The sequence below is a fragment of the Passer domesticus genome, chromosome 5 (genome assembly GCF_036417665.1).
Source record: "Passer domesticus isolate bPasDom1 chromosome 5, bPasDom1.hap1, whole genome shotgun sequence".
NCBI classification, from domain to species: domain Eukaryota; kingdom Metazoa; phylum Chordata; class Aves; order Passeriformes; family Passeridae; genus Passer; species Passer domesticus.
Window position 1 is genome coordinate 26,488,633 of NC_087478.1, and position 144,179 is coordinate 26,632,811.

At 38.0% G+C, this 144,179-nt stretch overlaps 3 protein-coding genes and 2 long non-coding RNA genes across 11 annotated transcripts; 2 read left to right on the forward strand and 3 right to left on the reverse strand.

Annotated features, from left to right (window-relative positions):
- Positions 1-63,672: 63,672 nt before the first annotated feature.
- On the reverse strand, positions 63,673-69,504 carry LOC135301391 (uncharacterized). Its single transcript, XR_010363155.1, has 4 exons — positions 69,308-69,504; positions 64,918-65,024; positions 64,263-64,342; positions 63,673-63,709 (listed from the first exon to the last, which is right to left on the reverse strand). It is a non-coding gene; the product is annotated as an uncharacterized LOC135301391 (long non-coding RNA).
- Positions 67,639-69,122, forward strand: LOC135301297 (uncharacterized). Its single transcript, XR_010363038.1, has 3 exons — positions 67,639-67,767; positions 68,524-68,568; positions 68,844-69,122. It is a non-coding gene; the product is annotated as an uncharacterized LOC135301297 (long non-coding RNA).
- A 4,104-nt stretch (positions 69,505-73,608) lies between the features above and the next one.
- DNAJB9 (DnaJ heat shock protein family (Hsp40) member B9) lies at positions 73,609-83,772 on the reverse strand. 5 transcript variants are annotated; one of them, XM_064422403.1, is made up of 3 exons: positions 83,634-83,772; positions 78,836-79,063; positions 73,609-77,094 (listed from the first exon to the last, which is right to left on the reverse strand). In XM_064422403.1, the coding sequence occupies exons 2-3, from the start codon at positions 79,050-79,052 to the stop codon at positions 76,664-76,666; spliced, it is 648 nt and encodes a 215-aa protein (XP_064278473.1). In that variant the 5' UTR covers positions 79,053-79,063; positions 83,634-83,772; the 3' UTR covers positions 73,609-76,663. The 5 variants fall into 5 exon arrangements, with proteins under 5 accessions (XP_064278473.1, XP_064278470.1, XP_064278472.1 ...); XM_064422400.1 differs by lacking the exon at positions 83,634-83,772 and adding an exon at positions 82,711-82,785; XM_064422402.1 differs by lacking the exon at positions 83,634-83,772 and adding an exon at positions 82,678-82,751.
- Positions 82,982-99,733, forward strand: THAP5 (THAP domain containing 5). Of its 3 annotated transcripts, XR_010363634.1 has the most exons (4): positions 82,982-83,136; positions 86,436-86,625; positions 87,266-89,902; positions 98,872-99,733. XR_010363634.1 is itself a non-coding variant. In XM_064422398.1 (3 exons), exons 1-3 carry the CDS (start codon positions 83,054-83,056, stop codon positions 88,199-88,201), a joined length of 1,209 nt encoding a protein of 402 aa, XP_064278468.1. In that variant the 5' UTR covers positions 82,982-83,053; the 3' UTR covers positions 88,202-90,222. The 3 variants fall into 3 exon arrangements, 2 of the variants coding, with proteins under 2 accessions (XP_064278468.1, XP_064278469.1); XM_064422398.1 differs by lacking the exon at positions 98,872-99,733 and having other exon boundaries at positions 87,266-90,222; XM_064422399.1 differs by lacking the exon at positions 98,872-99,733 and having other exon boundaries at positions 83,056-83,167; positions 87,266-90,222.
- A 33,554-nt stretch (positions 99,734-133,287) lies between these two features.
- On the reverse strand, positions 133,288-140,163 carry LOC135301895 (arg8-vasotocin receptor-like). Its single transcript, XM_064422405.1, has 2 exons — positions 138,866-140,163; positions 133,288-137,834 (listed from the first exon to the last, which is right to left on the reverse strand). The coding sequence occupies exons 1-2, from the start codon at positions 139,779-139,781 to the stop codon at positions 137,635-137,637; spliced, it is 1,116 nt and encodes a 371-aa protein (XP_064278475.1). The 5' UTR covers positions 139,782-140,163; the 3' UTR covers positions 133,288-137,634.
- Positions 140,164-144,179: the final 4,016 nt, after the last annotated feature.

A 144,179-nucleotide genomic window follows, 5' to 3' on the forward strand; every position in this document is an offset into this window, starting at 1 on the left:
TAGAACTCATGAATATGTTTATGACATTCAAAAATTTACTAGCTGACATTTATTCCTTGTGTGAAATTTGTATTTGATTATGAAAATGTAAGAGAAACTACAGGCATTAGTTGATTTGTGCAATGGAATTGCTTGGGCAGATTTCTTATGTGTCACCATAACATTTAAGGTATAATAAAAATTGCAGTTACTTCGTTACAAATTATTCAATTTAATCTTCTGAAGAGAATTTTATTGGCAATGTTTAGAAGCTGACCTTTACCTTCATGACACTTTCAACAGGAAATGTCAAGAAAGATTACAAATTACTTTTACAGCACATTAATAGTTTATAAAATTTATTTTGGATCATTTAAGAAACCCATATACTACATAAACATCCTGCTATAACAGAGGCGTTTGACACTTCGGAGCACCATGAAAAGGAATTTGATTTCTTACAGATCATAAAGGAATGGAAGTAGTAGGGGGCCAAACTGTGACACTTCACTAACTTTAACTTGATCTTAATTTTATGAATGTATGCACTTACTATAATGGAACAACAGAGGAGTAAGGTGATGTTAGAGACATCAGGAGGTACCTCTAGGTTCTGCATCCTCTCAAGGAGTGAACTGACTGCATCAAGTATCTTCCGAACTGTGCTCATGAAAATACTTCTATATATGAATTTGAAAAAAACTTATCTAAAAGGGACCCAAAGCAAGGCAGTAAAGAAAAGGATCTAACTATATTTCTCCCTGCACTTATATCCAAGTTTGACAGCTTTTCTACAGAAATTTTGCCAGAGATGGAAGTAAAGCATCTAATTCTGGGCTAGAAAAGAATATTTGTCTGAGATTTTTTTTTCTTGCTGTGGATACTCTAGATCTCTTCATCTGAGTGATTCATCCTGTTCTCGATTCATAACTGGTAGAAAAAATAAGCACTATTAGGGCACAATTTACCTAGTTTTGAAATAGGTAGCTTAAATAATTTGACCCTCTCCGTCTGAAAACACGTAGGCATCTACTGGATACAAAAGAGACCTAAGCTCAGATGTAGATGTTTTTATTTGGGTTATCTAAATATCACTTCTCTTGCATGTTTGAACTGTTTGTTCAATGGGAGAAAGATTAAGGAACATTCAGTAAAAAAATCCTCATTAGACACAGTATTTTTTTCACAAAACAGTGGAATTATCTAGTGCAAAAATAGGCTTTTTAGAGTATATTAATAGTGAGAGAAGGTCTCAGGAAAATATTAGTCTCATACTTGTTGAAGATGGCCACCTGGCCAATAGGAACTAAGAAAATGCAGAAGGATTCAATGTTTTTTTCCCAGTTTTTTAAGTTACAATTTTTCCCCCCCAGTTTTTTAAGTTAATGGTAGACCTTGGTCTGCTCAGTCACCTGAGGTGGATCACCACAACTGTGGGAACTTCTGACTGGCTTTGAATCCTGAAATTGTTGTACAGCTGAATGTTCTTAAGTCCATAGAACCTGATGAATTTCATCCTAGAGTACTGAAGGGGATCATGGACCTTACTGCACAACCCCTTTCCATCATCCATCAGCCAAGGTCTTGGGAGTCTGGGAAGGTTCCTGCTGAGTGGAAGCCAGCCAATATTATCTCAGTTTACAAGGATGGCATAAGGGACTCAGAAAATTACAGGCCTATTACTCTAACCTTACTTTCTAAAAAAATTATGGAGAAGATTATACTGGTCCTATTGAAATGCATTTAAAGGACAATACAATGATCAAACTCAGTCAACATGGGCTCACAAAGGGAAAGGGCTGCTTGCCTTGCAGAGAGATCTAGATAGATTGGACCATTAGAGTATGATTAATGGGATAAAATTCAATATTGAATGACAGATTCTGTAAGTAGGATGAAATAACACCAGGCATAAAAATGAATTGGGAGAGGAGCAGCTAGGAAGACGTCCTGCAGAAAGGGCCCTGCAGGTGCTCTCTGACAGCAGACTCAATGTGAATCAGCAGCGTCTCCTGGCAGCCAAGAGGACAAACTCCATCCTGGGGTGCACCAAGCACATCATCACCACCTTGTCAAAAGCATTGATTATCCTGCTGTATTCAGCATTGAGTGCTGTGCACAGTTCTGGGCCCCACTAATTAAGAAAGATGTTAAGTCCCTTAAATATGTCCAGAGGAAGGAAGGAAAGCTGGTAAAACTGGTGGAAGGAATATCCTATGAGCAGCAGTTGAAGACTTGGGGTTTCTCTAGCACAGAGGAAAAGAGGCTGAGGAGTGATCTCATTGCTTTCTATGCCTTGCTGAGGAGGGAGGATGGGGAAAGGGAGATGCTGAACTCTGCTCCCTGGGATTCAGTGATAAGATTTATGGGAATGGTTCAAAGCTGTGTCAGGAGAGGATCAGACTAGATTAGACAAAATTTCTTTACCAAGATGGTGGTCAAACACTGGAACAGGCTTCCTAAAGAGGTGGTCGATGCTCTGAGTCTGTCAGTGTTTAGGAGACAATTGGAAAAAGCCCTTAGCAACACAATTAACTTCTGTATAGCCCCAGATTTGTCAGATGTAGTAGATGGTACTTCCCTTCTAACTGAAATAGACTGTTCTCTTCTGTTCTATAAAATGTTCCACAGTGCTCCTTTGCAATTCTTCTGGTTTGGGTGTCCTTTCTCATTCTTTTGAAATGTTCAGTTGCTGTATTGATTTAACTATTAGGTCAACATGATTAGATAGTATGTATTTTTGGGAAATAGTGCGCCTTCTTCTTTCTTTCAGTTACTTCAGGGCACAGGTGTTTTACTACATTTAAATAATCCTTCACACACCTATGTTTTTTCCTCTCAAGTATTGATATGGCTCTTTGATAGTAAAAAATATGATGCTGAAAGAGAAAATGGCAATTATTTGGCTTAAAAACAGCAGTCAGAAAGTTCATGTGAAGAAAGCATTTTTTTTCATTTATAAATAGTAGAATTGTAACTTCTTTTTTTTTATCAATCTTTTGAAGATACTGCTGTTTGTTGCACTACCAATGAAGAAAAACCTCATGCTATAAGCCTAACATCAGTGATCATAAACCAGTCTGCCTTTGGTTTAACTGCTTAGTAAATACCAAGAATATTCCTTAAATTCAATGTTATGAACAAACTAATGGTGAAAATAGTCAAGACAATTTCAGGTTGGATATGCAACACTGCACCACTACCAAAATACCACATAACTCAAATGAAAAGAGGTGTGCAGAACCTGACACCTTGTTTAGGAAATATATAATGAGTAGAGTACTTCTGCTTAATGGAAAGAGTTGAAGATTCTGAAAGTAATTTAATTTATGAATGTTGTTTTCATTTTCATACTAGTCAGCTAGAAAACAGAAGGAAAGTTAACTTCATTGTCTTGGTTTTGTTCAGCCCATATCCAATGCCCCTGGAGTGTCCACTCCAAACCTAAAAGAGCTAGGGGTGTTCATACTTCAGAAATGCTTTATCTGATGCATCAAAATGTCTCTTGTGAATGAAGCCAAACTCCTGCAGAGCAGAATAACCTCACAGACAGACACACATAAGGCTGATACAGCTGGTTAGCAACAGGGGGAAGGGACACTTTTCACTAATGATCCACACCATCTCTCACCCCTCAAGCTTAAGGAACAGCCATAAACTCAAAACAATTTCAGCCTCAAAAGAGGTTCTGACCTATAATTTTTTATTTCATTGGACACCAAAAACATTTGACTTAGTGGAAACACTAGTTTCATGACACATTTATGATTTGTGATACTTTCAGTTGCAGAAAACAATGCTGTGTCTCTTGTTAACAGCAAACTGTTTCTTCCCCTTGCCCCTATGTCTCATGGATACCAGACACCTACTTACCTTCTTGGGTTTTCTTATTAATGTAACTAAGTTAAACTGAGAGCAATTATGCCCAGCCTTTACTTAGGTTGAGCTATGTTACTTCTACACCTGAATGGCATCTGGAAAGCTTATATGTCTGACAAATTCTGCTTTTTCTTCCAGATGCAGCCATGTGTCTAGTAGAAAACAATGCCACTTTATACAACTTGTCCTTTTTCTATACCTAGAGAATTATCATTGCTACAAAACTACTGCAAAATGCTGTTATTCCACAGTTTTAAAGGGGAAATAAAATATACAAAAATCAGAGTGATTCTTATCGTGGATTTTGTGGTAAAGTGGGTTTCTGTTGAGATATTGTGTTTGATGTTGATATGTATGACATTTCATTTATTGAATACTGCAAACAGAGGCCAAAGGTTGCTAAAAACAACTTTCAGTGTTCTCTGCTCCTAGAAACCCACTCCAGGATTATAATCAAGCATTTATTTATAAACCACTAGGCTTACAGTAGAATGATTTGGCATTTATAAGCAAGTCTCTTGTTTGCTATATTTTATGTGTATATGTGAACACCCACAGAGTTTACATGTAGGATATAATTTCCAGAGGTGATTTTTGCCCTGTGTAGTATGGGAATTAATTTTGCATGGTAGCTGCCTTTTCCCAGCAGCCAGCCTTTCCACAGCTGGTTGCTGTTTCACTCACCCATACTTTTCTATCACATACTATTTTTTCAGCAGCCCTCTTGCATGCCCAAAGAAAGAAAACATTTATCCACAACAAATAAAAAGCTGTCAAAAAAGTGCTACTGAAAGTATGCTTTTTCTTTTGTTATTACAGAAAGCCCACACCTTATGTCTTCAGACCTAACTGTTGCAAAGGTATGGGTGTAAGACTTTAAGACACAAGAATTGGAATTATGTTCATTTTGACAAATAATATAAAAATTTAAAATTTATATACATTAAATAACATAGATGTCTGATTAAGAAATGTTTTAAAATAAACGTGTAGATGAAGTATTGTTATGCTTTTGGTTCCTTGTTTATCAGAATAACTTTTTTAGCCATATCTGTAGCTGAAGTAGCAGAGCACAGCCTCTCCAAGACAAAGATTTCAACACAGAAAGCAAGATTAGAAGGATCTTGTGAAAGTTTATTTAGATAAATCTCAAATATCAATGCACAGAAAGGACTCATTACCTTCTGCAGTTGAACCTATGGAAAAAAATACTTGTAATAGTTTTTATACATATTTTTGAAGGACTGAAGTGATTGGCAGTTGCTGTAATGCTTGAAGAAGTTCTGAATTGTAAGTGGAGGTGAGGATATTTAAAGCTTTTCTTCATTTTAATTAACTGATGGTAATGATAGATGTAAGCTCAAGGCAATGACATTATCCCTTCAGGCAAGGACAAAAGTAGTCCTGTTTGTTCCAGTATAGAGAGAGATTTAATTTGCTTGTTTACCATAGGAGAATTGACATGAACTTTAACCATTCAATTGATGAATTAAGAGATGCAAAGCTGTAAGAACTGAATAACTTATTCTACAAATTAATAGATGCTATAAGCATTGAAAATCACACTGTATTAAACAGCCCATAATGCTTTCCAAACCATTTTGATCACCAAGAAAGGGAGGATAACTTAATGATTAATGTATTATAGAGGGTCACAGAAACACTTGTGAAACCTTGTCAGTCCAAGGAGGCTCTGGCTTAGAAATTACTACTGCTGCAATAGAGTCAGCTGGAAGGATTTTGTGCTTCAGGTGTGTCTGCACAGCATCCTGCAGCTTAACTGAAGTGGCATGGAGAGATACGGCATGGCTTTAAGATAGATGACAGACTATGCACCCTACAGCTAAGGCATGGGCAGGCACTTCGTTCTGTCTCCCCTACCTGTGAAGGAACTGCAGCAGGAGGGAGGAGCAGGCAATCAAAGAGGTATTTCTGGAAGACTGGTTAGATCTCCCACATTAATCCCTTACCCTCCTGCATGTGGCACATAAGACTTCTTATACCATCAAGATACATCTTCCGAAAAAGAAAGGAAAGGAAAATTGAGCAGAATATTAAAAACCCTCCAAGGGCTGTGTTTATAGCTCTTTTGTTATTCAGTTCTCCTAAGAGCTGCCATTTAGCATTAACTATTTTGAGAATCCCTTTAGTACAGTAATGACTGTCATCAGTAATAATTTTCATTGGTGTCCATGCTTTTTATGTCTTAGACGAACACCTCTGCCATTATACAGTTATGACTTCTGCAATGAGAGTGTGTAGGGGGGTCTGGCTGGGATGGGGTCAGCTTTGTTCATAGCAGCCAGTGTGATGCTGTTTTGAATCCGTGACTAAGCAGTGTTGAAACACACCAACACCTTAGGTACTGCTGAGCAGCTGCAATAAGATTTTCTCGCTCTGCCCCACTACCAGCAAGAAGGCTGGAAGTGAGCAGGAGGATGGGAGGGGACACCATCAGGACAGCTGGCCCAAAATTACCAAAAGCAAATTCCAAGCCTTATAACATCATGTTCATCAACAAAGAAATTGGGGTTTGGTTTTTCCAAACACACTACTGCTTGGAGTCAGACTGGACACTGGACTGCCTGTGGGAGGTTGGAAGTGATGCAAAGGTCTTCACACCACTATTTATTTGATCTCATATCTTGGCAGAGTATGCAGTACATCTTTTAGATCTACCCTGAGATTAGCAATAATTTCCAGCCTCATAAAAATAATATAAAAAGCAATATGCAACTGACTCTAAAGATTTCAACAAGAATTTTATGGAAAACTTTCATTTTTAACTAGATTATTAATTTATTTCTAGAATATTGTTAAAGTACAGAATGTAGGAGTCAATTATCCTAAATTATTCCTTTTAAAAAAATTTAACGTTTTTACACTTACACTAGCAGTGACTTTGATTATCCAAGTAAGTTGCTATTAATAAAAGTGGATTAAAACTGGCAATAGTGTTAGGATGCAGTGTTTGATTGTAACATTTCTAGTAGAAGTGGGATTATTTCAGATTTTCATTGTGGTTATTTACAAGACGCTTTAGACTATTGATTTTTTTCCATGTCTCAAATTTTCTGACGTCAATTCTTTGTCGACCTTTACTTTTAGATTCAGGACAACCTTATTGTCACTTAGTAGGTGATTCCTCATAACACTGGAGTTTATTTATTTGACACAAGTGGAGATAAATAAGTGTATGTTTTAATTTACAAAGCCTGTATAAATTGTATAATATTTTGTTCTGGTTCCATTTCAGTGTATGTAATCCTAGCACATCGTTTTCAGGATTAAGTGCCTGCTCTACATCCATCTTCATTGTACAGAATAAAATGTGTTAAAATGGGGCAGCAGCTCTCTCACCACAGAGAGCAGCAGGCACAGGCTTTCCCAGGATTTTCCTGGGGAAGTCTGTAAGAAAGCTCAGAGAAAAGAATGAGAAACAATTCTTATCTTCACTTGCTGCACCTGTTGTTGTGCACATGTGGAATGTGATATGCAGATTTGTTTACCAAAGGGTGGTTTCTTAATTGGACACTGGATGGCTTGGATTCGTTGACCAATTAGGTCAAAGCTGTATCACTCTGTCTGTAAGGGTTACAAGTTTCTTAGTAAGTGTAGTATAGTATAGTATGATATAGCATAATAAAGTATTGATCAGCCTTCTGCAATCATGGAGTCAATGCTAATTATTACCCGGCTGGGGGTCTGCAGCAACACTAAAGGGCTTTGTAATCACAGCAAGTAAGTATAAGATCACAGACTAAATTTTAGCTGTCCCAGTAATATGAACGTTATTTCACACAGTGTTCTATCCCCTGTCATGGGAAATGAAACCTCTCTTAGCCTCATAATGCTTCTCTTGATGAGGCAACTCCACCACATTTCTCCATCTTATCTATGTTATTTCCTTAATGTGTATTTCTCAGACAAGAAAGAATGTACTTCCAGTATTATGTTCTCATAATGTTGCATCCTGAGGTTTTCTCCAATCACAAAATTACAAGCCATTTCTCTATAAGAGTTGTTTAGTGCTGTCTTTCACAGCTCAGTTCTCAAATCCCCTTATATGTTTCATATTTAATTCCAGTAGTATCACTGGCAAGAATCATGCATTTAACATTTCTGCCATATTGAGTACCTTTTTTCTTTCAGATTTCATGATTCTAAACTTAAATTTCCTACATTAAAATTCTCCTCTATTCTCTGCTACTCCAAAGATTTGGTAACTATGCCATCCCTTTTCTTGCCTGCCAAAATGTAACAAATGTAAAAATCAAGGAAATGAAAAAGAGAGATAAGAAAAAGCATCACACATACTATTAAGGATATATCCATATTGTACTAACAACCTACTATTATTCCTTTACATCAAAGAAAAAAAACTAACCCAAAACATGAATGTGACCTGAGAAGCTGCAAAAGCGAATTTGAAAATTGCACAAATACTCCTTGACAGAAGAGAGTTCAAGGAATTCCATCGAAAGGCAAAAAACCCCAAACAACCATCACCACCACCATCCATGATGGTAAGAGAAGAGGGATTTACCCATAAGCGGGTAGCACATGTATTATTCCTTAACTGGTAGGTGTGCAAGGCTGCTTAGCCTTTAAGTAGCCACTATAATACCATGTAGAATTCCATATTTTCATCTACCCTTAAAAATGAGGGAGGGAAAAAGGGATAATGACGAATTTAGAGCAATGCAACAGAAAGTACACCATCTTTCACAGAGATAATCAAAAATCCAAATACCAGCATCTCATATAGGCTAAGCTATTCTACACTTCAGCTACGAAACACTAGGGCTGGTTATTCCACAAGAAATTCCAGTGGATAAAGAGCATTTTTAAAAAGAGAAATGTGCTCCCAGTGTGGGTGAGAGTATTGCAGTCTGGTCCTTGGTGTGTTAGAATATATTGAGCAGATTGAGAACACCACCTGTTCATAATATGTGGAAACTTGACTAATGATTATAGTCTACTTTATCAGGGTAAATTTTAATGGAAAATGCTTGGAATCAAATTCATTTTTGCTTGCAGGCATCTTGTAGGGTCAGTAGGGTGATGAAGTGATACTGGTTAGAAATTCTAAATCAGTGCAATCTTTAATAATTCTGTATCATAGTGTGTGCTTGCATCTATACTATTTTAATAACAATGGAATTCAAAAAATCATTACACAGAAGAATGAAACAGAGAGATACTATATGACTATGTAATATTAAATAAGGAGACCCACAGCTATTTTTAAACTCAGAAAAACTGTTCCCTTTTTAATAGAGAAGTACAGAACATTCCCCACTGACTCCATTGAAAGTAAGTCCCCTAAGGCACTGCAAAACTAAATATTTTTGTACAACACTTCATAGTCAGAGCTATACAGTATGTGAAAATAGGCCTTGGGGCAGTAACACATATCACCAAACGCACCTCTGTGAAAACAGGTTGGAATTGTACTTTTGGGCATACACATAAAACAGAATGATCACTATTCTATTCAGAATTGAAGCTGTGTTTTGTTTTCATTTTTTAAAGTTGCTTTCAAGATGTTGATGTTGGTTTTATAAGTGATTGGCTAATGTCAGCATCAGTAATCTCATATCAAAAGGGCTCTGTGTAGATCTGACAGAGGAAAGAGAAAACTAGATGGATGTAGTGTTTGTGGAGTGGTGTGTGAAGAAATGCAGATCTTTGTTGCTCTGTTCCTACAGTCAGCTATAAAAACAAGTCTGAAGAAGCTTTTTAACTGCAGAAGCATCATACATATTAATCAGACTGAATCAATAACCTAATCCTGCTTTCCTTTAAGAAATGGTAAAGATCCCATAGATTTCAGTCACAGCTCAGTGTAGGTTCTGTAAATATATAGAGTGAAAGCACTTTGAAAGTGAAGGAGAGGTTTACTGTATGTCTTCTTACACAAGTGTACTGTATTTCATATAGAAATGTCAACAAGACAGAAAATGAATTTTATATTTGTTGTAAAATATGTGAACCAATCACATCCCTGAAAAAAAAGAGAGGTTGTGGGTGGGACAGATTTCTGGTTTCTTTACCAAAGGATTGTCTCCTGTTCCATGAAGTTCTTGCTCTTTAATGTTTTGTGTCAAATCACTTTGAGGTCCATAAGCCATTCTTTGCCTACTTTCAGTAAAATAACCTCAGAAATTAAGTAAGATGATCCTGCATAAAGTGTGAATGTAATCTGGTTTACTGAGATCTATTTAGAGAAGCACTTTGGAGGAAAATAGCCTGTAAGTAAGGACTTATTCTGACCCATCTTCCTTTTCTTCAAGCTGTCAGCATGGAAAACAGAGTAGTCCTGAAAAGAAGCAATTATTTTGGGGCCTGCTGTCCTTTTTTTCCCTGTCCATGTCTTTTTTTTTTCCTTTCGCTTTTAGTCTTTGTATCAGACTCTAATATTGTATCTATTTGGACAACAAACATAGCTGATTGAACTAGAATATTAGAATAAGGCCACTTAATATGGCCTACCCCCCAAAGATTTAGTTTCCTGGAGTTGTCACATATATCAGGCTGCATACATACACTTACAGAGCACAGGAAGGCCTTAGGAGTCCTGTTTAAATTTATGCTTTAGCTGTTAATTTTTGGATTGAAAAAGCTGTCTCTAGCAATGTCAACAAACCAAAAAGGGCTAAGCTTATGGACTGTTAGAGCAGATAATTTTAAGCAGATGAAAGAAGTTAAGATAAAAATGCTCGAGCTGGATCAGGATAAATGTTAGTGTATCCATAGACTCTGTATATCAGATATCAGAGAACATGACAAGATATATAAGAACATGACAAGCAGTGATACTTTGCTAGCATAGCCTCTAGCTAAGTTCAGGAATCCCAGGCTAGAGAGGCAGTTGTTACCTCATTAGCTGGTGAAGAATTTTTCTTCTATTAGTTATTCAATTAATTTCAAAATCTACATCAAAATTTTAGCATCCACAATGCATCATGTCAAAGAATCTTATACAAACTTCTTTTGGAACAGCCTAATTTCACACAAGTCCTTTCTGGTTTATGAACAGGAATTTTAAAAATCTCTGAGCAGCTTTTTCATGTCCCTTAGGATTCTACAGACTTTGCTCATATTCTTTTTGTAACCATTTTTTCCGGGGTAAATCATGTCATCCCTTTAGCAACTCCTCACCCTGAAGCCACTCAGTCTGTTTAGCTCCCCTTGCCATCCTTGTCTGAGGAAGCAGTAATACAAAGAGTCCCAAGATGTAGACATTGTTTTTCTAGAGTGGTAGAATGCCATTTTCTTTTTTATTGCCTGTTCACTTTTTGTAATTCAGTTTACTTTGTTGATCCCTGCTCAGCACTGTATGTTTCCATTGAAATACTCTAATTCTAATTATTTTTCCTAAATGGAAATGTTTATTTAATATATATTTAGTCCAGTATTCTATCTAGATTTTTAAGAAATTTTTCACGTTTTTTATATAAATTGGCACAGAATTTTACATACTATTTTCATTCTCTAGCTATTATTCATTATCATGGGATCCTTTTAAAACTCTCAAAAATTGGACTTTCTAATAACTTAGCAGCACCACCAAATTGTTAACTGACATTTCATTTCCTTTTCAAGGATATTTGTAATTTCATTCTTTTGTTCTTTTAGCTTGGATATATAATGAAATTGTAAATCAAGCATTAAATTTTATAATAAGCCAATGCAGGGTTTCATATTAACAATGTATTTGAAAATCTTTCATCACCCCGTGTTTAAGGAATGAAGGCTTCTTCAGTTGCCTTATTTGGCAGGTCTGCCATATCAACTTCTTAATAAATTATTAGCACATTTAAATTCATTAGCTGATTTTGTCCCAATTTAACACAAATTAAAGTCTTCAAACTGAGCTTTTTATGGTTGTCAGAAAATGGCTATCAGAATTTCATGTTCTTAAATGTCAGGTAGAAATAATTCAGTAAAATCTGAAGTGAGATTGTAATTTTGTAGAATAAAAAGGTAAAATAATACCTCAGTTCTAATCCTATGAATAGAGCTCCAAAATCTACTTGAGCTGGAAGGAAAAGAGGCGTGGAAGAAATGTGATTATTTTCAATGGCGTGGACCTCATCAGGCATATTGGTCCTACTCTAAGTCCATGCACAGACAAAGCAGGAGAAGAGAAATATCTAAATCTTAATGTCTGTGGTGCTGTGTCTTCAGAGCACATAAGTGATGGGGATTAATGTGTGCACTGAATGCAGTCCAAACTCCTCAGCAGTGAGTAATTAGTACTAAACTCTACTGCATTAAGGACCATTAGGGGTAATACTCCTCTTTAGCCCAGTTTTACTGGGTAATTTCTTTCAGATTACTTCATTCTGTTCAGAGAGATAAAACAAACTAGCGAAAAAACCCAATAAATCTGATGGAATAAATTTTAAAAAATTAGGAGAATTTCTTTATATTTCTGTGCTACTTGCCTTAAAGTAAGTGGAAAGCTTTTGAAGATGGAAGGGTCAGTGGAAGGGAGAACAAAGTGGGTGAAGGACTGGTTGTCTTGTTCACACATTGTTAACACAACTGTGCCAACAGACGGTAAAAGATACCCTAAACTGGCTAGATATCTCTCTTCACAGAAGAAGTCAGAAAAAGGCTGTGATGTCCTGATTCACCATTTGTTCTTATCACAGAAAAGTTACTAGCCCTTTCTTTGGCACTTTGGAAAAAGCCACAATACAGTGAGACAGCTTACTATTTTAAAATTAGCTACATGATTGTATTGTGGAGATACATTTTATATTCATGTCTCAAATGTGATGCAAATCAAATTTGTTAGAAGTTTGTTGGGGTTCCTTTTCTGAGTTTTCCATGCCTGAAGCTTCCCAGCTCCTAAAATAGCAATAAACTCTCCTAGGTTTTTGTAATTGTGACAGACTGTAAATTCCATAGTGCCTTTCAGTAGAACATCAAAGCATGAACATAAAGTATGCATTTGTGACTATTGCTTTCTAGTGATGGTGGCATTTTAAAAAGTCTTTGGTGGTTATCAGGGGATAAACTGATGTACACTGTCAAAGTAGTTCACAAGTTGACAAGCACTATCCCTTTTTAACCTTACCACCCTCCAACAGATGGAGAATTCCTAAGAGGTTCTTTAAGACCAGAAAAATCTGGCATAACATGCTATGGAACCTGCCTATCAAACAAGGGAGGTCTTTGTGCCAGTGCCAATACTCCATGTCAGCTAGCCAATATCTGCTAATAATGTCTCTTTTTGGAAGGAGAAACTCTCCATCCTAAACCCAGTAAGACCTTTATTTTGGGTAAATACAAAGTATTTAAAAATCTTAATAGGTTACTCTAAGTTTATCAGTTGTACACATAGATGCTCTCCACTGAGCTATGAATTCAGATTTTACTTTCTCTCCCATTAGACATGTACTGTTTTGATTTCTACTGCAACTTTGTTGAATACTCTTCTTCCATGAACTATATTACAGAGAATATGTGAATCCACAGATAGATAGATCCATGCACTGTATTTATTCATATATGTATCCCAGTTTGCCAACTGGGAAATACAGACAAGAAAGTAAAATAATTGTATATGCTATACTGTGAATGTGCTATTTTTCCTGAAGATTAGAGGATCCTGAGTAACAAAAGGAGGATAAAATAGCAGGAAAAGGAGAAGGATCATTGATATTTTTAAATATGCCTGAGCAATTCAAAAGCCTGGGATTTATTTTCATGAGTGGATAAATGGGATTTTGAAACTTTCTAGATTATTTTCACTATCATTGCTGGAGTGCAGGAAAAGTAGAAATTGCTAGTCACAATGTCTAACATTCACAAAACCTGGTGTGAAACTTGGTTTAAAAAGCCAAAACGGGTACTTCTTGTGCTACTTTGCAAAGTCATCTTTCTATTCACTCAAGCCTCAAAAACAGAAAATTGACTTTGGTTACATGCCTTACCTATGTCCAATAAAAAGTACAACCTTGAGTTAAATTTCTCTTAATGTAGATTTTATACCTCGTACTTTCTCTTAATGTAGGTTTTCACTTGTCCTAGTGTGGACTTACTAGATGACTTCACAACTAGCTCCCTGTATTTCAGTCTTAACTGAGTTAGGTTTTTCCCTAGAGAAGACAAAGAGGATATACTGTAAGTTCAATAAAATCTCCTTTTATTTTCCAGAACTTGAAGAGAGCCCTTTTCATCAGCTGTCCTAAAAATTGGGCCATTCTCCCTATTGAAAAGTGTTTGGAGAAAATAGGTAGCACACCCTTCTTGTGTGACAGCCAGCTCCATAGTTCAGAAGGAAGAAATCATGAATACCAACACTGAAGCACATATCTAAGCATCAAGAACTGTCCTCCTGAAGGACCAGCCTCTCTTCTCAGAATTTAGAGGAAGTTAGGAAAAGTGCTGTATATCTGACATTCACATGGATCATGTTAGGTAAGATCAATAATTCCTGTCAGTTTGTGGCCAGTGGATCACTGTAGAGAAAACATATCTCTGACAGACTTCATTCCATGGATTCTTTCATAGTTTTAGATTAGAATCAGATTAGCAGCTGCTTTTCAGCTTGTAATATTTGTTCAGGCAGGATTTTCATAACGGAAAGTATTTCCCATTCTGCTCTCATACTCAGATGAAGATGTTGTCCTGATTTTCTGAAATTGAAAATTAAGGTTAAGCATCAACTTGGATTACCCTAAGTGACACAGGCAATTGAGAAAATAGTAGGCAATTTGGTGATATCCTTCTCTCTGTGGTATCTGAAAGAACCACATTTTGATGTGCAATTCTCAATTAATTCAGAAATGTGTATTCTTCTGGAACTCTTCTGACATATTTCATGTTCTCCTGTCACCTGAGAATGTAGAAAATTTACACTATAAACTAAAATATGATTTCCCAGTGTTTTTCCACATTTCTTTAAGTCAGTGGGAGCATATGCCAAATGTTCCTCTTGGCTAAATAGAAGCCTTCATTGAAGTGAAAGATTAATGGTTTTGTATCTGTTAACTTTTCTCTTATACCTATTTTTTTAAACAAGATGATCTGCAAATATTGACAGGAATTCCTCAGGAAATGAATATTCATTCTTTGTTCCTATTCTTTTTAACTATGCCTGTTTTCCTTTTTACTGTGGCAGCACGCTAATAAAAAGAAGGCTATCAATGGCACAAGTCTGTGTTCCATGGAACAAAGAAACAGCATCTAATCCATTTTATTTCTGCTGGATTCCAGTGACTTACTTTGCAGACTTATAGTAAACCACTGAAAAAGTTACACAGCATATTGTGCATTGCTAGGACCTAAGTTAACTCAACACTTTCAAACAAGCAATATTATTTATTGGATCTTTTGGCATTTATATTACTACTGCAGAATGACTGATCTCTGAGGGAATGCGGGTCCTCCACAGACTTAAATTTTCATACCTTTTGTTATTTTCCCTATATTTTAGAGTTACATACCCTGTAAAGAAAGGGTGGAATAATAGTATGAATGGCACAATTATGGAGTAACATGTGCTTTGCAATACATATTATGATGTGTTATGACATACTTATTGATAGCTACAGACAGGAGGAAAATAAATTGATATGCTATCTGATATTTTCATGGTTAAAGCTTCTCTCAGCAATACTTAGGAAATATCTGTTAGTTTGTTATATCTGACATTTTAGGGGAATGTACCCTAATTCTTCATCTAACATTTTTTCCAGTCTAGAATTATAATGTACCATATACTTTAGCTGTCATATAGAAAGAGATTTAGATCTTATATTTTATTCCTTTGCAAGCTGAAAGGGTAGGATTAAGTTATGACGATGATTAAAAATGCTATGGAGGACTATTATACTAAGGTAGAAATATTGCATGCTAGCTTCATTCAGAATAAAGAAAAGTTAAGATATTAAGAATTTAATTTAGTGAACATTTTCTTTATTTTGTACACTAAATTCACTTTTCCTAAAGAGACAGCCTACATATGGTTACTGTGTAGTAAATGTCCACATAGAGAAGTATAACTTTCATTCTTAACTATGTACAAAAAATAATTATATTATCTCATTAAAAATTATATACTTAAACACAAAGATATCAAAGACTTATTTTAAACAGACTTGAAAGAAAAAACCTCAAGAAGCAAATTTCTTTGATTTCCTTCCAGGCTCAGTTCTGCACTGCCTTACATGCCTTTAATCTGCAATAGTTTTACTACAGATTTCTGCAGCAGCAAGGTAGCCCCTAAAAACTTCTGTCAGTTATGAAAGCATAAGACTGAGCTTGAAACCATCAGGAAAAAAAAAAGTGAAGCGGCAGAGTGAAAAACAGCCATTGCATTTGCACTATGCTGCTTACTGACTGAGGTTCCAAGGCTGCATCTGAGAAGTGGAAAGCACAAGGAAGTTTATGATGAGTTTCCTTCCTTTCCCCTTTTTGTTTTCCAGCTTTTTAGTCTATAAAAAATGCAAAGAAAGCACCTGTGTTTTTCCAAGGCACAAGATATGTATTTGTGGACTGAGCTCTGTTCTAACTAACACTGAAAAATAAAATATTTCCTAAAAGGCATGTTCCAACATGAAGAGGAATTCAGTCAGAGGAACACAAAGACCTCATTACATGAGACTGACTGATGGAAGCAGCGCCCCTAACATCCCACACATTTTACATGTGTGAAACTGAGGCAGATTCACAAAGGACCATTTCTGCCACATGATGGTGCAAAGGCATATAGAAAGTTTTCACAACTGTCTACGAGAGATCTTTTCAAATTTATAAATGTCAGTGCCAGAAAGACCCTTTACAGACACCTAAGTCAACGTCAAAAAAAAATACAGATTTTCTCACAGAAATTTATGGGGAACTTGTGGGTGATGATGCACGTCATGTATTCCTGTATAGGAATAGCATATAGGAGCTAGCATATAGGAACCTATATACGCTTAAGCAGTTTTTCTTTTCAGCACTATGGAAAGAATTTCATATTTGACAACCTAATGCAAAGCCTGCTGGAGCCACAGAAAGGAAATGCACATGTCTACATCAGAGATAGCGATTTTGCTCTCTTCTCAGAAGTTAATGAACATAAATAGACACTCTGATGGCAGCTGATCTCATGCCAAAATAAATATCTAAAAACAGTTATATGAATCACGCTTGGAAGTGCCTTTCTTTTCATCAGCTGTAAGAGAGGCTTGGGATGAGTAGTTCAGATATATACCTCTACATTCTACACATCAAAAGTCAGATGAAATAAAATCCTCCCAGGGAATTTTTTTGCAGACTGTAAAGGAATTTCATTCAAACCTATCCTTACATGGTTACTGTATAAGATTTGACTTAACAACACAACAAATGTAATAATTCTGTATATGTGGAAAAATATAAAAGGTCACCTATAACTTTGGAAGTTGATGGTTTCTACTACAGAAAATTTCTGAAACAAAAAACAATCACATAATACTATCATAACAGTGAAAATACTGTCTAAAATAATCCTGCAAATCTGTTTTAGTGAAGAACAGATAACAAATGTATAGTTGCAATATGCATTAAACCTGCTGATTTGTAGCTGGTTGCAAGACATAACTGATTTTTTACAGACTACAAAATATTTGTGCTTATAATAGTATATTTTGAAACAATGTTTAGTATCTTGCAAGAAATAGAAATGAAACTATTCAGGTAATCTATACATGTTTCTTGTCTAAACTGGAATGTTTTTACTTTCTTTCACATATTGTCTATAAATATTATGTGAGATTGATGATTTTACAGTCAATGCCCTATACCAAAGACAAAAAGTATGCTGATATGGCGTTCTGCTCAAGAAATATCCATTTTCATGTCCCTAATGTTGTCAAAAACTTGACTTGCTTTAAAAGCTGTTAAAATTAACTACAGTACTTCCTTTGTGTACTCACATCTTCATCATTCACAGTCTACCTGATAAACTGAGAAAATCATTTCACATCAGGTTAAGCTTGTTTAAACAATTTCATTCTGGTTTATTAAATAAAATAAGCTTGTGCAAGATCTCCAGTTAAAATGAAGAAAACACTCTGCAGTTTCAGAGCAATGATAGTAATGTCTGTTGTTTTTATGTATTGATTGGAGGAAAAATCAGTGTTCTATTTTAGAATTGCAGAGGAATGAATTTTCTTGAAACTCAGAGCTATATTTTTCATGAGTAATGTATGTTGCTAAAGCCAATACTGTCTGATTTATTAGCAATGTGATGCTCAAAATTTAAATCAATGATATTAATCCAGGAATGTTAATTACAGAGCTATTTTGCAAACTACCACGATTATTCAGCATCAAGAGTTAGTGATGCCACAGGAAGTAATTCAATTCTTCTTCCCTTTTTAAAAAAGTAATTTTGAAAAGATCACCATAACACAATATGGCATCATAACTGTTAACCATGTATGCTGGTCCACTGTAAAAGCCCTATATTAAAGCATTAATTAGGGACTTAGGCTCTTTGAGGGGGCAGGTTTTTTGTTGTTGTTTCTTTTAGGGGGAGGGGGGGTGATGGGTTTTTTTATTTTTTATTTTTGTCTTTATTTTGAGTTAAGATAAACTCGTAAGAAGCCTAAAATCCTATGAAAACTGGAGAAAAATCAGTAGGAGCAGTTAACAATAACTATACCATATTTCCGATAAAAAATGAGAAACCACTGGTAAAGAAAAAATACTTAGGAACTGAATGTCATTGTAGTTTACCTGAATAAGTCTTTATGTCCACAGGAACCAAAAATGTTTCTACAGTGACACAATGAAAGCTACCTTTTATATATTGAAGCCTTGAAGGCTTTGAAATCTTATCATTTCAACATGAGATTAATTAATTATGAGAGAGAAAGGTGAGTTTGCCTCAGCTGAGGAACTGGATTAGTATTTTAGAGAATTAGCCATCTCCATCTTTTGATTAAGCTGTGCTGGGAAATATCTCTTCTGTACTATAAATCAGTAGAAGACATTTTGTTTAAACTGCAGGCATAAAATATGAAATATTTTAGGCCAGTTTCTACTACCCCAAATGATAATAGAAAATTTCCTGAAACATTCAGGACTAGTACTGTGACTTATTAGATGCCTCTCTGTCATGCATATTAATTGAGAAAACATTAACTACTAAACAGAAAGCTAATTCATGGTCACAGAGCAGGCATTTGAAAGCTAATACTGAGGGAGTATGGAGAGAATTTCTTTAGACAGTAAGGTACATAAGAGCTATTTTAAACACCACTAGCCTGATCTTAGGAAATAAGATGACATCTGGCATATGCTGGAAGTGTTAGTGTTTAAGAGGAGAGAACAGTAATACTGGCACCCTTGGAATCTGAAAGGAATTTTATGACCAGAGTCTTTAAAGCTGTGCTGCAATGCTGCTGGAGGGAATGAAACAAGCAAAAATGTCTGGTACCTGCCATCAGAGGACTGACTCCTTTCTCTGGGTAATTGACAGCTCCAGCCAAGGGGTTTCAACATTTACAACCTGTTCATCTACTGGCACTGTACAAGCTGTGGTTTAAGTAAAAGTCTGTACTCAAATCAAAATAGAGTACAGGTGTGTGACTCATAAAGCATCTCTAAGCTGTAGCATAGAGAAAAAGGAAATTGTATTGAAATGGAATGATCCAATGAAGAGGCCATTGCTCGTGCCAAAACTTCTTCTACATTAGCATTATCTATCTGGCATTTCTAAAGATTTTTGACTAGTTCCTACTGCTGCAGTGAAATAATTCAATTGGAGAGTTCATTCTGGTAGGGAGAGAGGAGCCAAACCACAGCCAGTGACCCAGACCTCCTTGTACCAGATCTGTGCCAACAGAACCTATTTCTAATGGAAACACAGGAACGCTGACCTACGAGAGTCATTTTGGAAGGAATAACACTGAAAACAAGACGTCAAGGGATGAGGGAGGGAATCCATGGTAGAACCAGATTCTTCCAAACTCTCAAATCTGAGAAGGATTGAATCTTTTTTGTCTCAAGAAAATTCAATTTCTGTGTTGCTTACAGATATTTCCCAACAATGAAACAGCAAGTCTTCCATAATAAGGGGAAAAATGAAGGAGCAATTATATTTCGTGATACAGAAAGGAGAAATTTTCTGTAAGGTTTCTGCACTATTTTAATATTTCTATTTTGTGAGATTATCTTCCTGGTATTGTATCTAAATTTGATACATTTTCAATCTTTAAAGAATAAAAAGGCATTAAAGGTATCTCTAATAATATAATGTACAGGTAAGCCAGAGATTTACACTTTTCAAATAAACAGTCTGCAGCCTGATAAAGAATATGGACATGAAGGTGGATTTTAAAGGAAACATCAATATTTGATACCAAGCAGTACTGTTAGGAAATACAGCATCTTAATATTTTAGTAGAATATTATTAGCAGTAAATTTTCTGTCATCTAAAAGGTTATTACAGTTTAAAATGTGTTAGCACTTATTAAAACAATGGCTATATTACTCATTTCAAATACATCATGCCTTCACAAAGCACCAGAAGGTCACCATCCCTGCTGTGATCATAGATTACCAAAAATAGAGTATGTTGATTTTCATGCTTCACTGAACACATTTTTATTACATTTAATGTTATTTAAATTATTGCAGAGCATATTTGAAAAATTGGTGCTGCATGCTTGCCCAGAACCCTTGATGAAAGACTGTGAAATATGTGCTAAAGGCCATTCAATTATTGGCATAAAGATTGTGAAACTTTTGTCTATTATTCTTATACTGTATATTCAACTTAATGTTTGAGCACAGCTACAAAAAAAAATCAATAGAATTTATGTTGAATAAATATTTTCTTACCCAAAAATCAAAAAGCCCCACATATTTTAAAAAGTGAATCTATGAGTATTGAAGATAAAATGCTACAGAGTCTTTTCTATAGACTTCTTAGATTTATCAGATATCTTAATCTCAAAACATGGAAAGGAACAGCTACATTTTTTTAATCAGTACAGATAATTAAAACAATAAGGGTCTTTACAGGTATCTGTCACTATCCAGAATGAAACCTCCTGCAAGGCACAAAAAGGATAAGGAATTGCATTTGCAAATCTGCTTTGCAAATTTTCAGTAGCCATGAAAGAAAACCTTAAAAGATCAGAGAAGGTGTGAGAAAAGACAACAAGGAAACCTGTTCTGAGTGAAGAGGTGACACACACTAAGTGAAAGCAGTTCTGTTTAAAAGAACAGGATTTGGAGCTGAACAAACATAAAAATATATTTTAAACAAAAATATAAAAAATATATGTCTTCAATTTGAAATTCACCCAATGGAATCAATCTCTTCTACTGTGAATTGCTTAATTATCCAAAGAGATCACCAACAGGCCGTTTGAGCATATGCAATCTTTTCACCTCTACCTTTATGAAGAGATGGATCTGCTGAAAATCCACAGTAGGTTCGCAGCATCCTATTAGTATGTAAAAACAATAAAAAAAAATAATTTTGGTATGACTACAGCAAATTTTTTTTTTGATGTTAATACGTATGTTTTTAACTGAAATTTTAAATTAGAAATTCTCATTGTTCAAATTTGCATGAAAAAGGAATGACATCTAGTGGCAGATTAAATTAGTTACTCCTCTGCCACGGTAGTAAAGGACACTGTAAGGAAATCCATCATCTGGTTGCAGTAGCATGGAGTTAAATGGAATATAAATAGTAATATAAATATTAATCTTTGTCCGTGTGTTTCACTATGCATCTATTAATTCAATCACTGAGCAAACCTCTTTCTTGACAAAAGCTAAGGGTATAAATGTAAGACTCAGCCTGAGAGAAAATAAACTACAAAAGGGGCACATGGTTGAAATAAAATATTTCAAGAATACTTCTAAATATGACTGAATGCAAAAAAAGCAGCATGAAATGTGTGTTTTTGGATCTTAAAAAAAAAAAAGAACCTTTAAACAGTCCAAAATTCCTGGCTTTGCAAATTTTGTTTATTTGTGTCAATGTTAGGTCAGCCCCAGTATCCTTTCTAAAGATAGGGTAGTTAGGAATGCTTTCTGATTCATCTACTTTTTCCAAAAATAAGGTAATTCTTTCCTGGTACCATTGTACAGTCTAAATAGATCGCTGGAGGAAATTACTACACTTGTACTATCCCTTAGTACTTTTTAAAATTTATTCTTTAAATTATGCAATAAGAATAAACAAGACAAAAAATAGCAGCATCCAAAGATAATGACCACATCAACAATTTAGAGCAGAATATTGAAAAGATCTGTTTCTCTTCAAAATTGATGTTTTGGGAGGATATGAATTATTCTAATGAAACTGTATTTGTGGTTTGTTCTCAAATATGCAGTGATTCACTGGGGCAGAATATGTGTTATGACAGGGAGACAGGGAATACAGACGATTGTGTTATGGCCATTTCAGATAGGGGAAGTAAAGGCAAAAGGAAATTTGATGTAGTGCCAAAGCACAGCTGAATTTATCAGTTTATATTCTGCTGATTTCTCCCTTGCCTTTCAAAAGCTGTAGTACTAACAGGAAAAAGTCACAGTATTTTGTTGATACTGAATGAAACACGCTGTGAATAGAGATCAGATCCTCTCAAACCTCATTTATTGCCAAAACTTGACTTGTATTGCAGTTTTGATAAATTACAGCAATTTCCAAATGCATGATAGTGGTTCAGGGAGATATGGTATTTGCTATCATGACTGATATGCAGCTGAAGACTGTTTAAAGATTTAAATTCATAAGTGCATTACTTTTTGTTGTTTTATATGTAGAATATTGGCAGGTATATTTTGCTTATGTTTTAATCTGTACTTTTAGAAATATGAAGTTTTATGAGTGGTTCTTCTGTACTTGGGGAAAAAAAAAACTAAACAAGGCATGATCACAAGCATTCCAATAAGACTAGCAGACAAACATTCCGTTTGCATTTCATTTTATCTAAACATTATTAAATATTCTTAAAGTTTTACCTTGTTTAAAGGTAAAAGTTATTAAACATTTACTTTGAAATTACATCTGTGTAATTTCATGTGTAGCAGTCCAACTTCATACAACAGATTGAATGAAAACTAAGCATTCATTAGCCTAAAACTGCTCCAGTCCTAATTAATGGGTAACCTGTAGACTAAGACAACAGATTCTCTGCATCCCACATACAAGTATCCTACTCAATTAGTACATCTCTTCAAGATTTCCAGGTCATAGGCCCACAGAAGTTCAGGATTTTTTGGTAAAGTCTTGATAACTCACTTTAAATCTGGCTGCTGGCTAAACAGGCAAGTCCCTGTTTTTTGCAGGTAACCACAGTATGAACACTGAAATGGGGAGAATTGTTAATACTTAGTGAACATAAATAATTTATGCATAGTAATATTCATCTAACAGAAACCTTCAATAGCAAGTTTGAAATTATTTTATTATTTCACAAATAATTGGAAAAATTGTGTTTAAAATTAATCCATGATCTTTCCTCACGAGCAAGCATTTGCATTTGACAAAAAAGACTCCATGATCCCCCTGTAGAAGCAGCTGAAACTTCAGCTACTGCCTTAATTGCTGTTTAAGATCCTAAATATAAGTTTTCTAAACACAAGAACCAGAAAACAGAATTAAAATTCTGAAGGTCCTTATATCCTGATAAACTATTTTCATCCTCTTTTCTGTCAAGCTTCATTAACTCTTTCATGTCCTTATTTATCTACTTCTGTCTCCTTATCACCTTTCTCCTATCCTTCTTTCCTTCCTTCTTCCATGCTGATACAGTTCCACTCTCTTGCCTGCCCTCCATCTTTTCTCTCATCATGTCAGCTTGAATCTAAAATTTTTTCTCAGATAATGCATCACATTTCTAGGTGGTTGTGCAGTCACTTTGTCATAGATGTATTAACCTGGAATGATGAGGGCGCAACACTTGTTTAGGTCAGTCATTACCAAGCTTCCATTTGTTCCATTATGGATCTGATGAGTCTCACAGAGCAAAACTGCCTAAATCTCAGCTGAAATGAGAAAAAGAAGTGCAGATTTGAAGAGGTGAAATCTATTGTATTAACAAAATAATACTTTGCCAGCCTCAGATCAGAAACACTACCTGTGGGTTTCATCCTTTCTGGCTGAATTTAACGTCAAGTCTTCTGCAAAATGTAATGAGACAAGAATACATTTCAGATTTCAATAGTTGAAAAGCATACATGTCAGAATTAATCAGTATCTCTCTAAATGTATTGCATCAATCAACTCTTTTGCCAGAGCAGATAAATCCAAGTGACATTTTTGGCTGTGAACCTTTGGTTTGTACTGCTTTTGTACTGGTTTGGTTTAGTACTGATAAAGCTTTCTTCACACAACAGTGCTAGACTACCATTTAGTACATTGGCACATGTGTATTGGTGAAAATTAACCCTGCGCATTTATTTCACCAAGAATTTTTCACAATAGAAGTAGACCTTATATAAACTGCATCAAAAATGTGTAAGAGAGCCACACTTTGTAAAAGTAACTGCCTCCATTTATTCTCTGGATTTACTAATACCTTTACAGAAACACTTAGGTTCAACCAGCTAACAGAAACAAACTGGCAGCTAGATATAATTGATAAAAAATTATTTAAATAGTGAACAGTATGGGCTTTCAGATGCTGGAAAGACTGTGCCCCCATAGCAGCCACTAGTATATATTTTTCAACTGGTCTTAAAAATATATTTCCATCAGGGAGCTATTATACAGGTCCTTTCCTTCCCATAGATATAGAGAATACACAGAAAAGAGCTCCTTCATTATTCTCATCCATTGTGCCAGCTGCTGAGAAACAAGCTATTTCCACATCACATATCACATTTTTTTTCATGTTGCAAAGACATTTGTTTTTGAACTTCTAACGAGATACTTACCCCTTCCCTCAGAGATAAAATTTGTCCCAGATACAATTATGCTGAATCTCAATGATGTATCTAAAAGAAGATGTAAGCATCATTCCTGTTTGCAGTAGTTAGCATATTAAAAAAGCAGAGATAAGGTTCTTTCCCATCATGTTTCTGGAGTTACTGCACTATTTCACACACAGAATAAATAAGGCACAGTAAAGAAAAGAATAGTCTTCATTTGGAGATAATGTGAACTAGGAACAATCTTCAGGAACTATTTTTAGTTCAATGGAATCTATAGATTGAAACAACAAACCATGTGGAAAGACATGTATTTTATTCTGCTGCTCTTGACTCAGCTGCATAACTTCAGCCAAGTTACTTAACAACTTGTGATGTCCCATTTGTCTTGGTTGTTTTACAGGTGTTCTAAAGGGCTGAGATCCTAAAGGTTGTTAGAAAGGAAAAAATCTTTTACATACATATGCAGCTAGAAGAGTGTTCCAACTCTTGGACAAAGGATTCCTAATCACATTTCAAGGCCTCTTATTTCCTTTTTCCTGGCTATGCAGCAGCTCATGACCCCAAACAAAATGTTGACCCTCTTTTCAAAATTGTCTTCCTGAATGTGAGTTTTTGTGGCAGACCACTTATTGGGTCTGTCAATAAGAAGTTTCTTCTGGGTCAAAAGAACCTAGAAGTTGTTGCAAGGCTCCTGTCACCTGCTCATTTGCAGGTTGCTACAAGCACACTCCAATGCATAGGCCTGTTGTGCAGCTATCAGCACTGTGGCATAACACGTTCATCCTTCTGAAAACATCATCTAGATATTCAGCTGAAGATCACCATCTTGAAGCACAGTAATTCAACAATAGTACTAGGGCTCCATCTGAGCTTTATAGTTTATTAGCCACATGCATATTCTATGTAGAGACTTTTAAAAAACACAATTTTTACCTAATAGGCTATAATGACTCCTTCAGTGCCTTTATAGTAGACTACATAATTTCTTCTGACTTCATGGATCATTGACATGATAGATAAATTCTTCTTTCATTCTCCTGCAGGCACATAACTTCCATTATCATTACTGAAACTTACAAACACATACTGAGAAGAGAACATAACCCTTATTGGTATTTTTTACACAAAGCAGCCCATTTGAATTAACCTCTGTACTAAAAAGCAGCCAAAGACAGATACTAACAATCAGAATGTTCCATGGTATCTGCTATCTGTTGTGTACTTAGTTTGTTATTTATTAGCACCATTACACTTGAAGAAATGAATAATGAAAGAATCATTAGAACACAGGACAATTAATTTCTAGTCTGGAACTAAATTGCTGTGTGATTTTCAACAAGCAGAAACCTCTTTAATATTTGTATAATAAGGATAGAGCTTCTTACCAGGTCTCCTTTAAAGGGGCCTTGTGATGTTTAATTGATACATGTTTGCAAACAGCTATTAGATTGTTAAATGAAATACAGTGGTTATGTGATAAAATAGCTCAGACTACCCCCATAGATATTTTCACAATACAAATTCAAAAAATGATGACTAAATAAAGCATTATTACTTATATTGTTAACACTCTTAATAACAAAAACAGATTTTGAAAAGGCTTGCCATTTTTACAACAGAAATAAAGGTAGGGTAACGTGTAGTGCTTGGTCTTTGAGATAGAAGAGACAAATGGTTTTGTTAACAGAGTAATAAAATTTTGAATGCACTAAATAATTTTGTTTAAATGAAGAACAGAAAACAGAGCTCTCTAAGCACTTAAAGTCCTCAAAAATGCATTTGAAGTTTAGTTTCAATAACAAAAAAAACCAAACAAAACAACAAAGTCACTATTTGGGACACTAAATAGCTTATGAGGCACACAGCTGCACTTAGCTCAGAGCCAAACATGAGTTTGTACTGGAAGAACTTAGATAAACTAGGAAGGTAAGTGGGCTTTTCTCTTGGGACTGTTTCCTCAAATTCATATTTATTAGTACTTATTTTGTTTCTATAGGACTGAAGGGTCTGTTATCACCATAAGAAAATCACCATAAGAAATGTTTTACTAGAATGATGACTCGATTCTGTCAATAATGTTGTGTTGGGATAGTTTACTGCACTCTCATATAAGGTGAACATAAATCATATAGATTCTATCTTCTTGTTGCATATACAAAGTAGAAAGTTATTTAATTTTTTTTCAGAAAGTAAAATGGAACAAATCCTTTAATGAGTCAAAAATTAAATATAATTTTTCCAATGTTGCCTTATTCCTCTTTGGCATATGTTAAACCTGAAATACAGTAACTCATCACTGTTTCATAAACAATGTACATCTTGAATTGGACTTATAATACTGCAATAGTCAGCTGTTGCATTAAACAGATTGTCAGAGTACAGTAAGGTTTTAGCTATGTTTCAGGATTCCCCTAGACACCTATGGTAAGAAAAGTCAATGTCAGCTGGTTTTTCTAATTGTAATTTCCTAACAAGGAAAGGTATGCAATTAGAAAGAACTTACTGCACAAGAAAGATCAGTCCAGGTTTCTTTTTCTGACTAGTAAGTACTTATGGTCAGCTTGGGAAGTCAGAGAACAAGGATATATACAGAATGACATCACCCACTTGACCTCATGCTAGCCTCAGATTCAAACACACCTTCTGAAATGTTTTTCAAAATTATTATGTTAATACAGCAGGTGAAAATATATTTGCAAGCAAAGTTTAAAAGAAATTGATTCCTCAGTTGCTGAGGACCAAATGTTATCACTAGCATAATAACATGACAGTCTACACCAAGGATGTTGATTGACAAAGGACACATGACAGTCAATGAGAATAAATGGCACTTTTACCTTAATATGAACTTTGGAAAGAAAATAAAACGAGAGTCAGAATAAAACCCACATTAATTATTTTCAGTGACCTGGATGCTGAAAAGCAGGAGTGCATTCTCAGGCAAAATTCTTCCCGGGACCTACCAATCATTTATGCATCCTCAGTAAAACTGTTCCAGAGGGTGGCTGCAAAGGAAAAATAAACATTATCAAACAGGATGAAAAATTAAGAAACAAGATACCATCTCTTGAGTGGCGAAATATGGTTTGCAAATGCTTCATGTAACTAGCAGTCTGAAGATAGTTTCAGGGATGGAATATTTTGATTAGATGTGACAGACTGCCCCTTACTTCCTTTTCAAGCTTTGGGTAGGGAAAGGACAGGTAGTATAATTCTTTTCCCTTCTCAAAAGGCAATCCTAACCAGCTCCTGGGAAAGCATGTGCATATGGCACTCTTCATCTCCTCTCCCTATCCACCTTCAGTTCCTTCACAGATGGGGACGGTCCACAGTCTTATCTGAAGAGACAAAAACTGTATTTTGTAAGATCTGACATTTATTTAAGATCCAAGAAGTTAAAATGGCAGTTTCCCCATCAGGGAAACAGCACAATCCATATCAAGGCATTCAGTGTACATTCTTGTTTCTGATAAGTCTTTGCTAAGAGACCAATTTAAACAGCATTGGTCCAGAAGTGAGATTGCTAGGAGTGTGTGAGGTTCAAATTAATTGATATTTAATTGTCTGAGATGGCCTGATGCCCATGCTATTTTACTGAAGGAATTAGAGATAAAATATTGTTGCCACTGCAGATCCATCTCTCAAGAAGGGAACATGACAAATATAAAAGCTTTTCAACCCTGCAATAAAGTGTCAGTGGCAGACAGAGTAATCCAGGAGCATTGTGTGTCTCTGAAAAGTTTGCTCATTTATAATGAACTATTTATCAAATAAACATCAATCTTACATGGATGTTCAGAATGAGAAATGCACATTGGCTGACACCATGGGAATGAGTAGAAACATAGATGGATTTCCTTGATTAATGGGAGTAGTTGCATTGTCTTCCTTTTTTTCTCAAGCATGGCTGCTCTGCATAATGCCTAGTTTTCCATGACATTGTGCTTGTGGCTTTTCCGATCTTAGTTTTGTACAAGCATGTACCAAAAGTGGATTAAACATCATTTAAATTTTACATTTGTTCTCTAGTTATACTTAAGCATACAGATGAAATCTTGCATTTTCACTCTCCAGCAGTTTTTCAAGCTTTTTTCTTCATAATAATAAGAAAGATTAGTTCTAGATGGCTCTGACATTTTATGTAGGCAGAAAATGGAACATCTTTATTGCCTCCTTGGGGATGTTTTCTTCTTCACATATGGTCTTCTACCTCCCATTAACTTTAATGGTATTTCCTTCTTCCAATCCACATGAGAGCAAATACATCTCTAATGTATGCAATCCTTTGTTCAAGGACCTCCAGCTCGAAGAAGAATTATTCAGGAGCACTTTCAGAACATAAGGATATACAGTAGTAGAATCTTCAAACCTAAACATATGTATTTTGACACCTTCTTTTCATATGTGACAAAAAAATCCTGGGGAGAGAGAGCCTCAGACTGAAAGTGAAGAGAAAAAAAAAAAAAGAAAGACAACCATACAAAAAAAAAAAAAAAAAAACACAAAAAATCCATATAATTTTAACAATTTTTTAATTTTTTTCATTTAAAATGTCAGAAATAAGGGAAGAAATATGTTAATCTGCCACTCTTCAATACTGCAGTATTGCTCACTACATCTTTCTCCGTAAGGAATCACAGAAAAATCAATGTGATTCTTCCAAATCCTAACATGGAAACTAGTAGAAATTTGGTATAGTTCCTCATAATTGTTTTTAATACCTGTGATAATAATGATTCATTCTTTTCCGGAATCCTACATCCAAGCACTCTAAGCTTTAATTACATTAATCCTCACAGTCCATCACTGAAGTTCGTATCAATCTATTCATTTTACAGAGGAAAGAAGGACATGCTTTTCTCCTCTTGAACTACCTAAAAAGGGCACCTGAGTATTGAAAAACTCCCACAGGGATTCATTCAAATGCTTTTCTCATGATTAATCTACTCGAGGTAGGACTGTATCTGCAGAGTTGCTTCTACCTTCAGGAAAATTGAAAGACTTGTAGAGATTTGCCTGACAGAATAAAATTGAAGGCAGCTTTCTTTTGTGGGATAATGTGCTTACAAAGGGCACTGGCCTACTGTGTAAGGCAGCTATTGTGGCATTGATTAGTCACAAGAGAACAAAATAGGTTTTTATCTCAAACTGGAGGGATTTCTTCTTTATAATACATGATTGAAAACCACTAAGGGAATAACAATTTTTTTTCCTCCTATATAAATTGGTTAAATATCATGACAATTTTTTTGGTAATTACATTATTACAGAAAAATTGATCACTGATATGTTAAATGTAGTTTTATTAGATTTGCCTAAAAAGAGCAGGTAATTGTTATGTAATTTAAAACTACATGACACAATGACATCTCCTACAGCCAAAACAAAACCTCATAAAATAAATGTATAACATTTTTTTAGACCAGATCTGTCAAGAAAAAAATATTTCAGAATTGCAAAACTTTCCAGCACTTTAAATAATAAAACTCTCCAAGCTGTACACACTAATTCTGAAAATATTTTAGTCCCTGTATTTTTCCACAAAACACTCAGTACTCTCCAGTATTTCAGTAGTGAAAAAAACCCCTAGGCTTCTGCAGTTTTCCAGGGAAAAAAGAAGCATACTACTCTAACTGCTGGCTCAACAGTGCATTGATATTCACGACAACACTTCTGGAATTTTTAGTGTTAAGTTTTTTCTTAAAGACAGATTATCTTAGTGGCATTGTGGAGGTTTTATGAAATTTAGTAATTTTTCCTTGATGAATTTCTGAACTAAGGCCACAATCCTTAATTCTACTAATAACAGAGTTTTTAAAATACACCTTCCCTTGTAATTCTGCAATAGTCACTTCAAATCAGTTATTCCTGTGAATGTACCCACTGGTAAATTTAAATTGAAGCAGTATTTTGAATGCACATCATGGCTTTTGAATACAGTCGCTGTAAATCTCTGCTTTTAAAACTAGAATTGCATTCATGCAGAAACAAAATAAAAGCTATAGTCAGAAACTAAATTGATTTCTATGAACACAAAAGCATCAAGGAGAAAAAAAAATCATCATGGCTTGATGAGCCCATACAGCAGGTGTTTTGAAACTCCACAAGACTTTCAGTTCTAATCCTGTGCAATGACAAGAAATCGATGGTATAATGTTAATGAGGCCAATCACACAGATATGGGAGGATAACCTTTGAATCAGTCATAGCCATTTTGTACAGAGGTAAGTGCTTAATCCTCTAAATTCAGACCATAGCTCCACTGCTGAAAACGTCAACATTTAAAGACACCAAAATTATGACGTTTCTAGATAATGTCTCACTGTTACTGTCTGGAGAGAGTTTTATGAACAACTTTTTTGCATGTAAAAACATGCATGAAAATTAAATAATAATTGTAAATGTTGGTAACAGCAGAAATTTAGCTACTAAAATCCAGCTCTGACAGAATTACTCTTTGACCATAAGTGCATTTTCCACTGAAAGGTTGTCATTGATTTCCTACTCCTGCTTGAATGCAATAGTCAGTGTGAGAAATCCTAATGACATAACTTGGTTTGCATCAATTTATTTTTCTCATGTTATCTTAAAATGTTTAAGTTTTCTCTGTCTCAATGACCTTTTTTCTGATCTGCTGTGGTACTTCAGGGCAACAGCATTTTGACTTTATCATTATTTTATCCTTCCATGAAAGGGAAGATCTCCATTTAGAAGTATACACATAACAGTGTACTGGCATTTTCCACAATAAGTAATGAAATTGCCACATCACCGTCTGTCACGGATGGCAGAGGTTGACCTGAGAGCTGGGTCCACAGAGAAGAGTTTAATATAGCAATCATGATATATTAAAAGCAAAGCATCCAGGTGATTTCTCTCAGAAACACACGAGCTACATGACCACTCATGCCATTTTACTTGCTCAATGTCTGTGCCACCACACACCAGGGCTCCTCTGGCAGTTTACCAAAGCAAAAGTTTGTGTATGCATAAAAAAAGAGAAGAAAAAGATTTTATTCTTGGCTTTCCATCAGCATTCACTGTCTGGCCACTTCCTAGGAATCTCCCGCCTTCCTCCACCTTTTATATCTGAGCTTTTATATCTGAGCTGACATCCTATGGTATGGAATATCCCTTTGGTCAATTGGGTCAGCTGTCCTGGTTGTGTCCCCTCCCAGGATCTTTACATGTTACACCCCCAGCCCATGGGGGAGGCAGTGGAGGGCATGGAAAGCTGGGGAGACAGAGCTGGTGCTGCACCAGCTCTGCTCAGCTGCAGCTGAAACAACAGTGTGTGTGTTAGCAGCACCTCCCCAGCTACCAGTGCACAGTAACAAGGGCTACAGTATACAAGGGGATTAAAATAAATAAATAATTTTTTTTCCTCAAAGATATAATTGGAATATTAAAAAGATTACAGCCCATAGCACTACATATCCCTTCACTCAATTGCCTGAATTGATTCCCTGTTTGCTTTAGTTTTTCCTCAAATGGTGCATAAAATACTAAGATTAGTACTATTTTCTTGGTAAGGTAGCAAGTACTTTTCCTCTCCAAAAAGTTGATTAAAATGTGTGGTTAGCTCAGCTAGTCAATGAGAAATAAATACTGGAGGGTGTTTAAGGACAAATTCCTTGTTTTGAGCTATAGTGGTAAATAAGGAGAGAGTTAGAGTTTCTGGTATTCATCTAGGGATCTCAAAATAACCTTAGGAAAGGGATTTGTTAGTGTGAATTTATGTCTTCTTCAGAACTAAATTATGTAAACCATTTCCACACACCTTTTTTTTTTTTTTTCTCATTTTAATCCACATCTCTGAATAAGCTTTCATGCTGTTTTGTACCATCGTTCACCCAAACTGCATGGTGATATACCACTGTGTGTTAAGTTGCAAGACCACCTACCTTGGAAAGCCTATTTAGTACTGATATACAAATCCTTGTACCCTGCTTTCAGGCAAGCACCATGTCGAATTCTTGTAGTGCTGTCTGAGATAAAAATGTATGTGAACCTGGAAGTAGAAAATTTACATTTTGGAGTGTATACACTTTGATAGTAGCATTTCTCCCAATTAAAATTATCTGTACTACCTAATTTAAGAACTTCTGAATTTTTACAGTAGATTAATATAAAAATTGCTTTAAAACACACAATGTTCTGAAGGATTAATGCACTTTTTAAAAAATTTATTTCACTTTTACCCACCTAAGCTAATAACATGTTTTACAGAACAACAGGTCTCTTTCAGACACAAGTATTCCCAACTGACATTTAGCTCTCTATTTCCCAGGGCAGTACAAAGCCCACACACTTGAAATATAGTCATCTTTCAGAAGGAGGGTGTACAAAAATCAGCTCAACAGAGCTGTCAAATGTTCTGTGTCTGCTCTGACTATTATTCCTTTATTTTTAGGACTTCTGGGTGGTCAGAGATGCCCTGCCAATGCCAGCACTGGCAGCAACAAGGAACACCCTTTCCTGGATTCCCTCCCTAACCTACAGAAACCTTTCCATGTTTCCACAAACCAAAGCTCCTTGTAAAGACTAGGGGTGCAAAAGCTCGCCTTCTACCAGAGGCTGCTGATGATTCCTGACCAGCCCTCACTCTGGTTTATGCACTGGCTGCACAAAGGGTTCTTAGACCTTCTTAGACAAGCATGTCTTAGGAGTGTCAGGACCTGGACATCTGCTGTGCTAGCCTAAAACAAGTCTTGATTAACTTAGATGTTCTCATGTAAATAGACTCCCTAATCCACCAGTACTTAGTTAAGGCCCTCTGCAACCATGATTGTTGCTGTAATGGGGCCCTATAATCAGCAATTCTTTCAGTCTCTATAGGCCCAGAAGCCTTTGTTTCCCTTCCAAGAAAAGGAAATTTCTCCCTCTCACATGTTCTGGTTGAATAAGTGTATTACCTCTAGGATGTAATGCTGTATAAAGTGGTCTGAAATACTCATATTTCTTCTGAACTAGCTCTCTTTTGTCATTTTATATTCCTGTCTGGTGTGATTGCTAAAACACCTATTTTCTCTCAAGGTTTTCAGCCAGTAACTTGTCTGCCTTGGTGCCTTTTAGAGTGCTTTGTTACATTTATCTTAGAGTTTATTCTGCTTTACTGATTTGTCATAAATCCAGTTAATCTCAAAGTTCCTAAACTGTTGTATGATTCATTTATTTATTTGTAATCTGTTTATATTTGCATTCCAGAACTGAAAAGATACTCCATAGTTTCTAGGTTGTTTTCTTTTTGGTGGGTAGTTTGGTTTTACAGATGTGAAACTTTTTAAAACCATGTTCTTTATCATTGCTTTGTCTGAATATCATTTAACCTTTTAATACTCCATATTGTTTTTAAAATATTTTCCAAAATTCATGCATAGTACTTTTATTCCCTGAGGAAGAATAGACCATCACTCATTACATTTTGTCTCTGCAATGGCTGAAAGTGTGTATTAGCAATAACTATGCTGCCAAGTATTCAGACTGACTACTTCTAAGGATGGACTTACTTCCCTGAGTATTTGATTTATAGAATAAATCAATCTTAGAATAAGTCATGATAAATCAGCCTTTGAAGCTGAATCAGATGACATGGGTCAGTCAATATAGTCCATAACTTTCAAATATCATTCGGATATTCCCCTGCACTTGAACCAAGATTTTTATTTTTTCTCTCAAAATTTCTAAAGAATCCTAAAATCTACAGAACAATAAACAAACAAAAAGACAATTGTGAATGTATAAGATCAGGTTTAGGGCAGCAATTGGTTTTAATTTTCACAGTGAATTATTCCAGGTTAAATTATGCCTGCTCTCTTAATCAGTCTTTAAAAACAAAATAAGTCTGCATAACTAAGAAAGCTGCTATTTGACTGGCTTGGAGAATATTATGGTGTTTGAGTCTGTTATGTTCAGGCATTTTTCATCACCATTCCATAAGCAGGTTTTTTGCAAGAGTTCAGTCCAAAATTTACCTTTCTTTATTGCTTTTAAAAAACTGTTTTGACAAGGACATTCAAGTCTTTTAATAGTTGTAGAATATTTTCTATTGGTTCACTGATTCCAGTCTGGTTTACCAGCATATATTCTTTACTTCTTTTTATTTTGGGAATATAATTCCATTCCTGACTGTATTTTCAGGCCCTGTCAGTATTTTCATGGGCTGCTAAGTACTTATTATCAGTTGCAATAATATGTTATTAACAGTTCTTTGCCTCTTGTTCAGACTACATGCCTGCCAAAATGAAATTTTATTTCATGTTGAAATCATGAGCCTTCTCACGAACACTCAGCTCTGTCTATGTCTCAGCAATGTAACACACAAGAGAACTAAGGTCTAGCAATATTCAGAAGAGAAAACTTTGTTTGATAAGGATGTTTTCTCCACAGTGAAATAACAAGTGAAATATTTTGAGATATTTTTGAAGTTCAAAGGAGAAGGATTTTCAATTTCACTGGCATTAGACAATAGAAGATCCAAAATCCACAGACATTTGAGATCAGAAAAAGTATATTTTACTTTTAACAGTTTGTTTAATAGATTTATGGGTAGTTATTAATTTTTTTAAGTAGAACATTAAAAAATGCACTTTGCTTCCTACTTAAAGAATTTGTCATTTACCTTTTACATTGCAGTATTTTACTACATAGTATGCTGTACAGAAGCATAATTAAAACATGGATAATACTCGAATGTATCTTAAAACCTACTTTGCAGCTAAGATGTTATTTTCCAAAGGCAAAATAAGAAATTATTTCTCAGCAGATTATATTTTTACCTTAGCCCCTGTGTTTGAGATCTGAACAATTATATTCTCCAATTATAAAGGTTTTGATTTGTCCAGTTTCTGTAGTGAATAGAATGGTGTTCAACACATGACATTTTTTGTAGAAGACAATCACAATGTTATATCTAGGGGTTTAATTTCCCTTAAATTTCTAAAACTGATGTTCTAGAGAGGCAAATGGAACATTTCACATAGTATTTGTTGATTTATAAACAGGATTATTTTATTAATTAACTGTTGTGGTATCCTCACCTTCTTCCAGTCTTCTGAGTGATAATATTCTTTTCATTCTCAAGCCACACAAATAAACAAAAGTGTACACTTGCATTGTCTAGTCTATGCTGGTTTCTGTAACACAAGTTCCATCTCTTTGACTGTCATAAATACATCTTAAGCATATAAAATTATGGCAAGTTCAAAACCTATTGAGCAAGAGGATTTAACTCACTGACACCAACGTTACTTTATTGACGCCACCATTTCTCTTTACTGAAATGTTGATTTAGCCCAGCATGCTCCATATGCTTCAGCATATTGTTTTCCAACAGTCACTGGGATCTAAGCATTAGCTTAAACTTGTCTGTTGAATGGAGACACACATATTTTCTTGTGCTCTAGAACTGAAGATGAAGGTTGGGATGGAGGGCAGGAGAGCAATGGTGGGTGAAGAGAGAGTCCAGGAATAGTGACATCAGCATGAAAAAAGTTTTTGCCTTGTAGTTTTTTCCACTGGGGAGAAAAGAGCTCATTTTTCCCACCAGAGCAACAAAAAAATAAATCTCATTGCTGCAACATGGTGCCACATCAAATTTCTCTCAGAAATGCCTTTCTTTTAGCTTCTTTCCTTCTGTGGATGTGCTAAGTACCTACCCACAGCTTTCAACCAGAGTGGTAGCAGCTGTCTCTTGGCAAGAGTCAATTCTGAGACACAACCATTCCACCTGGGGAAACAGGTGGTTACTCTTTCAATGTAAATTTCAGGATTCAAAAAAAAAGCTCCTCTAGAAGTTAGGAAAGCCAGAGCCTTTAGAAATGGGAGACAGAAAATGAGCCTGCTTGTCACAGAAGAACTGCTTGCCAAATTAGTTGTCTGGAAGAGAGCACAGCACGATGCAAGCCCTGGCTCTGTGTAGCCCACAGCAATGACAGGAGCATCACTGCTGGATGAGTGGCTGTCCTGTCTCGAGGCAGCCTAATTAATATTGCAAACCAGGGAAGAGTGATACTGAGACCAAGATACTAGTTTATTGACCACAGTTAGGTTTCTCACTCAAGATGCACAAGTTTGAGAAATCAGTTTGAATCTGAGGTAAAAAAAAAAAATTAAAACCTGATTTCCCCACCCCACCCCCATCCTGGCTTTGTATCGCACCGTGGTGTTGTGTTATTGTTTACATTGGTTATGCAGGTCCTCAGTATGAGAAGAAATCCTATCCATCCATTCCAAAATCCGCATATGATGGCAATAAAATGTTTCTTTTACTGACTTTTGTTTTGTGATTTTCACCTGAAAACTCCCAGCTAGCAATATCTACCACAGCAAATACATATTGGTTCCCTGACATCTCCAGCCTGAAAATTCAACCTGTGCCTATAAATTCCACATCTGTGGATATGTGACAGGCTAAACAACCTTCCTATCATTTCTTTATACAATCATGTGCAAACATGTGTCTCTACTATTCATAAAAACATTTAATGTTTTTTTAAAGTGACAGAATCTTTGTTTTCTTATGAGCTATTCAGAAATCCTATAGCAGCTGACTTTCAAACTATTGCTGTCAGAATCTTGAATGACTCTAATTTCATTCCATTTTGTCTTCCTTCATTAATTACTCTGAAGCACTAGTACCTGAACACGCCAACGAAAATTCAGTTCAATGACTCAGCTTCTGAGAACGAATTTGTTTCCTTCCAAACAAAGCACTAGGCCTTGATGAATGCAGAAGAGCAAAAAGTTTAGAACAATCTGTTCAGATTTTGTGAGCAATTTTTAAACTTTGCATAATGCCAGTTAGTTTGTGGCTTACTCAGTATGCTGAAAGATAACCATAAATTACTCTCTTGCTTTTTATCCTGAAATGTTTATAAATCATTACTTTATCAGAGGCATTTGCCACTGTAATAGGCTGAGTTCCTGTAACATGAATTGTCTCTCATTTTCCTATAGAATACTTATTTTATGGGGGGGGGCGGGGGAACCAAAACAAAAACAAACAAACAAAAACACAACAGAAACAGTTAGTGGTGGAGTCATTTTCCTGCTAGTAGAAAATATGGCTAAAAAAATCCATTAGACAATCTTTGTATGAACTGCTGCAATCCATGGCTGGGACATAAGGAAATCAGTTTAGATCCACAAAGCAAATATCTTGTCGTTGTCTACAGAGAATGGACTGTTGCATTTCCTGGATTCATGGATCCCTAATGAAGTATAATTGTATCTCCATGATGTTTTCATGCTAATTGAAGGAGACTACAGTGGAAACCAACTTCTGAAAGCAAGCAGTTAACATTACTCTTTCAAGGTACTCCCAGCATTAGTCTTCTCTAAAGGTAGTTCCAGTTATTTTTTCACCATCCATTTCTTTCATTATTTCATCCTTTCAGAGAACACAGAGACATGGGAATAACAAGAATACATTATAATTTTTATAATTTATAAATATTAATCTTTTAATATCTTCTTGCAAAGTACTGGTTTTAATTGGATTACAAATTTTTACTAGCTTTCCTACACTGGCATAAATTCAGCCTCATATTGTCATGAGATATAAAATATACCACTAACTATAATATTCTTCTTATTCTGTCTAAACAGTTATTTTATTAAGCCATTTATTACTGAGCCTTGCCTACTGAGATCCAGACAGAACCCTGCATGATCTCTCTCTCTCACCTCCTTAACCACCTGCCTGGGGCAGAGCAGGATCATTTACTATTTCTACTTCTGACTTTTTTTCAGTCTGAATTTGTTAATTACAGATGCAAAAAACAAAGTCAGGCCTTTTACAATTACTTTCCCCCCACTGCCTCAAACAAACTCAGGTCATTCTGTATCTGAGGCTACGCAACAGAGGTTTTGAAACTGCCAGGCTGAGGTGTATTAGCTAAATTGCCTTCTTCATGACAGGGGAGGGTTAATCTTTCACACTCTCATTTCACTTACTATGATTCAGACACTGAGCAGTAACTTCTTATAGTGCGATCACTCTGCCCACTTTTATTACATCATTGTAACCTCAGCAGTATAACTGCTGAGGCAACAGAAATTAGCCCTGATGTGGTTGTACACGTAATTCACAGGGGTTTAACTGTCTTTACTTGGCCACAAGTGCAAGCTGCCCCTAATGTCAGCCAAAGTCTGTCCCGAAACATCTTGTGCATTGTTCTTCTCTGCTGAGGAAGCGTTTTCACAGTACTGTGAGTTACCACAATTGTTTTTTCACCTTCCTTTCTACCATCACTCTAGCTAAAAGTCTTTAGAGGTGTCCCAGGTAAAATGACCGTAAGAAAAAAGTATGCTTACATCCACTCAAATATTTTGTTTAGATTCTGTCCTGGAGTGATCCCCTTGAGTACAATAAACTACTATTAAAAAAGCATAACCTGTTTGGCAGCTTAAAGAAAATACACTCATTTAAGAAAAAGCCAGTATTTAAGAATTATTTTGTTACTTCAATGTTTGAATTTGCTTTTTCAAAAGCATGTTATTTTAGCTCTGTGGAAGAGCTATACACTCTAACCATTCTGTGCTTTACAAAATTTATTTGGTAAGTATAACTTCCCTACACCTTCCTAGGTGACAGTAGAAAAACCAAACCTCACTCCTTTTCAAACACTTCAGAATTTCACTTTTTTTTTTTGCAGAGGATTATGGTGATAGCTTTGACTGAATCAAATTATGCTCTAAAAGCTTTTGAAGAGAAGTTCAGTTTCTCCAGGTACTCAGAACTCTCTTCTATTAGGCTGAAGAAGCTGACAGAAAGGTTTAATTAGGTTTGATCAAAGGGTCTCTCCTCCAGGATACAGATTTTTCTGAGGTAGATTAGAACTGGAATAATGAACATTAACAGAGTCAGTAATGCATACATTTAAAAGGAAAATAATTCTAGAATTTTGTCTTCCCTAGGAAACGTGTATAACCTTGATTTCTAGGTCCATGTAATTCAGTGCCACTACACTTCATCATTTGATGGTTCTACAAATGATTACCATTTCAATAAAATATCATATTTAGTATTTACAATTAACAGACATAAAACAGAAAATAAGAAAAAATAGATAACTCAAGCCCAACAGTAAAAATTAGAGCAGGCATTGAAAGTGCAATAAACACGATAATTATCGTTTTATTATAACATTCTATTAACTATAACATTCCCTCTTCATGGAGGGAATTTGTGAGTTTCAGTTTTTGTTGTCTCACGTGTTTTTAGCTTACCTGGAGATGCTGTTTCACTTCATCAGCTCCCAATTCTACAGAAACCTCAAAGCCCACTCAGGCCCCACAGCTCAGCTCTGTTATCAGCCCAAAGAGTTAGTATCTTTTTGGCTGTCTAGCCATACAAAGCAATTCCATTGATCTGAAGCAAAAAGCTTCCTATAACTGTGATAGCTGGAATTATTACTAGCGATTTATTAAAGAGATGAAATTTTGTTTCAGAGGCCCTGGACACATCTAAAATAAATGTTCCTGAAACTTTCCAATTGCATATATAATACATCCATTTATCTGATAAAAAAAACAACATTTAATATTCAGTTTTTTTCTTTAAAAAATTGATGTCCTGTGCATTCAAGTTCCACTGCAGCCCCCACTCCCCCCACAGAAAGGTAAGCACACTAGTCCAAATTGCACTTGGTTGCACTCAATCAATTCATCTGTATATCACTACCAATTTGCACTAAGATATCCATTTCTGAAAAGCACATAAATTTAGGTCCTCCAATTCCCTATTGCAGCAACATGTCCTTGACTATGTGTGGGAGATGTTTTCACTTTTAGCTATCTGATTTCAGAAGTGTCTCAACCTGATGAGAGAAGCAAATGTTTTTTTTGAGTCACTGGAGACTGTAAGACTGAAAAAATGCTGAAAATTACTTTCAAATTAAATCTCAACACTTAGCTATCGAAATAGCATCTATTCCATTAGCATACTATTGACAAGTGTATCTTCCCTGTGAGGTAAACTGTAGCCCTCTGCTCTTACAAGGCAGTGTGAATGTAAGTCATGCCTTACAACCAGCTTTGAGATTGGAGTATCTTGTCCATTGTCACATTGGTCTCCTTTTTACACATTAATTACCATGCCCTAATTAGCTGCTTTCATCATTTAATGTTCCCATTCAAAATACAAACCAGCACAGCTTCTCTATATTATTATCAAATGCATCATATTCTGTAAATTGTAGGCTTTATTTAGAATCTTGATCTTTGCCTTTCAAGTGAAGAAACTGATATCCAGTTTTTCATGTTTTTATTCACCTGAATAATTGACTCTTAATTACTCAAGTAACATCACAAACACCAACAAATTATTTGCAGCAGGGAAAAAGTTCAAACATTTTTCCCATCACATCTAATGATTAAGTCTGATCAAATTTGTGTGAGTAGGGCTGGAGAATGGCACACAAAACACAGCTGATCAATAGGGCTCCAATAGCATCAACTCTGTGGATGAAGCAGTGTAAGGCTGTGATCTGAGTATTTTTCCACATGGCTGTTCACTGTTTGTTCTTTTAATTGAAGTTTCAGGAGTTCTTTAACCTCTATTTCTTAATTCATATGCTGAAGTTTTTGGGGAGTTTTTTTTATGTATTCAAAGTTCTTTGCAGGGGACACAGACTAGCTTTATCTACTAGGCTATACTTTTTCACTAATAAGCAAAGTAAGTTGCCATAGGAATGTTTTTCTATAATTTCTTTACAACAGAGTTAAATTATATTAATTAAACAAACCTGTTTCCTCTCAAAAACATCGTGCATACAGATTGTCTAGAGAGGTTGTGGAGTCTCTTTCACTGGGATATTCAAGAATCATCTGCACACACTCCTATGCATTTTGCTCCAGGATGATCCTTGATGATGCTTGAGCAGGGAGGTTGGACCAATGTTCCACTGTGGTCTCTTCCAACCTGACCTATTCTGGGTAGTTTTTCAAGATTCTTTTCTGGTGTTTCAACTGTATTTCCTTTTGTTTGCAATTAACGCTAAAGATTTTTAAATTTCAACAATCTTCTCTTCTGAATTATAAAAAATAACCTTTTTAGTAAAACTGTTAATTTATGACCAGGACTGTACTGAACTCCTTTTCAACTCATACAAAAACTGGTTTTGGAACATGAGGTAAGGTGTTTTTTGGATGGTCGCCTTTCTATCTTGAAACATATGTATATATTAAAAGTGCTGCTATGTAAATGTACTTTAGTAAAGTTCCTTTCTGTAAAAATGGGACTACAAATAACAGATTTTCTTGGATCTTAAGAAGTCCTCACGTATTTTCCTGTCAATACCGGAAATTCAATTTGACATTATGTTATGTGAGAATTTTTTCAGCTGAAACACAAGAAATAATGCGACAGTCACTGGATCTGCAAAAATCCAAGTGCAGCGACTGCTAAAAAAGTCATGCAAATTGTAGGCTGGTTAGAATGTAAAGTCTATCTAGAGGCCAGTGGGAATGACATGTTTTGCTGTGGGAATGCTGACTTCAGTCTACACAAAGATATTCTCATCCAAGAGTAACTCAATTACTAAATGTATCTCTTTAACTTCTATTATTTTTTTGAAAAATACTTTGAGTTATTATCTTTATGAATATGTAAATTCATACCTTAAATATTTTTATAACTGCTTCAATATATTAAAAATTTATTTGGAAGGAGAAGGGGAGGCTGGGGGGAGAGAGACAGAGAGAAAAGGTGGTGTACCTTATCTAAGCCTAGATCTCAATCCCATTTCTGTTTCTAGTAGTTTAGCTAAGTAAAAATAACCAAGAAGGAGCATGGAGGGAGGGAAGAAGGGAAGATCACAGGATCCAGAACCTACATGTTTGTACTTCTTTCAATCCAAGAAACTGATATATTCAAGGCAAACCAGAGAACACATCTTAATAATTGGCAAGGAAAACTTTGTCATCATCTTGCTGATGCAGAAGCCATGACTGTCATATTTCTATTTTATGTGTTCTTGCTTTTATTGAAGAAGGAAACTTTTAAAAGAAGCTAGATATCTAAGTCAGACTGAAGATGGTCGTTCTGTTCCCTTAGGTTCTATGGGACATTCTACCACAAACAGTTATCTTAATTTAATCCTTCTGACTTCATATAATGAAAATAAGATAAAACACTAATTCTCACTGATGATAGCTGCTGCTGCTATTATTATTATTATTATTATTATTATTATTGTTGTTATTGTTATTGTTATTATTTTCTATCATTTATCAATTCTCCTGATAATTATTAAAAATAAAAAACAATGAAAATTCATACACTGAAAATGACCTCTCATGACACAGACTACAATCGATGAAGCAGAGAAATGAGCTGTTTGTCAATGCAGCTGAAAATCCAGGAAAAAAACCCCAAAGATTCTGTTTGTTAAAAAACAATCCTTGCATTTCATTTTTGAGCAAAACAAGTGAATTTGTGTGGCTGAACTGTCAGACTTTAATTGCTTCAAAAGCCTAATGACAAACGGGGAGAAGTGTCAGAAATTCACATGATTTATTATCTTCCTGCACTTCAGTTTCAAGCAAACGTACAATCCCAGAGGGATCCTCAACCACTTCCTGACAGGCCCTCAGCACTGAATTAATACACATGGTAAAAGAAAAGTTAATGTAGAGTATCAGAATTGATTAATGGAAGTCATGTCAGCTGTCAGTCTTCTGCAAACTAATTAGGCAAAATGCTCAAGAAAACTCAGTGCTGTATATGAAGGTTGCCAGAAACTTTAAAGAAGATCATTAAAATAACAGTAGATGATTATTAAACATAAAAGAGAATAATTAGATTTTTTGCTTCAATGTTTAATATTCATTTGTCCAACTGATTTTTGCCTAGAAACTAAGACGTTAGTCCTACAAATTGATTCTAGTGATTTCTGTTTGAGTTTTCTAATCTCTAGAGTAACTTTTTATTTCAAGACTTGATTGCTTTAGAAAAGAGTTCTGAAACACTGATGAAGTAATAAACCACAAAAAAATCCTAGGTAAAAATAATCTCATGCACAGTACAAGAATATATGTCATATAGGCTGAACTAATTCATTCAATCATGTGCCAGGACTACTGAAGACTGAAGTACTTTATCTTTCAGCATGCCCCAAAATCAAACCCTGTAACAACTGACATGTTTTTGGCTCTGAATCATGTTCAACATGGACATAGTATGCCAAGGGAAAACTATTTAAATGCTTCATATAGCAGAACCTGGAATATCTTGTTAAACATTCTGAATGTTCCTATACCCAGGCACTACAGTTGATGCTGGGGAGGGGGGGGTTTATTATTATTATAAATGTTATCTGCCCTATAAAGAATCAATAACCTGTTCTCAGCATTGATGTCTCTAGGCACAGTACAGGGTTTTCATGAATATTATCCTGTCAGAAACATTGGACTCAGTTCAGCCCCCTCATCCTATGAACAGTTGGAACCATTACTTTGTGCCACTGGTACAAAGTCTATAAAGTGCCATCTCCTCTGCGACAGAACAACGTCGTCTTACAGTATTCTCTCATGTCCATGTGGAACTGTCAGAAGTCAGAATTCACTGCAGCTCTGAACTGAGCAAAAGCAATGTCTACCCCATCCGTATTGCTGTTAGTTTTTTCGTGTATATTCCATAAAGTATCCCACTTTAAAGGTGGGACCTTTACTGCACTACTGGAAATCAAAAGCCACTAGGGTATCCATGAAACTTGTACCCTTATTCATGCCATGTGAAAAAGGGCTGAATCTTGTAGACAGTTTGAGCTAGTGAGGTAGATGGGCACAGGCCAATAGCTTCACTCTGAAAGTCTGCTTGCTAATTTCTCTTCCTGGAGCAGGGTCAGTTCAGCCCTTCAATAGCTGAATCCATAACTTCCCCAGTGCCTTGCATCCCCATAGAGTATTACCAGCTTCATCAGCCCATTTCCAGTCCTTTCTCATGAATCACATCCCAGCTGAGTCAATGTGGTGGGCATATGTGAAATTTGAAGTAGCCCTGCTGTGCTTAGAGACAGGGAGGGACCCCAGCTTGTCCTGAAATTTCAATGCAAACACGCTTGACAGCCTGGTTCTCTCATGGTATCCCAGGTCCCATTTCTGCTTAAGCATCCCTAGGCTTCACACATCCCTAGAGTCCACACACCTTTGGAAAAACCATTAACACAAAGAATGGACTTCAATATATGAGTGGAAATATCCTTGTAGCTTCTGTCACACATTTTCTTCAACCCCAGATCCCTTGTTTATCTATTTACTCCTTCTTCAAGAGATCACACACCCAGCTCCATCAGTTCCAGGACAGCTCAGGCTGAGGAAAACAGAAGTTTGTGTTCCAGGATTTTCAAGGGAATTTCTCCCTTGAAGGGAGAAGTAAATTGGCAATGGTATGACGCTCCACAAGGAGGGGTTCTGGGGACACATCCCTTCTGCCTGTACACATTCCAGTCCATAGAGAGAATCCAGCTATGACAGATTAGGTGTTCATTGTGTTTTGCATACACATGTCTGAGAAAGAGCCAGAGAAGGTTCAAGAGTCCTTTTCTTTGTTATCTCTGTGAATGAGAGAAGGAAAATCCTAGACAGTAACAACGGGGACAAATTGCCAGAATGAAGTCTATGGTGTCTGATATTCTCAGGATATAACAAACTGATCTACCTACAGAAAATTATGAATCAACACCCAAGTCAATTAGTGACATATCCATGGGACCTGATACTTATTCAGGCATTCTGACACTCCATTCAGATATTAAAGTGCCAAGCAGATAGGGGCAGATGTTTCACAGCATGTTTTACTTTGCCTTGCAGAAGAAGAGAGAGATGTTGTATGAGCAGTGGGGAAAGGTGGTCATTCATATTTCACAGTGCCACATCTTTAAACCCTCTTCTTCTCTATATATCCTCCCACAGCAGTACCCTAGAAAAAGAGGAGCTAAGAGATTATTGCCACTAATTTGGGATAGTAGACAAAAGCAGGCAAGGTTTGATGCTTGAAGCAGTCAAGAGGCCTCAGAACTCTTGGCATGGCCAAGGTATCCCCATGGGCCCTGGTATGTAACCAGAGCACTCTGAGGCCACCTGCAGCTCTCAGAGATCAAGTCACTTAACAGGTGCCAAAAACCTCTTCAGGAGCCTAGGTCTATGATAAATTTAAACTTAATCCCCACAATCTTCCTTTCTATTTCCTCACATCTAGTGATATAGTGACAACTAATATCTAAATCTAGCCAAAATGTGCTCTAAATAAAAACAGCCTAACATGGTCAGAGATGCATCAGCTTGAAGTAATTAGCCCAAACAGCAGAGCAGTTATTAACTGTAGTTCCACCTACTGATGGATCATTGTTTATTCACAATAAGTATAAATATAGCTTGGAATTTCAGGTGGGTCCTGCTCTGTCACTCTGGTTGTCACATTTTGCCGGTGCCACCTGACCTCTTTGTGGTTCTTCTTTACTATCCTTTGGGGGAAAAGAGACAGATCAATACAGCAGGACAATCATGGGCTACAGCTTGCTCCTATTTCACTTGACATTGATTGACACTGAGTTTCCCGGAGAAGAATTGATCCATGCTCAGAGAGTCCTGCACATTCTGTCTGCAAAGGCAGGTTGGCAGGCACAAAGACACCCCCATCTGTCCCCAGGCATCCTGATGAAATTCCATACTGTTACACCACAAGGGCCAAACTTCAGCCCTGAAGCTCTCAATGAGCAAATGCAGTCCAGTGACTTCCTTTGCACAGGAAGGTTCAGGCTGTAGGGCCTGCCCTGATACTGTCTGTAGGGCCTGCCCATTGCTGGCATGGCTGCTTGATGACAAGACATAAAACTGATATATGCATGTGCCTGGATTCTGATATCCATCAGCAAATCCAAAGTATTACCCTAAATATCCTGCCAGACTTGTTCTTGCACATCCAGGCATTTTATATTCTTCAGCCAACAGCACATCAGATGCTCTCAGAGTAATTATGTCAGGGAAACTAAGCAAACACTTCACAGCAGAATGGACTCATCCAAACAATCTATAAAGGATTAGGTAGTTGCCAATGGATGAATATTTTTCACAGAATGATCATTCTCTCTCTAATCCTCAGCTCTGTATCTTAGGGAAAACCCACAAAATACCTGCAAAAAAAAGAAGAGAGAGTAAGAGCTAAAAATCATAATTTTACTGGAAACAGAAAACATGGGCTCAGCAGAGCTAGTGTTTGAACCACACATAATATGATCCATCACCTGATAATTGTCTCTCTTTCAAAGATGTAAATATCACCTTTCTTCTTTTTCCTTTTCTTTCCAAAATTATCTATCTACTACACAGACTAACTGCTCCAAACGTGTTCTAAAATTGTGTTTGATTTTGAAATCATCTGCTTTTCTTTCAGACATGAAGTGTGCCCAGTTGTTCATCTAATTTTTCCAACTAAGCAAAGAAATTGGCTTCTACCATACCAAGTAGAAAATAACACAGTGAGGACTTATTGACTTCCATAATTTTAAAGATACTGCAGGATTAAAACAGGATTCATAGACTTTTTCTTGAACAAAAGCACAAGGAGGGTATTTGTGATCAAAAAATGTTTTCTAAAGCCATAATGTCCAGATGAAAATGGGCTCTGCAGGGATTTAATTCCTTCCAGGCTGGATACTTGTAATTATTTCACCTTATATTGACTTGATATTAGGCTGTTACCTTGAAACAATCTGTCAAAGAATTCAACATCTATTTTTTTCTTTCTTCTTGCACTAGCGGAAGATTTTCTAACCTGACCATTTTATGGAAAAATTTGTGCCTTTTAAAAATTAAATACAGTCTTAAAAAAAAAAAAAAAAAAGTGAAGACGTGACAGATGTATAAGTTGTGTACTAGGGTAATTTTAAGATATCTGCACAAGCTAGTGAAATGACATGAAGTTATTTTACAGAGCTGACCTAAAAAAAAGGCCTGTTAACAAACCACGGATGCATGAGTCTCAGTCAATACTAAAAGCTGGAGAGTGCCTAATGAGCTGTGGGAGAACAAGGCTTGAGGGGATATGTTAACTAACACTACATCAGCCACGACTCTGCAGTCAGGGCTGACAGAAACAAGTCTGTGCTTGGTGACCAGCCAACCCTGCTGCCTGCAGCTGGCTTCTCTTCAGCTGCCTCTGCCGAGTGCCCATGTGCAAGGCAGCGCCAGAACGATGAAGGCTTGCACAGCCAGCACAGCTCTGCTCGCCCTCCTCCTGCTGAGCAGGGAGATGTGCCTGCCCTGCAGCCCCAGAGCCTGCAAGCCCCAGCCTTCTGACTCCCTCTTCAGCCTGATAGGCACTTCATTTCATCCTTGACACGATAGCAAGAGACCTCAAGCAGAGTTTTCATTTTCTCTTCTGCCTGCTGGTCACTTATGATGTTTAGCCCTCCAACACCTCTTAATGCAGATGACTAGATCAGACAACATCACCAAACAAAATGTTTTCGTGCAGGATGTTTAAAACACTATATTATCCGTATTTTTAAGTTTGTACCAGAAAAGAAAAAAACAGTGAGATTGCAGGTCTTTGAAACCAAATAAATGAGCAGAAAACCAGAATATGAGCAGTGTGACAAATGACAAAGGTCTGAAATACATTCAACTGCTCTGAATTTTTCTAAGCCTTGGTTCTGGCAAAGCTGTTGAGTTGGACAGGACAGCCTGGAAGTCAGGAAATGAAATGGAATTTGCGTTAATTTTATTTCATCATCTGCAGCAAATGTTCGGGTGTTCTGATGCAGACATTCAAGAAAAGATGTTTAAAGGATGTTTATCATAAAAGGATATTTATCATCACAGAACCCTATTTTCAATGGCAGCTAAATGTCGTAAAGTGCATCTAAATAACAAGAATCAAAAGTTCCAAAGGAACAGAATAACAAAATCATTCTTTTGTGATTGCTGACACACGGCTGCCACCCCTGCATTTTTTCTCATCTTCTCTCAATCTCATTTAAGTCCTTTATCCTAGTCACTAGCAGAAAGAAGCATATTTCCTTAAGAAACTCTTTGCTCACCTTAAACAGCAAAAATATATGTAAAGAGAAACAAAAACTATAATATTTTTGTACAGACATTTACTTAACAGAAGTTACCATATTATGGCATTAGTGGAAATAAGAGCAGTTTGACTCCAGAGATTACAATATTCATTATATTCTAATGCAGCCACCAAAACATAGCAAAAAAAATCTATTATCCAGAGTGCAATGATTCTTAAAATCATAGGTAATGTGTAAATTAGTTCCATGGTAAATAAAATCAGTGTATGTATATTTTTTAATAATCCTCTGAAATTGTCTTTTCATACTTTACATTGAGAAAATTTCGCTCTGAAAAAAAAGCTTAATTTATTAAAAACCAAAGATGTCATATTTTGATTTTCTTTTTCCTACTACAACATTATTTTCAGCAAATTCTGCTACCTGATATACCTGGAGCAAGTGAATTCTGCAGAGACCTCAGCATATTCAGGAGGAACAGAGTGTCAGTCAAAACTGCCTACACAAACCTCAAAGGAGGACCCTGATCACAAACAGTAATAACAAAGTTTTGCTGGCTGGTTGTTTTTGTTGCTGCTTGGTATTTTACAGCACAAAAGACAAGCTTGGGTCATCCAGCCTATCCTCCATACTCTAAGTTTCTCACCAGCACCTTGCTCTCCAGCCCGCCCAGCAGGGCTGCAGGCCCCCAGCTCTCCATGCCCTGGCTTCATCCTCAAGCGCAGCTCCTGTGGTCTCTCGACCCCACAGCACAGTGGCAGCTGTGTGTCCCCTGCCATACCTGCGAGCCCACAAGCCCCAAGCAGTGCTATAGTCAAAATTAAATCAGAGAGATCTCTGGCACTGGGCTCGTGCCCTCGGAGGCAAGCACAGTCCCTCGTGTCCTTCACCCTCCACCCCCACGTGCTTGCTCCGTATTCTCACCGGCTGAGCAGGGCATCTGCCAATCCCAAGCCAATCTATACATTTCTCCATCCACTAGTTTTGGATCTCAGAGGAGTAAACATGCTACCCCAACAGGGAGGTTTAGTGGTCACGTGGTGATACTGGAACTTAACACCACCAAAAACACACTTTCACCCACTCTCAATACAGCCAGCAGCTGTATTGTTTTCCTAGAGCAAATGATTTATATCAATACAGGAAAATAATTAAAATATTTTTAGAGATATTTTAAATACCTCTCAGGTGTTATTTTGCTCTTGTTCATTTTCTACAGGTAATATCTTTGTGTTAGTAAAAGCTATGGAAGAAAATATGCAGAGAAGAATTCTTCACATTTTGTAAAACAAATTGAATGCTTACCTCACTTATAAATAAATTTTATTGGTTCTCCAATGCAATGAAATTTCAATTTGGTAGTAATTAACAATTTTTCTCTAATGCAAAGCAGATATGAAAGATACCCCCGGGGTTGTCTAGTGCATGTCAAGGCAAGGTAACTATACTCACAGTTTCTAATTCACATTTGCAGAGGAAGCTTGCAGCATCCAATATTCTCTTAGTTCAGATGACCACTGATTAACAGGGCTAATTAGAGGTATTTTACCCTATGTGCATCCAGAAACACCCTTCTTATCATTTAAAAACCACCACATTTCTTCTTCATACTAACATGCCTGGAGGCCATTCATTCCTGTTTCCTTTGCACATTTGGGGAGTCTTATCATTTGCCATCTCTTCTCTGCCTTCTCCATTCATCCCTCACAGGCCACATTTTGTGTTCTTATAGCCTTGTCCTAGCCTTATTACATTTATCCACATCAAGTCATAAGTTTAGTATTTTTCAGACAATGTATCCTTTTGCCAGTTATTCTGAATTCTAAATACTGTCCACCCTAGTTCTTTTAACTGCTTCCCTTTTACCATCCCCAGATGAAATAAATAAGCTCTTTCATAATATCTTTGATGTAAGGAGTGACTGGACTGACGCTGAAAAATGTATTTAGAACATAATTTGAAATATTTTCTCACTTTGACCAGGAACTTTTGGATGCATTTTATGAGAACAGCTCCCCTGTCCCTTTTTTCATGTCACAGTAATTGCATCAAGGTAGTTTTGCCTAGGGTTTTTTGGAAAAAAATATGACAGAGAACAAACCAGCTTACTAATGTCAGTTAGGGTTTTTTCTCTATCTGAAAAGCCTGCTATTATTCATTAAAAAAATTATTCTATATGACTTTTTTTTTTCTTTTTCCAAATCTATTCTGGCTATTATTTGTCATTTAGCTATTTTCCAAGCTTTTTGATTATTTCTTCTGTGAACATTATAGACTCAGAGCTGAGCTGACTGGTCTGTAATTTCCTGTCTTTTTTTTTTACTGTGTCTAAGGACAGGTAATACATTTGCCCTTTCTGGAATGCCATCGTTTCTGACTAAGTTCACAGAATAATAGTTAATGGCACTGACATTTTTTCTGTTTGTTCTGGAAAAACTATTGAAGAAGTTTCAAGGCCATTTAGTGTGTAGACACTAAACTATCCAAATATTCAAACATATTCTTTCACCAGTCTGTTCTGGACTTTCTGTCACTGGTGCCAGTGGTATTAACCATCTGATCAATGAACACTCAATGTGATGGCCAGTATGGGGCTGAATATCAATTTTTTCCCACCTTTTTAGTATGATCTGCAATGAGCTGTTTGGGGTGGGTGGTTAATCATTGCTTGGTCTGCTCCTTACTATCAGTGTGCTTTTAAAATGTATTCCTGTTACAGTTTAGACCCCTCTCCTTGTGTCTCAGTTCTCTCTTGCATTCCTGGTGCTGGAATGATATTGGGGCCTTCTCATCCCCAATACCAGGCTGTCAGTTCAACGTTTTGCTCAGGCCTGTCAAGTATTCATGTTTAGTGAAGTTTTTTTCGTATTCTTCCTTAGCACAGATATTGCACACATTTTTTTCTTTTCTATGGCTGCTAACTCTCCTGAAATCTTTTCCCTTGACCTTCCTTCTGCAGAAAGATTATGACCTGGCATTTGAAAGTATGTCTATTGTCTTTATTTTTTAATCCATTCTCCTTTCTTTTCAACTAATCATGCTTTTCATCTTTAAATTTCCATTTCATTTTTGTCTGTTATTCATAATCAAGAATAACTAGTTTTAATTACTTTCTTTCAAGTTCAGCGTACTGTCAAGAAATTACTTTCAGCATGCTGCAGGAGCTTTTCAAATGGTTTGGTTAAAACTACAGCTCAGCAGACTGGTAGCTGCTGATGCTCCTACAGCATTTGATCTCAGGGGTCAGCCAGGAATGCCTTTTTAGCTCCTGTTTGGCAGTGTTCCTTGTGCCCAAGATAGCTCTCTGCCAATATACATCACCTGATAGCACTGCAAGAACGTGCACAGGTTGAGAAGTTCCTGTGTCTGAAAAGAAAGAAAAAAGCTACTCCAAGTTTTCCCACCTAGAAGTATGTGCTGCACCATCTCAAAGTTCTGCAATTCAAAACAAATTTGGGCTCTCACTCTTTCTGGAAGGCTTTCCTGCCTAGCAGAGCAGAAGCAACCTGTATATCCAGTGTCCTTCATCAAGAGGTGTGCAACCTTTACTTTTTGGAGAAAATTATGTTTTAAAAAAACAGAACCAGCTGCTTTACCTCTTTAAAATTATCTTCACAGTTGACCCTTGCAAAGACTGTTGTTCAATTCTCTGCTCTTTCCATTGTTAGCAGCCTTTCACTGGTGTTTGTTTATGTCTCTGTCTCCTCTGTCGATATGTTCTTAATTATAAAGCAATATATTTTCCTCCTTTTATCAACCCAAACTTCTTGAGCCATCTCTACCTTGGAATAACAATGTTGCAGTCATGTGAGTTATTCCTTAAAACCTCTGCTATGCCCATCAGGTAATAATTTTAATTGTGTGCTGAGATTTCCATACCTACTCTTCTTAGAGATGTAGTATTCAGAATGTGCATCAATAAAGCTTCTGTTTAGTTTTTCAATATTTTAGTTTCTTCATTTTTATTAAATTTTTCCATTGCCCTTGCCTGGATATTCTTGTACACTATGTAGCCATTGGTCTCTTTTAGCCTTCTAAATGTCTCTGAATAAGAAAACTCCACTGTAAATTTACCAAAAAAAAATACATTTAAAATTGAAGGTGGCAGTTATTATACATTTTAAACATGTCAGCCCAATAGGCTTTTTATTACTTATTATAAAGAAAAGAAAATAGATACAGAAAATACAGAGAATTTTGGTTATGCAGAATGAGTGGCTGCATGTCTACCTTAACACAACAATCACACAGAATGTTAAATTCAGTTTCCTGAACAGAAAGCCACACTATTGAAAGACTTGGGGGAGAGGGATGGGATGATGTCCATGGTGTTTATTCTCAGGTTTTTATAGTTCTTATATTTCACAGTGCGAAATTAATTTAAACCAGTTCACTTTCTAGGTCACTGTTGCCTTCTTTGTATTCAATTTCCAAGCAGTCAAACAAAAACACCTTAAGACAGGTGTTCTTTAGCCTGCAATCCCTTTAGCAACCACTAGTGACTGAATAAAAGATGATGTTGCAGGATAAGACACTGACATAATTACAGTTCCCTTCTTTTTGTTTAATTTTTGACAAGCAATGGTTCCTAATAAAGCATCCTCTCTGCACATTGTCTCTTTAGTTTTTAGTGGCAAGATTTTCACTTTTCTCTAGATATAAACCAGTATTACACCAAGGTAAATTCTGTAAGTAGTAGTTACAAATGAAACACAGCAACTAAATGTACAAAATGCCTGGGGACCGATTCTGCTATCAGTCCTCTTCAGTGAGGCTGGATCACCAGGCAGAAAAACCCCAAAATTTACAGCCTATGAGGTGTAACAAGAAAAGAGAGTTATGTTAAATTGAAAAAGCTAATCAAAAAACTGAAGGATTAGATATTTCTGAAATTATATCTAAATTCCTGTTGAAGCCACTGGAGGTGTAGGGGTGCTACTAAGAGAAATACAAGTCAGTAGTAATTAATACAGTAGTATTACATAGGCTGCACTGCCTATTATTATTACAAAAAATACACATTCTAGCTACTTCTTCTTGCATGTCCTTCACACTGATTCCAAACATATTTAATAAGAGATCTCCTGTGATTCAACCTAGCAGCTTTATACTGCTCTTCTAGTTATTTTTCTTAAGACACTGTGCAAATTATAATAACCCAGATTTTCATACAGCAAAATAATCTTCTTAGTTGATTCTCCACAGGGTTTATTTATTCAGCCTTCATTCCTAGGTCTTAAGACAAGACAGATAGTAATCTCTTTTTACACTTCCCTTTCACTGAAAAAAAGGTATTCTTTTCAAGAGAAACTGAGTGCTGATCCCAGAAAAATCCTTTAAAAATGCTTATTGTTTATTCAATTTTCAGATTCAGCATAGACACATAAGGTATTCAAATTGTGCTTTTTAATACTGATCAGTCACTTTTAGAAGACTCTCTAATCTGTACACTTATTAAGTATAATGGGATTTATTTCAATCAAGTTTAACACTAGGAATGAATGTACATGTGGTAAATTCTATTACATCTAAAGAGATGGGTTGCATTTCCCTGTTTACTTTTTAATCCCCCTTTGTCAGCCACAACACATTTTCATTTAAGGGTGTTTGAGGGTTCTTTTCCTTGATGATCAATTTTAACATTTGAAAGCAGAGTGGAGGTTGAACATCTCTCTTTGAAGTAAACAACCAGGATTCCCATGAAGTTCAACAAAGGCAAGTGCAAAATCCTGTACCTGGGAATAAAAAAAAAAACCCAGGCAACATTACAGGCTGGAGATCAACCAGCTGAAAAGCAGCTTTACAGAAAAGGACCTGGAAGTCCTGGCAGGCACAAAATTAAGCATCAGCCAGCACTGCACCCTTGCAGCAGAAGAGGGCCACCAGCATCTAGGGCTGCATTAGAAGAAGCATTGCCAGCAGATTGAGGGCAGTCACCCTTCCCCTTTACTGAGAACTGGAGACACACCCAGAGTGTTGGATCCAATTCTGGGCTCCCCACTGCCAGGCAGACATGGAGCTACTGGAGTGAGCCTAGCAAAGGGCCAAGGAGATTTTCAGTAGGTGACATATACAAGGGGCTGACAGAGCTGGGACTGTTCATCCTGGAGAAGGCTCGGGGAGACCCTCTCCATGTGCATAAATACCTGATGGGGGCAGCAAGGAAGATGGAACCCAGGAGCTCGACCCTGGTGCCCAGTGACAGGATGAGAGACAATGGACACAAAGGGAAATAGAGGAAATTCCATATAAATATAGAAGAATCTTCTACTGGGAGGGGGCCTAGACAAGTGGTGCACCCTCCCTTATTGGATCTACTCAAAACCCAGCCATGTCCCTGAGAAACCTGCCCTAACTGCCCCGGAATTGAGCAGGTTGTTGGAATAGGTGATCTCCAAGAGGTGTCTTCCTCCAACCTCAGTGATTCTGTCACCCTGTGAAATCATCCATTAACTGATCACAGATCTAACCCCAGTCTAGCAGAAACTTACCCTATACAACTAATTTCAAGACCAAGAAGGCAATAATATTGTCTCTTTACCTAAAGAAAATCATCATTAGGATGATTTTTCAACAGTTTAACCTGATCAAAGATAGATTCATTTTTATTAGAACTCTGCAGTATTGATGCTTCTTGTTCTACTAGAATTAATGTATATACACAGGATTAAAAAAAGAGGAAAAAGAAAGAAAGAAAGAAAGAAAGAAAGAAAGAAAGAAAGAAAGAAAGAAAGAAAGAAAGAAAGAAAGAAAGAAAGAAAGAAAGAAAGAAAGAAAGAAAGAAAGAAAGAAAGAAAGAAAGAAAGAAAGAAAGAAAGAAAGAAAGAAAGAAAGAGTAAAGCATCACTTGAAAAAGAATTACAAATTTGGGCCACAAATCAGTGTTTGATGTTTACAAAGAAGCATCACAAATGTTGTTCAATGAAATGAAAAGCAACATGAAAAAAAAAAGAAAAAACCAAACCCCAAGATATTTCAAAGTTCTGGTTATGTTCACCAGTGGCAATTTTTCTTTTTAATGTTGAATCATGTTGAATGGCTTATTCAGCCAATAGAGAACAGATGAACAAAAATACTGTCTCCTGGAAGGGTGGAAAAATAACTTATTCTCGATGTCCTTTCAAAGGCAGGAAATCTAAAACCTGACTTCAATAGAAAGTGACACTTAATTAGGCACCTTGTGTTCTTAGACACCAAAGAGAATAAAAGGTAATGTGAGACACAAAGCTAAGAGCAAATCATGATGGAATTTATGTTTTTTAACGCACCAGGAGGGGTGCAGGTCTTCAGCAGTGAATGCAATTTTCAATTTGTAGTTCCACAGTCTTCTTCAAATAAAGCCTTCTGTCTTAATTCTTACTTTTAGGCAAATGTGTCTGGGAATTCTGCTACACAGTTCCAGACAGGTAAAAACACCAAATACATCAAAATCTTCAGATATGCAACCACAATCCCCGCAGTCTAGTTTTGAAAGGATACAGGTGGGAGCAGTTGTCTTACTGCAGATGATGTTCAGTGTATACCGTTTGTCTACTGATCTATATTTCACAGTCTGACAATTCTAAGTCAGACAATACACTTAAAATAAAAATAAAAATTGCCATAACTTCAGAATAAGGAAAATTGTATATTTCCTGACAACAGCATGTCCCCAGCATCAATCTCTTTTAATTACTGACCATATTTTACAGATGCAATGACATCAGTGAGGTTATGTCCTCCTATTTATCAGATTTTGATCTTGCTTCCGTGTTTGGAGCATAGGAGTTGGCTCATGTAATATTCAATCTCTATAATTTCAAACATTGTTAACAATGGTTTTTAGGCTTGTCAAAAGTAGTCTCTATTCATGGTATGATATCTATCATGGTAACTATCACATAAAATAGCTTACCTTTGGCTAAGTTTATAATACAACGTTTAATATGGCATTTATAGGGGCATCTTGAAACCTTCAAAAATTTTCTCTATGTAAATGTTAAATTAGTCAAACATTGTTCCAAGATTATAGTCAATAATACTGGCTTCTCAGACAATTTTTTAAGAAGAAATTAATGGAAAATATCAATGCATACATGAATAATGGATACAAATTACTTGAGAAGTAACCCATTTTGCAAAGAAATCATTTGACTGTTAGAGTGGAAATTGATAATTGTATGCAATACCACGGTATCAGGAGAAAAAAATGGGCTTTAGTTCCACTAGCAATACAGAGACAAATATTACTTATTTGCTCTTTCATGCAATTTGCTTCTGTGCTTCTGTCAGCTTCTTTCAAGTCCCTGGGAGCTGAGAGGCCTCAGACAAGTTGGGCTCTTTCTTTTGCTTTTAGCAAACACTCCTGTTGAGCTGCATCTGGGAACTTCCTCCCTGGAAGGCACAAGGCATAGTGCCTATCTCGTAGCACAGCCCACTATAGTTCTTCCCTTTCCTTCTGAAAACATCCACCTTGTCCCAACCAGCCCCTTTTTCCAGACTCAAAATTTTACATGGCAAATATAATGATTTTGCATGGCAAATATAATGCACACTGGAGAACTGTGGTGATGGAAACTGTTTCTGGGGCCTACAGGTAGGGGTGGCAATTCCTCTCTCGAGGTCTCATTTCACCTTTTCAGGATGAGATATGCAATTGAATGACTTCAGCTGCCCCTTGAGACAGGCTTACTCTAAAGCCAACATTTCTGTGGTGCTGATTGTGTCACCTTGGCAAAAATAAAATAGACATAATTAGTATGAAGAAAAGAAGTAGACTGCACTGAACTGTCACTTCCTCTCCAGATTTGTCTTTCAATCTGCATTATTAGATCCTGCATAAAAATTACAAAAGCAAATATTCCTGCAGGATTTTCACATGGGAAACCATTCTGATATGTTCTAAGGCATCAGGTTAAGAGTACACACATTCTGCACTAAGGATTGTAACCTCCTGCTGCAAAGGGAAACTGAAATTGCTTCTTCCAAGCCTGATTATTACATTCTGTGTGTCTGTGACTCACTAAAGAATACTAAGAGTAAGCTGTTACACATGCAAAACAGAATGTATGCACACACATATATATGTATATTGTTCAAACACATAGACATACAGTATATATTATGGAACAGAAACACAATACTGCCAATAGGAAAACTAGTATTTTGCAAATGTTGTTTATTTGTCTTCTAAATGGAAATCAGAGAGACCACAGGTATATATAGATACCACTTACATTGCATTCCTCAATGAGGTAGCTATTAAAATTAAAATTAATTACTAAAATTAAAATTAGCAATAACACATACAATGTGGAATCTTAATTACTGCTCTGTAAAGACAAATCATTGAATTAAAGGGAGTGTAACTGTCATTATTTAGGAATTAATTTCACATGATAACATGTGGAAAACAGAGTACAAAAGAGAGCAGGATGAGATAAGAAGCAGCAGCATTCCCTACACCACTATTCTGTTCTTCTTCTGTTTTCTGTATGGCTCATCAGGAAGTTTCCCCTGTATTTGTATGCTCTGTATGTAGCTCCCTCAGAATACCTACCTGGCTTTGGCTAATTGGAACGTGGGCAGACTGGAGTGCTTGACTTTTTGAATGGCAGTTGAAAATTGCTCAAAGGTTGTTTTTAACCAGTGACTCATTTCTGAATGGGCTTCGGGAGTTTGACCATCAAAGGAGATCTTTATGTCTCATTTTATCATCCTGGGACCTTTTGAATACAAAGAGTTTTGCCTGCGCAAAGGCAGAATGACTGGTGAGATTGATGGTTTAATTTCTTTTCCTGCACCAGAAATACAGGTTGCTAACACACCAGGAACTTTTTCTCCTTTGCAACGATACTGGCATAATTTTGAGTGACAAGTAGAAACCATAATACTGCTACAAATCTCTCTGGGTTATTGAAGAGCACTAATCAGAAAATAACATTCCACAGCTGTTGCATTCCTGAAGTACTCTTCCCCATTTACCCTGAGAATAGCTGTCATTATCTCCTGTTAGCAGAAACCCCACACAAAGAGGGTCTTTAAGGCAGAAAGCATCATGGCCAGCCTGATCTCTTCTTGTGGCAGCCACAGAGTTTCCTGTGTGTGCTGAAAACACCTTACTCCTTTTGCCTCTTCCCACAGCATTCTAAGGAACACCTATCTTCACTGGAGGGAAATACTTCTTAGTAGATCAGTATTATCCAAATGCTAAACACTTCACAACCACACTGTGGATGGGGCTGCTCCCACACACCCGACTCACACACATGCTGATGGTTTTTTTGCACTGTCCACACAGCAGCAGGAGGCAAGGACAACCAGTGAAAAGGAACAACATAAAGCAAGCAAACAGGATATGAGTACAAATCCTACATCACACAAGACAGTGGCATAATTTTAGATAAAGCAGAGAAAATCCCCCATGGGTTCAACCTTTTATATATGAGTAGAGGCACATTTAACTAATGGAACATTTAATAGGTTCATAAAATCATGGGGACTCACTCTGAGAAAGACTGAAACACTTTACAATATTTTTCATGGTTGTTTTTACACATACTGTTCTCTAGGTACAGTTCAAGATTTATCTTCACTTTCACTTTAAATCCTTTATTTTAAAAGGAGGCTGCTGACCACCCTAGGGCAAAACAAAAGGAAATCCCTCCTGTTGCTTTGGGATATATGCTTTTAACACTGCCACTTTCTTCCTTACAAAAGAAAATTCCAGTATTTGCTATCAACCCATTTAAGATTAATTTTTCACACAAAATTTAAAAATTATTGAATGACATTTTCTTGCAAATCTTCCAAGTCAGAGAAAATGGAGGTTTAGGAAAAACATTCTGGTAGTTCAAGACTCTCCAGTATCTAGGGCAAATTCAAGGGACCTTGGAGGTTCTGGGTCAACCCAAAATTTGCTACGTAAGTTTCAGGATTTGTTTAAAACTAGGATCAAAACTAGATTGCTGATTCAAAATTAAACAAAACCACATATTCACTCCCTTGTGTATTAAACTGGATTCTCAAGGATATTCACATAGCTCCCTTACCCTTTGGGGTTTCAGATTCACTATTGCTGGATCAAGAACCTTGTCATGTTGTTAGCATGTCACATAGGACAATTGACACAGCAAGATTTATGTTCTCATCATTCATCATACAGAAAACTGGTGAAGCAATTCAGTTAATAAACAAAGACTCAGTGTAAGACAAAGCCAGAAGGCATTTATTTGTATAAAATCCCTGGGTGTCATCAGTGGGAACTACTGTATTGTTTGGCAATGCTCTAAGCAGTAAGTTATTAAGTATTACTGGGTGTTACTGGTGTTCCTGTCTCCCTTTCCATGACTGAGAGAGAACTGATCTAGGTCCCATAGAGAATATGAACAGAAAAGGTACTTGGTATAGCTGATCTGGCAGTCATATGATAGAGTACTGCCTGCAAACACAGGATATTTTAGCTGTTCATAAATGTGAATGCATCCTAGGCTCTCAGAAAAGCTGTGGTTACCTTTCTGCATAAAAATTTGTTGGTTTGTTTGCCAGGGATTTTTCCCCAGCACCAAATATCAACGACTTTCCTACTTGCCACAGCAAGCCTCTTAATCAATCTGGCATGCTGCCTGGTTGAGATGGTCTTGAAGTTATGGGACTGGCAGGTCTCTTTATGGCTGTGACCTGAGTGATTAATCATGTGGAGTGGCCATTTGCTGAGAGTGGGAAGCTTTTCATGATTGATGGAATTGGGCCAGGCTGGAGGAAGAAGAAGCTGAGAAGGAACCAGATATTGATTTGAAATCCCATTCATCCTGTATGAGTTAGAAATTCTAGTAACAAATTCCTCCTACTCCTCAAGAATTTACTTGCAGTTCTACAGCAGGAGAAAGACCAGTGAATGGCAAATTGATATGATCTAATGGACATAACCTCAGAATTTTCCTTATGAGGAGAGAAATTTCCACAAGCCTTCCTGTGGCACTTGTACCAGTGCTAGAGCACAGAGATCTGCCCGCAAAGAAACCATACCTGTATGTAAGTATGAGCTCTTCCATGCATGATTAGTTAGCCACAAGCATTACTTGGCTCTGTGCAGTTGCAAAATCAGTTGTCAAAGCGAAGGTTTGAGGTGCTTGCCTGGCATGAAGGGATATCCAACAGCAGACAACTCAGAGCACATTCAGCTCTGCCTTTGGCACTTGGGGAGTGATGGAGCACTTCACAGAGAGATGCCAGGACATTGTTCCCATGGTCACCTGGAAGGCTGCAGAGCAAACCCAGCATATTTGACCACACTCTGGCACCCTATGAGGTGCCCATGGAACTGCAAGTTGCTGCATGAAGCAGAGAAAGAAAGGGCTCTGTTAGATTAGTCAGGTCACACATACCCATCAATCAATCACAAAGGAAGCAAGGAGAGGGATTAGGATCACAGCACAAGTTGAACTTCCATATCCATTCTAATGATCATGGATGGTCACCCACAAAGTCCCATGCTATTTAGCAGGTCATGTCTCACCATCACAAGGAGCTGAATTTTGCTGCACTTCACTGCTTAGAGCTTTGGTATTGCCTCTGCCAATCATGCACACGATGTTTCAAATGTACCTACAGCAGGTACAAGCTCATCACCACTACAAGCATGTGCTCCTGGTGTTCCTGGCCTACCTCTTGTTCTGTTTCTCATGTCTTTATCTAGTCTCTTAATTCCATCAAGTATGTTTTCCTGCTCCCACATCAAGCACGTACAGCAGAGTTAGTTTCTTGACATATTTCTTTCCTCAGAGGGCTTCTCCCCTGAAACTGTTTGTTGTCACTGACCAAAGTCACAGCCCATAATTTCACACTGACTGGCCATAAAACAGCATATTCCTTCCTGACCAGTTCCCACATCAGGTTTTTCCTCAAAAACAGCAAAAAGGGGACAGGAAAACTGGCACTGGCTCCCTCTAACCCAAGCCTCCTTCAAGTCAGAGAGCTCCTACAACATAGTGAAGGAAAGGTGGTTCTCAAGCCTTTCTGTATTCAGCACTTTCTGCAAGCAGCAGTATAGCAGATGAATAACAGTTGAGATGGGTACATATCAATAGCTGAGCACACAAATAAGTAAATAACAAGGCACATGCTTGCAAACCTCTGTCTGTCACTGCAAATGTATCCTACCTGCAGAAGGTCACCTCCCCCTCATGCCTAAACACTGTGCATTTCTCTGTGGTGGTTTAGAATTCTGCTCATCATACTGATTAGGCTTCTTGTCTCAGCACCAAATATCTCCCTAGACATCCTGGATGGTGAAGTTGGCAGAGATTTTCACCCAGGAATAGGAAACATAAATACCTTTAAGAATCTATTCTTGAAGATTTACATCACACTTGGCTGTGGGCAAAGGAATTACACTTGAAATCTTGGTTTCATAAAAAAAAAGAAGACATTTTCATGTAGATCAGCATATAATTGATCCAAAGATATTGTATTTAGGGAACAAAAGTGACAGGCATACATTAGGACCTGTCACGCCCTTTTATGTTCAGCCTCCCTTTTTCATGCCCCTTCCCTCTAGAGCTTCACCCCAGTAATCAGTATGCAATGTCACAGCTGTCTGGAAAAAACATCGCCTGAATATAACAAGCAGACACATGAAAAATCAGTCTCAGTGGATGTTATTTGCTTTTGTGCTGCTTTTATTTGTGAAAATTCTCAGCTTTTAAACTCTGTACAGACTCTGTGACCTGGAGGCAGAGGAGAAATGGTAATGGAATAGGTCAACTTTTCTGTTGCTTTTAAGGAAAAGTTCTAGTGCTTATTGAACTGATGAAGTCTGGTTGCCTATGGTTATTCTTATCTTGTGGTTGATTGCAAGTTCTGATTAAAGCTTCTCCCAGGGAAGGGGCACTTTAAAGAGCTCACTCCAGAGTGCACTCTCTACTATATGAGTTCACTCTACAGCCTTTAATCTGGGTATTTCAAGAGTGTCCAACCTATCTTTGGATTCATTTATTTGTCTTTAAATAGTAAAAAAAAAAAAAAAAAAAAAAAAAAAAAATTATAGCTAACAACAGAGAAACCCAGTATGATTAAATAAGAGACTGAGCTAAAATCCACCACAGGGCTTTCCCCCTCCCTCTCTCATGCACATGAGCTTCATATGCATACACACATACACAAAGAGAGAAGAAAATGTGTGTTAATGCCTTAACATACTTTGTGAGAGAAACTAACCTTGATAGGGCAGGCTGTCCCCCATCTATGCTATCATGCTTGAACTGCAGTAATCTCTGAAAATTTTCCTACCAATCCTCAAGATGGTGGTAATTCTTTTCGTTGCATCTTCCCCTCCAGTGACCTCCTGTCTGCTAGTTTCAAGTAAGGGAAGGCTCTTCACTGCAACATGACATCCACTACAACCACTGCTGGAGAAACCAGAGCTGCTACTTGCAGCACCAAGCCCTCAATACCAGACCCACAAAGGGCTGAAGGATCCTCCTGTCAGGAAAAATACAATGTGACCTGGGGAAAGATAGAAAGGGTCCTAAAAAGCTTTGCTTTTACTTCCTTTGTTTTTCGCTAGTCTGTGTTATTGATGCTTTATGTGGAGGGAGAAGTAGAATTAGTTTTTTTCAGCTAAATCTTGTCTTTTCTCACCATAAAAATAGGTCAAGCTCAAATCTGGGGGATGTGCCTTCAATATATTTTCTGCCATAAATCTAGCTGGTGTTCCACTGTTTGTAGTTGCAGTCCACTAATTATTCAGTCTCTTAAACACAAGGTATTTCATTACAGAGCCGGTAGTAATTACTCACAAGAGTTGGAGTGCTGTCTCCATCCAGTGGTGAAATGTTAAAATGATGCTTTCCAGGAGCTTCAGTTTTTCAGACTTTTTGCAAAGCATGAAACACATGATGTCTTGATTTTAAACTGCCAGCTAGAAACTGGAAAACTTCATTGAAAGACCCTATATGAGACGTAAAATGTACGTTCCACATATTAAAAAAACCCCTTTTGTATTTTTATCATAAAAATCTCATCAGTAAATGCTGTGGGTTTTAATTCTCATCCCACTTCAGATTTCAGCTTTGTCTTTGAAAGCTGATGTTCTTCTGCCATTGTAACTGTTCCTGGAGATGAGAATGCAGAGCCTCACACACCTCCCTCGCCCCTTCCACCTCCAGTTCAATACAGCCACATCAATAACCTCCTCTTTGCTAATGTAAAAAAAAGGCTTCTGGCAGTTCACATTTTTCATGTGTTGCAGCAGGAGAGCACCACTAAAGAGAGTGCAGGCTTAGAAGAATTAATGTGGCTTTGCCAGCAGAGACTGTGTAATTAGTTAAGCTCCTGATTCTTTGCCTTTCTTATGCCACATTGGTTTTAGCTGCCATGGACAGAAAAGAACAAAATGCAGGCAGTTGGCTAGACGTACCCAAAGGAATGCCAGGTTTATTCCTCACTGTAGCAGCTTGTGCTTTAAGTCTTTTAAAGACAGGATGCCCCAGCCTGACTCTTACCTTGGCCTCCAGGAACACATTCTTGTTTTCCTTCTCTTTGTTTTTTTGGCCTGGCCTCAGGAAACATTCAGTCTCAGATTCTTCTCACAAAGAAGAGGAAAAATGTTTTCTCAGCAGCACAACACCAACTTTATCAAAAAATGGTGTGAAAGGTTAATTCAGACAATAAATGGCCTGTGCCAAGCTCTCAGCAATATTACATTGACCTGCTCTTCGTTTTGTTTTGTTTTCCCTAATTGCTTTCAAGTATGCCAAAGCCTGGCTGATCTCCAGAAACCTGAGGCTGAAAAACTGTGCAAATCCATTTCTAACCCATCTCCTTGGACTACCCTCAAGGCAGAGCTGGCGCAGTTCAGACTGGTTCTTTGTATTCTGAGGACACTATTGAAGCCTGTGCAGGTTCACTGTATGTGCCGTTTGCCTACGAAGCTGCAGTATGGGATTGGGAAGAAATCAATGTTGCCTTTCAGCATTTTATAAACCCATGTACGGCCTATTTTCTTTTGAAGGTGTGATAGCTCTGAAGTTGATAAAAAGAGTTGTCAGTAAAGCTGTGCCTGAGATATTTGGAGAGCCACTGTGGAATGCTCATTTGCTATTCCCTTCAGCTGCCAGGTAAACCCCTGTTTCCAGAAAGTTTTTAAACAAGTCTTACCAGAAAGTTCAGGAGTGTTTGGAGCACCTCCTTTTTTTTTGGATCACTTCCTGGATAACAGCATTCATTCAGATGGTCCTTCTAAACTGAACAGGACTGGTAAGGTACTATTAGCACACCAAGTTATGTATGAAAATATGCTGAAAATCTAGTTTTAATTTCTTGTTAGGTCAAAGTGCAAATCTGGAAGTACTGAGGATAATTCTCCTTCCATTACTGAAGTGCTAAGAAAAGATATTTATTTTTACAGATGGAAATCTATCTCAGGAAAATCATTAGTTTATTATAAAACTAAGGGTTAAACAATCTCCCTTTTTGTTTCACATGGATTTCTTTAAAATAGATTATGCAGTTCTTTGAAAAGATGTGACCTTTTAAAAAAAAATGTTCTCCAAGTCCCTTGGACTTTCCTATATCTCTTCCTGGCCAAGAGTACACCCCCACATACCAGCTCCCATCCTCAGGCTACATTGTCAAGGAAAGCATTCAGGTTGGACTTAGATGGTTCCACTGGTGCTTGGAAGAAGACCCTGAAGGGCATCTGCATTCCTTAAACAGGCAGATGTGAGCACCTGAGAGCTGTCTCCTCTGCTTTGGAGCAGTTCTGCAAGTCTGGCAACAATGCTAATGGAGCCAGCCTGCCTCTGCATGGGGGCTCCTGCCCCTACTGCTGTTTAGGTGAATCCCACATGAACTGTATTGCCTAACAGAGATGCATATTGTAAAAAAAATCATATAAAGTTATTATCTTTGCCATTCAAGGATTAAAGTATGGTGCCAAGGGGTGGTTTAACTCTTAATGAGAGCTATCAGCAAGTGCACATAGAGCACAGACTTCATACTGAAAAGTGCATACTCAGTGGGGCTGTGAACCAGGCGCTAGCCCCTCTCACCACATTTCATTTTTCACACTCACCTTCATTTTCCACCTTCTTTAACAGATACATTCTCCTAAAAACTTGCTGTAAGAGATACTTGTAATCACCTACCTGCACTTCTAGACAATGGGATTGTTCATAAATGTTGGACACTTGCTGATGACACAGGCTGTCTGTGACATTAAGCTGATTTCTCAGTTCCCAGCCTTGCACCCTGTGACTCACAAATCCCCTGGTCCCATCAGCCTGCAATAACCTGAGAGTTCTCCACCATACTTTACTTGGAAGTAACTCTGGCCAATTTACAATGCCCCAGGGAAAAGGCCCTGAACTGCCCAAACTCTCATATAAATCACTCATTGTATTTAAATCCTCTAGTCCATGGGATTATTCATGCACCCTTTGTCCAAGGAAAGAAAAATTAGGTAGTAGAAGTATTTTCATGGAAAGCTTCCTCTATCTGTTAAACTAAAACAAGTCATTGCTTCATTCTGACTGAAGAGATTCCAGACTCCCAGACTCCCACACTTACTTATAGTGCAGGGCTTTGCTTAAATCATACCAGCCTTGTTCTGAGTAACTGGAAGAATTGGCAGTGACCACAAATCACCGGATCCTTGCCTAGTTCTGTTTCTCAGATATGTCTCTTGCCCATCCCTGTAAATAACTCCAGGCTCAAGATTAAGTGGAGTTGAAGTTTTCCATGCTTACCCCCAGCACAGACTGCTGTGCTGATGGTCACTCCAGGGATTCAGAAAGCTTCCTAACCCCTGCTAGAGAACCCCTCCAGAGGGATTTTTGTCCTTGCCTCGTCCAGATGACAACTTGGAGGTAGGGTCTTGCAAATAGGTGGTAAAGAACAAGCAAGAGCAATCCTGAATGAACTTCCAATGAATCCCCCTCCTAGACCTGTTTGCATATCTAAGGTAAAGTTTGCTTCCTGTCTTCTAGGTGCCTACTGTAGTCACTGTGTTGCTCTGTGCTAAGCAAAAATATGCTGAGGTTTCCAGTATATCATTAGCTACAGGGTTGGTAAACATTGACTTTGCTCCTGTGCCTGGAGGATTAATATCTTACAATTGCAGCTTGTGATAAATAAATGAAACTTGAGAAGAAAAACAATGTGTTATCAGAAATCCTTGCTGTCAGGGCATTATTGTGCTGGGAGCTGGGATTTCTCCACCCCTGCTCCAGTATTTCCAGACTAGGACACATCTGTGTCTCTGGGAACTTAGTTCAGCATTGCTCTGCTGCTCTTTCAAAACAATCACTAATTCCAGATGGCTGGGGGACAGGACACCCTTTGGTGTGACAGCACTCCCATATCTCACAGCTATGCATGGCTGTATCTGTGCTTACAGTTCTGCATCAGAGATAGCGACTCAGAGCACAGCAGTGCACAGTGCCTGGGAGGCCTGACAGCCACCAAGCAGCAGCACAAGGCACTTTGTGTCTGTCTGTGTGTGTCTGTGTGTGCTCCCTATTTTCCATACTCCTGAGTATACGTGTTTCTAGCAGAGTGCAAAAAACCACCAAAAATAATGAAAATAGAACTCAAATTCCTCTGCTGCTCATTCAAATATATTTGCCTTTCTTTTAACCCAATCTAATTCCTTAATTTTTCTCTTTAATCATAATCTATAGAATTCAGATTGTGCAACTTGCAGCTATCCATTGATTTTACAATCTAGCTGTCAAAAGACCAGGCACAGTATCTTAGGTCATAAGAAATTGCCAATACAGGTGAAAAAAATGAGAACAAGACTAAAGTTCTTTCTTCTACTAAATAACATTAATGAATAACTCTAAGTGTGCAGTCAGAATTTGTCCTGAAAAATCACAGTACTAAAACAGAATTAAGAGTGACAGAAGACAGACAGCTGTATCTGCCAGAGGACATCCCATCAAGCTGAGCATGAATGCACCTGTACAATTACACTTGCTAGAAGGCAGCTTACTAACAAGATGGACGGTGAGTATATTAAAAAAAAGTGAGTATAAAAAAACCCAAAATTATTAATAAATGTTAAAATAGTATGGAATTTTAAGAGTCTTAATGCATCAAAACGACTGCACTAGCTCAACCCAAAGGTCCTTCAAGTCTAATACTCTTTTCTCAACTATTCCATTAGCAAACCCCTTGGATGGTTAGCACAGGGCAAGCACATTTGCTGGTGTTCCCTTCTACTCCTCCAAATATTTTCTGCTCAGGAAATTCCTGGGCTTGAAGACATTTATATGTTTATTAAACCCCAAGAGAAAACTCTTCCAAGATTTGCCCAGTTTCAACCTGAACCGCTCTCACAGTCTTGTCTGTGAGACATTCTTTGCAAATTCTCTAAGTCTACTACCTCTTGTATGAAGAACTGCCAACTTTCTTTCTTTTTCTGGAACTGACTGGTCCTTGTAGCCCAAAAGACTGTGAACAGTCAATCTGTTCATGACCTCATTACAACTGACGAGGCCTGTGCATCACCCCATGGCCACTTCTCAAGGCTGAAGATAATCTACTCAGTCAAATCTCACATGCAAATTCTTTCATCTAATTATTCCTGTGGCCATATTCCAAATGCCTTCCAGTTTTAACATTGTGTGTTGAAGATTAGGGGATCAGAACTGGCCAGAGTCAAGGGTTAGGTAAACCATGGACTTATATGGTGGCATAACTACGTTCTCTTCATTAGTTACTCCTTCCTAAAATATGGTTTGCTTTGCTCTTTTCTCCTAGACCCAGAGCTGATGTTTTCCTGGACCTGTGCCCTACAACTCCAAGGTCTTGCTAACACTGATCATCAAATCTAGGCTCATTAATTTTTGTTTTTCCCCACGAGCATCACCTTACATTCATCTACTTCAATCTTCACTTGCCACCTCATTGTTTAATCATCACTGGAAGTAAAAATAATCACTGATATTGCTAATTTACTTTTACAATAAATGTGAAGAGATCCCCCTTACAGTGATCACCCTTACTGTTTTTCACATTTTTAATCCAACAAAATTTCAGAGGTGACTTTCTTCCCCTCTTACAGCAGCTCTTTATAACAGTTTCAGGAAGAAGAAACACAGTATCTACAGAAAGATCAGCTTGTCAAATAATTTGCTTATTAAAAATGAACAAAACAAGCAAAAAATCGACAATTTTCTTGTCAGAATCACCTCGGATGTACATATCAGCTTGAAATGGAGTAAAACCTTTCGGCATGTACAACAGAAACAAGCCTGTATTTCTAGACTATGTTAAGTGACTAATATATTTTCTGAGTGTAATTTGTGTATTTGTTTGCCTGGAAAAGAATTGCATGCCTTAAAAAAAAATGCACTAAAGATGGCTTGTTGCTTATTTCATAGAGTACTGCTGTGCCATGTAGCATTTCTGTGGTTCTTAGGCTTCATGGACAGCAAGTAAACAGATTTATGACATTGTTGGAATAGACTGTGGGTCTCATGAGGTGTGACAGCTGTTATTTTACAGTACTTAAGTCAGTGTGAAGTGACAGTCAGCCACCTACTGGAAATGCTGCATACAGGCATAAATAATATGTATCCACAGGAGTCCTGCAGCACATAAATGCAATAATGCAGTCATATACCCTCTTTCAAATGCACTCGCCCTGGAAAATCAAGACCACTTAGTGGGCAGCTGTGATGCTCTGTGACAAATTGCCCATTCTCCATTCTTATCCATTCTTTATGACACAATCCACCGTTTTCAAAGATAGTCTTTTTGAGCTTGCAGTTTATTCCATCCACATTCTTTTTAGTACACCAATTAAACTGGACCAATTTTAGACTAATTAAATTACTGTAAATCCACAGATATGAAAATAACTACCTTTATCTTCTTCATTAAAGATCCACACATAAAAAAAACCACATTATTTTCAATAGAAGCTCTTCATACACAGGACATGTTTTGTAACACAGCCAAAAACATTACCTGAAGCAGTCTGTTAATTTGACACTGGTTCAGGAAGCAGAACCTGATTGAATAGTCAGAACAACTTCATGATAAGAGTACAACGTCAGGAGTCAAGAAATCTGGCCTCTCCTCATGGCTGTATATCAGATTATTTATGTAACTATGTGAAACTCAGGTCAGGGCTCAAACGCGTGACTGAATTATGAGTGTGCAATAAGCTTCTGTGGGTCTAAGCAGCAATAACTCATGATAACTCCTTGCATTCTCATAGCCAGTGAAGGATACATAAGCTGATGCAAGAATCTGGGCAGACGCAAAACAGTACTTAGAAAGTGTAAATAATACTCAGTTGCCAAAGGGATAACTTCATACAGTGCCCTATGTTGATTTCATTAGGTACCCATAAATTGAAATAAATCTTTCTTATTTTAGCAATCATAAATCTACCTGCGGAGTTATAAGTGCTCCAGCCACTTCCTTCCATTACTTCTTACAGATATTTATTTATCATTTATTAAAAACTCTGTTTCCCTCAACACAGAAGACATTGTGTAAAATATTTACCCTGCTCAGGTTAACCTTCACACTCACAAAGGTACTGGTTTTGGGTTTGGTTGGGCGGGGTTTCAGGTTTATTTCATCTTTAAGCTTCAAGGTTATCATGCTAAGTGCTGATTAGACCAACTTATTCTGCCAGGGATATTTTTTACCAAAAATTTTTAGATTAAATTTATATCAGCAGCTTTTAAATAAGATACAATCTGCCAGCACCTGTCTCACTTTATGCCAAATTAGGTATCATTTGTCCTCCCACAGATGGAATAAACCAGAAAACCAGTACAAAACCTCATGCTGCACATGTAGCTAACTCAACAGGATATGCAAAAGGCAGGAGGAAATTAAATGGTTTGCGCTATTAAAAAAACCCTAAACCCATTTAAATTGGATTTGCAAAATAAGTTTTGTATGTATGGACTAAAGTCAATTGATAGAAATTTGCAAAGCAAGTAGAAACATAACTGCTATAGCCACTGCCAAATGGGGGAAATACAGCAACTGGAGCAGAGTCATCAGTCACCAAAAGCAGAAAAAAAACAGACAGGAGTACAGTGTAAGAGGTGAAGACAATATGTGTTGTTCATAGTAATAACATTTCTACCACCAAGCCACAAACTCTGCATTCAGCTCCCAGCAGAAGCAAGCTATATTTATGCTCCGTCTGCACAGGTAATGATTTAATTTGTTTGTACACAAGTGATAACATCTGCACTCTGCTCCCAGCAACAGTCTGAGCTCTTCCTCTGCCCTGCCTCCCCACCTGTCTCCAAGTTCGAGCTACCAAGAGGTGGAAGAACCACCCACCCAAGCAGGCATTGGCTGCCTGACAGCCTGATGATCCATGTTATCTTAAAACACCTTTCAATGCAAAAATTCATGTATTAAAGCAGAAGGACTGAATCAAATTCATTGTTGGGATTCATTAAGCAATTTGGGCAGAGAGCACCTTCTTCCTCAGCCGGAGCTCTGCATGCTCAACATAAATGATTTTTGTGCTGCAATGGATTCCCCTGCTTCAGGCAGGTGGAGTCTGGCAGACGCTGCTACCACACAGGCACTTCAGCTCCACTTTATTATGTGAGTTCCCTGAAGTGCCTATTGCTGCACAGGATAGACAGGTATGGTACTACTGCCATGTGGGCATAACACACAACTTGTCATTTAGATCACCACCTAAAATCCTGCATATTGAAGGCTAAAAATCTTGCAAGTTCCAAGTCCTAAAGTAAAATGGGTTAAACTCTATTGTAACCTCCAGATAGCTCACTTCATCGTTCCTACATCAGTTGGAGATGAACAGAAACGGCAACAACATCCAACAAGTAACCACTAACACTTCATTTTCTTTCTTGCATCTAGATAAAATTTTAGTAATAAATGGTGCTTAACAAGAGCACTCAATGTGGCATTAGAAAAATCTTCATAAGACACCAACACAGGTATAGCTTCAGGATCCCTTGATGTATACTATTCAATATACTCTACTTCTGTTTCCTCTAAATCCAGCCTAACTATCTGGAGTAGCAATAACAGTCTCTGTTTTTGCTTCTGGCTAAATTCTGCAGCTTAATATATGAGATGTTACAGCCCACCTAAGACAGGTTCCTGATTTCAGCTAGTAACAGAGTCAGATATTAACATCAGTGATCAGCAGTGGTCAGTAGCTCCACTGCACCAGCACCACTGGGCCAGTTGTCAGCACCCATTCCCAGGTGCTCATGGAGATCAGGTGTCAGGCTGAGCAAAAGTGTGTCAGACACCTCTCTCCCCTCATGGATGCCTTTGAGAAGAGCACCGGTTTTTGACAGCCTAGAGAAACACACAAGTCAGATTCTCAACAGACCAGCAACACAAGTCAAGATAACCCCCAGCACAACCCCCTCCCTTTTCATGCAAACACACAAAAAAGATATATTAATACCAGAGTCACATTCATTCTTTGGTGGACTGTCCCAGAAGAGCTTCTTGGACAAGACAGTCTGCCATCTCCATCTAGTGTCTCAGAGTCTTGGCAGAATCCTGCAGCCATCCCTAGGGACCTGAGCATCTCCACACCATCTTTTGGTGTGACTGCAACCTCAGCAGGAACACAAGAAGTAATGTTCATTTCAGTGCCACTGTAGTTCATAAAATAGGTGCTGTTGAATCCCATGCCACTGCATAATAGGTAACATGCCCCAAATTTAGCTTTGGAGTACATTACTTCAAAGCAAATTTGTTAAGCTTTGGTATTTTTTTAAATTACTGTGTCAATTTTTTGTTTGATTTTGTGAAAGTTTGTTGTTTTGAAAAACTTTTCAAAAAAGGAACTGGAATCAAGGATGAAGCACAGCCATAGCCTAGAATTGATTCAGACCTGTACCAGGAGTGACTGACAGTCAGTGGATATCACAACTGCTAAGTGGCCTCTACAGGGCTGGTCTCTGCCCATTCCTGAAGGAACAGGTGCCCACAGGAGCAAAACCAGCAGCACGGCTGTGTGAATCACTCACTAGCTGAGGGCAGACCAGTCAGGCTCAACCACAACAGCTGCCAGAGCCAAACAATCCTCTGAACAGCATTTTATTCTGAAAGGAGCCCTATACGTGGCACAGCTGATAAACTCTACACATGGCTTTTAAGTCCAACAGATACTTCTAGTAAGTTTTCAATTTACAAATAATTTTTAAAAACCCCTACACTTCTCACCATAAAACTATAACACAGATCATACATTGTTTCTAACATTTAGTCCCCAAAATCTAGGCTTGCATTATTAAGATGACAGTGCTTGGGTTCCAAGGAAGACGATTCTAAGGAGAAATGGCCAGATGAGACAAACCAAGTCCCAAAATTTTCACACCCTCCACCTTTTAAAGATCTGACCCAGAAAACAAGAACTTTCAAGCAGTCCTGTGAATCAGCACACCTGACCTTGGCTTCAGAACCTGAGATTCCCTGTGGCACTCCAAGCCTCTAGTGCTGGCCACATTGCCCTCACACACCTCAGCAGGGCAGAGCACAGGCAGCGACCCACCAGCTCCAGGCAGAAGCTCTCAGCTCTTACGGCCCCTGCTTCTCAGAAAAAAAAAAAAGTCCTTTTGCACAGACTTTTTTGCCTGCTTTGTTTAACGACATAATACCTGAACTCCAAACCATTCCAAACATCTCAAAAAAAATACATACCAGGTGAAATGACCACATTTTTTTCGGCCCCACTCTCTTCTCCCTGTCAACTCCATCATCTCATTCAGAGAAAAGGCAGTGGTCAAAATGTTCAAAAGAGACCACATAAACCACTTCAATTTGGTTACCCTCTATATTTTGAAAAAAAAAAAAAGACACACCACACCATTAATTTTCATGTGTTTAATGTAATGGCACTCAAATTAACTTTACAGTACTTTTATCTCCACTAGATACTGTGTTTCAAAAGTATAATGGGAAGAAAACAAACATAAAAAACCACTTTGATGGTAGTTTTAAAAACTAAATCATTTGAAGTTACATATGCATCAATTACTTTCAAAAAATTGTTCAGGATTTTATTTCTCACCCTTATCTAACAAAAACTGATTTTGTTGGGTATTTTCATAAGATTTAAAGATGGCACTTAAGAAACTCTGAAGTCAGGGGTGGCATAAGGTTATACCAGGACTTCCGCTGGAGCCTGCCATGAAGCAAACACTATAAATAGGGAAAGAATGTGCAAGAGCTCCGAATAAGTGAGAAGCACAACATGTTTTGCAAGCTTGTGTTCTGAGGGCCATGAAAGTGAAGACTCTTATCTGAGGAAAGCCTGCCCGAATTTCCCCAGCTAAGGCCTATTCAAAGCAAATCATCATAGAAAACCACAGGGACAGCCATACACTGCTTTCTGCAGATTTAATCTTGGATCAACAAAAACAACCAGAAGGTGACTTAGAGAAGCCATAGAAATAATGGAAAGCTTTTGTTGTTTTTCCCGTGACAAGTAATTAAGAGAAATAATATGAAATCAAGTCAAAATAGACTAGGCAGAAGTTTTTTTAAGGTGGATCAGCTATAAAAATAGCAACACTACTGGTTTTCTTATCGGTTTCATACTTACACTTTAAAGAGATCAGGAAAACAAGTACACTTTGTACTAAGTTTGGAGCATTCTTAAAGCGGGCAAACTAGCCTAGAAGCAGCCAGTACCCTTATTTTCACCTTAAAGTTTAGCCTGAAAGATTGTACAGTCACCTAAATTACTTGAGTTTTTGGGCCGAAATGTGTTTCCTACAATTGATAGTGTTCATTTTAGCTTTCATTCCCTTTAATTCAGAGTTCAGGAAGGGACCTAAGTGCATTGCTCATTCTACTATTTCCTTTTTTTTTTTTTTTTTTATTAAGAAAATATTCCCTTGACTAAGAAAGGCATTAATATTTTACCTGTGCATCCCACTTTTAGAGTTGCGTCCCACCAAAGGACATTCACAAATACTCTCAAGTTTAATACTTAATCTTTGCGAGAGAAAGTAATTCATCACTTCAAGTTAATGATTTGATCACTTGGATGCCCATATGATATGAATTGGGCAGATAGTTTGATTCATGCACAGGACTAAAGGATTATGTTAAAAAAATAAATGCAGAAATCTACAGAAAAGTACAACTTTTGCTTGAATCATATATTAATTAAACAGCAGAAACAAAAATCTCTACTTACACAGAAAAAGGTGAAAAAAACAAACACACTCAATCCAGCACTTTTTTTACTGTAAGAATATTGCACATTCCGATAATGTTGCACAAATTACTGGCTTTTAATAAAGACCATATATGAGGTATTAGTCTATTAATAAATAAAGAAGAACATGGAAAAGGAAAAGCACCTAATATAGCGCAACAATCCATTCCAAGGATTAGGCAATGAAAACAAGCGATAATACACTTGAGGGGAAGGCTAAAGTTCCTTAACAAATAGGCAGCTTTCAATATCCATCTGAGAAGCAAAGGGTTAAACCTCTAACTCAAAGCCTATTTAGAACACTGCTACCTAAAATGCTTATTTTGCTCATGCAATCAACCTGAAAGGTAAATTCTTACTTCCCAGTTCTAAAGGGACAGCCAATACTGAACCTGTATGACTAGTTAAACAGAAGTTACTAGTTAAACTAAGCTACAACAGAACTTTTTGATTGACATTAGCTAAGTATTTGAGGGCTTTGATGTGCAGCATTTTCTGGTGGTTTTTTCTTCCTTTTTAGTTTTAAGTAGTTTACACTGCTTGTGGGTTTCCATGGTGCTAAAATCAATACCCATTAGTAGTACTGTCCTTATTAGCAGTTTCCAGCTCCACAAGGCATTGGATGAATACAAGGATTCTAATTTTCAGTTTTACTCTGTGGTTAGGCTAAGAATTTACCTCTCAAATCACAACACTGAAAAATTCCTGCTGACAGGTAATAAATCTGCCAATCTAAACACTGTAGCTTTTACTAAGGCCCTTCCAGGAACACCACAAATCTGTAGGCAAGCTTATCTTATTGAACTTCCTAAGATCTCAGAGGGATATTTTAGTTCAATAAAGTGAGTCATAAAAAGTACATTGCACATGTTGTAATATAGTAAGCATCAAACAAGAGTGTTTTGGGTGTGCCCTTCCAAACCTTGTCAGAGAGATATTTATACTGTGGAAGGAGGGGGTGAAAAAACCAAAACAAAAACTTTGTGTGCACACAAATTTACATACATGAATATTCCCCTAAATAAGTCAAGGGTTATTCAAATCCTAAGATCGTTTCAGGCCAATTCAGAAATGAAACTGATTCCTACATCACTCACAGTCTTCATTCCCTTGCTATTTTTCAACTTCAAAAACTAAGGGTATTACTAACACTTTTGCAATGCTAGAGAGAGTAACAAAGACCCAGGGAAGTTATATTTCTGCTGCTATTTTGTGTAAATTATGTAACTTGCACAATAAATCTGTATCAGGTAAAAACTGCAAGTGCAACCTTGGAAAGAAATTATTAAAAAAAAGCAGCACATCAAAATTAAAGTATCTCCTCTGCTTCAATCCATACACCAGTAATTAAATCAGTCCTGAACTGACTTATAAGAAAAAAATTATATTACATTTCTGAAATGAACAATATATATCTTGTGTTCAAATTTAGGGAAAGTGTTTACTCAACTGAAATATATATATTTTTTTCTGTCACATGAGATTATTTCTCTCCCATTCTAAGTAGTTATTGACACATTTACTTCCCAACGGCATGTTGTTTCTAGTCTGAAGATTAATTTTATCTACAACTTCTTTATAGTAGTTTAAGTGTTTTTTAGAAAATACAGTTTAGAGAATTTCTTCCATGTTAGCACAAAACCAAGAAAGATTATGAAGATGTTGAGTAAAGACGAAGAGCTTAGAAGAAAGGAAACATTATTGTCCAGAACAGTCAGTGTAGGTGGTAACCATGTTTCCTCGTCTCTGAGTGACAGTCCTGCAGTGCTTGCTGGATCCATGGAACCTGGCATCAGTTCGCACCGCGTGTCTGTGTGCATTTTCAAAGTCACTGAATGAAAACATCTTTTCCATATTTTCAAACACATCATCAAACAGTCCACCTCCAAAAGAAAACTCTTGGAAAGAACGTCTTTGCCGGTTATGAGTCTCCCGATGACTTCGGAAGTGATTTTCAAAGTGCTTTTTTGACCGCGAGTTTTGACTAAATAGGTCAAAGTCTTTGAAGAGATCATCAAAGTTGAAATTAAATGACTGATGGAACGGACTTCCATTACTTCCTCTTCCTCCATGACGGCCAAGCTGATCATACTCTCTTCGTTTATTCTCATCTGACAATGTTTCATATGCTATTTATGTTTAAAAAAAAAAAGTTACAGTTCATTTCCATTTAACAAAACAGAAAAAAAGAAAGCCATACACAAATACAAAGAATAGCAGCTTTCTCTCCCACTCTTCCTGAACCAAAGAAATTTCAAACAAGACTTTCAATGTCAAGCCCAATCAAGAGCTCTAAATTTATCTACCTTTCTGCAAACCAAAATAAACTGCATCAAAATAGTTGCTTAGAATAACAAAAACAGCTGTATTACGAGGACAGGTTACACATAATACAACACAGTTTAATTACCAATATATATTAGTGTTTAGATTTGAAACAAAATAACAATGAAAGGTGGTGATCAGAAATCCTGAAGGAGGACAGATGAGTTAGGACCTCTAACAAGACAAAGGATCTGCTGCACTCCTATCACAGAAACACAGGCAACATCTGCAAAGCTACTTGCCACCCAGCAAATTCTAGCCACACCAATTACAAGCAACAACAAACACTGAGGAGATAAGGAAAATTTCACCATGTGCCAATTATCAATTTTTTTGCAAGTTCAGCAATAAATCTAGATTTTGTGACTGGATATACTCAAAACAAAATTAGATTTTCCTCCAATCTTTGGTTTAGAACTACAGCTACTGGTATTCCCAGGCAGAAACTCTGCTAGAAAATGCACCCATTCTGATAACTAAATATTTTTAAAAATCATTTTCTTACCTGCAAAAGATTTGCAATTATTCTATATAATTCAACATTTAAGAGTTTGTACTTCCTCCTGTAGTAGGTGCTAACAACAGTAGTAAGTATCTAATGAGGCTTGTCACTCTTTCATTATATTACTCATTACTTCTCTTTCAAAATAACTCTTCTGCAGACAAGGTAAATGCCAGAAATCCCATTTAGCTTAGTTAAGAGAACTACACAAATAGATGGATGTTATACATGGGTCTACAGGGAATAGAAGCGGGTATACCTTATTTTTCAGCAAGTCTTTCTGTTCTTGATTATGCACTTGCACAATTTTACCACACAATACTTATAAGCGTTATATTTGTAGGATCAGAGATAGCTCAAGTTAGACGTGACCTCAGTCTCTACTCTAACCTCCTGCTCAAAGCAGGGTCAGTCACGAGATCAGACTAAGTTTGCCATCACTTTACCCAGTCATTCCTGAAGTGTCCAAATTGGAGACTGTACAACCTCTCTAGGTAATCTGCTCTAACACTGGCCTGTAGACCAGAATTGTTAAGACTGGAAAAGAACTCCGAGATCCCCAAATCCAACCATTATCCTCAAGGTGAAAAAGTTTTTCCCTATAACCACTTGAACCTCTTGCTCCTGTTGTCTATTGCATTTCCACCACGACCCACTGAAGCACCTGCTGCATGTTTTCTAATAATCTCCCCATAGTTACTGCAAGGTTGCTGTTAGGCCCTCCTGAAGCCCTGGTAGTAATCCTGAGCCAGATCTTATGAAAAAGATGAAAAAGTAAAAATTAACCTCCTAGGCCTAAAGCTGTTCTACTACCAAGTATTTTTTGTGAGAATACGCCAAAAGCCTACTAAGCAGAAATGCATAAACTGTGTAAAAGGCCTTCCTATTGCAAGAACACAGAAACAACTCAGATTTTGATGCAGTACTTAAGTGGGATTCAGAAAAAAAAACCCTTTATGCCTCTTACTCAGTTAAAACAAAATGCACATAGTTTATAGATGTAAGACACATATCAAATTATGACCAAACACAGTGTATATTACCTTCAGCAATTTCTCTAAATTTTGCTTCTGCTCCAGGACTCTTATTTTTGTCTGGGTGGTATTTCATAGCCAGCTTGTGAAATGCCTTCTTAATCTGGCGGTCAGATGCATTTTTTGGAACTCCTAAGATATCATAATAGCTCTCTGTAGCCAGTATTAATTCCGTTATCATTAAAATGCAGAGAGCAAATGTGAAGACAGATTGTGTAGTAGCCATTTCTCCAGTTCCTAAAAAGAAAAGGAAATATACACGAAGAACAAGTTATTTTACATTCCACAACAACTTAGTTACAGCTGTAGGCTGGCAGAGGAAGACCAGCATGGTACAGGAGTCAATGGCAGACTTGTAAGCACACTGTTTACACCTGTCAAACTCTATCACGCTGTTTTCATATGCACAGAATACCTAAGTGAAAATACTGCAAAGTGACATTTCATATGCATAACAACCACTTTAGTGTCTGTCTTTGTTTTACACTTAACTGATCATTGTCATACAAAGTTGCAAAAGTAAATACACAGCCCATTCCATTGCATCTAACATTTCACACTGCCATACCTGAACTAGCTTTCCATCAATCTTGAGTTCTAGGACCACAAACAGAGTACCTCTAAATTAAGCACAGGCTGCAAAACCTGACCCTACTGGAAGACCGAGTCACCAATTAGCTGGTGCAACAACAGGAGCATGAAAATACAACTGGCCTAGAGTTGACCGTGAGGTGCAGGAAGACAAGGCTGACACTCATGCTCCGGTTCAGTTTGTTTCACCCCCCTAAGGTGAACATGATAAAGAGCAGATCATTCATTTCCAGAGTTCAGCCAAGTAAAGCACACTTTCCTCTATTTAACAACAGGCTGACTTAGCTCATCTGCATATCAGATTGCTTTATAAAGGACAACACCTACCATATCTTTGATATCAAAAAATTCATCTGATAAATATCACTGCATAAAAAGGTTTACATATGAAACCCTCAGTGTTAGAACTAAAGGCAAAAAAAAAGTATTTTATACATGACAAATAGCTTCAACAATAATTAAAAGCTGTAATTTTTTTTCAGCAACTCATCTGTCAAAAATATATTTTGAAACAAATATATGAGAACTTAGGGGGAAATTGTGGCATATATCAATGGCTTAAGCAGTTCCACACAGCCACATGAGATCTCATGATTTTCATGAAGGACAGAGTGAGCTGTTCCTACTAGAAGGTGAGAACAGATAACATGCCTGTGCATATTATATTTAAAGCAGAGTGCAGAAAGGCAAATGCTCAAAGACAGAATGCTGGCTGACACCTGATCAGAAGGATGTACAACAAGACCCTGTACAACATTCCAGATGTAAAATGTCCCCCCACCAGATTACACTGATTTAAATGTAATGTAAGAACAACTCAGAGACGGTTGGTGCTACTTTCCTCAAAGGTGAATAAACAAACTTACAGTCTGAGCACCACTAAAGTCAGAACACTTTTGCTAGCCAGCAGTTTTTGCCAGGCAGAATTCAAAACCTTTGAATATCTGATACATATGAAAATTAAACATTTATGTGCAAGTCAATTTCCTCTAAACAAAATTAAAAAGAACCAAAATTGGAAAAAAGAATACCATTTCTAATAGGCAAGTCAGAGGGCTAAAATGAATGCTGTGAGACAAGACCAAAAGGCCTGCAAGATTAATCTACCCATGCCCTCTTAAGCATTTATTTGGCCAGCAGCCTGGATGATATCAAGTGTTAAGGGGAAGCAGTTGAAACAAATTGTATTTTGATCAGTGTACTTAGATACCAAATGGATAGTTCTTTCCAGTATTCTCCATGCACAATATCAGACATATTTTTAGTACCAAGTTCTCCTACATATCTTCTCTCACCACTTAACTAACCTGATATTTTACTGCTTGGGCACTAAGAACTACACACATGTACCTCCTTCCATGCTTTTAGGGCTTTCTTCCTGTTTGTGCTTTATAGATGCAGACTTATGTGTTCATCTCACACATGTGATTGTTTTAACTTACTTCATTAACCCACACATGCATCATGCTTGCAAAATCACCTGCTGCACTCTCTTAAGGTCAACCATCCTGCTTCTACTACTGAACACTGAGAAGAGCTAAAAGGAACAGTTCATGTCCTCCATTAAGAGCAAAACTGTCTTTCATAAGTCATGAGAGGCAGAGATCATCAAGTTAGTCCTTCAGGTCTTCTGCTCTGGCTCATCATCTCAACTTGTACTATTTTTGATAACAAAGTACACCTGAATTTTTCTTTTTCTACAGTTCTTTACATTAGGAGTTCTGTGCTATATTTGATTTCTAAAGCACAGTAAAAAAACGGGACTTAAGTTTCACAATTTTTTTAACTAGCAAACACAGATTTAATGCCGCCCTTGAACAAATCAAACTCAAATTTAAGATGTAAATGAAAACCAAATACAAATAAAACTCCAGTATAAGCAGCATTTTAAACTTCCCAGGGTTATCAGAGAGAGCAAGTCTTATATTTAGATACTGTCATTTATTGGATTTACTTTTTAGAAAACACCTGTTTTATATGCTATCAGTATCTTAGCGTTGCTACTGCCAACTACTTCAGCCTTGCCATTCCAAGCTATTTTTACAACCCTTTTCAAAAGAAAGTCTCTTAAATACTTTTTTTTGCTTATGTCTCTTCACCCTGTTTGTCAATCAAAAAGGGATATATAAGTTGCACTTTCCAGATCACACACTGCAGCTACTTAAACCATTCCAGAATTCAATAAACTCTGTACGCATTAAGCTCATGCATTAATGAGCTCTTCTAATAATTATCTATATACTTAATTTAGGTACATATGTCAATGAAGTAAGAGATCTTATGCCACATAATAACTATTTAATTCTGTTGGGTGAGCAGGTACAGATCTCAACTACTGCTCACCTTTGTATAAGAAGTGCACTATCTAATGTTTATCCAAAGTACTGCAGAGGTAATAACAATCAGTTCTTCATTAGTTTATCAACATTTACCAACACCCGCACAATGAAGCAATGTTTGAGGATGATGTACCTAGAATAAAACCTGTCAGATTTAGAAAGAAGCTACTTCTTGCAACACAAATGCCCTATTCCATCGTTCTTTGAAAGTAATTAACCAAAATCTTGGGTAAATGCTTACATTCAAAGTCTCACATACTCAGAGAACACAGTGCATCACTAGTGCTCTGCTACTGCTTTCATTACAGAATTGCTATACAACAACCTGTGGAATGCTCACGTCCTGTAATTATTTCTGCAAGCAATTTACTAATAGTAATAAAGTCTCCAAGGTCTTCTCGGTTCTCCTACCACGACTAATCTGATGAGTAAGCAAGTGTTCCAGTCCTCAAGCAGCTACAGGCAAGTCTGCCAAACGGAGGGGCTCGTACTTGTCTTGGCCTCTCCTACACTAACTCGAAAGCAAATACAGAAGAAGGTTCTTGAATCTTGCCCTGGAGCACAGGGAAACGAAGGAATCAACCTGGCATCACCCTACTATCAGACCCCTCAAGACCTCTCTGGAGCCGGACCGCACCACCGGGCGGGGCCAGGCCAGAGCTGGGCAGCCGCTAACAGCCACGTTCCGCGACGCTGTCCCCCCTCCAATGCAGCCAGGCTGGGAAACACCACCGCAGCGCGGCCCGGAGAGGCCCGAATTCCAAATTAATGCTCCGCACCGAGCCCCAGTGTCCCCTCTCTCCGCTCCCCCGCCTAGGTTCCCACGCTGCCCCAAGCTTCCCAGCGCCCCCCTCCCGACCCCTTCGCGCTCGCCTTCACCCCACCCACTTCAGCAACCTTCCAGTTTCTCGGAGCCCTCACCCGGCGGCCGCGGCCCTTGTCCGCCGCCCTCACCTCAGCGCCGGCCCCGCTGCCCCGCCGCCCCTCAGCGCCGCCGCCGTTCCCGCCCGCCCGCGCCCGGCGCTCGCGCAGTCCGGCCCCCGCCGTTCCTACACGAAGCGCTGCGCCATTGGCCGTGCGGGCGCACGTGACGCGGTGCACGCGGGAGGTCGCAGCTTCGGCGCCGCCGCCCCCCGCCGCTGGGGGCGCTGTGAGGAGGCGGCACCGCCCCCGGCCCGGCCCAACCCAGCACAGCCCAACCCAGCACAGCCCAGCACAGCCCAGCCCAGCACAGCCCAGCCCGGCCCGGCCCAGCACAGCCCAGCCCTGCCTGACTTCCCTGGCCCGCGGTGCCGCCATGCCGCGGTACTGCGCCGCCACCCGCTGCAAGAACCGCGGCGGCCAGAGCGCCAAGGACCAACGCAAGCTCAGCTTCTACCCGTGAGTGGCCGCGGAGCGGGGCAGGGTCTGGGTGAGCGCTGGCCGGGGGTGGTAGTGGCCGAAAGACAGTGCCGCGGGTGGAGCACGCTGGCGGTCGCCTTGGAACCCCGGCTGCTCCCGGGAGCCTGGGGGGAAACGACGCTGACCCCCTGAGGGAAGGGAAGGTGTAGGGAATAAAGAGCGGACAGCTGTAGCACACAGACAGACGGAACCTGGGGAGGGAGCGGTGACACGGCAGCGCTCTGGAATAGGTGCAGAGGGCCCGTGAAGTGAAGAGCAAGGAGATTGGACTAAAAAATAACAGTTGCACTTCTGACTCTGTTTGGCTGCTGCCTCTATGGAAGCGATAGGACAGGCAGTAGGGGAGGCTTTGGCTTGATGGTGAAATGTCTTGTGTATGACGGTTTACATGCCAGGTGAAGGGCCCGGAAGAGTAAGCAAGTAAACATAAAATGATTCCTTAAAATTAAGCTTTGCCGCTAGAATTATTACCTTACCTGCGCTGTGAACCGAGGCATTGCTGGCTGTTTGGAAGCAGCTGAGTTGGCTGGAACTTGGCTACCTCGGTTGCCAAAAACCAGTTTGTGGTGGCTGCGTTGTGCCGTGCAGACTCTGCACGGAGCATCGCCGTCCCAGGCCTGCAGGGACCTCTGCCCTGTTGTGGTTACGTGGCTGTCGCTCCCCAGGATGCTGAGTTGTAAACAGTATTTCACAGTCCTGAGAGAAGCACAGTGCTGGTAGCTAAATATGAATGTATTTGTGTAGAATAAAAGTATGAAACCATTTGTCAACAGAAGCAACTTAATTAAAAATTGAAAAATAAATTTCACAATTAGCCTCAAAACCTGGTTATGGTAAAAATTGTACCTCCAACTAGGTTTTCTTTCAGTTTCTGATTAGTCATAGTTATTCCAAGAGCAGGAGGGCTGTGTAGGAAGACCTACAGGAAGACTTCTTTGAAAGAAACTTTATTTTAGATTAAAGGAAAGCTTATTTTCCTGGCACATTTCTAATATGGAATGCATCATAAAACAACAAGGAAAATTATTTCTTTTCCCTTATGCCTTAGAGAGTGTGAGTGTCATATGGATAATCAAAAGAATTTTGAGCACTAAGACATGTCTATATTCAAATGTATGGCATCAGTGTGGAAATGATTGCCAAATCTTAGCTGGTTTATCTAGCCCTTGAGTTGTGCTCCATTCTGAGTTTCATGCTCCTGTAGAAGGGGTGCTGAGAGTTGATTTATTGATTTCTCTTGCCTTATATTAGTGACTACTGCTGACATGAATTGCAAGTTTTATTCCCTTTCCTCTTACCACCACCAAAGAAGTCCTCTGCTGCACTGTGTTTGGGGTCTGAGCCCCTTCCAAGTCTTTTGGCACCTAGTCTCAACTGGCCTAACTGCCCTTGTTTTATTTCTTCACTTCTTTGACTTGTGTAGTGATGGCAGCTGCTAAATAAATTCTATCCATTTCCTCTTTCCATTTCCCCTTTTTTTTGTGTTTTGTTACGCTACATTCTGTTGATTGGTGAGGAATTATTGAAGCATGAGCAGGTTTTAGCAAAGTTGCCTTTAAGCTAAAATAATAACTTTCACTATCAGACCCTTCTCTTGCTACAGATTGTTATGTTTTCCATCTGAAGCTCGTTGAGTGTGGGTAGAGCAGTGGGTGCTGTGTTGTGAGGGTAACTGCAGTGGGAGCAAGTGTTCTCACGACCTTCTTGGAGAGAGGGTGTGAGTTGTGACGTGATCCTCAGTGAAAGGAAGCCATCGTCTTCCTGAGAGACTTTTTTGGGCCTCTGCAGTAACAGCCAGGCTAAGCTGTGTTACCAAGGAGCACGCTCTGTCACACATGCAATGCTGCTACTGGGTGCACATGATGGAAGCAGACAGGATTTGAAAAGCCTGAACCTCTAACTTGTCCTTCACAGGTTACTGTGTTCTTATTCCTTGCATTATTCCTTGCATTATTCCTTGCATCCCTGCAGATACACAGAGCTGGATGCATCAAATGTCTGCTCTGTTTCCTTGGTAATTTGAACACTTACATGGCAGCAAATTCAAAAGGTTGGGGAAGGGGTAAAGGCATGCACCTTTATGCTGTGTCTTTCTCTCAAAATCACCAGAGTTTGCAGTTTTGGAGCACAGGGCCTGTGTATGAGTCTGCTGCTATGTGTGGCTTTTGGAGGAAACCCGCAGCTTCAGGGATTTGAGGGTGGCATCACAAAAGCTGAGATTTTTCCTTTGTAATTATTGTTGCTCATGATTCTCAGGGATATTGTTTTCTGAACAGTAGTCACTTAACAGTGAGTTCAACTTATGGTTTATGTATCATATGTGGTTATATGCTAAAGTAAAATTGCTATGCACCAGGGAAACATAGAAGTACATTTCAAATACCCTGATACCTGACTGAGAAGAGGTGAGAGACAAGAGTGGTCTGAATGTTCCTGTTACCATCACTTTTTGACTGTGCATACATCATAATAAGCCTTTAATTTGCCTTTCATTTGTGTATTGCCTGTCCTTAAGTAAATTACATATAGTCACACACTTTCATTTAGTTCTCTTTCTGATGTCTGACCATTTGCATGTATTTTTAAAGTCAATTTTTTTTCTATGGGGGTGTATACTCATCATTTACTTTTTCAAGTTGGTTAGATGATTGAAAAGTTAATTCTAAGTGATAAAATATGATGTGGGCTCCTAATGCTGTGAGAAAGTTTAATTGCTGAAACACAAAATATAGAAGTGCTTTGCATCTGCATGCATTTACTTTTTGAACAAAATTTAAAACCTGTATTGGAAATATTCACATTGCCAAATTATCTGACAATCCAAAGAGGGCATGTATTAGGAGGTACTCTGTTAAACAGAAAATACTAGTTGTGTCTAGAAAGAAAAATAAGCCCAGAAATACTATTAATAAAATGAGGACTAGTCTTAACTTTTTTTAAATTATGTCTCAGTATTTGATCTCCCTTCAGCAGAACTGCCTTTTGAGCAAGTGTTAGGATCAAACCTTTCGAAACATCTTGGCCATGGATTTTGAAACCCTTGGCTAGTAGAAATCATAACTAGAAACAATGTATCTCGTGGTTGGATTAACGTGTACATAACATCCAAATTAGCATTTAATAGCTAAAATTTTTGAAAAAAATGTTATTATATTCTTTTCTAAAGGAAGCCTACCTTCTAAGTAACAATGAGATATTCTTATTTAAAACAAAGATAGACAACAATAACGGGGGGTTTTGTATATTTTCTTGTTTGTCTTTTCAACTGCTTTAAAAAGATTTCCACTTCATGATAAAGAGAGACTTGAGAAATGGTTGCGGAACATGAAGCGAGATTCATGGACTCCAAGTAAGCACCAGCTCCTCTGCAGTGACCACTTTACCCCCGATTCCCTGGATGTGCGGTGGGGGATACGGTACTTGAAAAACACTGCTGTGCCAACTATTTTCTCTTCCTCAGATGACGAGGTAATCTATTTCTATCCTTTTTTTGTTTTGTGGTACGAAGCTAACCAACTATTCATGTAATACAGATTTTCTAATCTGTCAAATAATCATATTTTATTTAAAAAATAGAATTCCTGTCCATCAATACAATTTGTCAGCAGGACTGACAAAAAACAGGTATGCGATTCCATAATGTAAAGGAAGAACAACTTCCCCTAGTTTGATTGGAGGTTCAATATCTTTTCTTAACTGGAGATTACAGAAGCATTTACTATAGAAAATGTTAAATTTCTTATGAGAATAATTACTGCATCATGTGTAAAACAGTCCAAATTCCCTAGAGTTTGGAAAAAACCCACAGTAAAACAAATAAAAAACCCCAAAACACAGTAAGAAAAAAAAAAAAGAAAACTAAAAACCCAAACACTATTATTGCTTTTAGAGCTTTTAAAATAGTATTTTAACATGTAGGACCTGAAGCAAAGTTGTGGAAGATACTTACATGAATTCTTGGGCCTCTGATGTAATTTTTAAACCGTGCTCATCTAAGTTAGTCCTTTTGCAATACCATGCTATGAAATGATATCTGCGTAATTTTTTAATGCTCAGTGATTTTCTTGTTACAAGGTGGTGATTTTCTTTTTTTTTTTCCCTCCTCCAGGAAAAAGATTCTTCTCAGAACAGTTCGCAGCAGGTACAGAAAAAAGACCAGGAAGAAACAAATGTTGTGTCAGAGAAAGTATCTGTACCACTTGAACTTTGTACACCAAAGAATTCTGTAATTGCACGAAATGTAGAGGAAAAAGCAGAAGTGGTTTACTCAACTGCACTGAGTGAACCTTTGCAAATTCAAAACCTGCAGTTTCCATATGAAGGTGGCTTCCAGGCAGACAGTGCCGTTCTTGCTAGTTCATCTAAGCAGTACATGCATCAGCCTAATCCTATTCTAATGACAGCAGCAGTCCAGAGCGTGGAGGCTACCAGTGTTCATACTTCTGTAGAGGATTCAGGAGGTTGTACAGCTACAGTCCTGCAATTTACAGACCCTGAGTACTTGAATTCATCTCTGAAACTGAACAGTGCTTTAGGGTCGGTTACTGACTATGCAGTTGAAAATTCTGTCCCTCACATGGTCTGTTCTGGTGAAGCGCAGACAAGTGAAGATGCGGTTTTACTGAGTACACTCACACAAACTATTGAACAGTTCAGTGGAAGTGAAGAGTCTGTAATTGCTATTATAATGCCAGCTGAGAGTCCAGAAGAGCCTGAAAGAGTAAATACTTCTTTCCTGCCTGTTAAGGAAGAGTTTCTTGACATAGAGGAGACAGAAGTGATTGAACATGACGGAAACGAAATACTGCAGACTGAGCATTCATACTGCAGACAAGACATAGACAGAGATCACCTTTGGCAAAAAATTTCAAAACTCCACTCTAAGGTAACTTTACTTGAAATGCAAGAGGTAAAAACTTTGGGAAGACTCAGGTCCTTGGAAGCTCTTATTAGACAATTGAAGCAAGAAAACGTGCTTTCTGAAGAAAAGCTCAAGTTGGTAGAAAACTACTTTACGACACTTGAAGTGACTATGATACAGTAAAGGCTTTCAGTTGATGGTTCTCAAATATCTTTTTAACCTCTTTGACTGTACTTTTGGACAAATTAACTTTTTTTCCAGTTGTGGTGTTTTAAACATCTAATGAAAATCATGTGAATAGCATTCTTTAAAATGTAAAATCAAACAAAGCTAAGTGGTAGAATGTTGTCTATAAAACATGACAGGCAGGTAAAATTAAAAAAAAAAAAAAACTGAATTTGGCGAAATTTTCTTAAATATGTGAATCAAGACAGTAAAAGATAATTTAACCCTTTCTTAGCTGCAGGCTTCTCTGAAACGTGCAGTGCCTGCACTGGGGACAGCAGTAGAATGGACAGAATAAGCATATAGGATGAAGCATATATAAGCATATATGATAGCATATATACCTACATATATGCATTGTCCAGTGAGGTCAAAATTGCTCTTCAGTTTTCTGCTCACCTAACATTTGTTCTGATAGTTTTTTGTACACTTTGATCTTATTAAAATTGTTTCTGCATAAAGGGTGTTTAGTTTGTTTCTAGAAACAAAAATTCTCATAAGAATATGGTTCCAGTGGACAGGCGCACATCTCATTTTTAATTTTTTTTGTTATGATTCAGCTCAAGTGGAAAGCAATCTTAATCACAGATGTATTTGCTAGTTAGTAAAAGGGAAAGCTCTATTTAGTGAATGCTGTCTGCATTGATTCTGTTACAGCATACAGCTTGGCAATGCATATACCCTTAATAATACACCGAAGGAAACAATGTTCTGCAGAGCAGGTTGCTAGTGAAAGTACCAGAATTTTACTTTGCAAGAAACAGAATTACAAAACGAGAAATTTACTCCCTTTTCCTGATTTTATTAACTATTTCTAATGCATGGGTTATCACTATAGTAGACACATACTATAATTCATTTCAAGGAAAATTAATTTGCTTAAATACTTTCTCCTTATTCTGTCAGAGTGCCTTGCTGTATGCTCCAGTACAGTGAAAAAGTCCTAGATCTTCTGATTCCTGACTTGACATCATAGCTGTGCTAGGTGATCCTTGTCACACCCCTTCCGGCTGAACTCTTCTAGTGTATTATATTCCACAACCATTAGATTGCTTGAGAATGTGTTTTTCATTATTCAAAATTGTGTCATCCCCACCACCACAAGTTCAGTCTAGGATTGAAGCAGATGGGTTCCTTTTCAATGTTATTTAGAAAAGTCTTGTACATGCTTTCTAAGCTGTTCTTTTAATCTTTTCATAAGGAATTGAGAATCAGTTTACACTAGCTACAAAGCCAGCCTCCAACTAGATAATAAGTTCCAATTTCAAAATGTTTGAGACTTGAAACGTCGTAAAGGGCAGAAGTTGGGTTGCTCAAGCACAGTGCTGTGGGAGGTTAGTCTGCATTAGTAATCACTGGATTAGGCTTGCTTTGTCCTGCAACTTGTTAACTTCTTTCAGACTTGAAGCACAGGCTGTGCTTGGTAAAATTGCTAAAGGACAAAGGTCACTTACAATATGGTGAGTTATTTACCATGTCTCTGACTCACTCATTTTGCCCTCCCTGGAACAAGAGAACATTCCTGTTCTGCTTTGTCTGTTATGAAATCACAAGGGCTGTTATGTATACTGTAGAAACATTGCTGCCATATCTGATCCTGTCTTGGGAGCATTGTCCAGGTGGCCTCTCTGAACTGCACATTTTGTAATGTTTTACAAAGTAAGAGATCTTTAAAAGTTATTTACAAAATGCTATATGAAATTGCTAAATGATTTGGCAATTTTAGAAGTCGCATGAATGTACTACAAATCCTTTGCTGATGCTGTATATTTTAAGACTGACAACCCATTTCAAAAGTTTACAGTAGTCCTTGAATGGCAGTGAGAACTCAGACATGGCAAAAGAATAGCAACACCAGAAGCTTTTGTCTTAGCAAAGTTCTATTCCCTCCAAAATTTGTGAGGTTTAACATGGGATTTGCATTGCTGATATATTTTTGCTTTTACTAAGAGCTTACAGTATTAAAATTAAGAATATTGTTTGTGGCATAGATTTCTTTAAACATGGGGAAAACCCAAAATGCTCAATTTCTCTTTCTTTTATGGAATTTCTTGGGTTGACTTTGGCTGGATGCCAGGTGCCTACCAAGCTGTTCTATCTCTCTCCTTCCAGCTGGACAAGGGAGAGAAAATAAGATGGAAAGCAACTCATAGGTTGAGATAAGGTAGTTTACTAAAGCAAAAGCAAAAATTTCCACATACACAAGCAAAGAAAGAGAAAAAGAAGGGTTAATTCACTATTTCACTGGCAGTGACATTCAGCCGCTTCCCAGGAAGCTGCGCTTCAGCATGCATAGGGATTGCTCCAAAAGGCAAATACTGTAAATAACCAATTCCCCCCTTCCTCTTCCTTGCCTTAGCTTTTATATGTGAGCTGACACCATATGGCATGGAATATCCCTTTGGACTACTTGGGTCAGCTGTCCTGGGATCCTGCCCACCCCTGGCCAGGAAGCTGGGGAGACTGTGCTGATGCTGTGCCAGCTCTGCTCAACTGCAGCCAAAACACTGGTGTGTTACCAGTGCCTTTCCAGCTACCAGTGCACAGCACAGCACTGTGAGGGCTGCTCTGGAGAAATGAACTTTGTCTCAGTCCTAGATTATAGCAGAAAAACTCAGTTACTTGACAGGCCTCTCGCCAGGTTTACAAATTTTCCTTCCGAGTGTGTTTAGGACCAATGGGCCCAGGGTGGGTATATTAATTTAAAAATATTCAGCATTACAGTTGGCTGTTGCTGCTGACAGGAAGGTACGTCTGGGTCCTTTGCTTCAGTTATACACTAACCCTGAATTACTGGGATAATTATTACAAGTGAGGAGAAATAGCATGTTGAGAATCAACAAACCTCTCTGAATTAGATGCTACATGTGCAGTGCCATTTCAGTGTCCCCCAATCATTAAGCCTGGCACACACACAATTTTATTTCAGTAAGATTTATGGGCACTTGTGCTATATATTACTCCTTAAGATCCAGTGGAAAATTCTGTACAGTTGCAGCCCTGCATCTGAGTAGTGCACTGAATCTTCATCATTCCTTTTGTAATGTATTGGGCTTATCTTGATCCAAGTCAAATGTGCATGTTTATCTTTCCAATAAATTTTGATTTACATAAATTTTTAAAAAAATCTTTCCGCTTCCACTGAAGTAACTATTTCTTCGATTAGTTACTTCGACAGATGCAATCTGTTTTCTTAAGGCACCTGTTGAATTGTTCAGCTCTTTCTTTTCCACTGTACAATGACTACTATAGAAATTTGGCTTTTGCTTTCTCCTGGGTCTTTATTTAAATTCCACCAGTTTTATTAAATTTACCCTCAAGAAGTAGGTAATGCCTACAAGGCATTCCATCTGGAATAAACTGGTGCTCATTTTCCATGATTTTCCATCTTCTGAATTTATCACTCTCATGCTGTGAAATTTATCTCTCATTCAGAATGCAGGAACAGCTACAGGGGATTTTTTTATTCCTCTCAGACTAACAGCTGTCCACAGTTTCTCTTTTGTGCTTTCTTGCATCAGAGGTGCAAATATTGACCGCACTCTTGCATGCATCACTAGCATTCCTTAGAAGTCTGCCTAGATCTCTCATTCAATGTCTTTGATCTATTTTCACTTTTTTTACCACAGTGAATTTGTAATTATTCCATTTAAACCACTTGCCACTTAAACTCTCTCTGCCTGCCTGTGAGAAGTGGTGAATTAAATCCAATTTTTGATTTGCTTGCATGCATAACTTCTGCTTTCCCTGTTAAACTATCTGTATCGTCAACCCACAAATTCCCTCTCTTTTATTATTCTGATTCTCTCTCCCTATCCCACCAGGAAAAGTGTGCAAGTGGCAGCATGAGGCTTAGTTTCTGACTGAGGTTTAACAATGACACACACCTTGTTCCTGATTGCTTTATGCACAGCTCAATGCCTCCTCTCCCTGGATGATGCCCCTGAACTGCAGGTTAATGTCTTATGCACAAATCCACGTCCTGCACTTCAGCTTATCCAGTGCTGCCTCAGCAAAGCACTAGGACAGCCTAGCAGCCTTTTCCTGTCACAGAGAGATGGTCTAACACCCAGGGAGCCCTTCACACACCCAGGGACCATCACATCACCAGGCCAGGGCTCATGCTCGCAAGGCTGTCTGCACTCCATGGACTCCTACAGCCATAATTACTTAATTATGTCAATGGCAGTGGTAAGAGACTGCATGGCAGAATATGTTATTCCTGAACCAACTGAAAAAGTGCTGAAATTTCTTTGGTCTTAGACTTTTTAAAACCTTTAAGGCGTTAAAGTCTTAATCATAATGACAGTGGAGCAATGAGATCCAGAGCATGCTTTTGTGAGAGATTGCAGCTGCACAGTAACAGACACCACAAAAGACCCACCTCCTTTCTGGGCAACCCAGGAGACACTGTGAGAAGCAGAATGAATTTTTTAACCACCCAGGCAGAATTGGACAAATTCCACATCCAACCTCGAGGAAAAGGCATAAGACATAAGTGAATGACTTAGTTCCTTTCCATAGATTCCACGAGCAGGAGTGTGGTAGTAAGGCTGGAGAAGAAACAACACCTGTACACCGGGACCTTGTGAGACACTCAGGGAAATGGGAGGAAGGAGTAGGCTTTGGCATTGGCATTGGCAAAGGTGCTCTTCTGTGGGGCATCTCTGCACCACAGCAGCACCAGCTGCAGGTGCTGTCCCCCTCGTTGTGTTCCCAACGCAAGACACAGCTCAAAGCTTCAGAGAAAACCAAGTAATGTGCTAAATGTTATGATTTGCCAGCACCAAGGCAAGAGTGGAGAGAAACAGAGAAAGGGAAAAGGGCAAATTATATGCTCATGAATTACTTTAAAATGAGCTTAGATTTGGACAAAAAATATATTATCCTTTGTTCATTTATGAGACAATTTTCTGACTTACTAACACTAAATTTCTGTAAACTCAAACAGATCTCTGTAAATGCTTTAGAATTGTATTTCCACTTACAAAAAATCACAGGTCTATTTTCTCCTTTACTAGAACCAGTGTAATGGTTTTCTAATTTACCAGACCATTTGCTGCTGCCAAGATATGAGTTTCAGCCAAAATATTTTCCACAAAGAAAACAGTAAGAGTAAAGCATCTAAATAGACGTTTTCCAGTAAAAATATCTCTTGGCACTGTTAAATATTATGGGGTACATTGCAAAAAGTCTGTCACTGTTTAAATACTTGCCTTTCCTATAAAGGATTTACATTTCTGATGGTTCAAAATTTATAAGCCTTTTTCATAGCCATTCAAAAAGGTTAAACCGTAGAAGTGCCTGTGGAACGTATGTATATTTCTATATAAAAATAGTATTTATTGCATATAACTAAAGCAGCACTGCTCTCTGTGAACAGCAGGTGGTGCTACGGGATCACGCGGTAGACGTGAAACTAAAGACATGCATTTTATTTTTATTCTGTTGTTGATTAAACATCTGCAAACAGATTAATTATGCGGGGTTTGGGGTTTTTTTTCCCTTATTTCAGATGCGTCTTTGAATTTCAAATGTATCTTTAATAAGGAAGGGTAACGTATGAACAAAACAGTGTGACATTCTCTTCAATCTTACAGAAATAAACCTTCAGACAAGAGGAAACTCATTTATATTCTGAACATAAAACATTAAATTCGAGAGCTTTCTGCTCAAATGAATGGCAAAAAGAAATGTATTCACTGTCCTTACGTGGAGCATGATTGCGTTCCTCATTTGTTGAAGTGGGTCAGTGATTACTGTTTGAATCCCACAAACATTTTGATGTTGCTTATTTGCATATAAATCAGGATAATAGTGTGAGTGTTTAATCACACCCTTCATCAGGGGTGTCTGGTTCACGGCTCAAGTACTGCAGCCATGCTTTTGAGACTGGGAAGATATGTGCACAACAGCTTATGTGTGGCATAATCCCCTCTAAATTTTGCTGAGAATATACAACTTGACATGATCAGAATAAGGGAGTGTTTGTCGTGCACATTCAAGTAAGATTCTTGTTTTTTCATTGTTACTTTCAAAATATTAGCAAATATTTGGGCATTACAGTAAAGGTTAGAAGTACACATGCGATTGTCTGAATGAAAGGAATGGGGCAGCAGCAGTGGCACTGCAAAACCAGAGAGTGAAGGGATATGTAGCATGGCAGCCACTGCCTTCAAAAGTATAAACGATCCTCAAGGCTGGTGGGGCCACGTGTTGCAGTTTCTCTGAATCCCCTGGGAGTGGTGGTCAGCCCTTCCATCACAACCTCCTGAAATAAATCTTCTCACCTGACTCTGTATGTCTCCACCATGAGTTGCACCACAATTGAGTGATATTTGATATGAAGAAGAAGAAATTAACTAAGTAAATGTCTGTTCATCTACTGAATATAGAAGGGGGATGTTCTAGACAGATATCTCAGATTTATATATATATATATATATATTATAAACACCTAATATGTTATAAATATCTAAGTTCCCTAATATAGATCTCACCTGTTTCCAAATGTAAATCACTTTTAGTTCTCAGACAGGGACTAATTAGAAAGACTAACGTCTAACATTGAAGGAGTTGGGCACAACAGTCCTTCAAAATTGCGCCTCAAGTTTCCTGTACAACCAGTGACAAGATGAAGTCCTTTGAAAATTCTAGAAGGGATTTTGCTCGGATATTTCATTTGTACAGATACAATCCATTTTTTTTCCTTAAGATTCTGAAAGACATCTCTATCTCTGTAAGAAATTTGTAGGAAAGTAGGAAAACTGATTCACCAGGGGCTGCCTTAGTCAAAGTATGTCAAAAGCACAAGTTTGGTGCTGCAAAACACCCTCACTGGGTGCACATCAGTTATAAAAGCTCTGCACTCCTCCATTAATAGTACAAACTGGTTGCAGTCAGACACATTTGACCTCTGACAGCCCCTCAGGCCTGAAAACAAACTTGTTGCTGCTATAGCTCCTCTCCTGAGTGGCAGCACACACCACGAGGGGTCCTTTTCAGCCATGTCTGCTTGGGTAAGCACATTATAGATCACAAATACCAGCAGTCTGACCTTCGTTCCGAGTCACTGGACTATGAAGCCACTAGGCTTTAGGAGCTCTCAGTGACAAGAATAGCTACTGATTGGAGATAATAAAGACATGAGAGGGATGGTTTCACAGCCAGAAAAATATATAAAGCCCTTTAGATCTTATACTTAGCAGCAGCTGTTATTAATCTTACATCAAATTTCTTTATTCTGTGTTTTATGTGGTGAGAATTCCTGTACCATGTAAAGCTGGCTCTAGCTGGGGGGTAGATACAGACTACCTGCTTTTTAATATGTCCTCCTTTTTTTTTTTTGCTGGACTAGAGTTAATTTTCCTCTCAGTAGCTGGTACAGTGCTGTCATTTTTTGAATTCATTATGAGAATAATGTTGATAACTCAGTGATTCTTTAATTGTTGTGAAACAGTGCTTACCCTGAGTCAAGGAGTTTCCAGTTTCCCATGCTCTGCTAGGGAGGAACTGTACGAGAACCTGGAAAATTTGAAATATTTCAACTGTTCTTATCTCAGCTCACAGGTTTTACCTTTTCTTTTTTTCCCAGTTATCTCTCCCATCCCGCAGGGAGCTGAGGGAATGAGCGAGCAGCTTCATGGTACTTAGCTGCTGGCTGGGGTTAAGCCATGGCATGGAGTGACAGCCCCATATTGCCTCAGTGCCCACTGACAGGCTATGAATACTCTCACAGCACTGAATTAACCTCCCCAGGGCTGGCTCCAGCAGACTGACAGGCTGTTTGCAGGAAATGGTGAAGGTTCTGCTGCTGACAGATAAGGATGATGACAATACAGACTCTCTTTTCAGGCCAGAGCCCCAGCCCACATCCGTAGAAAGGCACCCACACCTCACTAGCAGTGCAGCAGCCCCTCTCTGAGCTAAAGGCGCCTGTGAAGTCCCTTAACAAGTGGGGGGACTCTCTCCCAAGGAGCTCATCTTCCCACCTGGTACAGAAACACTGTGTTTTCCCACTGTGAGGAAAGCACATATTCAAGGTTTGGCTGGCTCAGAGGACATCTGCTTTGACCTGAATCACAGCTCAGACCTCCAGCAGGGACTTGACGAAGCAGCAAAACCTGGACTGATGCTGGCTTATATTCCTTTATTTCCTCCCCCTTGCTGCACTGAAAGAGGAACCAATAATCTGAGGCTCTGAGACTTACTAGGGTAGGAAATCCTGCAAGGAAGAAACATACAGATAATGAGCACAAAGCTACATTTTATTATGAGCATTATTAGAATCAATAAAAAATCCCAATTAGATTTTTACTTAAAAATATATTAGACACTGACACTTATCTGAGACTTGCTACAGAAACGTGAGCTCAGCCACAGTTTCATATGAAATGACTAATTTCACAGCTTTTAAACATAAATCACCATAATGATATCACAGTCATAAATCCAAATGAAATTGTATTTTACATCTTTCACATTAAAACCATAAATTTGCTTCTTCAAGTATCCATTTTGTGAGATTTCAATAAATTTTATTTGTATTTAACATCTAAAATGAATGTATAGCTTTATCAGTGGGGTTTGGTGTGTACTGAAGGATTGCAGACATTCTTTGTTTACCTTTATTTATTTATTTTGTCCACTTTTTGCACCCATCTCATTTCAGGACCTCAAGAACACAACATCCGATTGCAAAATCCCTCACCAGGCTGCTGGGAGCCTGCTGCTTGTAACAGGCACTGCTTACAGCCTACATCTCTTTGTCTTACCACAAGCTCACATGTTAAATTTGTGGGGTGTAGATATGCGCATGGCTTATTGCACTGAAATCCTCAGTTTCCTTTGACTGCACCCTGGCTGGCAAGGTCCATAATCTTCCACTAGCTGATGTAAATATGTTAGGTGTTGTTCTTTTCAATGAGTAGGGTAGCTTTTTAACCTACTTTATTCAAAATTAACTCTCCATTATGTCTGAAAGGATTTTTCTTATAATAATCCGTCACTGTGGGGGTCTGCAGCTTCAGCTCCCTCGTTGTTGAGAGCAGATAATATATGGAAATGGAAGAAAAAAGCAAAGAATACAAACACAGCTTTGGAGCTTTTCTAGTTATTTGATCTGTTTCTTCAATAAATACAGATTTTAAAAATTTGCCATCAACAGCTGCATAGATAATATAATAGTGGAAATCATTGATCTAATCTCCAGCACAAGAGACATAAAAGATGGAAAGCTTTTGGGAGTCACTGTGACAACTGCCTGTTCTAAACACCTGCAGATTTTTTTAAATTTTGTAGTTACTCACAACAGGAAAAAAATAATCTGACAGTTAAAGAAATATTGCAAGTTTCTCAAATTATGTTTTAGCCAGAAATAAAAGTTTTGCTTTGGGTTTTAGATAAGTAAGCTTAATAACAATTTAAAGCATGAGTTTTTAACATAAGTTTAATTGGAGGGGAAGTGATGCTGCGAGTGTCGTGCACTAATATGAACACAATGCTGAAGTGATGGCAACTGATACAGAGGCAGAAGACTTTTACTCTGTCATACACAAATGCACACCCCAAAAACTCTCAAGATACTGTACTCACTTTAAAAAGCAAAAATATATTTTAATAATGTTGCCAAAGCAAGTCCCAGACACACTACTATTTTCTCCCTGTAAGCATGAAAACCAACACATTCTTGGTTCTTTACGTTTGTTGTAAAAATGCATTTTATTGTTTATACAAGTTTTTAACAATAGAACATGAAGCAGTAATGAAATATTATATGACAGAATAATATGCCCTTCCTTTTCATTCAGGACAGTCTCTAAAACTGCAGTATTTGACATTAGTATTTTACATTTGACAGGATCAATAACCTTCTGGGGAATACTCTTTACTGCTTTCTAATGAGCAAATGGATGGATTTTGAAACAGAAAGTTTATCTGTTATCAAGTTATCTTCCTGAAAAGCTGTAACTGAGAATGAACAATTTTAAATGAATGCTGACACCTGCACAACAACCATATTTCTGCAGTTCTCCAGAGAAAATTCAGAAGCAAATAACATTTCAGAGCTGCAGGGACATTAAAAGCATTAAGTGACTGTTCATTTTGATTTTCTTCCCAAAAGGTTTATGATTTTCAAGGGATATGAGTAAGGCCATAAACAAAAATAGAGTCATGAATTTTAAAAATTTAAATCAACCCTGATATTCTTTGTTCTCCACACAAACCGTTTCCTGTCCTTTACAGCAAAAGCCAATTTCTGTTATGAAAGAAATTCTCTGAGCCAGGCTCAGGCAGGCAGCCCTGTGTTAGATCCCACAAGCAGTGTGAAGACTCACCAGAGACCTAGTCAGATGTAAGACATCACTGAAGTTCCTAAATGCATGGTCCTCTAACATGTCCTTTATGCAAAACAAAGATTACAAATTTCCAATGCACTTTTCCCCAGCCCCATTTCTCAGGGCAAGATGCAAGTAATTCCAAACATATAACTTTTCATGTTGCTGCACTTTCCTCAAGTATTTCTATTCCCTAAGAAGAAGCTAAAGGTTGCATTTTAAAGGTATGTAGGTGTTATACATTAGGCTGCCTTTACAAATCATGCCACTAATCTTTTTTATTCTCTGCAGATGCAAGATGCTTGGCCAGAGGCAGGAAGTGGCATGCCACAGCTGACAGTCCGTGCCAGTGGCCTGGAGCCACACCACACACCCCAGGCACACTTCTTCCTCACAACCAGCCCCTCAAAGGGACAGCAGTAGCTGCGAAGAGGAGGTGACACAACTTACACAGACTCAGGTCTGGGAAGATGCTACAAATGCTGAGAGAGAGAGCTGATACCTTTGTCACCTGACAGGGCGCAATAACAAAGCACTCAAGCACTGTACTCATGAAATGTATGCAGACCTGAAATAACAGAACTGGCCTCAGCATACTCAGTGCTCCCTCTGAGAAATGCTACTCCTTCTTCTCCCTCAAATATATCAGAGCCTGCATGAAATGAAATTCCCAGTGAAGTCAGGATGGCCCAGAGCTGCCTCCCAGCCAGCTGTGATCCCTTCTTGTTGCAAAGGGCTTCAGAGCGACCCCAGTGAAGGACAAATATTTGCTCTCTGTCAAGTCTATTGTCACATCCAATGTTGAAAAAGGTCACTGTAAGGTAGCTGCCAAAGGAAGAAATGCAAACCTTCCCTTCCAGAGAGAAAACATTTGAAACACAAAACCAGTAACCTACCACAAATACCATAAGTAAAATGCAGCTCTATAAGAACATGAATCCTGGCAAAGATGACCCACATGCCTTATACCATTTGCAAGCTCCATTATTCCTTTATTGCCAACTGCTTACTTTTAGAACAGCTTCACCAAATCACACATACAACATGCCTTTGGCATCACACTTTGTCTTTATTCAAAACTCCTAAGTGGTCAATATTGTTCTTCTAAAGATAATAGTTTGTAATAAATATTCAGATGATTTAATTCCATGAATATCATGTTTCTGGTTTAATATTTGGTGCAAAGAGAAACAATGCTCTTAAAACTGATAAAAAGCTTTATAACTAAAAACATTGGGTTTTGATTTGAGCCAAAACATAAATCTGATATGAAAAACAGAAGAGAAGAGGAACTAATTCATGATCCTGAAGGGACTATGAAACATATAAAAATACTTTTAAAGGGTTTCAGAGAGTGAGGGCCAAACTTTCACAAAATGTCAAACTTTGACCCACATTCCATCTCCCATGACCCATCACAATTGCAATATGACTGCCCACTGGCTAAATTTCCATTATTGTTATGAAGGGAACATGGCTCAGGGGTGATGGACCCTGCAAATACAGCCAGTTCTGAATCTAATAGAAGAATCAACTAAAAAGTAAAAGAAAGATGATTTTACCACCCCTATTGTATAGTTCTATAACCAGATAGAGATGTGAATGGCTTTGGGAAAGCTGAGAAAAGACGCTACATCTTCCAAACTCTAGACCTAGTTAAGTATCCATGCACAAATTACAAAACCACTAAATCCCAGAAATGCAGATTCTAGCAGGGCTCTGGAGGTCACTTACTGTGGCTCCTTCTCTCAGCAGCCCTTCCCCTCCCAGCACTGAAGCCCTGATGCAATGGGATTCTCCAAGCTGGGCAGCTTTCTGCCAGGAGCAGGGAGAGGACAGGGGTCCTGGTGCTGGCATGGCCCACAGCACCACTCTGAAACACTCTCTCTTCTGCCAACTAACACTGCCTGAAACAAAAGGCAGGTGTTCCCAGTTATAATTTCTGACTGTAATATTGGCTCAAAGATGTGCTTGTGTTCACACAAGAATCTACAGACCAGGCAGACATTATTCTATGGTGGAAGCCTTTTAAATTAGTAGGAGCAGTAGTAGCAGTTTTTCCTTTGGTTTTGCTACTGGTGAAAATTTGTCTTCAAGGGAAAAAAAAAAGATGGAACAAGAATAACAATGATTCCCATCCATGTCCCAGCTGTACTCCGAGGCTGCAAAAATGCCATTTTTATTTTAAGATTGCAAGCAGAGCTATGATTCTGCTAAAAGGGAAGTGAATCATCATGATGCAAAACATCAGAATTAATGGAGACAATGCACTGTACTGTACCTTCTCCAGTTAGAGGAAAAGGCAAAGATAAAATGTACTCTATTCTTTGACACAGCTTCTCAGAATTACAGAAAATACTTTGGTGCTAACTGTTTATTTTTGCTAACACATAGATACTTTATAATATTTCTGCAATTCTTTTATCATCCTTCCCATCACCATATTTAGCAAGAAATAGTAGGTGAAAGGCTGGAGAACAAGGGGGCAGCAGAGCCTCTTTCAGGCTTTGAAGTTACAATGGCATTGGAGACACCCAGCATGATTAAGGGAAATCCAGGAACATCCATTAGATTCAGTGGCAGTGGAACAGCATAATCCTTCCACACTAAGTCCTGCTTTGTTTTCAGATTGTGATGCTGATCCTAATGAGAAATATCACTGGGAGAGTAAAAAGGGGCCTGGATATCAGTTTATATTCTTTGGAATAAACAGGGTCATTCCTACTTCTGATAGCATCCCCCAGGGCTGCCAGTCACCTCTAAACTCTGCTTTTATTGGCCAGTATCTGAAACCAGTCTCAGAAGTCAATCACCAAAATTGTCACCAATCATTGTATCTGTATATATGTATATATATTTCGATACAGGTTTAAGTTTGTTTCCTTACAGGTAAAAACACCAAGGAATGTAAAACCAGAAAGCCAACCTGTGAGTGCCATTTTACAGGCTTTATTATGGATTTTGACATACTCCTCTTATTCGAGGCAGTCTCAGCATAGTCTGATTAAAAGTGTGAAAACATGCTCTCAGGAAAGAAAACTGTCACATCCTTTCCCCAGGGAAGTTGAACTAATTGGCACACTGTTTGCCCAGGAATGACTGAAATGTAACAGAGAACTTAAATGATAAAGAAATATCTTGTAATTGATAAACCCTCTTATTTCCCATGTGCCATTCCAGTTATTTCACTAGGTCACACATTCTCAACTATTAATAACTTTGAATCCTTGATTCTTAAGCAAACCTCTGCTTTTAGCAGCATGGCTATTACAATATGCAAAGTGTCTCATTTGACAGCCTGAGCTGCCCTTACACAGTCTGGTAGGCTGCAGACAGACACTATTTTCCACACAAAGAGCCTTTCTGCTTGAGCAGCTCCCATCAGACATCACCACCAGCAGCACACCATGACATCCAAGTGAGCAGCTGCCACACTCATCAACACAGCATGGTAATACTCAAACATAAGGAGCAGAGAGGAGCTTACAACCTCCAGCAGACTAAGGGATCTGTACCATGTTGATGTGGCTAGGGTTTAGCTTTTGACAATCTGCAGACTCCTGGGAGATGGTGTTTCAGTGGGCACTAATTATATGCTCTCTTTTGGTTGAATTTTCACTGAGAACAAAGTGCCTTGCAGGTATCTTGGCCGCTTGTATAAAAATTAATTTATTTTCTAGTGTTTTCCTCTATTCTTTGCCATTGCCATTTAAGTGTAAATAAAGTTTATACCATGAGGAAGGGTACCTAGGGAGTGCCCAGTTATTTTCTCCACCACCTCAAAATGCTTTCCAGGATCAAATAGGAGTTGCTGACTTGCTAAGACTTATGACTGCTACATTTTCAGCTAATCTTCTTACTTGGTTTCCCCAGCTGTCGTCATACTGAATGGGATTTAATTTTTGTAGCAACTTGCTTATCTTTAAGTCAGTGTTATCCCTTCATAAAATCTTTTGTGTGCCAAAGATTAGAGGAGCCATTCTTTAGCATGCTCAGCTTTTGCAGTTCCTGTAGGCAGCCTAGAGAGTCCCATAAACCACTGTATCTAGAAACATGTTAATTCTGATTTGAGAATCAAACATGCTGTTCAGAAGCCCAGCTTAGCCAAAAAGGAAATCAAAACAGTTTTGGACACTGCAGAAAGCAAGCAACATTTTTTAGAACCAAGGGGAAATGAAGATCACTTTTCACTACCTGAACCAACATTATTCTGATCTCATTCTACAATTTTAACTCATTTATTTGTTTGTCTCATTGTTCAAAAAAAACCCCACTACATTCAGGTAGCATTCTTCTGCATTATGGGGTCTTACCCTTCTTTTAGTTTAACAGACATGCTGGAAGACTAAAATATAAACAAGAGTTTTTAAAATGTATTTCCATTCTAACATCTAAAGGCAGATTTGTTACTGAAAGAGTTACTTTATTTATCAGCCTGGCTTACAACCAACCAGTTTCATGGCTGCTAATCAGACTACAGCAGTTGCCACCTTCAGAAGAACATGTGTGTGCCAAGATGTCTGCTGACTGCTTTGTAATTTCCCATTACAGCTCCACAGGCTGCTGAGTCCTTCCTCTTGCATCTGAATCTTATGATCAAAGAAAAACAACTTTCTGAAATAAGAGTTTGTAGATCTAAAGTGCTATCCACATTAAAAATGGTATTTTATAGCATTTTATTAGATTTTGTATTAATTCCAGCACCCAAGTTTTCCCCATCCCTGAAAAGCCCCAACATTTGCTGGCAGCAGAATGTGCCAGCAGAGGCCAAAGGGGTTCCATCTGTACATGGAAGGGAAAAGACCACTCATGAAGACCTGCTCCACGTGGTGTAATAGGCCATATGGGATTTTTCCACATGGCTCAAGCTTTGCTCCTGTGTTTTACCTGGACCGTTTGTTTGTTATTTTGAAAAGTAGGGGCTGCTCAGATTTTATGTTGGCCATACATATTGAATTGATTGAAAAGTCTGCAGTGTATGACTTCACCTATCTTACAGGTGTCACACCATCCAGACATCAGTAACAACAAAACACATACTATAGAGGAAACGATTTAGTGACATTTTTCCATTAAATTTTCTGTAGAGCAGGCATTCCACTCCATAACCTACAAGTGTTTGAACTAATCAAATGTAATGCATCATGCAATGAGACAGAACTTTTCTAGAACAGGGAGTTTCATGAGACTTGGCCAGAGGACGCTGGGTACAAGTAGTCAACTTGGCACAGAAGGAGTCAGATGATGAGGTGGAAAGGAACCATCTGGGCACCTTCTACTGCTTGGACTCACTCAGTAAGTAAAATACATCCAGAAGGGTGGGAAGTGTCATCTGCATTTGCCACGGTCTTGCGCTTTTGACCCTTGTTGAGACAAAATGGCAAGCTAAGCAGACCTCTGGCTTGAGCTGCTACCATCATCTCATGTTCTGACATTGATTTATGGTAATTATTGTAGTAACCTCTAAGTTATTATTCAAATGAAGGGAACCTAAAAGACCTTTGCATACATTGAAGTTAATAATTATTAATAATGCATTGTTAAATACATTTAAGGATTACTTCAATGGGACTATTCATGACAATGCCTGCAACCTTTAAAAGAATATTTTTAGGACAAAACTTGGGGGCATGTCTTCCATGCTTTTTAATGAGAAAAAAGTCACTTGCTTTATCTGTGAGTATGACAGCAATGATTCTGAAGATGCTTTGTTAAGGAGCCATAAAACACAGCTTTATTTTTCACAGGAATAAAAATTTTGTCTTGATCTTGCATGCTTTAGAATATGGGAAAAAAATATTGTGTGCACAGGGTTAAACCTATTTGTATTGTCATAAAGTCTTCAAACTGGCAAAACAATTATTGCTCAAAACTCAAATCAAAAGCAGGCAGAGGAAAAAAAATGGTGCCATGAAACTGAACAGTAATAAGCTCATAACTCTGTTGTCTGCTTCAGCACATTCCATGGAAGTTTAACACACAAACATTAGATTAAGGTTTTCTGTCTCACAGGATACACCCTTTTCAATTTTCCATGTATGTTTACCTCAAGAAAGCAAACTCAGTGAGGTGAAGTAGCATATGAAGTTTGCTACAGTCACTTGTAAATTCCAAGTTGTGTTTTCACTTACTTTTGCTGATACAGTCTATCATGAGATTTGAAGATATCAAAGACTACTAGCTAAACAAAATGTTTTCTATGATAACATTTCATTTCCTGAGGACAAAAGCTTATATTTTCTTCCTAAATGTAAAACAGGGCTAATACAGACCATAAATGAGTCACTGTCAGGGAAGAACGTAGCCCCTAAAATCTGCTTTAGCAAAAACTGACAATAGTCTTGAATATCAATTACAGATGTAAAGAAAATTAAATTATTCTCATAATACTGCCTTCTTGTACTTTCCAACCCCAATCCACAAAACCAACCAGAAAAGTTTGCACCACTAGGATCATTTGACCATCCACTCCCACCGCAGCCAGCTCTGCTGGGCGTTGAGGCAAGTGGCAGAGTGACAGGTTCCCTCCAGACCCTTCCCCATTCCTGAAGAGCTTCAGCATCCCAGTACAACCTTCAGCATCTTTCAGCAGCAAATGCCCCTGCTCCCTCATGCCTGGGGTCTCTCCATGGAGCCATCAGCTGCAGGATGTGATCCCACAAGGCAGCGTAGCTCCAGGTCACACAGTGCACAGGCAGCAGATCCTCTGAGCCACATGCTCTCAGCATTCCTCAGCTGCTGTTTGTGTCTCTCTCAAACTTGGTTATACTTCTTTTTTTCATTCTTTACTTTAAATATTGCATTTTAAAGGGTCTTACAAAAATTGGAACAACATAAATAAAATCAATGGTTTTTTTCTTCATTATCACTTCATTTTTCTCTCTAGCAGTTTTTGACTCTTGAAGGAGAGGATTGTGCTTTTGCTTTGCGTCTAAATATCTCATCTTTAAATTTTTAGTCATTGGTTTATACAACATTAAATGATCTTTGAGATTCTTTTTGAATAGTTTACTTTGGCCATAACATATATTCTTTTAATAAAATGTCCTATGATCTCACATTTAGAAACATGGATAAGTATTTTTCAGCTTTGAAACGAGTCTTTATTTCAAGCTGTGCTAGCTATCTTACCTAAAAGAGATATGGCCAAAGGTTGCAGTTTCAAGGAACACTTTCTTTGATGCTCTGAAGTGATGACAGGTACTGAGCAGGTGCTGCCTTTGATGTTCCACTCTTTAAAGCAGACACTTCCTTAACTTCAAGTAAAAATAAGAAAGTTATTCTTTGCTCAGTAATTAAACAGTAGCAGTTACCACCCAAGTGCTTGACAAACTAGATTTATTTGGCAAAACAGAAGATAAGGTAAGCAGGTAAACTTACTTTACAGGCTAAATTGCAAAAAAGCCACCACCACAGAAAACTGCTTTCTGCTTTCTCCACATACATTAGGAGAAATACACTGTTGGTTGCATTTCTGGAGGTAGAGAGAGTTGTGCTGAACATATACTTTAATCTTTCAAGGATTTATATTCCATAGAAAACTTTTCTAACAAGGCCCTGAATGTTTTGTGCCAAGTAGCAGCACTTTCATCAGTCATGCAAAACTCACTGCATTTAGCAAGAAGGGAGGCTTCCCACCACCTGGGACCTCCCCCATTAACAAGGACTGATGATAAATGATGGAAAGTGGTTTGAGCTCTTCCACCAGTTCCCTCAGTACCCCTGGGTGAATCCTATCTGGCCGCATAGATTTGCAAGTGTCTTAAGTGGCAGAGCAGGTTGGTAACTACTTCCTTCTGAATTCAAGGGAGCCTATTCTGCTCCCTGTCCACCAGTTCAGGGGCCTGGTTTGCCTGATGAAATTCATTCTTTCTGTTAACTACACAGGCAAAGAAGACATTAAATACTTCAACATTTTCTTTACCCTTTATGGCAATGTTCCCTTTCACATCTAATAAAGGATGGAGATTTTCCTTAGCTCTCCTTTTAATAAAAACACTTTCTATTATCTTTCACAGCAGTGGCCAGATTGCTGAGCTTTTGCCTTTCTGATTTTCTATCTATGTTCCTAAGTTGCTTGACTCTTCTTCCAAAGGTGATAAACCCTCTTTTTTAACCTGAGTTCCAGCAAAAATTCCCTGTTCAGCCAGGCTGGTCTTCTGCCCCAGTGGCTCATCTTTCAGCACATAGGGATGGCCTGCTCCTGCACATTTAAGATTTCCTTCTGAAAGTATGTCCTGCCTTCCTGGACTCCTTTGTTGTTAAGGACTGTTTCCCAAGGGAGTCTGTACAGCAGTTCCCTGAATAGGACAAAGTCCTCCCTCTGAAAGTCCAAGGTAGAGGGTTTTTGACCCCTTTCCTTACTTCACCAAGAATCAAAACTCAATCTTTTCATGGTTTCTACATCCAAGAAGGCCTCTGACCACCATCCCTTCTCTGCTTATAAACAGCAGGTCTAGTGGGGCTCAGTTACCAGATAGAAATTCTCTTCCACACACTCCAGGAACCTCCTAGGCTGCCTCCTCTCCGCTGTGTTGAGTTTCAGTTTTGTGAAATATCAGCCAGAAGCTTATAAAACACTTCATCTACCTCTTCATCATGGTTGGGTTGTCTACAACAGACAGCAGGATGTCTGCCTTGTTAGCCTTGCCCCAAACTTTTCCTAAAACAACTGCCCTTCTTCTTTCTGAACAGCCACAGTTATTATAATGTGTGAGGGTGACTGACTTGCTCTGGGCAAACCCCTGGATGACCTTCACTGCCATTTCCCCAACCCTCAAGTTCCAGAGCTTCATATCTATTGTCTTACCAGGGTGGTGAGGGAAGCTGAGAGGGCATGATTATGGCAGAAGTGATTTGGTAGTGACTGTCTGAATCTTTTAGACCTAGAGGAGATATACAGCAGCAGACCAGAGCCAAAGGCAGCAGAAGGAAGCCATGGGTAAAATTAATTTAGTGCATTAGTTTGTTTGCTTCTCTGCTTTCTCACTTGCAGTTTTTAAAAATGTTAACTAGTGGTTTTAATATGGAAACTCATGATTGTCAGAAACATCTAAAATATAAAAAAATTATTCTGGATAAACTGCCATAAATTATCTTTAGCTAGAGTAGTGTAAAGAAGCATGGGAACCAGCTTGTTCTGCCCAGCCTGCCTATGCTCTGTTTGGGAAGCTGCCAGGGAAAGGGAAACTGAGCAATATTACAAATTACCAAAAGTAAGTTCATCACCCGGGGGTTCCAGACTCTAAACATACACTCCAATGTCCTTTCTTTGATGAAGCTCAAAAATATAAGGGATAAATCAATGAAAAATACAACAGAAGATTTACAGCTGTCTTCATGTGTGAGTTGCTTTCCTACTTTTAATTTTCACCTTCTTTTTATCTTTTAAGCCAAAAAAAGAGAAGAATATATCTTCTAGTTTAAGACTGTACATGTTACAGTTTGATAAAACCACTCATTGTGCCAGAAGGAGAGTGTGGGTGTAATCAGAGTGAGCAGCAAATCTCTGCAAAGGAGATTTCCTTGTTTCCCACCAGAGTCTTGTGTTTCTGGGACACAGTTCAGCAGCTGGACATGTGGGTGCAGCTTAGCATTCACCTTGGGAATTCCAATATTTGATTTGCATACATCTGTACACAGACTGATTTTGGCAAGGGAGACACACATATTAGAACAAGGAAAAACTCTGCTTCAAAACGTCTTCAGAATCTGGTTTGCAATTTTTTTGGTTCCTACTCACAGATTTTTAACATCCTTGTAATCAATTCCAACAGTTCTGCTTTTAAGACAGATATAGAATGCCTTTTATTAACTCAGTGTATTTGTATGGGTGGTTGTGGGTTTTCTATAATAGTTTTCTCCAATGCATTACCTTGCAAAAGTAGCAGCAGCTGCTATTTAGTCATCTGATTAAATGAAATTCTGATCTTTGCACCCTCCTGTCTCTAATGCTCTAGAGGCAAATGAGAACTAAATACAGAGTTCTCTCACCAAACTGGGCTTGGCAAGATGTTGTTCCTCATTACACCTATTCAGTGGCAGCACAGGGACAGTATTTTGCATCATAAAGGAGGTAAAGGTAGTTATGTCATGTGCCCTGGTGTTCTGTTTGACAATTTGTCATCAAAACAAATTGCTGCAAAGCATTATATATATAAAAACATTTGAAGAGATTTGTATCCAGGCAACAGTTGTAAGGTACTAGATAAATTGCCTATTACTCATTGCTTGTAAATTAGTTCCAGCTAATTTCTCCTAGCAAACAAGGGCTGCATAGACCTGATAAAGGGAAGTGATTAAAGCACATTTTAGGAAAGCTGACAAAACATTGTTTTACCAGTCTCTGGCCCTAATTTTCCTGTGGATTATGAATCTGAGCAGGAACCCCATGTGATATTCTTAACAGTGCTGCACATTCTGACCACAGCAGAGTTGCTGATGAGGCCACATGTTTCTTGTCTGTAGATGGAAATGCTGCCTGTTAATTGCACTCTTAAAAATTATAATGATAATATTAAAAAAAAAGTATAAACAAGATGAAAGAATATAGAAAAGAAGAGTATAAAAGAGTAAGAAAGAAAGAGTATAGAAAAGAATGAATAAGGTGAGTACAGGCCCCCTTGGCTGCAAGAATGTACCCCAGTGACCACAAAATTCACTGCTAGCTACCAGAATTATAAGAGCAGAGTTGAGGATTTTATCATAAACTGAGCACAGTTATCTCTCCTTCAGTACATGGTTTGTGGCAGATGTCTCCAGAAGATAGAGATAACCCACAGCAATTTAGAAACCACTCTTCTGTTTGCAGACCAGTTGCTGGACTTTGAGGTCACATTTCTAATGGGAGTAAAAATGAAATGGGAGCTGTACCTTGGTTCTGAGACAAATGCTACAGTGCAGGTGTACACCTAAACCCTCTGATTACCCCTAAACAAAGCAGTTATATTAGCATACATAGACACCAATATTAATGTACTATCATATTATTAGATATTATTAACACATTGATAGATTTTTATAGCTATATGGTAATTACTGTCTATATGAAAATTACTAATAGTATTACTCTATAAAAATAGTGTTTCTATTAAACTAGTATTAAATGTTTGTGCATTATATAAATATATTTTATTTATTACATATATATGTAATAAGTAATTACATATAAATAATTAATACTACTATCACGCATACAATTTAATATATTGGCTTGGCCCTTTGCTGGGCTGTGGTAACCATCTCAAGCCCAGAGACTGTTTGGGAAGCACTTAGCTGACCGAAGGCAGAACTGGGCCAAAGTCTGTGCCAACATTTTAGCAGATGGTGAGCACATACCAGAGCTCAGCCCCAGCCCTGTTAATGTCCTAATGCGCACAAAGCCTGTAATTCCTCCAGCCTGAGACAAATGCCTTATAAAAGACAGATCTTCACTTTAATCCTCTAGGATCAGGATGGCTTTCAGGCCACCAGCCACCAGGAGAGCAGGAGGAGGCACTGCTTGGACTCGTGGGTCTGGAAAGGGAGGCAGGCACGAGGCTTTTCCAAGTCACCCCATCTTGCACCTCTGGGGCAGAACTGGCACGGATGGTGCCAGAGGTGAAGCACAGGTCACGGCTGCACCTCCCGGCCAGGGCAGCTGGGCTGAGGATGTTCACTCCTCACCTAAGCCTGAAATACAATCACTGCCTCTTTGTGAAGGGCAGATCAGCCCTCTCAGATAGCAGCTTGTCTCAAGACCTGCACGATTAGTGCTTTAAAGGAAGGCACGGGGATCCGTGCAGCAGGCAGCCAACAGCTTGAAATCAGAATCTTCTTGTCTGGGGCTGGTGAAGGTGCATTTGAGGCTGAGAGAATTTCAGAATGCCTGAGAAGGAGCAGCCAAGCGCTTCTGCATGCGTTCAGTTTCTTTATTTCTCTCTCCTGTGCTTAGATACCTTCATTTATAAGCTCTGTAGGAAAACTTTTCTTTTTATATTGAAAAATTATAATTTGTAGACACTTTTGATAAAAGACCAAAACTTTTATGATAACAAATCCACTTCAATTCACATGAAAATGAACTTATAAAAGATGGCAAGAATAAGAGTTTTTAAAGTACTGGAAATATATTGAAGTCTTTGCTTCCCTCTTGGATTAATATACCATAATATTCACAATGTAATCTAAGAGTGCATACTTTCTCTATTTAAAAACATTTTCCCATTGCAATTATTCAGGGATAATTAATTTAGATTTACTCTCTATTCATAAACCCAGATAAATATTGTAATGTGGGAATTGTAATGTTTATAGTAAGCTATTAAAATATAGAAAAAATTATTCACTCAAAGAGACATGCTGCATCTCACAATGGCTCTGGCTGCAATTAGGGCCTTTTAATATCTGATTTTTAAAAGCTTTCTTTTCTTTTAACCCTTCAAGGTGTCACAACTTTCTTTTTTTTTTCTCCTAATAGTTCCATACAGAATTGTAATCAAAAAATGTCTCCATTTTTACAAAGGCACTTTCAAACATATACCAGATCTCATTCCCAAATCTGAATTGATTTCTATGTTCCAAGCCAATATTCTCAGTTATGAAACAGATATTTACATCTAAGTCCTGAAATCAGAACTATTTCCAGTGACTCTAATAGGAATTTGATCAAGAGTTAAGTAAGAAAACAACAATAAATTCTCTTTTTTTTTTTTCTTCACCCTTTTTATTTTATGGTCCAGTGAACACAGGTATGGCGGAACCTATTCACCTGTCTCCTTCCTTGATACCACTGATGGTTGATATGCACAAGAATGTCACTGAGCCATTGCTCATGGGGAACTGTATTCTAGAAAGGAGGACTAACAACACAAACTGGCAGAGACACCTAGGTTTCAAAAAGCAACATGCATAATTCACCTTCTTAATCAATGACACAGCAGTGACACAGAGGTGTCATGTTTCTGGAGGGTCCCAAAAGCAAAAGCAAAATCCTCTTCCTTTTTTCTTCCTTCAGTTTTAAAGACACAAGCCCTCTCCAAGGTGCAGACTACTCTTTTAAAACTAGTTTGGATCTTTTTCCTAGTTGATACTGACAGATTAGAAATGCAACTCCTAACTTTAACTTGCTAGGTCTCCAAGCCATTAAGACTGGTTTCCCTGTTATATATATTTTAGCTAATGCATATGTAGAGATATCTTTAGCAGAAACTTTGACTCAGTTCATTAGCTTGCCAGCTGTTACTGCTTGCCATGAATGATCAATTACCCCCACGTGATTCCTATCCTAAGAGCTAGATTTGCCAAAGGGGGAGAAGGTAAAAATAACTGCTTTGTTAAATAAGCCATAATAGTTGTTTAACTAAATAAGATGCATTGTTCTTTGGAAGAAATATTTTTCCTGCTGTCACATTCTTTTCTTTTAGTTCTTTCCACTCTGCTTCGACACCAGCTGTGTTTTCTTCCTTTGTTGTGGATTATTTTTGTTGAGATCTTTAGTTTACCATTCTTATCTGGCAACGTATCTGTAGGGCTTCTATGGCAGCTATTAAGCAGCTTTAGAAAATCCCTTCCCTTGAGCCTCTTCACAAAAATAAGACAAGTGACATTTATATATATGGATGCTGGGGTTTTCCCCTCAAATTTTCCTTGGGAGGTGAAAAAACCAAACATTTTCATATTTTTTCTGATAGCAAGAAAACAAAAGAAAGGCAGCTATAGGTGTGAACTTTAACCATCAAACCACTTTCCAGGGAAGAGTCAGGGCTGTTGATTTCACTTGCAGAAAAGAAGTATTTTTACTACAAAGATCTTATCCCTAAATCTACCAATATACATTTAAGGAGAATAATTTTTGTTTTCAAAACAGATTAAAGATGGCAGGACTTGTGACATTCTAACCTCTATTTGACATTCTTTTTTTTTTGTTTTCTGATTTCAACATGCACTCCAAGAAACACGTCTACAAAAATGTCGTTTCCAGCCTTGCAACATTCTTATAAGTCCATTAATAAATAACACACTAAAGCACAGGCTCCAGTATTTAAAACATTTCAGGTTTAAAACCACAGTTAGGGGGTCTGTAGTCAGCCACAGGTCCTGAGTCAAGCTGGCATCCTCCTCATGCTTGAAAAGTGGAGAAGAAGGAAACATTGGAACTGATATATGGCTTGTCATTGTTTAAGAAGAATTGTTAAGAAAATTCTGCAAGACTTCCAGTCTTACATTTCTGGGACATGGTTATGGGGTGTGCAAGCAGCTGTGCAATCACATTGAGCCTGACTTTGAAGATTTCAGCCAGGAAGATCCAAGAAAGAAGGGAATGCTAGAGGCTGGCTGGGCAGGAGCCCTCTTGGCTTATCTTCTCAGCCAGACTTTTCCCGGATCCCTGAAGCATCTATTTCTTCAGAGTTGACAGGGAAAATAGCTCTTTACTGAGTAGTCCTAATCTTCTGTTTGGCACCTTCAAATAAATACAGAAAGGGAGTTAAGTATAACCTCAGTGGAAAGCTGTACCTTTAAAAGACTTGTAGGTCTTCAGGTGAATTAAATACATCAGCTACACTTCTCTTCAATCTTTGGCTGTTAGCAATCACTGAATCTATGCTCAGGAGTGTCAGGCATATGATCTTACAGGAATAAAGCCAAGATAGCTCCCTGATTGGAAGGCTAGAGTGAGCAAACTTCCCTCATAGATGAAGATTAATGAGCAATTCTAGAGCACAATTAAAGAAGATTTCAAGATTTGCTTGTTGGCTTGTGTGGGCCTTGGCACATGTCCTTTGCAGTCTACTGGATGCAGAGGTGCCTCATGCCAGTTCTCTGTGATTCAGGTTTCTTCAACCACCTAACTCACAGCAAGGTCTGCAAAGTCCTTCAGTGGGTCTTGCTCTTACCTGTAACTCCGTGTTAGAATGAGTTCTTGTTTTGCTTACTTTAGCAGAATAACTCTAGTGCATTTATACAGCCACAAAAAAACTAACTAGACAAAAAAAATTGCAGTCATCCCTGCTGAAATCAAGTGTAAAAATTACATACCCAAAGTCCATAGAACCTCTTAGTCATGTATGATTTCTTCCAGCCATCCTTCTGAATAATTGTCATGTCTTTATACTTTCCCATTTAAAAACATTCACAGCAGAATTAATCATACCATCTGGTTTAGGTGACAAAAACCTTTTTAAATTAGAACATTTGCCATCTAATGGAGCCTGAAAGACCTAACTATGAGACAGTTGTTGTCAGAATGGCACCAAAGTTTACCAAGAGTTGATGCAAATGTGAAAACAAGATGATGTATGTTGAGCAGGTCAAATCCTTTGGTACCTGTGAATGAAGTCACATCCTTCTGTGCATCCTGAGCAACAACAGGAACAGATGAGCTGAAATGAATTACTGTTCCTAAGGTGCACTTAAGCATAGGGCAGGATTGATCCCTGCTGCCTCTTGAACTTTCTCCCAAGTATAGACTTGCCCCTCACCACATATTTTGCCAGTCAAATTTTGACCAGAGGCATACTCATACTCTCTTGTAGATGTCACCCTCTTCTGAAACACAAGAAAACATGCTAACTCCCAAGGAGTGCTGTTTTATGTTCACTTTAACTTCAGTCTGTAAGTCCCAGATGCTTCTAACCAGATCTACTACATTTACCTTCCTGTATATCAACTGTCTTGTAAAAATAGCTTCTAATGATACAGCTGCACCCCTTTTACTTTCCTTGTGTGTAAGAATAAGAGGGAAAGAAGGAAGTGATTGTCTCTTTGTCCAGCTCCTTTAGACACAACCTTTTAAAATCCCATAGAAATCCCTCATACTCAGGTGGTTACATTCTTTCCTGTATTCACCCCTAGTACTAACTTCTACAAAACATGATTTATTTTCCACAAAGGATGTAAAAATTATATACCACATCCTCAGACTTGCTGCAAATCCTTGTTCAGAGTCATTGCTATAGTCTTCCATAGCAAAACAGAATTATTTTTATTCCTGTCCTTATTTACTGCCAGCTGGTTGCAACCATCTGAGAAGGATCTGGAGCCCACTGTATGCCATTGTTTATGAACAGCAAAATGGCTCATTTATGTCTAGATTCTGCCAGAATTCCTTCCTTCCTTCCTTCCTTCCTTCCTTCCTTCCTTCCTTCCTTCCTTCCTTCCTTCCTTCCTTCCTTCCTTCCTTCCTTCCTTCCTTCCTTCCTTCCTTCCTTCCTTCCTTCCTTCCTTCCTTCCTTCCTTCCTTCCTTCCTTCCTTCCTTCCTTCCTTCCTTCCTTCCTTCCTTCCTTCCTTCCTTCCTTCCTTCCTTCCTTCCTTCCTTCCTTCCTTCCTTCCTTCCTTCCTTCCTTCCTTCCTTCCTTCCTTCCTTCCCCCCAACCTTTATTTGATAAAAAAATCAGATTTCCAAAAATGAAAAAAAGTCATTATTTTGTCATGACTGCTTGGGAAAACACTGCTACTCAAGTAAGGGAATAAATGAATGGTCTTTAGATCCAGAATCTCATGTATCAGAAGGTATTTTCTAGTTACTCCATGGTATCCTTATTACTGATAATGTTAGAAATCAGCAAGGCCTCCCTGGCTGACATGAAAACAGCCCAGCCTGCAGAACACACCCATGGAAACTTTTACAGTGGATGCTGCTGATCTTGGTGGAAATGAGCAAGCAGGAGAGCTTCCAGTTTATTTTTACTTCTTCTATCTTCAAAGTATTCATTCAAGCACATCTGTGTGTCTCTAAATGTACCACAATGTTGGATGATGAGCCTGTTGCTAGGCTACTAACAACATGTCCCTTTGTATGTCTAAAAATACATTGAACCCCTGTATTTAATGGTGATGCTTCTTCTGTATCCTAAAGTGCACATGATTATTGCAGACCACCTTGAGGCTTCATGAAGATGAGTGTTTTAGTCCTTGTTGTACAGCCCTGTTATTAAGATTGTTACAGAATTTGGGAGGAGGCATGAGTGTTCCTGCCTCCTAATTCATACATGCTGTTCTTTCTTAGCAAGCACAAGAAATAGAAGTGGGAAGGACTTTAAAGATCATATTACTTATCTGTTTGTATAAGACAGGATCAACTAAATAACTCCTGGCAGACATTTGTCAAACAAAAGTCTGCAAGTTTATAGAGATGGAAATTCTTTTACCTCACTAGGCAACCTAATCCCATGTCTAAATATTCCCACTAGAAGGTATTTTCACAATACCTATCCTAAATTTCCTTCTCTGCTCTTTAAATTCATTAATGCTTTTATTAAATGCATTCATGGGTGTTGTCTGACTAGACATACTGAAAAAAAACATAGCCAACAAGAGCAAAATTAGATACCAGGCCTTTTTCAGACTACAAAAAGACAGTTGTTTCTAATAAATAGAATAAAGGCAGCTGCTGCTCCTGCTTCAGACTGAGATGCAAGTCTCTAAAACAGTTTAAAAGGGGAAGCTTCCATATGTTCAGAACTCTGTATCTGGTTTCTGGTCTTACTGATGGAAAGAAACACCATAGGAGAGATCTGATATGATATGAGTTTGGGGCATTATTGAGGGAGGTCAGCGTGGAGGCTGAAATTTTTGCGTGCTGAAAATTACTGCAACCTTATTTATCCACTGGCTGCACATAAGTGCAAGTGAATAAAAGACTAACTCCTTACAAAGTCATGGCCTTGGCTATTATGGGCCAGAGAACCAAGCCTTTGACAACAGAAGTAGATAATGAACAGGATCTTACAGCATGAGTAAAAGAGCAGATTTTCCCTACCACAAAAAGGAAAACTGCAACAACCAGCTTCAAAGGATGCCTGCCCAAAAGCCCAGGTACGTGCAGGGTGGGGATGGATTTCTAACACTGTCACTGTGAATAATGTATTATGAGCAGTTGAACCAGGAGAGGAAAGATCAGAAAATCAAGCAGAACATACACAGGTAGTAGTGCCAATGAAGTCTGATGCTTTATAGATTTGTATCTAAGGCATGGATTCTCTACAGCCTCTCCATCAGGTCAGCAGGACAATCTCTCTCCTCTGTCAAGCTACTGACTTTCATGAAACATGTAAGCCCTATCTTACTTTCATAATTTGGTCAACCAAAAGTTGTTTCCATGACAGACAGGGATATTTCACCTGCTCTGATCAGGAAGGATTCCAAAATTAGGTCAATGTTAAAATTATTGTTCTGATGTTAACAGTAAGCAGCACTTTGAAAATAGCACAATGAAATAGTATGGCATTTAAAAAATAATAATGAAAACCGCAGACTTTAACACATAAAAAGTGTTCAAATTAGTCTTTATTAATGAGAAGAAAAGATCAAAACAGCAAACTACCAAGAAAATGGTACTGTGTAGCTCTTGACAGAGTGTCAGCCCTACCCTGGGAAATGATAAAAGAAAGTGAGAGCTCATACAGTGTCAAAAAAGAGAAGACCGAAAATACCATAAAAGAAATCATTGTGTTGGAAGATTTGAAGAGGTGAATGATCCTTTGACAGGACTCACTCAGGTTTTTATCCTTTTTAATAGTGCCTAGATGGAATCTGTACCAGAAAAGGTTCAGGATTAATTGAGGGTTTTACTCAGAAAAGACAGTTCTTCACAGGAAAAAGAAATAAAAAGCTCGAAGCAATGGCCTCTTTGTTCTTAGTGTAGTACAGATCTCTCCAGGTCCACAACACTCACACTCCCTAATAGCTACACTTCCCAGGCTGTGTAATCCCTAAGTAATCAAAGCCCCTTCTGTTTGTTCACTGATTGTGCTCCACACAGGTTTCAGAGATGTGAGATTACAGACCCCACTGGGGGACAATGGGATAGAGTGTGGGTCACCTTTAGTACACACTCACTGAAATGTGCACATTTATTTTTAATCACTTTCAGCAGTGACTTATCATTGCAGTAGATCAGGTATGTCAGTGTTGTCTCTAATAAAGCCTTGTGTTAGTTGGAAAACAATGTCTTGCTGAAAGGGGCTATTTCTGGAGCCAGAAGCTGCCACAAAGGATGCAGGTGTGGCTTGACAATGACACAGCCTTGTAACATCACCTGGAAGGTTTGAACTGCACTCAGGCATATCATAAGTAGCACTCCCAGATACCCATTCTTGCCAGTATTGATCAGTAATAAACAGCTGGAGTTTGGGAGAAAGGTAGTATTTTCAAATCCCACAGCTGTTTCTAAAGTGAGAGTGCTTTTTCTCTTGTAAAACATCAGAATTACTTTAAAACAGTGGAGCTCCACATTTAGAGAACACCTTATTGTTGAATGGTACCACTGCACAAATAATGTCAACTTTCATATGCACAAAGGTTTAGTAGGGGGGTTCACAGCTGGTGGCATACATCAATTACATGAGTGCGAGTTACTTCTCAGACAGAATAAAATCAGGGTGATGGAAGGAGGGTTGAGGGAGGAAGAAAGGGAAAGGATAGAGAGAAAGCACAATGGGGGGAAGACAGAGGAAGAGAGGGAGAAATGTGAGAGGAAGGAAACAAGCTGTACATGTAGTCAGATAGGAAAAGCAGCAACAGTCCTCTGGATTCTCTCCGCAGTGCAGCAGGTAGCAACACTGAAGATGTCTGAAAGAATTATTTCCATCACACTTTTCCCCTTAGTACTTTCCATTGTGATTTGTTTGAAGCTCCTGTTACTTGTCTCAGTTTGTGATGATGTTGGTACTGATTGGAGCATGTTAATTAAGTGTAAGTACTGCATAACCATTGTCTGTTAAGTTCATATGCACAAGTATTACTGCGTAATATTTATCCCATCTTTAAATAATGCTATTGATTTCATTGTGATCTGTGTTTGCTTTTTCTCTACTATAAACAAAATCTGCAAAGTGAGAGGAGACAGAAAGAGGCAAGAGGGAGAAAAGGTGCAGATCTCAGGCTGGTGGCAGCCACCTCCCATGGGAACCCAGCCTAACAACCATACAGAGCTCTGTATGCACTAAGTCATGTTCAAAAACAGCAGAATAACACATGGGGAAATACTGCCACAGTGACTATGGAAAAACAGTGCCCTGGCATTTCAGAGGAGAGATCAGTGAAGCTGAGATACAAAGCTGTGCTGGGATACCAACCATCTAAAAATCAGAACAGGATGACCAGAGAAAGGGTTGAATTTCAGTTTCTTCTGTGAGAAAGAGTAAGAGCAAGAACATAACTCTGGAATACAAATATATAAAACAATATAAAGTCAACAAACAGATCTGAATTGAGCCTTTCCTTCTCTGATGGCAAAAAAAGAAGAAAAAAAATTTTTTTAAAAAAAAGCAAGAAGTAATAATAAATGAACTTGCTAGCATACATCTGTGGAGTGATGCAGATTAAATAGTGTCTATGAGAAGCAATCATTAATATTTATAAAAAAGTTCAGCAGTAGCTGCCAAAGGATGAAGGGAATGTTCAGGAAATTTCACATTGGTAATAAAACAAGTTAGGGTTATAAGAATGACAAGTTTGCATATGAAAGCAAAATGTATCAATTTACTGAAGGTCTTGTAATATACATTCCTCCACTGGTCCAGTACTCCTAGACTGCAAGCAAGCAGACATTATTTTGAATAAACTATTGCACTGAGATATGATGGGTTTTGGTGACTTGGGAAATCACTGCTGTGAATCTTTAGTGAAGTCCTGCAGAATATATCAGGTAGTTCAACTCAAATACAATCAAAATGAGTCCACAGACAAATCTTTCAAAAGAAAAATTACTTAGGCAATAAAAAAAAAAAAGGGCAAAATTGTCCCCTTTCCTACAGAACTGCTTCTTGTAACAGACACAGTTGGTGAGCACTCAGATGAGATTCCCACAAGACATTAAGCAGAGGGAATATTCTCCTTTATAAATTGTTCCATGCAGTAAATTTTATATATAAAAGTTTTATAAACTGAAAGTACTGAAAAGATTTTGCTGTATGAAACGCAGTGGAAAAAAAAAACCAACTGTTCTGGTGTGAAAGCCTGTAAAAGTCACAAAGAAAAGCAGCTGACACAAAAGGTGAAGAATAGGTCACTTTCTCCATGATAACATTTTATTACACTTGAGTCCCAGGGGTCCTTTTTCTTCATGAAAAATTAATTTCTATGTTTCTAGAAGGCTATAATTTTTCCTATACAAACTTTTCATTTCCATTTAAACATGTCTTAACAATAAAAGGGTACATGTCATGCATGGGCATTTCACCCTGGAAACAAACTAAGACTGGCAGAAAAACATGCTTTTGTATAGCTGGACATTTTTCCTGCCTTACCTGCTGTGCTCATACTTTCTGCTTCAGGCACCCGTGTTCTGTCCAAGGACCACATCCTCACCTTGCTCTGTAGCCATGTTTTGCCCCCAGAATATTTCCCCTCCAGACACAGACCTCAGGCTCCCCTGGCTACACAGAACTGCATCCAGAAAGGGAAAAATACTGCCAAGGACGTCAGCGTAAACTCCTCATTCTCCCTCAGCAGGGATGAACACTATCAAAATGTGTATCAGAGAGGAATAATGCAGGGCTCTTCTCAAATCATATTGTTTTCTGAGCTAGGGTCAACTGAAAGCTGAATTAAATGGATAAATGTTACAAGAACTACAATAAAAAATGAGTTGCTGTGACATGACGTCTCCTTCAGAAAAATTTCAAGGCAAGATAATTTTAATGTCTGACTAAAATTACTGTTTTGGGTGGCACAGTTCTTTTTTTTTTTTTTTTTTCTGACACCATAGAAATAAATAGATGCAGATCCAGGACAAATGTGCAACTAAGAAATATTAATGCAATTAAGCTTTTGTCTCCACAAACAAATGGAAGCAGACATGGGTTTTAATTGCAGTATGTTTAAGCAGATGGGATTGATTTGTTTCCCTGTAGTGCATACACCTGATATACTTGAAAAAAAAATATATAATACCTCTTTGCCTTTCCAAGGTCCCCAGCAAACATCACTCCAGTGTCTTGACACCCAGATGGATAAATTATTGTACTAATGGCACAGTGACAGAGGCAAAGTAACATTTTAGATTTTGGCAGATGCAAAGTCATAAACCAAGAAAATACTGATCCATCCTTGACAGGCACGAATTTGAAAAGGTGCATACATCTTTTCAGGGTGAAATACACACAAACAGAGATGCATTTGATCCCTTTGTTACAGATCTTAAGTTCCAGTTGTCTTCATTACATTTCATTTCCTCCACCTATAAGGACATTTTCTAATAAGAGCAAATACATTCAGGTCAGTACATACATCCTGTCAGTATCAATAGTACTTTATTGATAAATCCTCCTGTACCATGGAAAAATACCTACTCCAGTCTCACTGGCTTGGAATTGAACATATTTAATCAAAAAGAATATCTCCAAAAGAGTTTACAATAATTAATATCTCAATAGTGATGATTTGGCAATTTTTGAATCTACTGAGATAGAAATACCCTATGAAATCTTTGCTAGAGCAATAATAACTGAACTAAATATAAATGACAGATCCACAGCTGATAACAGAAAATATTAGAAAAATAAAACAAAAGAAAAGAAACACTAGTAGAGCCAGAAAATCATCAGGCTGTGAATATATTCTTTTGGAGACTATGCCACATTTGGCTAGGTAGTGATGAGAATAATCTCGACACAAACTGAAAAAATGGAAAGTAACATCTTGTCTACATATAGTCACTTACACACAATGACAATCATTTTATTCCACTAAACACTATGCACACAGACATGAATGCTAGTTTACAAGAGCTTTAAGTCTTCAAAATGCAATGGATGAATGGACTAGCTAATCTGCATAATCATAATGCACACCATGATACACATATTAGTAGACAATGTAGAAGCCTGTATCTTTCCTGTGCCTATAATAGCGATCAAATTAAATGTATGATTGCTGCTATTTTTTTCTGAGATCTCTGTGTCATTTGACACATAGACAGAGTTCAAAAGCTTACTGTTTGATGATCAGCTTAAAGCTTGAGGTGTTACACACCAATCAAACTTTCCATTGAACATGGGAATTCTTCATAGACTTCCTCTATAGTATTTCCCTTTCCAGTATCTGAGCATTGTTTGCACATAATTGCATTTTCACAGCATCCTGTTGAGATAGTGGGTGTTAGGAGGCCTCTTTTAGAGATGTGCAGCTGAGGCACAAGGAGAACAAGATGAGAAATAGGCACTAATTTTGAAAGCCTGGTTTGAGTTGCCTGAGTTTTTTAAGTACTTACCGTAATGCAAAAAGTTTTATCCATAAACTATGCAACACAATACTTATGCTACAACACAGAAAGAAGGACAGATGTTTTTACCCATAAGCTTTTGATGTTATTTCAGATTATCTGAATTTAGACTTTAAAGTGTAACAATATAAGTACTGAAACCCTGAGTTCAGCAGTGGCAAGTGAGTGTAAAGGTCTGAATGCTGATCAGAAATGCCCAAAGTGGCCTTTCTGAGGAAGGCATGATCACATTGTGTACTATTTGGAGTTTCCCAAAAGTCGTAAATCTCTTGGCTAAATATATCCAAATATAGTTTTGTGCTGTGTTTCCCACTGTGTTCTAGTGGAAAATGATTAAGTAATAAAAGGTTGCCAGGGAGCCGTATTTTACTCCACTGCTTTCCTGAAGAACTTTCAGGGAGAGATCTCAGACATGGTCTCACTAAGGACTGTTGAGGAAGAAGATAAGTCTACAATGATGCATATAGATAAGTCTACAATGATGCATATTCCTGTGTGAAGAGCCAAAGCCTTGCATTTTATCTGATTTCCTAGTCCTAATTAACCACTAAAGAGCATATCATCTACAACAATCTGCAACAATTAAAACCATCAGTGGGTGGTGTTCATCATTATTTTAAATTCTGCACAACAGCCTAATAATAATAATGTAGTCAGAAACAAAATTATAGTTATTGGTTTAAGTGATTGGCTGCAAAACTGTAATTATGCAAGAAGGCTTTTCTGCCCTTTTGAGATACCTTCAAGGTATAAAAAAGATCAACTTGTGTGGTTTCTTACTTTTATTCTCAATGACTTCTAATTAAATGTTTCTAATAAGGATAGTCAATTCAAATAGACTTTAGTGTTCATCATTACCTATAAGATGGGAAATATTTTCAGATTGTAACTGTAGCTGCACTTTCTAGTCAAATTCTGAAAAATTATACATCATACCTATGCTGTTCATGTCAGCACCACAGGCTAATAAATAGTGCATTTTGGGGTGTTCATTGCTTTGGCCAAGTCAGAAATTTAGTCAGGCTTTAGTCATTTAGTTTCTAGTTAAACATAAGAAATTAAATTCATCACCCATGCAACAGAGATATTTATGTAATGTTTTAAGGAAGATCTTTTCACACATGGGAGGTACTCCTATGGATATTCTACTCAAAACCAAAGAATAATTGTTTGGGGATATGGCACTCGAGTCAGATTTGGGCTGCACTGACCACAATGTGCACCCTGAAGCAAGTGAGAATGCTAACAGAGTAACAAGTGCAAGGGTACAGGGAAGATGAAGCCAGACCTTTCTTGAAGGTATTTAGTGATAGGACAAGTTAAAATAAGGCACATTATGAGTAGACAGACAGAAATATTTTTAACTCTGAAGGTAGACAAACACTGGCACAGATGGGCCAGGTAGTTTGTGGAGCCTCTGTCCATGGTCCTGAGCAACCCATGATGGGTTGGACCCACCCTGTGTGTGGGATGAAAGCAGATCATTTCCAGGAGGTGGTTCCAACCTAAATTATTCTAAAAAACTGTGACCCTGAACTTTAGGATTAGTGGAGTTATGCTTGTTCAGGGAAGTGTTAAAATGGTTGTCCTGGGAGGCTGCTTTCACAGGCAAAAATGTTCAGGAGTGCTGGTTGATGTCAAGAACAATTTCTATGACGTGAAAGTGCAATTCATCCTGGTTTGCAAGAAAATACATAGACAGAGTAGAAAACTAGCTAGCTTAAACAAGAAATGCCTAAATTCCTAATTGAGATAAATAATTACCAGACTGATGACCAGAAATAGGCAAATGCCACACATATCTTCAAAAAAACTCAAGAAAGGAAGAGAATTTGGAGAACTATATGCTGGTCAGCCTATCTATAACTCCAGGATTATTCTAGAGGAAATTGGCAGGGAAGTCATTCTACATGAGATAGTCTCAAATTTGCTATGAGCTATTAGTTGAGAGGTGAACGAAAGGAAAATTATTATTCCCTGGAAACTGAGCCACCAAGTGACTAATGATTTCTTCATTTTTAACTTCTTAAGGGTTGTGGATGTTTAGCTCCCAACCATTTAAATAGAAGCTGGTTTAAAAACATGGAAAAAAAGTTCTGTAAACCCTACCCTGATGGTATTCCAAAAAGCCTCCTTGAAATTCAATGTATCTAATTTTTATAAGCATTTGAAGTAGCATATACATATGCGCCTGTGTCTGTATCTGTCTGTGCACTCTCTGGGTTTCAAAAAGCAGCCTGCACAGCATATTTTTGCCTGAGTTGGATTTAGTTGTACTGTTCCGTAGAATATCACATAATCCATTTGTAGAACAGCGTGTAAATGTTTTGGGTGACATACAGGCTGAGCAGTTTTTCCTTATGTACTTTTTCAGACACGGACCCTTCAGCTTGCTCTACTGACTTAATTTTCTAAATGTCATTGTCAGCTCTTTAGATTTGTAGGACACCACAGGCAAAATTTCCACACAATTTCAGAGCCAATGGTCCCTGGGAAATTCACTCTTTGTTGGGTATGGCTGGTGTTCAAACTGCAGATATTGGCAGGCTCCAGATTCCACAGTCAACCACTAGCCCTGGGCAATCCCAGAAATACTGAATGCCAAAGCTGTACCCACTCAGCCTCTGTTCCTCACACACCTGTGCATAGGTGGGAGACTTCAAGTAGACATAAACAAAATAGACTTGAAATCAATAGCAAGTTTGCCTTTTTGGTTGTCCAGTTTCACTCTTTCCTCTCAGTCAAGCCTAAAACCCACACAAGGCATTACTGCTTGGAGTATGACTCACATCTGTTTCCACAAAAACCCCAGTGAAGATTTCATGTAACACTGACAATGAAATGAAGCATCTTCATGGCATGTGCTTAGACTAAATGAAAGAAAATGGAATATGAAAAGATGTCTGAAAGATAGAAGGCCTCTCTGGAGATCTTTTGAGCTTATGATCTAAGATTGGACTAAGAATTACAATGAAGACAAGCATATGGTAAAAGGCAGTCAAAAAACAAAGACAGACAAAAGAATCTGATTGTAACTAGGTTGACTTTAAGCTAGTAAATTGAAGAAACTGTGAGTGGAAGTAACAAAGAAAAATAAGTAGCAGAGGCAGCCTCATTTTCCTAAACAAACCTTGTCTGACTGAGTGGGAGGGACATGATTCAGCGGACTTGGCAGTACTAGGTTAGAGGTTGGACTGTATGATCTATGCCATATAAAATGATTCTATGATTCTGTATAAATCACCAAAGTCATTATTTTTTATGTTTAAATGCAATAAAGGTTTAAAATACTTATCATATCTCCTTCGTTCACAATTCTATCACAAAGAAACAAAGGCAAGGACAAGGAATGATCTGTCTCTTGGTTGTCAAACGGATATAGCCATCTCAATATCACTCCTCCATTTGTAAAAATTTAGCCAACTTGTCAATCAGTGATAAATAAGTGCTCTTCTAAGGCTGTCTGCCCCCATAACAGAAAATAAATGTTCTGTCTCTCTCTCCTGTCATGTCTTTTCTCACCGAACATTTAATCTTACCCAGACAAAAAGCTCACTTTTATCATCCACAGTATTAACTTTTCTCACTCAGGGTTTATGTGGATCCCTCAAGGTATCATGCCTACTAATCCCTTACCCATCCTGCTGTTATTTTGCGCAATTTTGAGACACCTTTTCAAAGAATTATATCCCTCTGTGTATGTAGCAGAGAAGTAATACAGGGCAGCTTTAGATAACTGTATTAGTCAGATAACCTGCCTTTGCTGTCTGAATAGTTAAAAGAAAAGTGATTTCTCTGGAGATGATCTCCAAAAATTCAAGATTGTCTCCTGCTCCTTCCCTCTGCTGTGCTCCTAACTGCATACAAAACCTCCCATCTAGGACTCCTGTGCCACATCTTCCACAGGGCTGGTGCACCCTCACCAACCTGATTCTCCAGCTATCCAGGCAGAGAAAGTGCTGGAGGGTAGCATAGTTATTAGTCTTATTTGTGGATAGAAGGATGCAAGCGTGGAGATAGGAAGGGTGAGAAGAGTGTGGTGTCCTTATCCCCCACCTCAGAACAGATGTGTCTGGGTTCATGCATGAACTGAAGGCTGGAGCCAAAAACAAAAAAAAACCCAGATTCAAGAGCAGAGCTGTGGCCTAAATAGTATATTGGCTTCCAAAATACATACCAAGAAGCATGAATTTTTTGGGCCATATTCAGATAATCACGCACAAAGAGTAACTCTAGAGAGTTGAATGTTTTCACTTTATTCGCTAAACTTCCAATCTAGGAATTTGGAAGTAGCAGCCCAGCAGTAGTGATGAACTAGCTCTGAGAATGCATCCAGACCAATCATCCCATTCGGTAAAATCCTTGTTGACAAAACCCAGGAATAAATATAAATAGAACAAATTGCAATCTGAAAACAAAAAAAAGGCTTTGTAGAACTGAAGTATCCATAAACGATTTTCCACTACATTGTCAGAACTTTGCAGTATACTAATAAATAATTCATGTAACTCTAGTTCAAATGCAAAAGTGAAGAAAAAGTCATGATGTCAAGCCCATTACAGCAGGAAGCTTCTCAACTGTTTGTGTATTGGTATAACTTGAGTGTGCTTGGGAAATATAACAAGCAAATATTATGGTTTTAATAAGTGAAAAATAGAGTATATAATCTTCCTTATATTCTCCATAAGTAGGTCTTGCCTAGTTACAAAAACAGGGCTTTGAGTTAAAAATAAAATGGAAAAAGTTTATAATCTCTGCTGCTCACTCTGCTAGACAAGTCCCTGAGCAGCTTGAACTAATTGTACTTATCCTGAGCAGGGGCTTGTATTCCATCTTTTCCATAGGTCCTTTCTAACCTAAATAATTGTATGATTCCATGATACAATATGCTTCTCATTTAATGTCAGTATAAATCCTTGATTTTTCATGGGCATGTTCCTCATAAAGGAGCAGTGTCCAGTACAAGATGAACAAATTCCTGGAGGAAATGATTGCATGTTGCAATGTAGGACTTCTCAGTGATGTGCCTTTTCATCAAATTATGGTGTCTCCCACTGCATGCATTTCTTGTGGGAGGAATATCAGGCCATTTTCTTTATTATAATATGAAGTATCTGTGTGCTAAAAATTACAAGAATCCTCAGTTCATACAGCTAGCATGTCACTTGGTATGACAAATTTCAAAACATGAAGGCATTATTTATGCCCAGAGGCTTTTTTATATTATTCTTCCATCAGAGATTTATGATTCAGTGATTGCCTGGTTATTAACTTCTTGCTCATTTGCATTTGAAGTCCAAGAACTTTAAGTTCATGATTCTTTTCTACACAATGCAGCTTTTAATAGCTATTCAGAAGGACAGTACAGCTAGCAGAAATATCCTTCGGAAGCTCAAGTGGCTGTAACAGTTAAAAGGAGGCACAAAAATTGACACAGACCTATAGCTCTAGAGGGGCTACAATAATACCTGTATTTGCAGAATGCCCACTCAGCTCTAGTCTTTTCAAGAGCTGGTGTGAGTTGTGGGGTGTGAGTACCCAGACAGTGATCTGAGATAATTTTGAAATCTGTGCATACCCTTTTTTTTTTTGTATTTGGCAACACATTGGGCCAACAGTTTTTGCAGATACAGAATTGAGTAACTTGAGCATATTTTGTTTAAATATGATATTGAAAATTATATTAAGATCAATTCAAAATAGACTCTTCCAATTAATTGAAAAAGGAAACGGACTAATCATGTTTAATTTTTCAGGTGAATCCTTATTTATTTTTTCATAAATTGATAGTCTTTCCATGAAAACTGTTCATTTTATCATAGTACAATTTTTTATTATGCTTCTGTAGCTGAAGCTTTTCACTCAACTTGAAAGAAATTCTCCAACTGATTTGATTGTCTCAGACAAAGCCAGCAAACAAAATCCATACTAAACTCCTCATAGAGTGTCAAATGAGGGATTTCCAGGGACTCCTGTAAATTCCTTTATTATGACATCTACAAATACTTGAAAAAGTCAATACTTCACACACTTTTCTCTGACAATGTTAAGGGAAGTTAAAAGTAATCCATACCTCAAATCTCAGGAATAAGCCAGTATGGAAGACGGAAGGCAGCTGCTCTGATGCCTACTCAAACCTGCCCATTTTCCTCAAGTAATCCTGTGCTTGACCACAAATTCACAGGAAATATTCAGTCCTGCTACTGGCCTTGTTTGGACCAGTTGTCCTGACTCCATCTGCAGCCAAGCCTCAGGGTCTCTGCCTCCACACTGGCTATTGTCTGAGCTGACTTCTGATTTCCACCACTATTTCTTTCTGTCTTTGTCTCTCCTTGGTGGTGGAACTGGGATGAATATCACTAGCCATCTACAGCATTGCTACCAAAAAATCTAGCACATTCACAAATTTAGGGGAAAAACTACTTTGCACAGTTCACTTTCTTCAAACAAAGATCAGAGAAAAGCCCTCACTGTGTAATTAGATACTTACTGGTTTGAGAAGCCTCTGCTCATTTAATTGCCATTCCATAAGACAAGTATGGCATGCTTAATGAATACTTTTACATAACACCCAGTTCTTTTGATATAGACTGGCTTGTTAGGACATTAAAATTACATCTGAGACAACCTTACCAGCTCCACACTCTTCAAACTTAGTAGCTCCCATTTAAGAACACTTTATAGAAGAACTAATGTTTCTGATATATTATGTTTCTCAGAAAAAGCCACCAATCTGCTTTTACAATAGACATAAATAAATAATGAGATTTACATGAAAGATTGTATTTGAAACTATGAAGCTAGGTTGAACTTCAAGTGAATTCGCTGGTATCCCTGGGCGCCTTTCTGTTTATTCTCCATTATTATTGTATTCACATTTTTATAGAATACTTTAAAGGCTCTTACTCCTTTTCCCCTGTCTTATTTTGTTTTCTCCTATCCATTTCAATCTCACTGTTTTCATATTCAAGTAGACAAACAGAAGGACCTCTAAGAATATAACTGACTTGTATTTAAAGTTATATCTGTAAATTAATCTCTGTTCTTCAATAAACAAGCTGTTCTTTTAAATACTTACACTTCAAAGGCTGCCTTTTCTAAAAATACACCTATACCTACCTTGGCCTCATTTTTTAACTACATAACTATGGGCATCTAAAATACATATTGTATATTGCATTGCATTCTCACTTGAAGGTACAGAGCCATGTATCATGAAGGCAGAAAAGATTTCACTCACTTACTTGCTAGCACTAATTTGAAGTAAGGTTATTTGTGACGTGTGGTTTTGTATCTGGGCTGAAACTGCTGAAGGACAGGGCAGCTGGAAGCCTCTGTGTTCAATAGCTGATGCATAGAGTGAAAAGCAAACAAACTATGTTAGGAAAATGTTCACACTTTCAGATTACTGTCTGACTGAAAAAGGTCTATAATTTCTCTCTTTCGCCACCTACTAATGTGGTATTTAGTCTTAAAAATGTGAATATCATGTGGAAGGAATGGTTTATCTGCTTGTAAAGCACTCAGTATAATAATATTTAATAGACTGTTTTAAACTTCTTTTTTCATAGTGTATACAATAAGGGGACAATGAAAAGAATAACTGGTTTATATAATAGTCTCTCCCTGTCTGAAAAACACATAAATGTGGATCAGAAATCTTATATGGCCATATATCCCTTGCAGAAGAATAAAATGCATATCATCTCTTCCTCCAGATATTATGTGGAGAATGCCAGGAACCTAAGCAGCCCCTGAGGACAATTTACAAGGGTTCTTTCAGATCTTTGCTTTACATTGAATCCTAATGTTTTCATCCAGACCTAAGATTAGGAGACCCAAAAGAAGGCAGGCTGTTGTCACTCACTAGATACCCATTGGCTCTGACATTATTATTTAGTAATTGAAACTTTAATTTTGAACATAACACTATGAAACTTCGGAAAAAAATCCCAAGATTTAGGAAAAAAAAGGTACCAGTTGTTCAAGCAACAATCAACTTCAAATAACAGACATTTTAAAAAGTAATATAAACAGCTGAAATTTTGAATTGTTCTTCTGCCAAGGAGCAAGCTGTAAACTTTAATAGTTATTATGTAATTTGTAGATGTTCTCATGAGCGTAGGAGAAAATTGGCACAAATGCATTTGCAATTGTGTCATACAAATTGGCATTGTCCACTGACCCTCAAACCTATATTTTCATTTCCCTTATAGTTTTGCTGTTCTGTAGCATATGTGCTGCACAAAAGCTTGGCTAGTAATTGCCTGCTGTCTACAACCTGTGCTTCCTTAAATGTATCTGCTTGGCACTGAGGCAGGCTGCAAATGTGCCACTCGATTACACAGCACCCCAACAACTGCCAGCACACGTGGATGTTGTTGTGCTAATGTTACATAGCGTGGAACTGGCTCCTAAAAATCAAACTGCATGTGATATATTAAAGTATTTGACAATATTGTTTTAAAGCCTACTCAAGGACAAATAGTGCTATTTTCCCTAGAGACCACAAAGGAAACCACAGATTTCCTCATAATGCACCCTTTTGCCAAAACATGCTTTAATACAGACAAATGAGACAAACTTTTGTTTATAGGGATCTCGTATGATTGAGCAATCATCATGTTTGCACTTTACTGTATTTTTATTCTTGTAGTAAGTGGTCTAGTCCTAAATAGCCTAAGACATGAAAAAGCTAAGTACCTCCTCCTGAATGGCAATTTCTCCTTGCCATTTTGCTAAGTGTAGGATTTTTTTGTTTCTATGTCTAAATGTGCATATGCACTAGGTTTCAAACCTTGGATTTGATTGTTTTTTTTAAAATCAAGCCATTTTTCTGATTGATCATGTTCATTACATGAAATACATTAGGCACATTCATCTGTGGATGATCGTTCACAGTCTGAGTGTACAGCATGTCTGGGGGTGGGCAAGTTGGCTGTCAGGACTTGTGACCCTGCAGAGAACCCACACTCCACCAGTCTGTTCCTGAAGGACTGACTGTGGAATGGATTCTCTCTGGAGGAGTTTGTGAACACCACAGCTCATGGAAAAGACTCACACTGGAAAACTTCACTGTCTCCTGTGGCAGGGACCCCATGCTGCAGCAGGGAAACGTTTGTGAAGAGTCCTCCCCATGAGGAGGAAAGAGCAGAAGGGACAATGTGTGATGCACTGACCACAGCCCCATTTCACTCCCCCCTGTCCTGCTTGCAGGGAGGAGGGAGACAATCTGGGTGTGAAGATGAGCCTGGGAAGAAAGGAAGGATGGAGGGGAAAATGTGGGGGTTAGGATTTGGGTTTTTTGTCATTATCCTTCTCTGATTTTGATTGGCAATACACTAAATAAATTCCCCAATCCGAGTCTGTTTTCCCCATGACAGCAAATGGTGAGTGATCTCGCCTTGTCTTTGTCCCTACCCACAAGCCTTTCTTTCTATTTTCAATCCCTTTTCCAGCTGAGGAGGAGATAGAGTGACTTTGGTGGGCACCTGGTGACCAGACAGAGTCAACCAAACAATGAAGTCTAAATATTTTTGCCAGTAATGAAAACTCTTCTAAACACTTACATTACCTTTGACACCAGAGAACAGAGACACTGTAAAATAACTTGAATTAATAAAATAAACATATTAATTTTAAGAATTCTGGACCATAAGTGAAGAGCTGAATTTAAAGAAGCAGAGCTCAAAATAACTTTCAAAAAAGAATTTTCAGAATTATTTATTTTTCATTTTTCTATTTTATTATTACAAGGTGAATAAAATGTGAAATCATGCAATGCCAAAATATTAACTAGGAAAGTAAGGGATATTTATACACTACCACATTATGACACTCTCTAGCCACTTAGCATACTAACAATATATTTTCATGATGTTCAGTGTTAGAGAAATGTTGAAACTTCTAGAAAAACAGTACTGCTTGCACAATTCCTTTCCCTTACAGATGCAAAATGTTCATGAATAATTTGAATGCAATTCAGTTCTGAGACTTCTGTCCGAATCAACTCCACATTTCCCTCCAGGACAAAACTGCATTCATAAACTTGTAATTGATTTCTTAACCTGAAGGCAGAGGAAATATTTCATCTTTGGGGCAGAGTTTTAAAAAAAAATCAGAGTATTACAAGATGCAGTTTATATCAAATCACAAGATTAAATTTTAACATATAAACATATCTTTATCTGGCATGGATATTTTTATTGTAAAATTATGGAATTACCTTAGAAATTGATTTATAAAATAGTGTTCTATAGCTTTCTATGGATAGTCCTTTCGTGCCTCCAGTTATTTTACAGATGGTACACATAAAATAGTGTATTTATTTTAAATATCAAAGTCTCAAGTTAATTCTTTGTTTTCTGTCAACGATTTAATTCTATCTTGCAGCCTTGGCACAGCTTAAAATTCAATAGGATTAGACTAATTTTACATTTATGATATTCCTCTCATCTGCTTTAATTTACAAAAAAAGAATCCTTATTAAAGGAAAACCTGAAGCTACTGAATTAATAAATAAGTCAGCTACTCAGTCTGGTTTCTTAATTTCAGTGACTGAAAATCTAATTTTTATAGTGTCCCTCAGGTAGTTAATACAAAATTCAGCTCTTCATGGTCCTTGCTTAAATTGCAAATAAGATGAGTTTAACTGTCTCATTCTTAGCAGAACAAAACCTCTGTCACAGCTTAATTCCCTTCTCTTGCAGAATCATTTGGGAGCAATGCCAGAAGTATCAGACTAAGGTGACATTGCAGTTAAAGGAGTCAAAAGATGAAGATATTTACACATCTCTATGTTTTTAAGTTGCAGAGATGCAACTATGTGCTGTGTCTTCCTTTTATCCTCACGCAATAAATAAGAGGTGAAGGTGGGGAGAGTCTTCGGCCACAAAGCACCTCTGCCCTCTGGACTCCTGAAATAGGCAGTGGCAGCCCAGCAGGACTTGTTCACAATGATGCCAACTGCCACACACTGCTCATTTTGGTGTGTTCATGCCCAGCTGGATACTCAATGCATTGTTTCATGACACCAAAAAAGCACAGGCAGTACCTATGGATATGCCTGTGCTAGTGCCTTCCGTATGGACATGCACCTGAGATGCTCCTTGATCACTTTGCCTGTTTGTGTTCATATTTCCATGGGCAGACAACCTTGTTAATAACACAAATGGTCCAGTTCTGATCATCTGTTGTCACCACTGTTCACAATAAACAGAGTGGCTACTCAGTTTCACTCAAAGTCTGTTTTTTCTTTGTATCCTAAAAAGTGAAGTTTGAATTAATAAAAAGTTTTGGTGGACTTATAAAAATGCCCAGAATCTGCCCCCTTAATGAGATGACCTTCAGAAAGTCCTCAAGTGGTAATCGCAGAAGCTCATATTAGCCCAGGGAAAAGACACGGCTTCTGTCCTTTTGTTTCAGAGAGGCAAAGTGAAGATAACCTTGACTACCTTAGCAAGAGATTAAGGCAGGTAGAGTTTGGGAAATATTTTGTAGATCATGAAGTTCTACCAGGGACCAGGAGAGCAGAGAGGGATCTGTTGCTGGGCACACACAGGGCTAAAGACTTACGATTTGGAATGGCAGAGTTTTGATCTGGTAGGATAGATTACATCAGTTTTTATTTCTGATTTTCTAACAGCATGATTTCCTTTCAATTCAAATATATTTAGATCAGCTATGGATCATCATAAATAGATCCTCAGTAGAGAATAAATTATTTGTGGCTGCAATACTGCATGTAACACAATTACTATTTGATCTGTTTGCAGTCCTGTTTTACTGTTGTATGAACAGTTTCATAATCATGGATGTTTCCTGTAGATAGGCAGAGCATTCAGGCCCAAATCTCTACCTTATGAAGTCAGAAAACAACTTTCTTCTTTTTTTTTTTTCCTTACTCTATGGAATCCAACCCAAGCGAATTTTCCTAAATGAACTGATTAGCTAGGTCATCCCACTCTGTCTTCGCCAGTTCATGACACCCTTAAGCCAAAAGTAGTTAATATTCACAACCTCTTGAGGATACTTTTGTCCTGGTCACGTGTTTGACAAATAGAGATTACAGTCATGTTTGGCTCACAGAATAAATGCTGCCACTTCCAACTTGTGTCTCCATATCACTCTGCCAGTCCTCCCCCAACAGCACAGACACAGGAGAGGTTTATTCCACTCGATAATTGGTTTCTCTTGTGAGAACTAAATGATCAAAGTGAAATTGCCAGGACATTACTTTGGCACCATCTTTAAAATTCCTCAGCATTATTTCATTGCAAGATTAAAAAGATTATCATGCACCACTTCTATCTTCAGTATTCACCATTTACAAGAATGTCAACTGGGACTGGCTATGAAAATACAGAAGCAGTTCTGTAGAATAAAAAAATAATCAAAATATATTGTTAAGAATGAAAAATATGTTGAGATTTTCTTTTCATTCTACTAGGTTGTTTTTGTAGTTGCTTTTTCCTATAATAAATCTATACAGAACCAATAGATTACATTGTCTTTCCTTCTTCTTATCTCTACTGCAAAATATAAACTACTAATTTTTAAGAAATAATCTAATTCCTTTTAGTGAACTGTGCCTTTCCCAAGTAGTAACAAAACCATGGAAAGTAAAAAGAAATCCCCACCCAGATAACCAGAAAGCATGTCACAGTGCCAGCATCAACAACATAGTAATTCATTTCAGGACTGGGAACAGTAGGCGTTTTTTTTTACTCAGAATTTATTTGTGTGAGAAAACAGAACCTAGGCTTTGATGAGAAAGGCTTTCATCTGATAATTGGATTTTTTCCATTTTTATGGGCTCCCACAGTGCTCCTGGGGCCTCATATGTTTGAGTTACTAATGCTCCCATATGGATTAAACACCTTGGACAGGCCACAGTGTTGTGCCAAAGTCAACCCTCTCTCTTAATGAGATACTGCAATACCTGTTGGAAACCTAAGTGCAGTGAATTGAAAAATATACAGTTCAGATGAAGATTCAAAATAGAAAGTAAAACACGGGCACAAGATGTTCAAACAACAACTTCCAAAAGCACTGATGGATAAATTTACAAAGAGAAAAATTTTATTTTTAAATGTCTTTTTTTGGTAAGAAATAAGAGAAGTACATTATTTTAAAAAATAAAAAGGGAAAGAAATGAATTTTCCATCATTTAAAAATGAGTTTTGATGGAAAAACAGTGGACCTGAACAAAGCTCCTCACTGAGACTGTTAGTCAGTGCTACCCATGGGGTAGGCAGGGCAGGGCATGTGGGATAAGGACGAACATTTGGAAAATGCAGCCCACTTCATTTTCCTAAGAGAAAAAGCAGGAATGCCTGTGTTCAAATACCTCCTGACAGACTGAAACGAAAAGTATGCATAGCCTGTAGTTTGCACCATAATGCAGTAACCTTTAATTTTCTTTTTGAGAGCAGTACTGATGTCAGGGAAAGGAAAATGAAAACATCAGAAAAGAAGCACTTGACAGACAAAAATATAAGTGTTTTGAACATTACAGATGGTGAAAAATCACCACTGAACTTAAGAATTTCTGATATTTCATCCACTACATGATTAAAATATCTGAGATAGGGACAGTTAACATTTCTCTCAGTCTTTTAATGAACACATCGAGGTAATGTTATTTGCAAAATCCAACTCTACCAAATTATTTATAGGGCCAGTAACAAATATATCAGCAATGCAGAAATGTAAGTAGTAGAAGTTATGCCTCTAAACTTCTACCAGAGATCAGGTCAGGTGGTGTCAAATGGCACGATGACTCCACTGTGGTTCTGAACAGAACTGTGACTTCCATGAGTTCTCGGTCTGGATGACTCTTTGCACATGATCTGAATGTTTGTTTTCTATGCAAATTAATGCATTTTGAGGAGTTTTGCTGCCAATACAGTTGTGCAGTGACACAGGTGACTCCTTGAAGCATTTCTGTTAACAGTTCCTTTCAAGTCTGCATATTATGCTGTGTGACTAACTACAGTCAAAGGAAATGGAAAAAAAAAAAAAAAACAAAAAAAAAAAAAAAACCTAAAAATCCCACCATTGACCATTAGATTAATTCATAAGGGAAAACTTCACTAAGAGCTAATTGACTGAAAGTCTTAGCAAGTTAGTGAGAGGCTGTATCAATACCTAACAATAGAATGGATTGTATCTTGGATATTCTTACCCTGGAGGAGGACATTCACTTGAGTTACAGATTTGCTCTAACAGGGAATCTTTTTGTGTGGTAGAATTATTAACTACTAATTAAAGGGAGAGGGGAATAAAGCAGCAAAAAAACCTACCAGCTGTAATTATAGTAAGACACTTCATACAAACCCTTCCCATTCCTGCCTGGCTCTGGTACTACCTTCACCCACCTTCTTCCTCTTCCTAACAGCTGGAGACCTGTGCTTGTCAGCTGGGCTGAGGCACTAGCTTTTCCCGTTTTAAAGAACAGCACTATTTGGTTCTTGCCCTTATCCTGTCTAGTTATACAGAGAATAGAAATCATAGAATATGCAGTCATTTCAGCATAAATATACCTGAAGCATAACTATTCACTGTACAGCAGAATTTCTCACTATGTGATCAGTGTTTAGTTTAAATCACTATTTCTGTGACTACATTTCAAAAACCATTAAAACCCCAAAATTTTATAGCTTTTCTACTGATATTTGAGACTGCTAGCACTCAGAAAACTGAAATGTGATGAAACACAGTATAATGTAGACAGATTACATGTCACCAGATGTAAGTGCCACAAAGAGTCTCTGGGAATGCAGATCCCTTCTCACCTGAAAGAACCTTGATGATACTCCTTCCATACTCCTCAGATCAGATTGCAAACATTGAAAGGAAATAAATAGCTACATCCATATAACACCCACACACCAGCAATCAAATGGCATTTGAAATAAAGATATGCAGATTTATTTTTACAGCAAAGGGAAATATTTGAATTTGAACCTAAAGGGATACTAAGGAATAGAATAATAATTGGTTCTCTGCCAATTAATCCTGTGCTAGAACAAATGGGTCTGAATGCCAAATGAAAGTGTCACTTTTAGCACCCACTTTTATTTTGAGTATGTATATGTGTGGGTATGGGGTGTACACAGGTGTCCAGTTAACTGCTTACACATCAGGAAATGCATGGAAAATCAAATCCTATGGAGTGAAGCCAAAAAACCTGAACTGCTGCTATGCAGCTGATACCTGCAAGCCACAATGGAATTTGAAACTAAAGTAGGGGTTCAATGTTACAAGCACATCAAATCCTTTTATTTTTTAAATTATATTAAGCTGCTTGGCACTTTATAAATTTACATAAAGAGTTAATTCAAACCACGTGCTAGTAAGAGCTGGCAAAAGCTTTTTCTGACTTTGTGCTGCCTTGTCAAGATTTGTCACTGTCCCTCAATCACACCAAATGATGAACAATTCATGGTTCACTCTGAAAACATATTCAAGTTTAATTAGATCAGGTTTCTTTTCAATTATGTTTCAATTTGTTGGACTAGGTAGTAATACAATTTTACTACTTAGAAATCCAGAATCACAGATGGGGAAGTACTTTAGGACACAAAATATCTAAGAAACTTTTATGTATCTTTGTCAATCTTTACAGGAATTCATTCTTACAAGACAGTAGTGATTGAAGCACTGAGTCAGGCTTGCACAACACAGAAACTTCCTGAATGTGCTGCAGAACTGCAGAGAAATATATTTTTACAGCAAAAAAAAAACAATTTTTCAGCTTCCTTATCCACAAAATAAGGGACGATGGTAAAATATCAATATGTCTTGTGAGCAGAGGGAATGTGACAAAACAAGAAAAAGCTCTCAGCATTTATGCAGAAGTACTGTTATCCTCAGGGTCTCTGTCTGCGAGATGAATGCTCCCCGTGAACACGGATTCCTCTTGAGCCGAGGTATTCTCCAGCTGCTTATTTGTGCAATATGGAATCTGGCCACAGAAATACATGTAAATCCATGGGTTGGCACAACTATTTAGATTGCCAAGGAGCATTATAATGGTGAATGCCGAACCTAGAACAAAACAGTAAAAGGAATAAGAGACAAATTAAAGCACTTTTATGAATATAAGGCACATTTTCCCAGTCTGCTGCTTTCTTCTGTATCTATTCATATATTAAAACTAATCCAATAATAGGAAATTCCCATATCAATGCAATTTGCAATTGCTGAAGGTAAAAAACACACTCTATTGTATGCATTCAGAGTTAAATAGTTTCATATAGCTCTTTTTGGAAGTAGTTGCATTAATTTTAAAAACAATTACTAAGCTGTTAAACAGATACAAATAAATACATGTATATATTTTTACATAAATGTATGTAGAATAAGACTCAAATTCACACTGACAGGAGGAATTCTTAAAGTTCAGAAATGACTGTTTTTATCAGGCAGGATTATTATATTTTTTCTCTTTTATTCCTCTTTATTTAGAATAGGTGATTTAAAGTCACATATACAGTCTGCCTTTCACAAAGAGGCAATAGCATAAATTTGTTTACACCATGGTGTTTGATAACTCTCTCAGGCTTGCTTTTTTGTTTTATAAACAGCTGGCTGACAACTTTTGGTTGTTTCATAGTTTACTACAGAGATTTAGTCCATACAATTTCAATAGTAAAAAAAATCAGATGTCTTATAACACCACTGTTCTACCCAGTAAATAATTTAATTACTTTGAATAGTCAGTTGCTTCTTTTCACCTCAAGAACCCAAAACACTGCTGTTATAATACATAAAACCTCTAAAAGTCTGAGGCTTTGCTGAAGCACATGATACTTACACCATGCTGTTAGTGAATCTTTAAATGGTTAATCACTCAAGACACACACACAAAACAGACACATGATGTCTTGATCACATAACACAAGAAGCTCCCTGTACCTAATTAAACACAGGAGATAATCAATCCAGGTATTTATTTTTAATCCTCCTCAAATGACCACATGTAACCTTTACACAGAAGCAAAATGCAAACATAAAGCACTCGACAGCAGCGTGCTAGCCTGCTCTGCAGCTGTGGCTGAGGAGGGAGAGCATCTTACCTTCGGTCAGGATGCTGGGGAACCACACGGACCACAGCTGGGCAATGAAGAAAGGTGACCAGCAGAGAACATAGGCAACAACTGTCACCACTGTCATTTTCACTGTCTTGATCATAGCCTTTGAAATACAGTTCACACTGCTTGCTCGGGATGGCAGGACTTGATTCTGATTTGTTGCTTCACATTCATTCTGTTTTTTCACATTTATATTTCTTCTGATTATTTTGCAAATCTTGACCTGGCATGTGATAAGGATTGCTGAGGGAATGAAGAATATAACTACAAAAATCCAAGTCACATATGCCTTTGGGCCCCAAGGCTGAATAAATTCACCCCAACATTCAAAGACACCTGGAGATATTTCAGTCTTAGAAAAGATAAATACCTGTGGTAGGCTAAGAATCAGTGCTATAGACCAGCTGCTGCATATGGGGATGTTCCAGAGAGCTCTCTTCTTCTGGAAAGTGACCATAGGGTAGCAAACAGCTTGATATCTGTCCACTGTCATGACCACTATCATATAAGTAGAGGCAAACATGCCCAGCAATTGTAGATACTTGATAATTCTGCACAAGAAATCTGGCCCTATGAAAACATCCGTAATATCCCATATGAGTTGAGGCAGCACTTGGAAAAAAGCTACCACTAAGTCAGCAATGCTGAGGTGAAGCATGAACACATACATCCTAGAAAGCTTCTTTCTTCTTCGCCACAGCACCAGTATGAGAATGAAATTGCCCACAGACGCTGTCAGAAATATGACCCCCAGTACAGCGATCTCTACTTGTGCTAATTGCTCATCTCTTTCTGGTCTTCCAATAGGATCTGACTGATTTGTCAAACTCAGGAATCTGTGAGGAGGAGGACTCTCGTTCTGACGTGTGTTATCCTGCACAGAAAATGAAAAATTCTTCATAGTGCACAGAAGCTACTCACAGTAGCTGCCACTTGCGACTGAGGTTGACAGCTGTGAAGCACCGGCTGGCAAACAAACCAGCCTGGTTCGAGTTTCAGGATATCTTCAAGCAAATCTTCCTGCTCATGCGAACTAAAGCAGTGGGACTTGGATTGTGATAAAATTCTGCCTCTTGCTGGCATGCAAAAAGGCTTTATATAGGCTCCCAGCAGACAGAGCCTTATGTAACTGCAGAGCCCTCGGGTAGGCTGCAGGGACAGCAGCCAATGGCAGACCGAGCCACACAATTGGGGGAAATATATAAATAAAAAGCAAACTTCAGAGGCTCAATGTGATTCAATTACTCACTTCAGTCAAAACCCGAACTTGTAAATAGCTGTGGCCAGACTCATACTCAAATGACCTTACTCAGGAGAGTTCTTGCAAAAATTTTTCTACGCAAACCAGAGGCGCACACTTTAGGAGAAGCGGGAGGAAGCTTTATATGTAGATAAAATTGGATCCCTGAGGTCAGGCACATCGTAACGGCAACCTCCAGGCTCCTGGGGCATGACCACATCCTAAATGCTTCACAGAGAAAGAAATGCATTTTTCCATAGCCCTTTTTTCCTTCTCTTTTTTGGAGTCACCTGGTTCTAAAATAAGAAGAAAAATATTTGTACTGCCCTAAAAATATTATTTTGTTTCAAAACAGGGTCACGACTTAGAGGTTTTTTCTCAGCAAAATGAAAAACAACACAAGTGAAATAAATTACTTTTATTGGGACTGTGGGTCTACTGAGAATTTAATTTAAAAAAAAGAAAATTCAGTGGCAAATCCAACTGAGGAAAAGGACTCTATCATGAAACAATACCCAAAGGTCTCTATTCTATTATAGTGCTAAAGTCTGTGAGATAATTTTTCAGTATCTAAAACTTTTCATTTTTGTAAATAGAAATTGTATCATGAACACAGGAAATTCATTGTTCTTCAACTTTCCTGTATGACTTTTGCATAAAGTTTGTGGCAGATAAGAATAGAAAATTTAAACTGATTTCTTTTTTTTTAAATCTCTCAGCCTGCCCTATTAACCACAAAAGAGAGACTAAATAAAATTGATCTGTTTAATATGAAAAATAACAGATATTTGTATGCCATATTACTTGAAGCTAGGCACTCGTATCCTTCTGGTTACAGTCAGGACACTGGTAGTTTGAAGTCTTTCTGAGGAGCAAACCAGTAAGGTGAAAAGCAATATCCATGCTGCCTATAGAGTAAATAATACTGAACCTAAGCTGATTTATCACTGTGATCACTATTATATTATAAGACCAGCTCAGGAAGCTCACAGGCAGACTATCACTTCTATGCTACTAAAGGTTTTCATGTACCAACAAACAGATGAAGGGCAAAATTCATAAAGAGGATGCTGTAGTAGACTACAAAACTTTGGAAAACCTACATGATCTCTTTGCTCTCCCTCTTTCCCCCTTATCTGCCACCATGCAATGGATGTTAATAGCTCATGAAAGGGTAAGACTGTGAGAACAGACAACAGAGAAGCTGAACAATCTCAGGAAACTTTTCCACTGACAGCAGCTGTAAGTATCCATTATCTAGACTTGGCTGAACACTGCTGCAGCTGCCTGAGTCCACAAAAGCTCTTCTCTAAGATTGTGTTGCAAAGAGTATGAATCACAACAACTTAATCTAATATACCTGAATTTTTTTTTCCTAAATTAAGGCCTATTTGTAGGAAACTTGGATTACTGAGGTTGTTTCCTTTTAGTTCCTTTCCCCCCCCCCCCCCCCCCCAGTCTGGAATCTAGCTCAATTAGTGGGAAATTGGCATAGAAAGACCAGAAGGGAACAAATGTGTTTGCCTTAACCCTCACTCTCCCTTCACCCAGCAACTCGCAGAAGAGTAACTGCCTTGACCACAAACAATAAACCCCTGGAAATGCTGCTGATGGCAAACACTGTGCTGGAGAGCAGCTGGGCTGATCTCAGGTTCTGTCTTTTGATGGAGACTAAGTTTCAGATGTGTGCTTCATTTACCTTGACCAACTTCAATCCACAACTTAACAAAAAGCCAAGCGGGATTTTTATTCTTCCAGCAAGATATGATGTAAGCACATACATCTCTACAGAGGTAGGATTAAGTGGGTTGAAACAGGAACATGTTGAAGAGAATATTAATTTCGGGGTCAGGCATGGAAGATAAACAAAAATTTATATTTCATTATTATATTTCAATATCAAGAAATTATATGCAAGAAGCTCAGTATATGCGACAGAAGTCAGTCCTGGGATACTGTTGGAAGACTAACCAGAATATCATACTTATGTGTATGATTTTTCACAATAGATAAGGTATGGATAGACACATATTTCAGGCAAATGTGTTTTATCACCTAGAATGGTCCAACAAGATCCCTGGGAACACACAACTCTTCCTCAGTCTACACATGCACACAGCACAGTGTCTGGGCAACAGCCCAGGTGTTGGATCCAGATGTGGACACAGGCTAAAGGGCAAGCACACTGTGAAACAAGTAGGCTTCTCTATGTTTATTAAAAGGGTGGTGGCCCTCCTTGTAAAAATTGTCCTAGTGATGCAAGACTCTATTCCATCTTGCATATAATCAGTCCAATATATGTCAATGGTTTCATAACTTTATAATTGTTCCCTTTCAATCTTTTTCATCCAAGCAAGCAGATAGTCAGGATAATGTTAAATTGAAATTTAATCCACTCTGGGAATATAACTTGCTGAGAAAAGAAAATTAAGACAACTGATGAAAATGTTCAAGCAGCCTTAGCTGTTCTTTTATGACAATATTGTCCTCCCATTGCCCAGCTTTGCTTCATTCCAAACTGTATCTGTCCAAGTTAAATTATTTTTCTAAATTATTTTAATTAACTTCTGCTGAACTTCTCAGTGTGGACTGACATCTAATGTTTGTTAGTTAGCTAAAGGGAGAGATTCAGCTCACAGATTAAGACTCCAACTTAGCTATCTGCTCTGAATTTCAGAATCACACAGCTGCTCAATGCAGGGACAACACTGCACCCAGAGCATTTCACCCAGGGTTTGTCCAGTCAGTTCTTGAAAACCACCAAGAGCTTAGAATCCCAAACCTCCCTAGGTAACTGGTTACAAATGTTTATTTTCATTGCAAGAAAAAGCTTTCCTTATGTGTCACCAGAACCTCCCCTTATTCAGGCCACCTTCTCTTGTTCTTCTGGCATGACTTAAGTAAAAACCTGGCTCAGATTCTTGTCACCATCCCCCTAGGCACTGCACGGGCACTGTTAGTGCCTCTGAAGCTGTCTCTCCTCTAGGCTGAACAAGCTACATTGGGTGCATTGTGGAAAATGTTGTATTCAAGGAGTCAGTGATCTTGAACAGTACATGTCTGTTCCACTGAGCCTTGTACTTAAAGCCTGTGTTGACAGTGGTGAATATTTTGAATTAGATGACATCCCAGCCTGTCAGGAGAAAATACATGTGATTGTTTGCCACACAAAAGAAAAGCTCCACATTTTGGGAAGAAGGTGGAATTCTTACACAGATGACATCTGTGCTGGGGAATATCCATGTAATGTGTCAGATGTTGCATAAAAATGGAGTTCCCAGCATTGGAAGGGACCTAAGATTTCCTAACTATCCATATTGCTGGGGTTTAGCCTACTTTAATAAAACAGCTATTTTACTACCCTCTTTATTGTTGCACCCCCTGGTGCAGAGCACAAGCCCAGCTCACTCAGCCTCCCTCACTAGGCTACATCTTCCAGCCCTCTGACGATCTTCACAGTGCTATGCTGAGCTCACTCATGCTCATCAACACCTCTCCTGTGCAGGAGCTCCAGAGGAAATATTCCATGTGTGGTGAGTGGGGAGTGCTGAGCTGGTGGGGAATAAACACTTCCAATGACCTATGAATTCCACGTGACCTGTGTGTGTGTCAAGTCCTATCACAACCTTTGCCTTTCAAAAACTGCATGAATTGCTGTGCATTGCAGATTTCTCTGCCAAGCCAGGTGAGGAATATATGTGGAAGCAGAAATATATACATTTTAGGGTTAAATGCCTTCGACCAGTTTCTCAAACTCAGAAACTGTTTCATTTTTGACAGACATTACTTATTAAACACAACTTGTGAAGGAAGAGGTTTGCAGTCTTTTACTTTGGAATGGATAAGCAAGTTCTAAAATGTTCCTATTTAAGAAAAGATCAAATGGGAAATATTGCTGTCTGCTTTTGATGTAAGAAACCCAGGTCTGCCTCTTTTCTCAGTGAGATTCTGCAGATGTGAAGAGCTAGTAGATTACCATTAGGTGCACTTGACAAGTCATGAAAACCAACTAATTAAGAAAAACAAATTTTTGCATTATTTGCTACATATTTAGAGGAT

Coding starts and splice junctions, on each gene's coding strand:
- THAP5 (XM_064422398.1), top strand. CDS start 83,054: ATGCCGCGGTACTGCGCCGCCACCCGCTGCAAGAACCGCGGCGGCCAG. Junction 83,137..86,435: donor CGCAAGCTCAGCTTCTACCC/GTGAGTGGCCGC, acceptor TGCTTTAAAAAG/ATTTCCACTTCATGATAAAG. Junction 86,626..87,265: donor TCTCTTCCTCAGATGACGAG/GTAATCTATTTC, acceptor TCCCTCCTCCAG/GAAAAAGATTCTTCTCAGAA.
- DNAJB9 (XM_064422403.1), bottom strand. CDS start 79,052: ATGGCTACTACACAATCTGTCTTCACATTTGCTCTCTGCATTTTAATG. Junction 77,095..78,835: donor ATTTAGAGAAATTGCTGAAG/GTAATATACACT, acceptor AAACATAAATAG/CATATGAAACATTGTCAGAT.
- LOC135301895 (XM_064422405.1), bottom strand. CDS start 139,781: ATGAAGAATTTTTCATTTTCTGTGCAGGATAACACACGTCAGAACGAG. Junction 137,835..138,865: donor CCCCAGCATCCTGACCGAAG/GTAAGATGCTCT, acceptor GTTTTGTTCTAG/GTTCGGCATTCACCATTATA.